General features: G+C 44.3%; 1 protein-coding gene across 2 annotated transcripts; it reads left to right on the forward strand.

Moving 5' to 3' along the window:
• The first annotated feature begins 22,392 nt into the window (after window positions 1-22,392).
• SNX33 (sorting nexin 33) lies at window positions 22,393-116,764 on the forward strand. 2 transcript variants are annotated; one of them, XM_030186845.1, is made up of 4 exons: window positions 22,393-23,063; window positions 23,185-23,342; window positions 29,569-31,005; window positions 114,798-116,764. In XM_030186845.1, the coding sequence occupies exons 3-4, from the start codon at window positions 29,580-29,582 to the stop codon at window positions 115,049-115,051; spliced, it is 1,680 nt and encodes a 559-aa protein (XP_030042705.1). In that variant the 5' UTR covers window positions 22,393-23,063; window positions 23,185-23,342; window positions 29,569-29,579; the 3' UTR covers window positions 115,052-116,764. The 2 variants fall into 2 exon arrangements, with proteins under 2 accessions (XP_030042705.1, XP_030042713.1); XM_030186853.1 differs by having other exon boundaries at window positions 29,572-31,005.
• Window positions 116,765-144,179: the final 27,415 nt, after the last annotated feature.

Below are 144,179 nucleotides of genomic sequence, written 5' to 3' on the forward strand. Positions count from 1 at the left end.
ACGAAAGACTCCTGAAGAAATTGCAGAGTCATGGAATCGGAGGTAGGGTATTATTATGGATTAAGAACTGGTTGAAAGATAGGAAGCAGAGAGTAGGATTGCGTGGCCAGTATTCTCAGTGGAGGAGGGTAGTTAGTGGGGTCCCGCAGGGGTCTGTGCTGGGTCCGTTGCTTTTTAATGTATTTATAAATGACCTAGAGATGGGAATAACTAGTGAGGTAATTAAATTCGCCGATGACACAAAATTATTCAGGGTCGTCAAGTCGCAGGAGGAATGTGAACGATTACAGGAGGACCTTGCGAGACTGGGAGAATGGGCGTGCAAGTGGCAGATGAAGTTCAATGTTGACAAGTGCAAAGTGATGCATGTGGGTAAGAGGAACCCGAATTATAGCTACGTCTTGCAAGGTTCCGCGTTAGGAGTTACGGATCAAGAAAGGGATCTGGGTGTCGTCGTCGATGATACGCTGAAACCTTCTGCTCAGTGTGCTGCTGCGGCTAGGAAAGCGAATAGAATGTTGGGTGTTATTAGGAAGGGTATGGAGTCCAGGTGTGCGGATGTTATAATGCCGTTGTATCGCTCCATGGTGCGACCGCACCTGGAGTATTGTGTTCAGTACTGGTCTCCGTATCTCAAAAAAGATATAGTAGAATTGGAAAAGGTACAGCGAAGGGCGACGAAAATGATAGTGGGGATGGGACGACTTTCCTATGAAGAGAGGCTGAGAAGGCTAGGGCTTTTCAGCTTGGAGAAGAGACGGCTGAGGGGAGATATGATAGAAGTGTATAAAATAATGAGTGGAATGGATCGGGTGGATGTGAAGCGACTGTTCACGCTATCCAAAAATACTAGGACTAGAGGGCATGAGTTGAAGCTACAGTGTGGTAAATTTAAAACGAATCGGAGAAAATTTTTCTTCACCCAACGTGTAATTAGACTCTGGAATTCATTGCCGGAGAACGTGGTACAGGCGGTTAGCTTGACGGAGTTTAAAAAGGGGTTAGATAGATTCCTAAAGGACAAGTCCATAGACCGCTATTAAATGGACTGGAAAAATTCCTCATTTTTAGGTACAACTTGTCTGGAATGTTTTTACGTTTGGGGAGCGTGCCAGGTGCCCTTGACCTGGATTGGCCACTGTCGGTGACAGGATGCTGGGCTAGATGGACCTTTGGTCTTTCCCAGTATGGCACTACTTATGTACTTATGTACTTATGACAAAGATAGGATTGAGTTTTATGCAATCCGATTTGTCCAGTTAACTTATCCAGTTAAGTGCTGAATAGAGGCCGACCAAATTTAAGTTTCGGTTATGGTGCCGAAACTGGCCCAGAATCCTTTTTCTGCCTGGTTTTGGCTGAAAAGCTATGGCTATGGTTTCAGTTTCGGCTGAAACTGACCATATGTTTTCGGTGGAAGCTGAAAATTTGTGCTTTGTCTCCCTCCCTCCCACTGCTCTCCGAAAAGGAGTTGCCTCTCTCTCCTCCCACCCACCTGTGGATATCCCCCTTGGACATAGTTTACAATCCCTGGCGGTCTACGGGTGTAGTCAAGGCAGGAGTGATCCCCAGTCGCTCTGGCCCATGCTGGCTCTGCTCTCAAAATGGCTGCCATGCCCTCTAGTACAATCTCATGAGACTGCCGCAAGAGGTTATGGCAGCCATTTTGAGAATGGAGCTGACGTGGGAAAGAGAGACTGGGGATCACTCCTGCCTTGACTACACTATTAGACCACTAGGGATTGTAAGGTAGTTTTTTTTGGGGGGGGAGGGGGAGCTCAGTGGTGTATCCATTAAAGATGGTATGTCGCTTACACACCCCCTGTCAGTCCCTCCCTTCTCCCTGCTGCTGTATCTCTCCCTTCTCTTCCCAGCCCTGCAAAGCTCTCGCAATTCCTTCCTTTCCCCCCCGCTCCCCCCCCCTTGCCTTAATATCACCTCCAGTCTGCCTGGACAGCAGCACTCTGACACAACTTCCTGTTTTTTTTTGAAGGGCAGGACAGTTCAGAGAGAAAGCCCCAGTGCAGGCCACAGGCAGCCTATGAGTGCTGCTGGTGCTATCCGGTGAAGACTAGAGGTGATTTTAAGGTATGGGGGAGGGGAAGCAGCAGTGTGAGATGCATGTGTATGTATGTGTGTGTGTGTTTGTTTGTGTGTGTGTGTGTGAGAGAGAGAGATGTGACTGCAGGTAATGCAGTTATGATCTTGCATAGTAAACAGAGTACTCCAAATAAATACTTCTGGTTCACATTCACACAACTAAATGTTACTTTTTGGTTTCGGTTTCAGCTGCGGTTTTGGTTGAAAGTGTTTAGAGAGTTTCGGTAGTAGTTTCAGCCGAAACTGAAAAAAAAGCAGTTTCGGTTGATCTCTAGTGCTGAATATCAGCACTTAACTGCATAAGTTCTGACTCTGCCACTGGAACACCCACCAAATAGCTGGCTATGGCTTTAGCAGTTAGTGTTGATATTCAGTGTCATTAACTTAAGTGCCATTGAATATCAGCAGATAGCCCCACACAACTGATTTACCAGCCAGGAGCCTCTCCTAGTTGGTTAAACCACTTTGAATATCAACCCCTCCAGGGGCAGTCTGACCATTAGGCCACAAGAGGCGGGGGCCTCAGGCAGCACTCTTTCGGGAGTGGCATCTCCCCCCTTCCTTCCTTCTCCCCGTTCCCTGATTTTACCTTCTTTTTGCATTTTTTAAAAGTCATCGGTGGCAGTGATTCCTATATGCTGCCCTGCCGCCGGCACCCGGCTCCTCCCTTTACTGCAGCCGCCTCTCTGATGCAACTCTCTGTTTCCTCAGAGGCAGCCACAGTAGAGAAGAGGCTGGTGCCAGCGGCAGGGCAGTTTATGGGAATCGCTGCCGCCACCAGCTTTTAAAAAAACGTAAAAAGAAGGTAAAATCGGGGAACAGGGTGGAGGAAGGAAGGGGGGAGATGCCAGAACTTGGCCCGAGGGAGCGACATCTCAGCCCTGCCTCAGGCGGCATCTTGCCTTGGACCACCCCTGAACCCCTCTATTAATAATTTTTTAAAAATCTGGTTTGACACAATTCAAAATGGCAGCTGATACATACCCTCTGGAACAGTGCTCGATAACATAGTCCTCAGGACATACCCAGTCTGGTTTCCAGGATACTTAAAGTGAATACCCTGGGAGAGATTTGCATGCAGTCTTTCCATTGCTTGCAAATCTATCTCATGCATATTCATCGTGGATGTTCTGAGAACCTAACTGGTTGTGCTCCGAGCATTGGGTTTAGAATTACTATTCAGTGGGCTCAGGCTGTAGAGTCCCATCAGTCTGCTTTTGAGCACATAACAAATCTCTGCTCCCAGCAAGGAGATGAGGCAATGGCCAAGACAGTTTAAATTGGATCTCAGCATCTGGCCATGGTGGTTTCCTGCCTGTGGCGCCTGATGCCGGAGCTTCACTGCCTGCTGTGGTCATGGATACTTGTTGGTTAGTGAAAGAAATTGCCATTTACTGTTACTTTTTCAATGACCTAGGAAAGAAAACCAATGGACTATTACATCAGCAGATTCCTTCACAATTGCACAAGCAGTCTTTAAAATACCACATACAAACACTGTCTTTGACTTTGTTGCCATTTTCAGGCAGAACAGATTAAAGGTAAGGGTATTGCTGTGGGAATATAATGTCCTGTGGAAAAATAGCTACATTCAGTAACTAGAACAACTTAAGTTAGCATTCTGCAAGAAATGTAAAAAAAAAAAATGTAGATGAAGGGAGACGCTGACATTCAAGACACACTTGGGTCTATTTGTACTGGACTAAAATGTCTCTCCTTTTTTATTTATAGGGAACATACTTATGGAATCAGGGCCCTGGTGTCTAGATAATGGTATTTGAATCCCCTTTGTTGCTCTTGCCATAAGAAATGTCACCACTCTTGCAACTCTCTGCCTACAGTCTCCTGGGCCCTCTTATAACATTTCTTAAGATTTATTGCTCCCTACCTCCCCCCCCCCCCCTCTGCTTCTCCCATGGAGGTTTTCTGCTTCAGTCCAAAAAGTATAGTTCACAAACATTTCACCACTGCTAACTTCCAAAACTGGTCTATCCTTTTCCCAGTTATATCCTCTGCTCCTAAATAATGAAACCAGCCTTTCCCTCTTTTCCGGCTGCATTGTATCAATAGAGGTGATACTCAGACCACTGTGGTCAGCAGTATTTAAGCTGCTGACAGCTGTAGGCTGAACCATATCCAGATGTTCAATGCCATGTCATGTCCGGGCTGGGGCATTGAATACCTAGTTACAGAAGCCAGCCAGAAGTTAACTGCATAGAAGCCAATATTCAAACTGGTGTGTGGTTAGCTTGGTGGATAAAGTTAGAACAGTCTTTTTCTTGTCTTAAATTTATCTGCTTACCAAACTGGTTAGTGGTTTCAATATCATAAGTACATAAGTACTGCCATACTGGGACAGACCGAAAGTCCATCAAGCCCAGCATCCTGTTTCCAATAGTGGCCAATCCAGGTCACAAGTACCTGGCAACATCCCAAAACAGTACAATACATTTTATGCTGCTTATTCTAGAAATAAGCAGTGGAATTTCCCCCAAGTCCATTTTAATAATGGTCTATGGACTTTTCCTTTAGGAAGCCATCCAAACCTTTTTAAAACCCCGCTAAGCTAACTGCTTTTACTACAGTCTCTGGCAACGAATTCCAGAGTTTAATTACACATTGAGTGAAGACACAGTTTCACTGATTCATTTTAAATTTACTACTTTGTAGCTTCATCGAATGCCCCCTAGTCCTAGTATTTTTGGAAAGTGTGAACAAGCGATTCACGTCTACCCATTCCACTCCACGTATTATTTATAGACCTCTATCATATCTCCCCTTAGTCGTCTTTTCTCCAGGCTGAAGAGCCCTAGCCGCTTTAGCCTTTTCTCACTATTTAGCCTATCTCCACTAACTATTTAAGGACTGGCTTTGGTTAGTGCAGTGGCCTAAGAACAAGGGGAACTAGGTTCAAGACTCATTGTAGATCCCTGTGACTCTGGACCCACCATTTCCCCAGGTACAAAATAAGTACCTGTATATAATATGTAAACCACTTTGATTATAACCACAGAAAGGCAGTATTATCAAATCTTCTCCCTTTACTGTCCCAGCACTAACCACACATTGCAACACTGTCCAAGAGCTACTGAATATCAATGGGTAGGAGGCTAATGCTAAAGACACCCATAGGAATATAATATGTGTCTCTATCATTAGTGTGTGCTAATTGTTAGCATGTGCTAAAATGTTAGTGTGCCTACAGCGTGGCCTAGTAAACAGGGCCCTTAAACTGAATTCTCTCAGCAACTGGTAATCAATGAAGTTTGGAGTAATAAGATTGAAGTGATTCAAATCATGATAGTCCAAAAATCAGTCTAACAGCAGAGTTCTTTACTAGTTGTAAACGACGAATGAGTGATTTAGAACAAATAGCTAGCATGAGACTACAATAATCCTATCTAGAAATAATTAGAAACTGGACCAAGAGTCTAAAAACCTCTAACTTGAAATATTTTCTAAAAATCCTCTACTTTCTCAGCATTTTAAAAGAATGTTTAATGACAGACTGGGTATGACACTGCATAGACAATAAATGATCCCTCTCCACCCCCCACCCCACACCCAGTTTTTGAATGAAGATCCAAAGAAAACTGATTACCATCTAAAGATATAGATATAGGGCTCTGTTTACTAAGATGCGTTAGTGTTTTTAGTGCGCCTACACTTAGTGCATGCACTAACCATGTAAGTGCCTATAGGCTCGTACATGATTAACGCGCGTTAAAAACGTTAATGTGCCTATAACGCTGCTTAGTAAACAGGGCCCATAGTGTGATCCATGTTGAGGAGAGAAATGAGGTACCAATATATATTTTTTTGCATCACATTATATCTCCTTTTGCGTATATGAGTGTGAGAAGTCCTTCTCTCTCTATGTAACATGCTGCCCAGCTCCACCATCTCAGCATACAGCTCCAGCCAGATGAGCTTCCTCCACCTGATAGAGTTCAACTGGGATGCCATCAGTTTCCAGGTTCTGCTAAGCTTGGAGGATGTAACAGCCTCTAGCCTCAAGGGTTTGTCCATGGCTGCCTTTCCTGTGGGATCTCAGTGACTCCCTCTAGGAATTTGTCAGCCTGGACTCCCATGGGCTTCTTGTGGGAGTAGAGTTCTTCACTGAATTCAGTAGTAAGTGTCAAGATGTCCTCTTTCTTGCCCCAGAGGGTTCTGTCCTGCTCTTGCAGCACTGTCGTGTGTGTGTGTGGTAAATCTCTTACAGAATGAATTGCTTGGCTCGTCCTCTTCCGAATGCTCCATTTCAGATTAGAGGATGATTTTCTTGATTCCTTTTGCAGGTCCTTCTTGGTTTCCTCCAGGACCTCATTCCTGCTTTATATTATAATGTATAGATAGCACCTTAGGAGATATGGTACACAAATGACACAACATTTTGGCTTGACAGAGGTAAAAAGCACTCATTATACACATCTCATGGAATAGTCACCCAGTGGAGTAAGCATCTACCAATCAGCAAATAAAGCAGAGAAGAAAAGGCAGAGGGTGACATGACATCCCTTCTTGAGAGTGCTGTTGGAGATGCAGAGAAACTGAGCATATTCCATGCTATGTTCTTGTTAAATTCTTCTCCCACTCCACAAGACTTAGCTAACCACTTTGAAACCAAAATATCCCTGCTATGTAATACCTTTTCCACAACTGTTACATCTACTTAGACCCCGGATTCTCCCACCTTCCAACTATTGCCAGACTACTCCAGTCTGTCAGCTCCCTGCGACTAACAACAGCCCCCCCATGACCCAATTCCCTCTGCTTTGCTTAAACAGTGTTTAGCAACACTGAGTCCCTTTCTGTTATCTATGATAACTTCCAGTCTCACCAAGGGATATGTTCCTAAGTAAGCTTATATTGAATGCAGACATATAGTAGTCGGTCCATCTTCTTACTCAGTTACTGTATATATTCTTCAAACCTTATTATTATTATTATGTTATTGTAGTTTGTAATTACAGCACTCTGTAATGCTTTTTCTTTTTTTCTTTTCGGTATGTAAGCCGCATTGAACCTGCTGTATGTGGGGAAAGCGCGGGGTACAAGTGTAATAAATAAATAAATAAATAAGGCCTGAAAACATGCCTCTATACAACCAAAAATAAAAGAACCTGCTGTAGACATCACTGACTGTACCAACTATTGACCAATTGCAAATCTATCTTTTGTAGGTAAACTAACTGAATCCATAGTCCATTCCCAACTTCAAGACTATGTAGATAAAAACAATATCTTACACCCAAACCAGACTGGCTTCAGGTGCAATCATAATACCAAGACAATATTATTTGGTATAGTTACGTATATTTATTATCACCTTGATCAGGCCAAATCAGTTATTCTTCTCTCTATTGATCTTAACAGCTGCCTTTGATATAATTGATAACACTATCTTACTCCATAGACTTTATCAGATAAGCCTCAGAGATTCCATCCTTGCATGGTTTACCTCCTTTCTTGATGACCGTTCTTGTACTGTTGTGGGTGCAGCCTTTAATTCTAGGCCACATTTTCCTTCCTTGGATGTCACATAGGGTTCCATTCTTCCCCCATTCTTTTCAGAATATTCCTAGCTCTGTTGTTGACATTGTTACAATCTCTAGATTTCACATCCTTCATTTACGCAGATGATATTCAGGTGCTTTGTACCTTACAGATCATGCACAAATTCAGATTATAAACAATAAATTAACGCAACTCACACATTGGTTAAACACCAACAAACTTATTTTTCATCCAAATAAATCTAAAGCCCTACTCTTTACAAAAAACCCAAGTCAAATCCCTGATCTCCCCATTGTTGCTCTGTGCCACTCCAGTGCCTTTGACAACCTCTGTTCATGTCTTAGGGTTCTGTTAGATCCTACTCTTAGCTTTATGCCACAAATTTCTGCTGTTATAAAATGTTCTTTTTACAAACTACATATTATTCGTTCAATTCGCTCACTATTACATCCCTCAGACTTGAATGCACTTATCCATTCACTCATCATGTCAGTTAGAGTATTGTAATGTCCTATACCAAGGGATTAAGGTTAAGGATCGAAGATGCCTACAGATGATAGAAAACACCATTATTAAGCTTATTACTGGCTACCATAAATACGATCACATCACCCCACTTCTCAAGGCAGCTCACTAGCTCCCAATTGCTTATCGGGTCACCTATAAAATACTACTACTACTACTAGTTTTTTAAATCTTTCACTCTGGAGAGTCGTCCTACCTTGAAAGATTTCTAACCCTATATTGTCCATCCAGAACACTCACATCCTCATACCAAAACAGACTCAACACCCGTTCTCTCAGCAAGATATTGCTAGTGTTGGGGTCTGCCCCCACCTTAGCTAAACCCCAACTGATTACTGTCAGGATACCACCCGTAGTGTAATATTCTTGGTTCAAGGCCCTACACTCTGGAATATGCTTCCTACATACCTTAGATTGCAGACATCCCTTTCAAAGCACAAAGCTGATCTCAAAACATTCTTATTGTCAGATGCATTTGCCTGGTTTCCTCGTAGTCCGTAGTGCGACCTAATGCTTGGCATTATACTCCTATTGTGTTTCCCTTCCCCTTACTGTCCTTTCTTACATTGTCGCTTTACCCCAGCTCCCTCACTGTTTCGTTTTTAGCTCTACACTTTATACTCTCCTATTTTAGACTGTAAGCTGCTCAGACATCTTTTGGATGGGCGGGATAGAACATTCTTTGATAAACCAGGAAACTTGGATAATGTTTTCTTGGATTTGTATAAACATAATCCAAAATGTTGCACTTGGGCTCAGGGCTGGTGTTAGACATTCAGGGGCCTAGGGCAGAAACTGTGGAGGGGACCCCAATAGAGAATGACAAAGTTTGTCCCTGTCCCCGCCCTGTTACCGTGAGTTCTGTCTCCATCCCCACTCCATCCTTGCAGGTTCTATCTCCATCCCCACCCCGTCCCCGCAGGCCCTGTCTCCGTCCCCACCCCATCCCCACAGATTCTGTCCCCGCCCCCGCCCCATATGCTCTGTCCTCATCTGCAGAAGCCTCGAACAATTATAAATTTATATTTAAATATTTTTATTAAAGTATAAAAAGGAACAATATGTTGTGCAACTGTTGTGTATAAATTACAAACAGAAAACAATAAGAACAGCAAGCAGCTATAATAACCCTCCTGACCACCACCCTCTACCCTTCCAACCCCAGCAATGTCTGATTTCTACTACCCCAAGGAATCCTAATCCACCCTGTTAAAATGTCCAGGAGTACAAAATACAACCCATTCTGTATGCCCTAGAGGGGAGAAATATGCCCTATGAAGAACTATTATGATTTTTTAAATCTGTGGATGAATAAGAAGTTATCAACAATCTCTGGATTCAGTCTTCTCTCCTGTCTTCCACAGTCCTTCCTGCAGTAGAAGATGTCTTCTTAGAAGATGTGCTAGTATCAGAATGTACAGGATCCCCCATGCAAATTTTGCTAGCTGTGGCCAGCATGTTTGCTTGCTTTTCCAAAAAATCAAAATATCGTCTGTATCAGTCAAACATAAATAACAGTCCAGTTCAATAACAGGCTTCAAAGTAGAAAATGACATGGGGACAAAGTTTTTCCCCATCCCTGTGGGCTCTGTCCCCATCCTCGCGGGAGCTGTCCCCACTCCGTCCTCGCAAGCTCTGTCCCCGTCTCCATCCCCGCAGTTACTGCGGGTCCCCGTCCCCAAGTTATTCTCTAGAACCCATGGCTAGTCTTCAGCCTATGCCTCTTTCAGCATGAACCGAAAATGAAATCAACAGTATCTTTGTCTCTGGTAACATAAAACTAGAACAACCAGGACTGGAGCCACCAAAAATATATACAAATATATCTTAGTGTCACAGTTTACCTAAATTGACATGCTCAGCTGACTGATTGGCTTCCTTCCTACCGAGCTAGTCACTGTTTTTGCAAGCAGCTCATTTGATTGCAATTTGCTTTGTGACTCTCTGGGTATTTCCAACTCGGTAATTTTTATCGAGGTGAAAATACTGGGCAATTCTTTCTGGGGACCTTTGTGCATCTCCCCCCAAGACGTTATGTGGTGCTAGCCAATATTCATACCTAACTGGGCAGAGCTAGGACCAAATATTGCTGGAGCCTGCATATCTTCTGGGTCTGTCCAGATTCCAACCATGGACCCCCCCCCCCCCCCCCCACACTTACCAGACAGTGTTATAGCAGTCAGGTGAGATATTCAGCATACTGCCTGGTTAAGTGTCACTAAATATTCCCTCCTGGCCCTCTGATTGAGGTTTTTTGTGTTTAAATGTGTTTATTAAAAGACAAAATAGTACAGTTTGTATGGCTATAGTCAAAATACATTTTAAGAATATTAACTACAAAACATACAATTAAATAGCCTCCAACAGTTTCGCCCGTTTTCTCGTTACTTTGAATCTCCCTTTTCCCCCCCATCCTCCCCCCTCCCCTCCCTCCCATCCCTCCCGTCTCTAAAGAGCAATTATGGATACGGAGGCAAAGAGTCACTATCCAGCTTAGCCCCTTATGGAGCTATCACACACAAAACTTATGTCTGAGTTACACAACCTGCCATTGCTTCCAAATCAGGCCATGTCGGTTAGTTTCCAGAGGTCATTTCCTTTTAAAATTCTTAATCTTTAGGGCTTCGAGGATTTTAGACAAGCACTTCATTAATTTTTACTTTTTCTCTTACATCGTTTCCCTCTGTTACCACGCCATGGAAAACACCTCCATTCAACCTTTAAGAATTCAAAATCCTACTTCTAGCCACCTCTGTTAATGAGTCCCAAAAAGGGGCCCATGTGTGGCAGAAAGACTCTCCTCTGGGTGAGGCCAGATCGCCCACCGCTCTTCGTTCCAAAGAGCACAAAAAAATCATTCTCGCTCGCCATTGGGACAGGGTTGGTGAGTCTGGCGTTATCCATAGTTGCAAGATAACCTTCTTACCCAATAAAACCGTTTTTTTAAGAAACGGGCGCAACCCTATAGGTGGTCTTTGTACCAAGTGAAATTTGTGGAATAGTAGTTGAGGCTTTTTCCGCCATGTAACCCTCCACATCTCCGACACATGACAACACACTTGCGTCCAAAATCTGGCTATTCGGGGACAAGCCCAGAACATGTGGCCCAGCCCCGCTGGAGAGTGACCACACTTCTTACATCTATCTTCCTGACCTACATGCGCCCTCCATGCTCTATGTGGAGAAAAAAACATTCGAGACAGGAATTTATAGGCCGTTTCTTGCAGCGCCACGCTTTCAGAAATTTTGGTTAAGTCCAGAAAGCATGCCTTCAAATGATCGGGTTTAACGTTCACTGGTAGGTCTTTATTCCATTGCATTGCCAATTGTTCATAATCAATCTCACCTAATTGCTCACGTAGTTCCGAATGGTAATATTTTAAAGGGACAGACCCTTGAGCATCCAAAGCTAAAAGAGACATCAGTCGGCTCCATATTTGGGGACTCAAGTGTGCGGGTGGAAGAGATCGTAAATAATGTCTTAGTTGGAAGGAGGCAAAAAAATCTTTTCTAAGTATACCAAATTCTCTGTCTAATTCTTCAGTAGTTTTTAAAATACCCTCTTCTGAGTATAAGTGATGTATATAGCGAATCCCCCGTGTTTCCCATTCTAGGAAAAGTTTAGCCGAGCTCCCCGGGGGGAAGTGGTTGTTGCCTCTTATCGGCAATAGTGGAGTGCACGTGGTAGAAAAACCAAACCTACGGCCCAGCCAACGCCAGGTTTGTCTTAATGGAGACACCACTGATGTGAAATACCGGGGTGTATTTACTGCCCCTGGCGTAGCATGCAGCCATGCACTAAAATGTCGGGGGGAGAACACCATGGTCTCTATACTAGTACACGAAAAGAAACAAGTGCCACGAAACCAATCAGAAAGGTGGCGCATATTACTAGCCACAGAGAATAACTTTAGATTTAAGAGTCCCAATCCCCCCTTAGTTCTAGAAAGATATAATTTAGAAACTGGTAACCTTGGTCTCTTCCCCTGCCACAAATATTTGGTCATTACCCTCGTCAACGTCCGATCGTCCTTATGTTTAAGAAACAAAGGAAGCACTTGCAATACATAAACCCATTTTGGGACCAAAATCATGTTATAGAGGGCTACCCGCCCCATCAAGGATAGGGGTAAAGTCGTCCATGTTTGCAAAGTCTGTCTAGTTTTCAGTTTAAGGGGTTCTATGTTTTGGCTATAAAGGGTGTTCAGATCGGCTGTCAGCCATATGCCAAGATATTTCAATCTATCCTCTGCCCATGTTAATGGAAATGCCCCCTCCCAGGTCGATCGTATCCGTGTTTGGACTGGCAGAGCCATAGACTTACTCCTATTCAGGGCAAGGCCCGAGTAGAAGCCAAACTCCTCCAGAATTCCAAATAAGTACAGGAGAGAGGATTGGGGCTTTGTTATAGTTACTAATATATCATCTGCAAAAGCTAAAGTTTTGAGCTCTCGCAAGTGTAATTTAATCCCCTGTATATCTGGGTCCCTTTGAATAGTGCATAACAATGGTTCAAGGTATAACAAAAATAAGAGTGGTGAGAGGGGACAACCCTGTCTCGTGCCACATGCTATTGTAAAGGGGTTTGATTTCATACCATTAATCAATAATGACGCTTTTGGATTAGTGTATAGCGTCCCAATAGCATTAAATATCCACCCTCGGATGCCAATATAATCAAGGACAGAAAAAAGGTAATCCCATCTCACCTTGTCAAAAGCCTTTTCGGCATCTAAGCTAACTAGCAGCAAAGGTTCGTTCTTGGTAAGACTCTGTGCAATGGCTAAACAGGCCTTCCTGACATTGTGACAGGGGTGTCTACCCCGCACAAACCCCACTTGACCCTCTCCCACTAATTTTGGTATTAGAGGGGATAATCGTTCTGAGATGATCTTCGCTAAGATCTTTAAATCAACATTTATAAGAGATATAGGTCTATATGAACCTGGATTTTCTGGTGGTTTGCCCTCTTTTGGAATTAGGGTTATCAAGGCTTCATTAGACTCTCGCCTAAATCCCCCACTTTCAATGGACTCCTCAAAAAAATCAAGAAGCGGGCCACCCACTTGTGGAAAAAGCAATTGATAATACTCAGCACCAAATCCATCCGGACCCGGAGCTGACCCACGTTTTAATGATTTCACTACTCTTTGCAGCTCCTTGGCCCTGATAGGCATATTTAATTGTTCTAGCACTTCAGGGTTCAGACGTGGCATTCCAGAGTCTACCAAGTAATCTGTTATGGACGGGCCGAGTGGCGCCTCCGGGGCTTTGTATAGGTTTGCATAATATTGTTCCAATAATCTGACTACTTCCTCTGGGTTGTTTATTTGTCTACCCTCTGCATCTCGAAGTGTTGGTATAAACCTATTTCCCCCCCAGGTCTTATTAAGGCGGGCCAACAATTTCCCAGATTTATTACCATGTTTGTGGAAAGAGAAAGATCTATAAAAAAATTGTTTCTTTGTTCTCTCATGGATCATTGTATTAAGGGCTGCCAGAGAAGCCAGCATAACCTCCCTGGACTCTTTCGAGGGGCGTGCTATGTGTGCCCGTTTCGCTGCTTGATACGCTACTTCCAATTGTTTCACTCCCTTTGCCAATCTCTTTGAACGAGCACACATATACGCGATTATATCCCCACGAAGCACTGCTTTGGAGGTCTCCCAGAACAACCTAGCCTCCCCCGCATGGCCCCCGTTCGTGTCAAGGAAATAAGACCATCTTTGTTTCAAATAATCCTGGAAGTCTGCGTCCTCTGCCAAATATCCGGGAAACCTCCAAACTTGATGACGTAAACTAGTTGCTCCCACTTCCAATTCAATCCAAATCATTGCATGATCTGAGATTTCCATTACTCCTATCTCTGCACTTGGTACTTGAGGAAACAAAACTGAGGATATTAATATATAGTCTATTCTCGACCATGAGCTATGTGCTCTGGATAGATGCGTATAGTCTTTAGATGTAGGGTGGGTTAACCTCCATGGGTCTATAAGATCTAAAGCGGTACTCAAATACCCCAATCCTTTACCCCTCCCAAACATTGAGCTTGTTTGCGGGCCAGATCGGTCTTGGAGCCCATCCATGACTTGATTAAAGTCTCCTGCCACTATCCATGGGGTATGACCATATTGGATTCCTAGCCGAACCAGGTGTTGGAAAAAGGAATGGTCATATACATTTGGGCCATAAACATTAAGTAGGAAAACTTCTTGTCCCATTATATTTAGCTGTAAAAGTATATATCTGCCCTCTCTATCTTTACAAATTAACTTTGATGTGCATTGCAGATTTTTATGAATTAGAATTGCTACCCCTCCTTTTTTGCTGCCCGAAGATGCAAAATAACATTCTCCCACCCAACGTTGTCTAAGCTTTTGGTGCTCAACGTCCGTTAATTTAGTTTCCTGAAGGCATGCTATTCCAGCTTTGTGGCGCTGCAACGCTGTCAAAATCTTTGTGCGTTTTATTGGGGAGGAGATACCCGATACATTCCATGAAATCAATCGGGGGATTGGCGTCCTAGCCATCCTTTAAGTAAGCTTGGTAACATAAATTAGACAATTTCCATAGTCTTAGAGCTCCCGGGTGCCCAGCCCCCACCCAGCAGCCTAGTTTGTGTAACAGAGGTGGCCTACAGTCATTTCCTAGTAACTTTCCATTCCTATCCGCCTCAGCATTGCAGCAGGTTTCACTCAAGCTTTGTACTTTTCCAGGTCCTTGCTGTAAAGATAACATTTGCTCCAATCGACAGGACTCCATAATCCAACATAAACAGTATCTAGTTTTGTACTTCTCCCTTCCCCCCTCCCCCCCCCCACCATGCAAATCTTATCTCAATTCTGCTCTGCTCTCCCATGTCATCCCTACCCTCCCCCCTTAGACCTACCCTCTTCCCTACTCTATTCCCCATTAGTCGCACCTGGGCCTACGTCACCAGACGCAACCTAAATTAGTCGCGTCCGGTGAGGGGTCAATAGGTGCCAACAAAGCCCCGTTCTCCGTCATTTTTATTAATATCAACAAATTTCTGAACTTCCCTCCACCCTCTCCAAACCCCCACACAACCGGGTTATACATCTCTCATAAAGCTTAGAACACTTGCGAGCCAAATGACTCTAGTTCACTTATCATCGTTCCAGTCTTAGGATTGGCTCTCCAGCATCTGGGTGCCGCCAGTTTTACGTCTTGCGTCCATTTTCCTTAACAACTGGGCCACACGAACCCGCAAACCATGTGATCAACAAAATTCCAAACAGCCAACTTGTCAATCTCGTTAATTGTAATCCAACAGGTGTTTTAATCACCTCCAGCCTTTCATGATGATCTCTCCGTAAAGCTGTTTTAATCAGTCTGCTGGCCCTGCTACTTGCTTATTCAGCCACTCCACGGCTACTTCTGGTTTATTAAAGGCTTTCCAGACACCGTTATCCATGATTTTTAAAGTCGCTGGGTATTGTAACATAAATCTGTGCTTCTTCTCCACCAGACTCGTGCAAACTGCCGAAAACGCCCGCCGCTGCATTGACAAGGCCGCGGAGTAATCCTGGAAAACACGGATGACTGTGCCATCATACTTAGTGGAGTCTCTGCATCCTTTATATGCCCGCAAAATGGCCGCTTTTTGTGAATAGTCGTGAAACTTTGCTATGATCACCCTAGGGCGCTGTTCTCTTGCTGGTCTGGGTCCCACTCGGTGGGCCCGCTCAAGACGTATTTGCCTCCCCTCTCCTGCTTCGGGAAAGCTCGCTTGCAACCAAGTTTCAAGAGTAGTTTTCAAATTGGCTTCTGATAGGGATTCCGCAAAGCCCACAAAGCGGAGGTTGTCTCGTCTAGATCTATTCTCCAAGTCTTCGATTCTCTCTGTATAATCGTGTATCAGGCGGGACAATCGTTCTAGTTCACCCGAACTTTCCTGGTGCCCCTCCTCCACCTCTGCCACCCGGGCTTCCAGCTCACCCGTGCGCCGCGAGAGTTCCGAGGTCACCGCCGTTATGCCTGCTATTTGTGTCGATAACTGATCAAATTGTGGGGCTAATGCCCGCACAACTGCCTCCGTAAGCTCCGGTATGAGCGTCTCACCATTCTGGCTGGAAGGAGAATGTGCCGGCGAAACCGGCGCCATGTTGGATTCGACAGCTCTTGTTTTGTCTTCCTTTTTCTTTCCACTTTTCGCCGTTTGAGCCATTAGAGATCTCGTGATATACTTGTCCATATATTAAGAAAGATGTTTTGCGCAGCTGGGGAGATTTTCAAGGGCGGGGATCGCCAGTTAAGTTGCTTTTTGAGCGAGGCTTTGAGCAGCTAGAGTAGAGCACGTCTTCTGCCGCTCACTGCATCACGTGACCCCCCTCTGATTGAGGTTTAAGCAAGCAGGAGTCTCTCCTGCCTGCTTAAACCTCTTTGAATATCTAGTCCTAAGTTTATATCTGAGGTAATGTGACTTGCCCAAGATAATAAGCAGCAGCAGTGGGAAAAGTGGCATTTGAACTCTGGTTTACATAGCTCTTAACCTGCTGCAGTAACACAGCACTCCCTGACTGCCAAGTATTTTCTCTGTAAACCAGTGGTTCTCAATCTTTCTTCTGTTGTGACACATCTGACAGACAATGTTCATTTATGTGGCACACTTAACACTAAAATTCACAGCTGAACAAGAACGCTCCTAAATATTTAATTTTGAAAGTAAGTTTAGAGCTAATTTGCCTACCATTCAGTCCCATATTTAAAAAAACGGTATGCAACACATCAGTCTTACACTTCTGACTTGTCATACAAAACAAATAAATACTCAAAATTCTGATGTCACCTCAGTAACAGCTACACAAAATACCTCCATTGCCAAACAGTGTGAACTATGTTATCACTCAATCCTACAGAGCTATTCCATTACCAACAGTAATTAACACCAAAGTATTTTTTTAAATATAAGTGAGCTCATATAGTTTGAGGACAAACATCGACCTAAAAAGGTCTTTTTCTTCTTGTTTCTGCCATCCGTTGCACGCTATTTTTTAAATAAATTTTTTTGCATTTTTTTCATTATGATTTCTTATTTTATATAATGTCCATATATTTATAAATCTTCAAAATGTTAAATGACTTATCTTTAGAAGTTGTTCTTGAGTCCCGACATGGACCTTGTTTCGCATGCCGCTGTTTCAATGCACCCAGTAAACAAACATCTCCGTCTGTGTTGGTCACATACATCTGTCACATGTTGTAATGAAAGACAGTGTGTGACCAACACAGACGGAGATGTTTGTTTATTGGGTGCCTTGAAACAGCAGCATGCGAAACATGGTCCATGTCGGGACTCAAGAACAACTTCTAAAGATAAGTCATTTGACATTTTGAAGATTTATAAATATATGGACATGTAAGAAATCATAATGAACAAAGTACATAAAATTGATTTTAAAAATAGTGTGTAATGATTAGATACCTAAGGATGGCAGAAACAAGACCTTTTTAGGTCGGTATTTGTCCTCAAGCTATATTAGCACACATATGAAAAATATTTCATTTTGGTGTTAATTATTGTAGGTAATGGAATAGCTGTGTGGGAGTGAGTGATAACATTGATCTGGATTTTCCCTTCAGAAGTAGAATTATTATTAACCTCTCTTGAAGATTTTGGTATGGATCAGAAACTATGTAGCAAACCCTATGGACAGCAAACCTGCAACATTTTCAGTTAGATCTGGTGGCAGCAGTTATCATTGGGTGTAGTAGGGAAGCAGAAATAGGGACAAATTATGGGGAGTACAAGAACCTGTCAGGATCTCAAGTCTCCTCAGCTTGCAGGCACAGATGGTTGTTAAGGAAAGCACAGGCATCAATATAAATTTCATTCTTATAAACCGTTAATTTCCCATAATCAGGGGTCAAGACGGTGAACATAGTAAACAAAATATAATTTACAGAAACATGTTTTGCAATCATAATATTTTTACTGCTCTAATTGCCTCCTGCTCATGCTTGATCTATTCTTACTGTACACCGCCTTGAATGAATTCCTTCAAAAAGGAGGTAAACATATCCTAATAATAATTGTCCCTACACACTGGTTGAGAACCAGTGCTGTAAACTAATGTAGGGCTTAACGTGCTAATTTTTCATCACATAATTAAGTTGTGTTATTTGTTGCTGGATGATGAAGTCAAGTCATCTAGGTCCTGGAGGAAAAGTCCATAAACAGTTATTAGTTAGATATACTTAGGGAAAGCCACCCTGGGATAAGCAACAAAAAATGGATGCCAGGTACCTTCTAGAAACCTGGATTGGCATTCTTGGAGGCAGGATGCCAGGCTCAATGGACCCTTGGTCTGACCCAGCATGACATGAGGGACAAGATGCGTGCAGAGTTTCCCAAACCTGTCCTACTGACTTCATGGGCCATGGGGGTTTCAATTCAATTCTTGTATACTGCTAATATTCCTTTTCCAGGGTTCAGTGCGGTTTACATTCTAGGTGAGACAAAAGCAGATAGTGTTAGTGTGAGGTATGAGAAACATTAGAGACCATTGTGTAATGCATGAGACTAAAAACATTAAAGGAAAGGATAATGGATGATACTAGGAAGTAGAAGTCATGATGGATTGTTGTGAAGCAGAGAAAGGTTTTTAGCCTCTTCCTGAAGTTGAGGTAGCTGTTTTCTGTTCTGAGGGGAATAGGTAGAGAGTTCCATATTTTGACTCCAAGTACCAAGAATAGAGAGCTGAAAATCTGATTTCTGATTTTCAATTGTCTTTTGAAATGGTGAGGCTAGCATTAGTTGTTGTTTCAGTCTGTTAGACTGAACCAGATATAGCGAAGTGGTCTTAGCAATTCAGAGGTGAAACCCTGTAAGATTTGAAAAACTAAACAAGCAGCTTTGAACCTGAGACTTTCTGCTATGGGAAGCCAGTGCAATTGAAACACTAGCATAATTTATTCAGTCTGTGTCTTGTAGCTGTATTCTGTATGATTTCCAGTTTTTTTTCTGATATTGACACTTAAGCCCATGAAATAGAAAATGGTCTGACTAGATGTAGTTTCAGCATCTCAATGAATATACATGAGTTAATGTGCATAGATGGTAGACCTAGCATATGCAGTTATCCTATGCATATTGATTGAAGAAATTCTACTACTACTTATCATTTCTATAGCGCTACTAGATGTACAGTACGCAGCGCTGTACACTTGAGCATGAAAAGACAGTCCCTGCTTGACAGAGCTTACAACCTAATTAGGACAGACAAACAGGACAAATAAGAGATAAGGGAATATTAAAAGTGAGGATGATAAAATAAAGGTTCTGAACTAGTGAATAAGGGTTAGGAGTTAAAAGCAGCATCAAAAAGGTGGGCTTTTAGCTTAGATTTGAAAATGGCCAGAGATGGAGCTTGATGTACTGGCTCAGGAAGTCTATTCCAGGCATATGGTGCAGGAAGAAAAAAGGAACGGAGTCTGGAGTTAGCGGTGGAGGAGAAGGGTGCAGATAAGAGAGATTTACCCAGTGAACGGAGTTCCCGGGGAGGAGTGTAGGGAGAGATGAGAGTGGAGAGGAACTGAGGAGGTGCAGAGTGAATGTACTTATAAGTCAATAAGAGGAGTTTGAACTGTTTGCGGAAACGGATAGGGAGCCAGTGAAGTGACTTGAGGAGAGGGCTAATATGAGCATAGCGACACTGGCGAAATACTAGTCATGCAGCAGAATTTTGAACAGATTGAAGAGGAGAGAGATGGCTAAGTGGGAGACCTGTGAGAAGCAAGTTGCAATAGTCTAAGCGAGAGGTGATAAGAGTGTGGATGAGGGTTCTGATAGTGTGCTCAGAAAGGAAAGGACACATTTTGGTGATATTATAGAGAAAGAAACAACAGGTTTTAGCAGTCTGCTGAATATGTTCAGAGAAGGAGAGGGAGGAGTCAAAGATGACCCCAAGGTTACGAGCTGATGAGACAGGAAGAATGAGAGTGTTATCCACAGAAATAGAGAATGGGGGAAGAGGAGAAGTTGGTTTAGGGGGAAAGATAAGAAGCTCAGTCTTGGTCATGTTTAGTTTCAGATGGCAGTGAGACATCCAGGCACCAATGTCAGACAGGCAGGCTGATACTTTGGCCTGGATTCTGCTGAGATTTCTGGTATGGAGAGGTAGATCTTGGAATCATCAGCGTAAAGATGATACTGAAAACCATGGGTTGAGATCCGAGTACCAAGGGAAGAAGTATAGATGGAGAAAAGAAGAGGTCCCAGGACAGATCCCTGAGGTACACCAACTGACAGTGGGATAGAAGTAGAGGAGGATCCACTAGAGTATACGCTAAAGGTATGCTGGGAGAGATAAGAAGAAAACCAGGAAAGAACAGAGCCCTGAAATCCAAATGAGGACAGCGTATCAAGAAGTAGGCTGTGATCACCAGTGTCAAAAGCAGCAGATAGATCGAAAAGGATGAGGATAGAATAGAGACCTTTGGATCTGGCCAGGAACAGGTCATTGGAGACTTTAGCAAGCGCGGTTTCAGTTGAATGAAGGGGGTGAAAGCCAGATTGAAGTGGATCAAGAATAGCTTGAGATGAAAGAAAGTCAAGGCAATGGCGATGAACAGCACGTTCAAGTATCTTGGATAGGAAAGGGAGGAGGGAGATGGGGCGATAGTTGGAAGGACAGGTAGGGTCCAATGAAGATTTTTTAAGGAGTGGTGTGACTATGGCATGTTTGAAGGCATCAGGAACAGTCGCAGTGGAAAGTGAAAGACTGAAGATATGACAGATAAAAGGGATGACAGTAGGAGAGATAGTGTTAAGTAGATGGGTGGGAATAGGATCAGAGGAACAGGTAGTTAGTTTCGAGGAGGAAAGAAAATGTGTAGTTTCCTCTTCAGTGATTTCAGAAAAGGAAGAAAAGGAGGTAGGGGTTGGAGGGTTGAGAGAATGGACTAAGGGAAGGAGAGGTGGAGGTGACCTGGTTGAGAGTTCAAGTTTAATTTTGTGAACCTTATCATGAAAGTACTCAGCCAGAGTCTGGGGAGAAAGTGAAGGGTGAGTTGGAGGTGAAAGCACTTTGAGTTCAGTGTGGCAAAGAGACGTCGAGAGCTTGAGCCAAGAGAATTTGTCAACTGGATGTAATAGTCCTGTTTGGCAAGTAAAAGAGCAGACTGAAAGGAGGTCAGCAAGAATTTGAAATATATGAAGTCAGCATGGGCACAGGATTTCAGCCAAAGGCATTCTGCAGAGCGGGCACAGGAACTTAGGTAGTGGATTCTAGAGGTCAGCCAAGGCTGGGATTTGGTACATTTTACAGGATGGGGAATGGGAGGAGCAAGAGTATCCAGAGCAGTGGAGAGAATAGTATTTTAGGAAGAGACAGCCTCATTGATAGACTTGGATAACATAATGGTAGAGAAGAGATTTGAAACACTGGAGGACAGAGTAGAAGGGTCAATAGCCTGAAGATTGGACGGGACTTGGGAAGAGGGTGTTTAAGTGTGAAAGTTATCAGATGATGGTCAGAGAGGGGAAGAGTTGAGGCACAGAAACTGGAGAGTGAGCAGTTTGAGAAGAGGATAAGATCAAGACAGTGGCCATTCTGGTGAGTGGGGGCAGTGGAGCACAGTTGAAGATTGAAAGGGGATGTTAAAGTAAAGAACTGAGAAGCATAAGAATCAGAGGGATCATTAGCATGACTGTTAAAATCCCCAAGAATGAGCGAAGGAGATGAAGGTTCAAGAAAGAAGGAAAGCCAGGCATCAAAGAGAAAGGAAGAAAGGGACTTATCGGGGGTTGATAAATGACTGCTACTTGGAGAGGCAGAGGAGCAAATAGACGGATGGAATGGACTTCGAAGGAAGAAAAGCAGTAAGACTGAGGTGGAAGATTGAAATCTACAAGAGGGTGAAAGTAGTAGCCCAACACCACCTCCGCGGCCAACCGGGCGAGGAGTATGGGAGAAAAGATAATCTCCATGGCATGGGGCTCCTGGGTCCCCTAGACAGGTTTGGGAAGTCCTGTGTTTGCTCCTGATAGTTAATATCCAACTTAAAGGTATTATTGCCTGCAAGAGTAATACAGTCCTCGGGGTGTGGGAAGGTGGGGGGCACTGCCAACAGGTGTTCTCATACATACAAATATACTGAACAAAAACAGCTTAGCAGGTGGATGGGACTGCTGTCTCTAGAGGGCAGTCTGGCGCTTCTTCCATCATTATCTTTTAGTTTTCGTGTCTGCAACTGTGCCTTGAAGGGTTTTTCAAACTTTCAGGCTGCCCCTTGCGTCATGGAAAGGTTTTATTTCATTGTGGTAGGGACAGAAGAGCCGTGCAGCAGGCCGGGAGAGGGCTCAGAGCAGCCAGGAGCGACCTGACAAAGACGTGGAAAGGAAGTGGAAAGAAAGACGCACAACTTGCAAAGAAGGCAGAACAGCAGCGTTTTAAGTAGAGGTTGCAACACTGCATTATCTGCCGGCAGTGAAGTTGAAAGGAGGCCCTGTGATTCTCCCTCTTGCCCCAGGATGTTGGGAGACCTTGGGGAGCTCGGGTGCCAACTGAAGCCCTCGCCAGGGCCGTTGTGCTGAGCCCTGGCATGGAGGGAAGTGACTGCGGGAGCTGGGCACGATCCGAAGAGCAGACCTGCCGTCCCCAGCCCCCAGGTTCCCTCCTCTGTCCTTCTTTCCCAAACGGAAGTTAAAGCCCCTTTTTTCTCTGATTTAGTGAATTGGGAGATCGCTCCTCTCCCCTGGACACAGGAAAAGAAAGAGCATTATTTTTCGCACTCATCACCGGGAACTTTAGTATTGCAATTGTTTTTTTGCCAAGGAATTAATTTTTTGCCTGAATTCGGAAATCACAACGCCAGCCTTTAGGATTTTGCAATAAGGCAGAGGGATCTCATTAAGGACCGTGCAAATTATATTTCTAGGTCTAGCCGTTTTACAGGTATTCATCACAGGATAAATTTTGCTTCCGAAGTAAAGATATATGTATATTTTTAACCTCCTGTCAGTTGTGGGGGTTCTGCACGTGTGTTTTCTTCACCTTTTTCTCTGTGTTATGTCAGGTTTAAACGCATGGAAACTAACCTGGAACACAACAGATCCCGAAAAGGGGATGTGAAGTTAGATCGTTGGACTCGACCTCAGCCTTAAAACTCAGAAATAAGATCCTAATCGCACGAACTCCTAAACAATCGATCTGTTTTTGGAAAAACTAACTTTGGTGAGTTGGAATTGCCTTTCCTTATCTGCGCTGCCATTGCTGTGAAAAGTCAGTTTACAGAAGCCACTCTTCCGCAAGCAAACTTGGAGGCATATTTTCAAAGCACTTTGGGAGGCTAAGTTCCATATGTTTCTATGGAACTTTGGGAGGCTAAGTGCTTTGAAAATAAGCCTCTTGGTCTTTTGATTGTCGTTTAATTTATGACCTTGTATGATTTTTTTTCCATGTGTGTGTGTTTTTTTAACCTTTATTTTGAGGCTTTAGGCTGTTCCCTTTTCCCTCTTGTTTCCCTACCTCTCACGTGCTAGATTTTGTAAGGAATTTTGCAAGGAATTCAAAGGCCTTAAGATAAGCACATAAGTTACATTTTGAACAGAGCTGGCGGCCCTTTTAACTGGAGCACTAACAATTTCTGAAAGCAGGTGTGATATGTGAGGCGACTTTGTTTTTTTTAATTTTCAAAATAATATTTAATTAGGACATTTATTTGATTACAAAATTATTTGTTGAATTTGATCAGATGCATTCTCAGATAGAAACACAAAGACAGGCCAGGGAGGGATATCCTGTCAGGAAGTAGTCTGACTGATGAAAGTTTTCAGCATCGGGATGACACTGTTTTGATCATTTCCCTGCTACTGGGAATGAGCCAGTCAGAGAGAATTATGCCATCAAGGAAAGAAAACTCGAATCCAACAGAAAACCATTTATGCTTCTGAGTTTGTCATTGGTGTGTTAAGAGATCTGTCACTTAAGACGTTAATGTTTTTTTCATCTGGAAAGTTAAAAATTGTTTTTCTCTGTCATTTTCATTTAAGAGCTGGTTGTCTGGCAAAGATTTCTGTTCCCCATCCTTTAGCACAATTGGATGGTTGGTGAGTTTTAACACCAGGCCTTTAAAAAAATGTTTTTTGTTTAACTCACTAGAAATAATCTATGTAGTTGGCCCACTTGAATTACAACTGTTTATTTCTAGTACTCTTTAAGGGCTTATTTTCAAGATATCTCTAATATACTAATCGTACACTAACTCAAGAACTATCTCTAGGCATGGCATGGGCCATCCAAGCCCAGGCCCTGAGCCTTAGTGAGATTTTCTTTTCCTGGCTCATCTTGCTGATCTTATATGCTACCAGTCCTAGAACAGAGCAGCTGATTGGGTGTCAGAAAGAAACAGGGGATCAGAGTATAAACTGCATGGTGCTCAAACCATGTTTCCACATCCTGCAACCCCTCCACTTTTGAAAGGAACTAGTTGGCTATTGGATTCTTAGGTCTTTGATGGGGTGGTGATAGGAGGGGTGATACCTCTTTGTTCTTTGCATTTGGAGGAGTGTGAGGAGGGGGGGGTCTAGATGGGCATTGAACCCTATGCCTTTGCTGGGGGAAGAGAGGGAGTTCATCAAATCCTTAGTAATTTTTTTGAAAGGGGAGTGGCGGGCGTGAGATCTACTGAACCATCAGTCCACTGATGGTCCAGTAGATCTCAGATGTTTTATCTTTGTTGAGAGGGAGGGGACAAAGTGATCCCTTCTGTATCCTCACCCTATGTCTTCTCCCCTTATCTTCTTCTCGTCCCATTCCATCATCATTTATCATTTATTCATTTTATATACCGTTTCTTATTGCTGCTGCAAAACAGAACGGTTTACATTTTTAAAAATACAACTCATACAAACAAACAAGAACTCCAATCATTGATAGAAAAGCACAGCAACCCAAAATGACAAAGAAAGACATACCTAATAAAATTTACAAATTAGATACAGTTAAGCCATGCCCTCCTCCCTCTCACTGATGTCAGTCTGAATCCAGAGAAGAAGAATACATTTTGCACATAGTCCAATCCCACTCAGGCTGATCAACACCAACTAGAGTTGGAAGGTAGAGAGCCAAATTTTGAAGATAAAGCAACTACCCACCATTGTCCAGCTGATTGACATCAATCTGAGTTGGGGGGTAGGGAGAAAATTTTGCATTTGCATCACCTACCCCACTAATCTCGATCCTTCACTCCCACTCTTTGATCTCATTGGTTTTGGGGTGACCATCCATGATTTCATTGGCACTGGATGGAGCCCTGAGAAATCATTTGCTCCCTTGGCCTTAAAACAGGTTAAGATGGCACGGACTACTGCTAGCATTAAGTTAGTTTGCAGCTGAAGTTTTCATCCAAGTGATGAGTATCCTTAAATCTCAAGTGGATTGAAAATAAAAGAAAAATAAGTTTAACTTCCACTGAAGCATTTTCCCACCATACAGAACCATGACAGATGGCGATCCCACCTCCATCCCTCATTATGACTGAGAAAATTATAACACCACCCCAGTCCACTTCTGTTCATATTTAATGTTTATATTATAAGCAAATAGGACATAGTAAATCACAAAATCAATAGCATGCAACAATCCCAAATCTGAAAAGCACAGATATAAACAAACCACATCAAAATGTTGATTGCATGATGTAAGAATATATTGTTTGTTTTTACCTTGTTCTTTCTCGCCCAGATTTCTCCTGTTTTGTGCAGTTTTCCCTCTGGTTCCATCTTGTCTCCCTGGTTGTTGCTTCTTAGAAGTTCACATAATCTCAGAACAACACTGACCCCTTTTTTTATATACTTAAAGGGACAGAACTGTTGCCTTTTGCAATCAGCCAAGTGACTTTCCTTGTTGATCACCCCATACACTGATAGCTCTCTATAAATAATAGATATTACTGCAATTAAATTATCCATCTACATAGCTGACTGGAAAGTTAATCTCTGGACCTCATTGCCGGAGGGTATGGTAACAGCAGTTAGCGTATCTGGGTTTTAAAAAGTTTTGGACAAGTCCCTAGAGGAAAAGTCCATAGTTTGTTATTGAAATACATGGAGGACGCCACTGCTTGCCCTGGGATTGGTAGCATGGAAAGTTTGCCACTATTTGGGTTTCTGCCAGGTACTTGTGACCTGGATTGGCCACTGTTGGAAAAAGGATACTGGGCTAAATGGACCATTGGCCTGACTCAGTATGGCTATTCTTATGTTCCAAAGTGCTTTCTTAGGCATATTTAGAGCTAAAATAAAGCGTTAATTCCTCCTAATGAGAAAATCCCACACTGTCATCTCCTACTTCAGGGATTTTTTGGGAAGCTGCTTTTGGAGTACAGCCTGTCCAGTAGGCCTAGGAAGGGACCAAGGAGGGAACAGAACTCCATGCCGTCTTGTCTCAGATACATTAACAGTGCTTTATGTTTTTTTTTTCCTGGGAAGGGTTTATGCTGTGCTTTACATTTTGCTTTACAAATGTTAATAATAATAATAATACTGTCAGGCTTATTTTCGAAAGAGAAGGGCGCCCATCTTTTGACACAAATCGGTAGATGGGCATCCTTCTCCCAGGGTTGCCCAAATCAGCATAATCGAAAGCCGATTTTGGGCGTCCCCAACTGCTTTCCGTCGCGGGGATGACCAAAGTTCCTTGGGGCGTGTCAGAGGCGTAGCGAGGGCGGGACTTGGGCGTGCCTAACACATGGTTGTCCTCGACCCATAATGGAAAAAAGAAGGGCGTCCCTGACGAGCACTTGGCTGACTTGGTCCCTTTTTTCTTACGACCAAGCCTCAAAAAGGTGCTCGAACTGACCAGATGGCCACCGGAGGGAATCGGGGATGACCTCCCCTTACTCCCCCAATGGTCACTAATCCCCTCCCACCCTCAAAAAACTTTAAAAATATTTTGTGCCAGCCTCTATGCCAGCCTCAAATGTCATACTCAGGTCCCTCACAGCAGTATGCAGGTCCCTGGAGCAGTTTTGGTGGGTGCAGTGCACTTCAGGCAGGCGGACCCAGGCCCACCCCCCTACCTGTTACACTTGTGGTGGTAAATGTGAGCCCTTCAAAACCCACTGTACCCACATCTAGGTGCCCCCCCTTCACCCATAAGAGGACACCTAGATGGTAAGGCTATGGTAGTGGTGTACAGTTTTGTGGAGTGGGTTTTGGGGGTGGGGGGCTCAGCACACAAGGTAAGGGAGCTATGCACTTGGGAGCAATTTGTGAGGTCCTTCAGTGCCCCATGGAGTGCCCGTTTGATGTCCTGGCATGTGAGGGGGACCAGTGCACTACGAATGCTGGCTCCTCCCACATCCAAATGGCTTGGATTTGGTCATTTCTGATATGGGCGTCCTTGGTTTCCATTATCGCTGAAAATCAGAAACGACCAAGTCTAAGGACAACCATCTCTAAGGACGACCTAAATGTCAAGATTTCGGCGTCCCCGACTGTATTAACGAAAGATGGACGCCCATCTTGTTTCGATAATACGGGTTTCCCCACCCCTTCATGGGGCCATCCTGCGAGGATGTCCACAGGAAAACTTGGGCGTCCCTTTCGATTAAGCCCCTCCACGTCATTCTAGAGAAGCATTTCAAAACTGCCCGTGCTTGTCTGTTAAGGAAACCACAGACAGCAGAGTGCCTGCAGACTGGTATCACTGTGCCAAGCTCAGATCCTTTTACCTCAGAAGGAGATGTTGGTGGAATTTAAACACACTTCAACGTGAATATAATGTGTCTTTATTACTGGAATCTTGTGGAAGGTGGCATGTATCTGTGTAACTGAGTCTTGTTCTTATGTCCTGTAGTGTTAATGATTGACAATGGGATCTGGCTTATAAATGCTTTATTCATCTACTTTAGCAGAGAAATAAAATATGGATACTTTTTCTTAAATGTCTTTTCACAATTGCTAGAATCCTTATTGACAGGTCTTGGAAGGTTTCCCTGTATGTCTTCTCTGGGCAGTGTGCTAAATTTACCCTTCTGTGTGTGATACTAAAATGGCTTCTTAATACTTCTTTTTTTTTAGGGGGGGGGGGGCGGAGATCAGTGCTTGGGAGCTGCACAGTTGTTTACAACCTATACTTTGTGGCCTTAGCCCCCCCACCTCTATTTTTTTTGTTTTCATTTTCCATGCATCTTCCATCCTTGGGGGGGCCCTTTTATCAAAGAGTGGTACAAAGTGGCCTTAGCGTAGCCTTACACGGGTCTTTCCTGCGCACTAAGGCCTTTATTACCGCTGGGGTAAAATGGCGGAATTTCCTATTCTTTGTATTAATAGCCACACGCTAATTGTGCCATTAAAAACAGATTAGCATGTGAGCCCTTACTGCCACCCATTTTGTAGATGGTAAAGGGCTCAGGCGCTGATCCTGCGCTAATCAGTTAGCACATGGCAATGTAGCTTTGCTAATCGATTAGTACAAAACATGCTCACTCTCCACCCCCAGACATGCCCCCACCGCAAAACCATTTACATTTTTTTTTAGTTTGGAAAAGTGTGTGCATATCCTGAAATTACCACAGGATGCCTCAGTGTGCCCTGGGTACGCCATTTTTTGCTGTTCTAGGCACACTTTAGTGCTTAACTCAGCTTTCTAAAAAGGCCCCTTGGTTTGTTGTATCATGAAATTTCCTGCATTTCCTTCTCTGCAGTTCAGCATCACTAACAGTCAAACCCCATCTGTCTATATAGACCTATATACACTGTAGGGTCCCATATAAATCCTATATTGTTATCCTGCTCCTTTTGGGCTTTGGCTCAGTCAGGACCAGGCCTGGGATCCTGACATCATCCCTCTTCATTCACACCTATCTGGAGATTTTTCCCAGAGCCTGTGAATACTGCCCTCTGCATCCCCTTGAGTAAACCCAGGGGATGGAAGACCTGAACTGGGGGAAGCTTTCTGCACGGTAATGCACAGCACTACTACTAGCCCAGAACCCCTACCTTAATCATGTCCAACTTGCTCCAGAGATATATTTCAAGTTTCAAACTCGGAACAAAGCCAATCTGTACTTACAGCACTCAGTCTAGAAATTTCTATTTTTACTGACAGAAGCTTCTCCCCCCAGGCATGGGCATTTTAAGAGTTGCTACCCAGGGGTTTTTGTGCATGCACTTGTGGCTTCCCAACAGGAATTTTAATGAGGTATTCACTAAATAGAGTTTTATGAAAGAGCTAGTAGAATGGAGAGTTTCTTTGTAAGGAGTAAGTGAAGAATGAAGGCCTGAAGATTAATGCAGGGAAAGATCGTAAGAATGTCCTGCAGGGACCTTAAAAGGATACGGCCACAAGAAACACTTTTGTTTTGCTAGCATGGACTTGATGGTAACAGATTTAATCTCAAGGGTAGCAAACAGAAACATTTCCTTACTTAATTTCTTTTTTTTTTTTTTTGTAGCAGGGATAACCATGGTGTTAAAAGCCAGAGCACTTTACAGCTTCCAGAGTGAAAACAAAGAGGAGATCAACATCCAGGAGAATGAGGAGCTGCTCATCTTCAGTGAGAACTCCTTGGATGGCTGGCTGCAAGGCCAGAACAGCCGCGGGGAAACTGGTCTCTTCCCTGCCTCTTATGTGGAAATCCTGCGCTCAAGGACAAGCTCCAGCTACACAGACTATTCCAACAGCACCTCCAGCTCACCAGGGGTGGACTCTTCCTTCTGCCCGCCCTCCTCTAGTGCCAGCTTCTGCCACCAGGGGAGCTTTGAGGAGGATGATGATGACGACTGGGATGATTGGGATGATGCATCCACAGTGGTGGATGAGCCCAGGAGCGGCCCTGGTACCAATGGGCACCCCACCTCCCATCAGGCCTATCGAAATCCCAATGTGAGTTATCGTCCAAAGCCATGTTTAGAAAGGCAGGACAGCATAGCAAGCTCTAAGAGGGGCAGTGTTGTGGGGAGAAACCTCAACCGGTTCTCCAGCTTTGTTCGCTCAGGGGTGGAAGCCTTTATCTTGGGTGATGTACCCATGATTTCCAAGAACTCTGAGACTTACTGTATTGAGATGGGCTCTAAGGGCCCCCAGTGGAGGCCTAATCCTCACCCTTTTGGATGCTCCGTGGAAGATCCTACCAAGCAAACCAAATTCAAGGGCATCAAAAGTTATATATCCTACAGACTGACCCCTGGTCACACTAACACACCAGTCTACCGACGGTATAAGCATTTTGACTGGCTGTACAACCGCCTGCTGCATAAGTTCACAGTCATCTCGGTGCCACACCTCCCAGAGAAGCAGGCTACAGGGCGCTTTGAGGAAGATTTCATCGAGAAACGAAAGCGAAGGCTTATTCTATGGATGGACCACATGACCAGCCACCCAGTACTCTCCCAGTATGAAGGCTTCCAACACTTCTTAACTTGTTCTGAAGACAAGCAATGGAAGCTGGGCAAGCGCCGGGCAGAAAAGGATGAGATGGTGGGTGCTAGCTTCTTACTGACATTTCAGATTCCTACAGAGCATCAGGACCTACAAGATGTAGAGGACAGAGTGGATACTTTCAAAATGTTTAGCAAGAAAATGGATGACAGCGTTCTACAGCTGACCAACGTGGCGTCAGAGTTGGTACGCAAGCACTTGGGTGGCTTCCGGAAAGAGTTCCAGAAACTAGGCAATGCTTTCCAAGCCATTAGCCACTCATTTCAGCTTGATCCACCTTACAGCTCTGACCCGCTCATTGGTGCCATCTCACACACAGGAAAGACATATGAGGTAGTTGGGGAAATGTTTGCAGAGCAGCCCAAGAATGATCTCTTTCAGTTGCTGGATACTCTCTCCTTGTACCAGGGACTCCTTTCTAACTTTCCAGATATCATTCACCTCCAGAAAGGTAAGCTATACACAACTCTCAATGCAATGTGCTGGGCCTCCTTTATTAGTAAGCAAACATTCAGGTGCTTTACACATATATTAATCAATTCAATAGATGTATTTAAATGATAAAATGGTATCCACAGGATGGGGAGAATTGTGGGCAACAGTGGCTCTGACGGCATTTTGCCACCAGTCAGAGAGCATCGCTGCATCTTTTCAAGACTCACCAAAGGTCTTTTTCAAGTGTTAAGGCTCCTGGGGCAGGCCTTCTCACTGTTCCTGATTTGTGTATCCAGTGGGATTTCAGTGTTCTTCCACTATGGTGGACTGTTTGCAATAATTACTGGGTAAACCATCTTGAATGGTATGAACCAGGAAGGTGGTTCCTACCTCCAAACTTGTACAATATAACCCATAACCAAGTTGTAACAAATGTATTTTCATTATTCTTATCTTATTGTAAGCCACACTGAGCCCGCAAAGAGGTGGGAAAATGTGGGATACAAATGCAAACAATAAATAAATACATAAATAAATAAATAAAGGGAGAGAATTCCATAAATATGGACAGGGGTGGAGCAAGATGGCTGATTTTGAGTGGGCCTGAGCCCGAGGTGGGTGGGCACGGAATTCATCCCCCTCCCTCCAGCTCCACTATCTGCCCCTTTCTGCTTACCCGCCAACCAAAAATATTAAATACCTGAACTGGCAGGGATCTCCAAATCCCGCCAGCTGAAGATTGCCTCCTCAGGCAGCCAGCACTCTTCCAAACAGCAGCCGGAGCACTTGCCTCAAGTTGACATAACAAGGTGCACATACTCAGTGGTTCGGCATGTGTGAAAATTGAGCATGTGCCGAGGGGCCAAGTTCAATATCTTTCCAAACACATATTTATTTATTTAATTTCCTTTAAATTCATCAAACATTTCATTTAGCAGTGTAGCTACCAGCCATTGTTTCTTAGTAATCGGGGATCTTCAGATTTTCAGACATTTTCCACCATGCAGGGATTATACCCCAAACTGTAATGGTGTCCCTTACATCCTCATGGATCAACCCGTAGAGAAACTTTTTTTTTTCAATTTTCCTATTTTTTATATATCTCATTCATTATTTTAATCTTATAAATGTTATAAGGGTTACTTAGCTTCAAGTGATTAACAGCTGAGCAGCGATTTTTCTTCCAACTCAAACCTCTGCCGACATGGCCAGGTTTCATTATACTTTGTCAGGGAAGAGGTTTGCTGCAAGAAAATCCAATATTTTAATTAAAACATCCTTCAATATTCCACGTCCTCTGTGGAAAACGCCGCAGCCATTTTTTTCTGATACACGGAAGTGAATACAGAGATGGTAAATATTTCAGTGAGCTACGTGTCGGCAGAGGTTTGAGTTGGAAGAAAAATCGCTGCTCAGCTGTTAATCACTTGAAGCTAAGTAATGCTTATAACGTAAACATTTATAAGATTAAAATAATGAATGAGATATATAAAAAATAGGAAAATTGAAAAAAAAAGTTTCTCTACGGGTTGATCCATGAGGATGTAAGGGGGACACTATTACAGTTTGGGGTATAATCCCCGCATGGTGGAAACTGTCTGAAAATCTGAAGATCCCCGATTACTAAGATAAAATGGTTGGTAGCTGCACTGCTAAATGAAATGTTTGATGAATTTAAAGGAAATTAAGTAAATAAATATGTGTTTGGGAAGATATTGAACTGATGATTGAAGTACTCCCCACACTATAAGTTAAGGTCTACTTAATTGAATTAAGGGGCCAAGTTCAGCATTAGCTCAAGGCAAGTGCTGCCGTCTTCCGTTTGGAAGAGCACTGACTGCCCTAGGAGGAGGAAATCTTCAGCTGACGGGGTTTGAGGATCCCCACCAGCCACAATTTTGGGTGGGCCTGAGTACAAATTGGGTGGGCCCCCTGGCCCACTCATGGCTATGCCACTGATCAACCTGGATCGCTAAATAATGAATGTCTATTTGTCTTCATTTGTACCTCTGAAGGAGGAAACAAATAAAGCTCTTGGTCTGTTATAAGATGCAGAAACCCTGGTGCTCCTGTGAGAGCACTGGAGGTGAACTGCTAAACCCATTCCCGTTGACACTGTAAAACCTGTAAAAGAGGAAAAGAGTAGACTTTGATAGAGCAATGATGGAGTATATTTTACTCTGTGTGCAACCAAAAGAGGTTGAGATGAAGAGGCTCTGAGAAATCACAGCTGTATTTACTTGTGGTTGGTAGTGCCTGAAAACTACTCATTGGACTCTGTCCAGTGAGTTGGTGATGTGATTTTAATCTGCAGTGGATAAATGTACACGGCACAGAAATGTACCACTACAGCTGGCATTCTAGCTGGTATCTTAGCAAGAAAGCCAAACTACTTTTCATCTTTTCAGGCGTTCCATCTAGAATAATGATGTAAATTCCACCCAGAAAACCCCTATACTGTGTGTGTTGTGGTGGTTGGGGGGGGGGGGGGGGGTGGAGACCAAGGAAGAAGGGGTCCCATTTGCAGCTGCTCCCAGATCATCTAAGTGAACTGTGGGGCTCCTTTCCAACATTGTTGCTTGGGAGCTCTTAATTTGACCTTTAGCTGCTGAACCAGAACAATGTTTTCTTTTAGTGGGGATGTTTTTACCTGGCACTTTCCTCCTCCTATTTCTAGGAATCAGAGCTGAGGCCTGGCATTATCCTTCATTTGGAACTACCCTAGATATTTTGCCTATATCATATCCCCCCCCCCCCCCCCAAACTTACTTTAGTCCAGTAATTGTAGCAACATTTTTTGGCAGTATGCCACACACTAGAATTTCATTTGGAACGCTACAATCGTGTGGCCTAAATCTGGCCAACATGCAATTATTAGAACACCCTGTTCCCAGGGGCTGTGAATATTGACTATACAGCATCCCTAGCTCCAACTGGCCTGGGAAATGGAAGACCTGGCAATCATGGACCCTACAGCTGGTCGTTATTTAAAATGGCCATGATATCTAAGGAGAGGAGGGTGGCCAATGTAACACCAATTGTTAAAAAAAGGGCTCCAGGGGTGATCTGGGAAGCCATAGCTCAGTGATTCTGATATTGCACTGGGCAAAAAAGTAGAAGTTATTCTAAAAAAACAACATTACTGGCCATATGTAGATAGGCACAGCTTAATGGGAATAAGTCAACATGGGTTCAGCAAAGGCAAGTCTTCAAAAAGAAGTCTTCTTTTTGAAGGTGTGACTAAACAAGTGGATAATAGTGAGCTGGTTGATACTGTATATTTGGATTTTCAGAAGGTGCTTGAGAGAGAGAGACCCTCCTGAGAGACTCCTTAGGAGATTAGTTATGGCATATAAAGCCATGCTCTTGTGGATTGCAAACTGGCTAAAAGACAGGAAGCAAAGAGTAGGACTAAGTGGTCAGCAGTCCACGTAGAAAAGGGTTAGTAGTGGAGTGCCCTAAGGGTCTCTGCTGGGAACAGTGCTGCTTAACATGGAGAAAGGAGTGATAGTTGAGCAACTGCAATGGTGAAAATTCCTGCTGCTGCTAAATACTGTAAGTTAAGCTCCTAGATCATGGAAATCCCCCTCTAATCAAAATTGTGTGGAAAGGGCTTATTTTTGATTTCATAAATTATTGAAGATCTGGTTATTTGGAAAATGCTTTCCATCACAAATTGCTTTTTGGGATAAGTGAGCACAAGGTTTTAGAATTAGAATTGTAATGAATTAACTTTGGGACTTATTTGCCTTTTTTTTTTTTTTGCCAAACAAAATTAATTAACATCTTAACACATTGTTTAAACTGCTTAGATGAAACCCTAATTGGCAGGTGAATGAACAAGAAAACCAACTTAGGTAGCATCATCTTCAAGACTGCAATTCTGTCTAGCCAGCTTAGTGTTAACTTTGCCCAGTCTTCCAGTTCTTATCTTATTCTTAATACCAAATCTCTCTAATTTCCAGTGGCATTCCTAGCCTGTTCGCCTCCCAGGACAGGTCACCGCTGCACCCCCCTGGCGTATCTCTCCCCCCCCCCCCAATCGTGTCAGCTGCCCAAGGCGTGCCACCCTCTGAAGCACATCACCCCACCACCTTTCCTCTAACCTCCTTGCCTCCTACCAAGTGGGTGCGCGGAGCAGGCGCACGGGTGTTGGCTCTGCCGGTCATGCCTCAGAACAGGAAATAATGTCAGAGGGGGCAGGGGACCGGCAGAACCGACAGCCACGTGCTTGCTCTATTCACCCCCTTGCTGCCTCTACCTGGGGCAGACCGCCCTCACAGCTCCGCCCTTGGTTCGCTACTGCTAATTTCCCCTCAATTCCCTTTCAGGTCTAAGAATACTAAATCCGAGTTTCTCCACTTACCTGTCACCTGCTGATGCAGTGAGGAGGTTGCTCAGTTTGTTCAGAAACACATCATCGGTAGCGCACTTTGCATTATTGATGTCGCCATTTAAAGATGAATATATCTTCAAGATTTTTGCGTTGCCTTGAGCAATTTGCTTAGGTTGAACTGCTTCCTCTGTGATTTGCGGTACCCTCTTTGGTGTCTTGTACTGTTTTCTCTGTTCTTTTGCAGTTTCCTCCTTTTGCTTTTTTTGGGATCTGATACTGTTTTGATGGCTGCATCCGTTTTGTAGGTCACTTCTCTGGGGACAGTGAGATAGTGGAGTTTGGGTATGAGTTACAGCTTGATGTTGATAAATCGGAGACTCTTTTCCTTTCTTATCGTTGAATCTATACAGTCATTGTGTAGGATGATAAGAGTATAAAGTCTATTTATTCCATTCTTATTGAACCATCACATTTGTATCAGACGACCCCCAGACTTGAGGTTATGTCTCCTTGCAGGCACTTTGCCTCCCGTCTCCAGTCTGTGACTGTAAAAGTTCCAGATTCGGACATTCAGTGCTGACGTATTTTATTTATTTTATTTTTGTTACATTTGTACCCCACGCTTTCCCACTCATGGCAGGCTCAATGCGGCTTACATGGGGCAATGGAGGGTTAAGTGACTTGCCCAGAGTCATAAGGAGCTGCCTGTACCTGAAGTGGGAATTGAACTCAGTTTCTCAGTTCCCCAGGACCAAAGTCCACCACCCTAACCACTAGGCCACAGAATCTATGTTATCTGATGCCATTATTTCATGTGTCTTTTACATGATCATGTTATGTACAGATCCCCATCATATGTAACATGATGTGCAATAATGATGATTATCTATTATAATAAAACACACTCTCAACGTTCTGAGGACACTGACGTCACTGCAGGCACTCACACACCGGTTCGTAAGTTCATGGTGGTGAAGCCACAACACTCACCATGTCTGCATGCCCCGCCCTCGCGTCACACGTGATGACGTCGAGGGCGGAACACGAAAACAAGGCAAATCAATGCACAGGGAGCAGTAGGGAAACACGCGCAGCGTGTTTCCTTACTCCTCCCCTTCCAACAAATCCCAGCCGCAAACGACGACGTGCCCATCACCCCGGCCCCTTTCATCACATCGCCCCGCCCCTTTCAAGGTACCGGCCCGCCCCTGGTACTACACTCTTCCCCTCATCACCTTCCCTCCCCCCTGTCACCTCCCATCCCCTTACGCCACTATCCCTGGTGGTCTAGCGGTACCTGTTCGCTCGGGCAGGAACGAAGGAACCCCCGCTTTCCTGCCCGGAGCGCTGCTGCTAGCTGCCCGGCTGCATCGTGTCTGAGTCCGGCTCTCGGCAAATCAAAATGGCCGCCGAGAGTTGAAGCTGCCTCGCGAGACTTCAACTCTCGGCGGACATTTTGAAATGCTGAGAGCCGCACTCCCACATGATGCAGCAAGGAAGCTAGCAGCACCGCTACGGGCAGGAAAGAGGGGGCTCTTTCTTTCCTGCCCCGACCAAACAGGTACCTCTAGACCACCAGGGAGACAAGCGTAAGGGGAGGGGAAGGGAATCCGGTGCCGGCTAGGGCCCATTTCATCATCAGCAGAAACGGGCCTTTTTTACTAGTGTGTTAATATTACACTCGCCCCCTTCCTCGAAAAAGATTGTGCAATGTTTTGCCACATAAAATTGGATTCTGCATATAAGTTCAAGACCTTTTGCCAGTATGTCTTGTAGCGCTATAGAAATGATAAGTAGTAGTAGTAGTAGTCAGTAGTAATAGTAGCATTAAATTTGCTCTCGGAGGAGTGGCCTAATGGTTAGTGCAGTGGGCATTGATCCTTGCAACCTGGGTTTGATTCCCATTGCAGCTCATTGCAACCTTGGGCAAGTTACTTAATCCTCCATTGCCCCAGGTACAAAAAACTTAGATTGTGAGCCCTCTAGGGACAGAGAAAGTACCTGCATATAATATGTATAGCGCTGTGAACGTCTAGTAGCACTATAGAAATGATTAGTAGTAGTATGTCCACAAGATCAATTTCAAGGGCCAGTTATAATGCTTGACTTTTGATGTTAGAATTTTGTGCCTGGGTAATTTAAAGCAACATGTCAAAATAAAAGCCACTTACTATGGGCAAGGCCAGGAGCCTGAGTGCCTAGTACCCAGCACTGCTAAGTGGGGAAACTTGAGTTTGCTTGTGGGATGAATTCACGCTTGTAGGCATGAAGGAGGAAACTGCATTAATTGTTGTACTGTTCAAAACAGCATTTCAAGTAGCTGCAAAGGGAGCTGCATTCTGCTTGACTGCAGGTTTTTATAAAGCTTGACTCACATATGGGAGACCGTGCTGGCTGTGTGTAGCAAATTTCTGAGGAGAACCAGATGGGAAAGAAGAAAAGTGGATGGATTAGGAAAGGACAACCTTGCCTGCCATGCACAGAGGTCAGAGCTGTAGTCATAGATCATTTCCAATTGGTGCAAAAAAGATAACCTGCATAGAACACAGTATTATTTAAACCCTTTCTGCATTTCCATTGTGTTCTGATGAATAAACTACACCCAAAGGTTAACATTGTAAGGATGTAATTCTATCTGTGGTTTCTGGTGACACAAGGAACTCACTCCGCCTTCAGTTTGCTGCTTTTTCAAACCAGCTGAACACCTTGATAGAGTTACTTCCCTGTATGATGCAGCTGGGTGGCCTGGATCTCATTCCTTTTATAATCCTGTCTTTGAAAACTTTCTCACCTGGTTTCTGCATTTCGGTGGGGAGACGTGGGCAGCAGTTTCATCTTGCTCCTGTGGGCCTCTAGCTCAGGACTAGATGCACTATAACTTAACGAGCCACCAACGTGGTTTTTAAACTGGTTCTAGCCAGTTTAGCGCGCAAGTAGTAAACCGGGACATGCACAAATGGGTTCCCCGAGCCATTTTCCTGTCACGGTAGCAGCTAACGAAAATGGAATGCAAATGATCTACAGGTTATTATAATGAGCTGATTAGCAGATGCACAGCTGTTTTCCGACTCCTTGCACCGTGGAAAACCTAACGGGAAGTCTGCACCTCTCGTTGGGGCTACTGAGCAGGACTATGCAGAGGAGGACGCCCATCACAAAAGCTGAAGAAAAAACATCCATGCTCGTCAGGGACGTCCTTTTTTTTGTTTTGAGTGAAGCTTTTGTGATGGGCGTCCTCATTCGTGCCTGAAATGACCACAGCCATGGAGGTTCTCTCAACATTCTCTGTCCCCTCCAAGGTTGTTTTCAGCTTGGGCCCCCCCCCCCCCCCCCCCCCCCCCCCAGGATCGGGACATGCGAGGATGTCCAAATCAAAAATATTTGGACATCCCTCCCTCCAGGTCTCTCTCAGCCAATCACGGCTCGTTTAGCTGATACCAGTGGGAACCCATTTGAGCTGTATGCGGAAATGGATAGGAAGCCAGTGAAGTGACTTGAGGAGAGGGCTAATATGAGCATAACGACACTGGCGGAATATTAGTCGTGCAGTAGAATTTTGAACAGATTCAAGAGGAGAGAGATGGCTAAGTGGGAGACAAAACTAATCCACCCTATGATAAGAGTGTTTTCATGTGTAAAGAAAAACTCCCTGTAAGCGTGTAGTGTAGGGGCCCTCGGTTCATGAACCGTGGCACCCAGCCATTGGTAGGAGCACAATAAATGAGTGTTGCCTCGTAATTAGGCAAATCATTAACGCTCACTGTACATCATAAGGCTCCCAGACATGTTTGCGTTCCTGTGAATATCGTAAATGAAATAACAGAGTACATTAATTTCTCAGTTCACACAGTTGCACGTTCTATATAGTGACAGTCTTGGTCCTGATGTAAACATAGGGCGGGGATTCTATTGTTTGGTGCTGAAGAATGGACGCCAAAAAAAATCGGCGCTATTCTATAAAGGGCATGAGTGACACCAATTCCCATGCTGAACTTTAGGCGCCAGACTTTTGCCTGCCGAAACCTGGTGCAAATGCTGGCGTCTTATCTGGTATTCTGTAACCATGTGTAACTTTTCAGAATGCCCCCGACATGTCCATGCACCTCCTATGGCCATGCCCTCATTTGGGATATGCATTATGGGAGTTAGGCGCCCTGCTTTATAGAACAGTGCGCAGCCAGATGCGCATGCAAATTTTAATGAATGCCAATTAATATCTATTATTGGTTGTTGGCACCCAGTTATTGATGGTTAAGAGCTCGTTAAATCCAAAAGCAGCAAGTAAGTATAATTCAACTGAGTAATACTTTAAGACAGGAGGAAAAAGACTTCAGATGCTCAGTTAAGTGCAGTAAATGCACAGTTTATCACTGAAGAGTTTCCTCACTAGTCCAAAAAACCTGTTAACTTTACTTAATAGCAGTTAAGTAATAAAATCCAGAGTATGGCGCAGGCACCGAAAAGGAATCCCTGCAGCTGCTTCTGAGTTTGGCTTCGACATACTCTGGATTTTATTACTATGAATCTGACAGCTGTTAGCTCTGTCTGTCTGGCGACCCCTGAAGAAGGTGTTATACTGAAACACGGCCTGTGTAGGGTCTTGCTTGTTTATACTTCTGGCGGACCCAGATTTTATATTGCTGGTGAACTGTTGGCGTTTTAAGATTTTGTTGGAGTACTGTTGGAGAATATAGTATTTTTAGAAGCTAGGACTTCACTCATGTCTGATTCTCCTGGAACATTCTTTTTCCACCTTCTTTGTACTCCAGCCATTGTCCATAACTCCTCCCTTTTGGCCAGCGGTGGATGCGAAAGGTGACATTAGAAAGCCTAAGTGAAAAACCTTAAGAATTCACTTGGAAGCTGGTGAAGGGAAGTGAACACAGACTTTTGCTAGCCTGCACATTCCTGAAGAGGGAAAGGAAACATTTAGTGAGCTGAGGCAGTGGCTTTCTTCCCTGTTTTGGAGACACACCTAACTGGTCTGGTTTTTAGCTTATCCAGGATGAATAAGCATGAAATGCTTTTGCATACTTTGGAAGCAGCGTATGCAAATAGATATTCGCTGTGATATACTGAAGCTAGACTAGTTGTAATGCCTTGCTAAAATCTTCTCGCTTTTATATGTTTTTCACATTCTACTGTCTAAAATCTACTATTCAAAATGCATTAAAATAGAAATTTGTTTAATTGATTTATATAGAGCACTATGCATTCAGCATGCAAGAGACATTATAAAAATACTTAAAAAGTAAAATTAAGACTAAGACACCAAAAAGTCTTGACTGATTCATTCACTTAATATTTGGTGGAAGCCTCTTTTGCAGTCATACTAGCCATGAGTCATTTAGGCTAAGTGTCTACCAACTTTGCACATTGGGAGGGCGCAATTTTTGCCTAATCCTGTGGCAGAATAGCTCACGTTATTTCAAGTTGGTTGGGGATCATCTGTCGACAGCAGTCTTTTAAGTCTTGTCACAGTTTTCTATTGGATTCGGTCTGATCTTTGGGTTACTTAGGGACATTGAGGGGTTGATATTCAAAGCAATTTAAATGGCTAGAAGAGAATCCTGGCCATTTAAATCACTTGTCTGGGGCTATCCAGGAATATTCAGCAGCGCTTAACCAGATAGTGCCACCAAATATGCCTGGTTATTTTGTAGGTGGTCCAGGGGCAGAGTTGGCACACTTGTGCATAACCAGATAAAGTAACCGCATGAATAGGACCGCATAAAACACAATCCTGTCTTTATGTGGTTAAATGCTGAATATTGCACTTAACCACATATATGTTGCCATCCACGTATGCCCACATATTAATGCCAGTGCCCAGACATGGCCCAGTATTGAGTATCTGGGTATAAAGCTGGTGGTGGCCAAAATAATGCTGACCACCAACAGTTGACCTAAGTCACGTTATTGTTTGTTATTTTTGCCCCGCTGGAAGGTGAATCTTCTCCCCAGTTCCAGGTTTATCGCAGACTAGAATTGGTTTTTCTTCAGGATCTGTCTGTACTTAGCACCAACCATCTTTCCCTCAGTCTTCACAAGGCTTCCTGTCTCCCTGCTGCTAAGTATCCCCACATCATAATGCTGCCACGAGCATGCTTTCCTGTAGGGATGGTGGTAGCAGGGTGATGTGCTGTAGTTGTTGGAGGCCACACATATTACTTTGGTCTCATCAGACCACACAACTTTCCCACATGCATACAGGGTCCCCCTTTTTTTTCTTTGCAAAAGCTATACAACACATCATATGACTTTTCTTCAGCAGTGTCTTCCCTCTTTCCACCTTTCCATACAGGCAGCGTTTGTGAAGAAATGTTGACTTTGATTCGTTTCAAAGATTTTTTCCCCAGTCTCAGCTAGAGATCTTTGTAGTCCTTTTAAAGTAATTTTGGGCCCTTACAGTGACCTTCCTCAGTAGCTTCCTTAACCCATGGCCATTGACTTTGGAGATATGGAGGGGCATAATCGAACGGCGCCCAAGTTTTCCAGAGGCCCTTTCCATGGGCCATATTCGCATAAATTTCAGAATGCCCACAGAACGCCCATTTCCCACCCATAACCACGCCTGTTTTTGCCTGTGCGCATTAGATGTTAGGTGCACTGCAGGGAAACCCGTATTATCGAAACAAGATGGGCATCCATCTTTCGATAATATGGTTGGGGACGCCCAAATCTCAACATTTAGGTCGTTCTTAGAGATGGTCTTCCCCGATTTTCGGTGATAATGGAAACCGAGGACGCCCATCTCAAACGACCAAATCCAAGCCATTTGGTCATGGGAGGAGCCAGCATTCATAGTGCACTGGTCCCCCTCACATGCCAGGACACCAACCGGGCACCCTAGGGGGCACTGCAGTGGACTTCAGAAAAAGCTCCCAGGTACATAGCTCCCTTACTTTGTGTGCTGAAGCCCCCAAAGCCCACTCCCCACAACTGTACACCACTACCATAGCCCTTAGGGATGAAGGGGGCCACCTACATGTGGGTACAGGGGTTTGTGGTGGGTTTTGGAGGGCTCACATTTACCACCACAAGTGTAACGGGGGGGGGGGGGAGGGGGGGGATGGGCCTGAGTCTACCTGCCTGAAGTGCACTGCAGTACCCACTAAAACTGCTCCAGGGACCTGCATACTGCTATCATGGAGCTGGGTATAATATTTGAGGCTGGCATAGAGGCTGGAAAAAAATATAACAAATTTTTTTTTAGGGTGGGAGGGGGTTAGTGACCATTGGGGGAGTAAGGGGAGGTCATCCCCGATTCCCTCCGGTGGTCATCTGGTCATTTAGGGCACATTTTTGTGGCTTGATCGTAAAAAAAAAAGGACCAAGTAAAGTCGTCCAAGTGTTTGTCAGGGACGCCCTTCTTTTTTCCATTATTGGCCGAGGATGCCCATGTGTTAAGCACACCCCAGTCCCGCCTTTGCTATGCTTCCGACACGCCCCTGTGAACTTTGGCCGTCTCCACGATGGAAAGCAGTTGAGGACACCCAAAATCGGCTTTCGATTATGCCGATTTGGGCGACCCTGTGAGAAGGACGCCCATCTTCCGATTTGTGTCGAAAGATGGGCACTGTTCTCTTTTGACAATAAGCCTGAATGCCTGGACTAGGAGTGTTTTGGTGGTACCAATCTGTTTGCAGTTTATAATGATGGACCTGATGTTGCCCCATGAGATATTCAAACACAGAATTTTTCTGTAGCTTTCACCCAATCTGTACCGTTGAAACTTTATCCTGGCATTCTTTCAGCTGCTTTGTATTCAGCATATTTAGTCATTAGCTTCAATTTCATTTAATACAACAGAAATAGTTTTATTCTTAATCTAGGATTATTTAGATCAGTTCAGCTACTGTGACTAGACACAGGTGGACTCCATTTAACTCGTTATGAGCTTCCCTAAGGCAGTTTTTGGAACTGGAGCTAATTTATATTTGCTATGACAAAAGATATGAAGACCTATGCAGTTAAGACAAGAAAAGTGGGAGTTGGACCACAGGTGCCAAAGACTGGAAAGATGTATACTTGATTTCAAAAGGTCTACTACTGCTTCGCTGTCAAGCGTGTTTTTCGTAAACAAAGGTCTTTTTAAAGACTCCTGATGCAGGCCTAGCGGCCGAAACACAACGTTTGTGTCGAGTCTTTCTACTCAGTAAACCTTTTGAAATCAAGTATACATCTTTCCAGTCTTTGGCACCCGTGGTCCAACTCCCACTTTTCTTGTCTTATCTGTGTGTTCTCTCATGGGATGTTTGAGTTCTCCGCCTCTGGTGGATTCTCCTCAACATGACCTATGCAGTAAGACTTTGCTGTCTTAACATTAATTTCTCTTTGAATAACTTGGTAATTGTTGGCTAAATAGCCCTGTGAAAGAGGCTAGTGAAGTCAAAAAGACCTCCTTTAAAAATGGGAGGAAAATAGGAAGGCACATTAACACTAGCCACTTAGATGTAAAATATTAATAAAGCAGGCCAAGAGAAAATTTGAGGAGAGACTTGCTAAAGTAGCTGAAGCTAATAAGAAAACCCCTTTTCCACTACTTTAAGAACTAGAAACTTTGGAGGCAGTCAGCTGGACCATTAGACATCAAGGGGTCCTTTTACTAAGCTGCAGTAAGTACTAACACATGTTTATTGCAGCAAAAAAGGGGTTACCGTAGGGCATGCTGTGTCCCACAATAATATTTGTATGTGTGCACGCTACCCACGTGCTAAAAAATAAAATGTATTTTTAGCACTGGGACTGGAGAGTGGGCATGTTCTGCAATAATTGGGTAGCCCATCCACATTGATGCAGGCTAACCGATTAGTGCGTGGTTAGCGCATGAGCCCTTACCACCTACATCTACTTCTTCTGCTTATCATTTCTAAAGCGCTACTAGACGTACGCAGCGCTGTACACTTGAACATGAAGAGACAGTCCCTGCTCGACAGAGCTTACAGTCTAATTAAGGGGCTCATGTGTTAATGGCCACATGCTAATGGCAAAATTAGTGAATGGCCATTAATTTAAAAATTAGAACAACTGGCTATTTTACCCTGGTGATAAAAATGGCCTTAGCTTGCAGGAATGACCAATGTAAGGATGCACTAAGGTCACTTTAACCGTAGTTTGGTAAAAGGGCCCCCTAGGGAGTTAAAACAAACTTGAAGAAGGATAAAGCCATAACTATTTATTTAGATTTTGCTTACACCTTTTTCAGTAGTAGCTCAAGGTGAGTTACATTCAGGTACACTGGGTATTGCTCTGTCACTGGAGGGCTCACAATTTACTTTTGTACCTGAGGTAATGGCGGGTTAAGTGACTTGCCCAAGATCACAAGGAGCAGCAGTGGGATTTGAGCCAGCCACCTCCGGATGTCAAGCTTGGTGCTCTAAACCCTTGGCCACTCTTCCACTCTCTAAAGAATTAAGGGGTCCTTTTACCAAGCTGTAGTAAAAAGGGCCCTGGGATAGCGGTGGGGGCCGTTTTTGCCGCATGCTGTGGCCTTTTTTACCGCAGCGGGTAAAAAGGCTGAAAATAGCTATGGCCATGTGGTAAGATGGCTCTTACTGCATTGGTTTGTGAGGGGGATCACTTACCGCCATCCATTGAGATGGCAGTATGGGCTCCCATGCTAACCTGGCAGTAACTGGGTAGTGAGCAGTGCTGCCTGATTACCATTGGATTACTGCCACGCTAAAAAATACGAGCCGATTTTCCCTAGCACAGGAAATGGCACGTGCTGGGGCTGGAAGTTCCAGGTTAGGCGTGCGGTAAGCCTGCATTGGGCTTGCAGCCGCTTTGTAAAAGGCCCCTAAATGTGTTCTTTGCCTTGATTGTTACGATTGAGGATGTTGAGGAGACACCATTTCAGAGCTACCCTTTGCAGGTGATGAATCGGAGGAACCGAAACAATTCAGAAAGAGGTTCTAAACAAATCGACAAAGCAAATACAGTAATACCTTGATTTTCGTTGACTTTGGTTATTGTCGGTTTCGGTGTTCGTTGATTTTTTCCATGAAAAATTTGTCTTGGATTTTGTCGGCGTGCCCACAAGACCTGCTAATTTTGAGAAAAAATGCATTCTCCTGCTCAGTGTGGCGTTGTTTCTCGTGTGAGCATCACCCCACGCGTCTAGCCAAACAATTCCATTGCTTTCCAGTGTTTTTGTGCTTTTTTTATTCAAATGGAAATAATTGCCTCGGTTTCGGATTTCGCCGATTGTTTTCGGACGGATTATCTACAAAAACCGAGGTATCACTGTAGTAGCAATCACTGAGACCTGAGTTCTAAAAAAAACACAAAAAAGAAATTGCAGACCTGCTGCTGGTCATCCTCTAACTTATAATTTGCATCACCTCTGTACCTGAGGATTGGAGCATAGGTATGGTCAGCCAGAAAATGTTCATGTCTTTTGGGGGGTTTTGCTGTTTGTTTCGATACAGATGTTAATAGTGTGTACTATGGATTTGATATACAGTCTTTCTGTGAGTACAACCAAAGTGGTCTGCATATATTATCTGCATGTAGGGGGAAATTCTGTATATGGCGCCTAAGAAATCAGCGCAGAAAACAATGCCAACTAATCGTATTTTATAAGCAGCGCCTAGATTTAGGTGCAGTATATAGGATATGTTTAGTTGATATCTCAGTGCCTAAAACTGTGCACCTTCATTTACATCAGCGAAAATGTGGTGTAAATCCTGGCGTGTAGATTTAGGCGCACTGGGCATAATTAGAATTCACACACACAACTTGCTTAGCTTATTTTGTAATGAACTGCGTCTAAATTCTAATGCGCACAGTTCAAAAGAGGCTGGCTATGGGCGGGGAAATGGGCTTTCCATGGGCCATATTCGCATAAATTTCAGAATGCCCACAGAACGCCTATTTCCCACCCATAACCACGCCTGTTTTTGCCTGTGCGCATTAGATGTTAGGTGCACTGTGTTATAGAATATGCTTAGCGAGTTGTGCATGTAAATTCTAATTATTGCCAATTAGTGCTTATTATTGCTTGTTTAGAGCTGTCAGTGCTGATTAGCTTGTTAAGCCAATTATGTGCGATGTTATATAATACACTTGGATTTCAGTGCGAATCTCTAGACACGCTATAAAGAATCCAGGGGATAAGGAGTAATTTTCAAAAGGTCACCTAAAGTTGCTGTGCACTGAGCATGGATTCTGTAATGGCAATTGTGTGCACTATTGCTGTTACATTATACTTTTGTGAATCCGTTTTTACGTACCTAACTTTAGGTGCAAGCACTTATGCTAGCCCAATGGCTGGTATAAGTACTCACACCTAACTGTAGGCAGACTCATAACTGCAGAGAATATATAACCCACACGCACATCTGCCAGACATGCCCCTAACCCACCCATGATTGTCCCAGGTTTACCCCCCCCCCCCCCCCCTTGCAGGTACATGCTCTGGAATTTGCATGTGCAATTTATAGAATACTGACTGAGGCAGTTACGCATGTAACTTCTAATTACTGCCAATTAGCACCAAGTAACACTAATTATAGCCAATAATTGGTCATTAATGGCAATTGGTGCTTGTTAGCTAATTAAGTTACGCTTGCAACTGCCCTTATTCTATAACTTGCTCATGCAACGTGTGCACTAGTTATAAAGTTAGAATTAGGGGGATGCTATGCACTTTTTCTTAAAGAGTGCATATTATTTGTATATACCCCCAGATTCCATGTTGTGCGCTTAGAGATCCGAAATCCAGGCATATTCTATAATAATGAGCATAACTTAATTTGCTTAATAAGCCAATCAGCATTTTTAACAGCTCTTAAGCACTAATGAGCACTAATTGGCAATAATTAGAATTCACACACACAACTCGCTAAGCTTTTTTTGTAATGAACTGCGTCTAAATTCTAATGCGCACAGTTCAAAAGAGGCGGGGAAATGGGCTTTCCATTGGCATTCCCAAATTTACACGCATTGTTATAGAATATGGCCCAGTGTGCGTTTAGCTACGCACAGTGATTTACGGCACGTTTTTGTTGGTGTAAATGGAGGCACATAGTTTTAGGCACTGGGACATCAACTAAGCATATTCTATATACTGCGCCTATATCTAGGTGCCACTTATAGAATACGCTTAGGCAGAAATGTTTAAGGCATAGTGCATATATCTGGAAACCATGACTAAATCATGTGCACTCTTAAAAGTACACACTATTGGCCAGATTCTATAAATCGTGCTGGAAAAGATCTGCAAGCGCAGTTCTGTAATGGGTGCTAATTAACCTCAGTAATTGGTTGTTAGCACCCAAATATTGATGATTCTGAGCTCATTAGCCATTAATTTGCTCATAGAATCTGGGGGTATGAGTACATAATGCACACTGTTTCCCAGTAGTGACAGTATTATTGGTGAACAGTCCATTCCTACTTGGGGGGGGGGGGGGGGGGGGGGGGGGTAGGCAATAGCATGCTGATTTTTCAAAAAGGGCTCTTGGGGTGATGCAAGTAGCTACACACTGGTGAGTCTGACATTGGTGCCAGGAAAATAGTAGAAATTATTTGTTAAGAACAAAATGACTGGTCATATAGATATACGTGGTTTAATGAGAAAGAGGTAGCATGGATTTAGAAAAGGGAGCTGATGCCTTATTTGTATATCAGAATTCTTTGACAGTGTGAATAAGCATATGCATAAAGGAGAAGAGGTTGATACAGTATATTTGGATTCTCAGAAAGTGTTTTGATAAGATTGCCAGGAGATGCTCCTTAGTAATTTTTAACTTAATGGGACAGAAGGCAGTGTGTTACTGTGAGTCGCCAGCTGGTTAACAGATAGGAAGCAAACAACAGAAGTAAATGGAAAGGGATAAGTAGTAAAGTGCCTTAGGAATTTGTGCTTGGGAAAGTATAGTTTAACATATTCATTAGCAAGGTATCAATGAGTGAATAGGTCAAATTTGCTGATCTCTGATTATTACATTGGAGTTCTTTTGTTATAATACTCCCTGTTGGCTCCCAGTTTTGTAGTGTTAAATTTAATTTCTATATTTTCTGACATTATTTTGAGAAATCACTGTATTTTCTTTCATTCATCAATGTTTTGGATGTAAATTGATAAATAAGGTTAAATTTTAAAAAAATTGCAGAAGGACATTGCCAGACTGTGAAAATGTCAGATGAAATTGTAATGTGGACAAGTGCAAAGTGATGTACATGGGGAACAACAATTTTAACTGTACTTATACAATCTTAGGCTCTGTATTAGGAATCAGCACCCAAGAAAAGTATCTTGGAATGAGAAACAGAGAAAAATGAAACGTGAAGGCATGCTGCCCTCCATACTATCCCTTCCTCTCCCTTAGAGATCCAATGTACGTATCCCAAGCTTTCTTGAATTCAGATACTGTTTTTGTTCCACAGATTTCACACCCTTTCCATGAAGAGGTATTTCCTCAAGTTATTCCTGAGTCTGTCCCCTTTCATCTTCATTCTATGCCCCTCGTTCCAGAGCTTCCTTTCAGTTGAAAGAGATTCGTCTCCTTTGCGTTTATACCACAAAGGTATTTAAACAGCTCTTATCATATCTCTCATCTTCCGCCTTTCTTCAATAATATATCAATAGAAATCAAACAAAATAAAACATGGAAAAGAAAATAAGATGATACCTTTTTTATTGGACATAACTTAATACATTTCTTGATTAGCTTTCGAAGGTTGCCCTTCTTCGTCAGATCGGAAATAAGCAAATGTGCTAGCTGACAGTGTATATGAACTTATATAGCAATGGAAAAGAACAGTGAAACATTGGAAGGAAACAAGGGAAACTAAAGGGCAATATATAATAACAAGAAAACATATGGTATATTTTCCTCTGTGGGTAAAGGTATGAGTGTGGTGAGATAATTTCTATTGATAACCTTAAGAGTGGACTAAAACGGCTACCACACTCCTCTTCAATAATATACATATTGAGCTCTTTGTCTGTCCTCGTATACTTTATGACGGAAACCACTGTGGTTAATACCTTGAAATCCTCAGCTCATCCTCAGCTTATGTTGGTGGTCAGAGTGTTGGTAATTATTCAGAAAGGAATGGATAATGGAGAATATTATAATGCCTCTGTATAGATCAAGGATGTGACTATCTTGAATATTCCCCCAGATTGTATATAGCATGCCTAGAGATCCGCGCCATAATCTAGGCGTGTTCTATAACAACGCAAGAAACTTAATTAGTTTAACAAGCTAATCAACGTTGATAACAGCACTTAAGCAATAATGAGCACTAATTGGCAATAATTAGAATTTATGTGCACAACTCACTAAGTGTATTCTATAATGAACTGCGCCTAAATTCTAATGCGTGCAGTTCAAAAGAAGCGTGGCTAGGGGCGGGGAAATGGGTGTTTTGTGGGCATTACAAAATTTATACGTGCAGTTATAGAATGTGGCCCAGTGCGTGTAAATCTGTGTGCAGGGATTTAGGCCACGTTTCGTTGGCCTGAATGGACACACGTTGTTTTAGGCACTAGGATTTCTGCTTAAGCGTATTCTACATATTGTGCTTAAATTTAGGCGCCGCTTATAGAATATGCTTGGGCGGAAATGTTTACCGCGCATATTTTTTAGTCGCCATATACAGAATCTAGCCTATTGTGTGTAGGTCTGCTAAACCCCATCTAAAAAAAAATACAGCGGAGCTGGGGAACAGTGCAATGAAAATGAGAAAGGGGAATGGCACGATGCCTTTTATGAAGAGAGGCTGAACAGATTAGGACTCTTCAGCTTGGAGAAAAGATGACTTAGAGGGGAGATGATATATTTTTAAATCATGAGTGACTTAGAACAGAATAGTTGTTTGTGTTCAGATTGTACCAGGAAAGCAGATTCTCTAATAGGTTTATAACAAACTGGAAGATGACATTTTTCATTTAGTGATTAATCAAGCTGTGACATATTCCCCCTGATTTTATAAATGGCATGGTATAGAATAGGTACAGAAAACAAGAGGATTCTCTATAGAACCTCCTGAGTTCCGTCAAGTTGTGAACCATGTTTAAATTCTTGACCATTTGACCCTGATGCAGTTAGACGAATTGCTGGCCACCGTTGGTCTGCCAGTTGGAGAAAGGAAAGTCTTCACAGTTAAGTACTGCTAGCTGGCAGTGGCGTTCCTGGCCTGGATGGCACCCGGGGCGGAGCGCCGATGCGCCCCCCCTCCGGGTGCAGCGCGCCCCCCCCACTAGATGACACCTCCCCCCTCTGGCAAAATGACACCCCCCCGGGTGCACGCCGCTGGGGGGGGGGGTGCCGCGGCGCGCGCCTGCTCCTCCGAGTTCGCTGAACTTAATTCATTCGCTGCAGCTCCCTCTGCCCCGGAACAGGAAGTAACCTGTTCCGGGGAAGAGGGAGCTGCAGCGAATGAATGAAGTTTAGCGAACTCGGAGGAGCAGGCGCGTGCCACAGTGCACCCGGGGCAGACCGCCCCCACCGCCCCCCCTTGGTATGCCACTGCTAGCTGGTTATATTGTTTTGAATAATTAAGATATTTTGAAGTGGTTTTTACTCTCTCAGCACTGCAGTCATTGCTAAGGAGGTTTTTTGCTGATGATGAAGCAGTCCTGCTCCCGCGGCTTTTAGGCTGGGGGCTTCTTGAGGCTTTTCCCTCCTTTTTTAAAATGTTCACCTTCTGCTTATGTTTTGGTTCTATAGAGAAGCCTCTTGTTTTGTTTGATTTATTTTTTGAGGTTATTTTCCTCATTTGTTTTGTAGCGGTATACAATAGGGCCACTTGCGTTTGTAAAATAATTGGCTTAATTGACAATAAGTATCAATATTTGACCTTAAGCGCTGATTGGCACGAATCTGCTCTACACCCCTATTCTACGAACAATGTGCCTAATTTCTATCTCCTAAGAGGTTGTGGCCATGGGATGGGCTTAGACGGGTCAGGGGCCTGCCCAGCATTTATAGAATATTTGAACTTACACGCCAAAATGCCAAAACATAGGTGCAAGCAATATGGACTTAAGCTAGTCTTCTATAATGGTATTTCTGCACAGAACTACTATTATGGAATTCACGCTCACCCCCGGATTCTATACACCATGCCTAGAGATCTTTTGACGAAGTCCAGGCATATTCTATAACAACGTGTGTAACTTAACTGGCTTAACAAGCTAATCAGCATTGATAACAGCACTGAACAAGTAATGAGCACTAATTGGCAATTAGAATTTGCGCGCACGACTTGCTAAGCATATTCGGTAACGCGGTGCGTCTAATACATAGACAAAAAGGTGTATGGTTATGGGCGGGGAAATGGGTGTTTCGTGGGCATTCTGAAATTTACATGCGTAGTTACAGAATATGGCCCTCTGCGCCTAAATCTACGTGCAGGGATTTATACCATGTTTTCATTGGTGTAAATGGAGGTGCGTAGTTTTAGGTGCTGGGATATCAACTAAACTTATTCTATATACCGTGCCTAAATCTAGGTGCCGTTTATAGAATACGCTTGGTTGGAAATGTTTTCCGCACTGATTTTTTAGGCGCCATATATAGAATCTCCTCCTGAATTTACCCCATATTGTCAGACAACACGGTCAAGACTGAGCTTTGTTAACAGAGGCTACAGGAAGTGTTTGTGAAGGTCTGACACCAGTTTATGATGCTGCTTACTCCACGATGTTGTAATGAAATACTTCATGCACTTCAACTTTAGCTCCAGTAGTTAATGATTGGTTATTACTTGGAGGGGTTTCGAGTTATTATGATTCTAGATTTTTTGATTTGTTGAATGATATGTTGATATTCCAATATATATTCTTGGTGATCAGGCAAAGAATTGAGCCTAGAGGACAAATTCCTAGAGGAGAAGTCCAGAAATAATGATTAACCGAATAAAGCTACCTTTCATCCCTGGGAGAGAGCTGCAGGAAATGGATCTTTCTTTTGAATCTGCCGGGTGCTTCTTAGTCACTTGGATTGGCTGTCGTCAGAGAGAGAATGCTAGCCTTGACGGACCTTTGGTCTGCTCCAGCATGGCATAGTTTATTGTTCATTGAAAGCAGATCAGTGTAACAAACTCCTACTTTAATTCATTTTTAAATTGTACGTTTTATTTTATTAATATTTAGCAAACACCTTTCCAGTAACTCATGGTAAGTTACATTCAGGTTCACTATTTCCCTATTCCCAGAAGGTTCTCAGTCTGCTTGTATTTGAAGCAATGAAGGGTTAAGTGACTTTCCCAAGGTCATAAGGAGCAGCTGCAGGATTTGAACCCCGGATCTCATCCCACTGCTCTGACCACTAGGCTGCTCTTCCATGGTTAGATAGCAGAATGTAAAAAAATGTGCAGAACTTTTACAGGGCACTTTAGATATGTCTCCATGATGGGGCAGAGAACCACTGATACATACTTAGTCCACTTCTCTTCACCATATACACAGTCTAAGATAGTACTTATATTTTTATTTATTTAATTTAGATATTTGCTCACACCTTTTTCAGTAGTAGCTCAAGGTGAGTTGCATTCAGGTACACTGGATATTTCTCTGTCCCAGGAGGGCTCACAATCTAAGTTTGTACCTGAGGCAGTGGAGGGTTAAGTGACTTGCCCAAGATCACAAGGAGCAGCAGCGGGATTTGAACCGGCCACCTCTGGATTGCAAGACCCAGTGCTCTAACCACTAGGCCACTTCTCCACTACAGTATTATTCCCATGGGCACACAGTTTCCATACTTCTCATGTTAACGTTATAGTTTGTTTTCATTGTGGTTTAAGCAGGCAGCTGTGACTTTCTCCTGATCAAATGTTTTATGACTGGAAGCCTAGGACGGATGGGACTAGGTTTAATGTCAGCTGTGGCTCTCTCTCTGTCTATTATCCTGGAGACTGGCAGATGGAGTATGTAAAACAGGCAGGGCTCAGGTCAGCTGATAGCCTGTGGAGATATGAGTCACACCTGGCAGGAGAGAGGGCGGAAGGAGGTGTGTTGTGCACACATACTGCACTAGGAAAAATGTGGAAGACAGGCGGGGCTTTTGATAGTTCATTCAGTGCCTTAGAAGTCAGAATCCACACAATAAAAAAAACCAGATCCATACCAGAGTTTATATTTTTGCTTATGTTCCGTTTCAGGATTTTATTATAATGCAAAATTATGCCCAGAGAGTTTATGGCATAGGTTTCCGGTTCTCTTCACTTTCCGTGGCTAGTGTCCTTTTTGATTTGGGCATCCTGCTTGAGATTTGTAAGAATAATGTTCTCAGATTTCTCTCTGAAGAAAACTGGCAGGGTGATCAGGTTAAATTCAGAATGCTAACACAATATAGGAACAGGATGTTGTGGTTATTGGTAGTACCTGCTGTCTTAGCTAAATTCCTTATGAGTGATTTCCTGGAACTCGAGTTTGGCTTGAATTTCAAGTGGCATCTGGGTTCTGGTAAATGTAAGGTTTTACAATAGCCACCGTTACATCCAGGGCTTAATTTCTAGACAAAAAGGAAATGGAACATTGGACCTGGAGAATTGGGGGAAAGGGGCAGGAGCAACAGGGGAAGAAGAGTTGGATTATGGGAAAGAGTGACTATTTTCTGCTATGCTTCAGTTTCACCCTCCCTTCTCCTTTTCCCTGCAGGCTATCTAGATGGGAGCGGCTGCTCTAGTGTCTGAAAAGAATTGGTGTGTTCAGGCTGTTCCGCCAGAAATGAAGCCCTAATTACATCTCAAATGCTTGAACATTTTCGAATCACAGGATGGTAGTCTGTAAAGTAAAAATGGCTCTTTTGGGTGTCCAAATGCATTCTAGGTTCTTCACCTTAGATTAGTCAAAGTGGCAGGAATTTCATATCTAGAACCTTATCTTCCTGTGTTTTCTATTGAGTGTCATTGATAGGGAAGTGTTGGAGCATTTATGAGGAAAAGGGTACCAGTGATATTCACTAGCAACAATGAACTATAAAGGACCTGCAGCAGAGGGAAGGATCCTCTCCAGAATAGTTAGTTAAATTATTTTCTTTTCCCAATAGTACTCAAACCTCTTGTACAGTTGGGTCTCATTTAATTTACTATCCCTCTTTTCAAGTTGTTCATTGTGAAAGGTTTTTACTGCACTCTATTCGTTCTTGATCGGTAGAGTTTTGAAACTTCTACTGAGAGATTTGAAAACTGGGTCTTCTTATTTTCTCTTCTGGAAAAAACTGGAAGACCTATCTGTTTAAAAAGTTTATTTCTTACATTTTATTGATGTTTTTTTTACAACACATCCTGTTACATTTTTGTTTGCAGAACATTTGTTAGTAATTGTTACCCACTTTGAACCTAATCAGGAGTTGGCAGAATACAAATATCACATTACATTAAAATTTGTCACAAGACCATATTTTAGTTGTATAAAATTAGTCCACAATTAATGTACATGACCTTTCAAAGTCTCATAGATCCATTTTTTCAAATCACTGTTTACAGACATCACAGGAAGGATTCTGCCTAATGTCTTGAAAGCATGATCTTCTGAAGACAATCCTTATCTCAGTCCATTAAAACATTTCATAGAGAGGAACAAAAATAGTTTTCATATGCATAGGCAAACTGTATATGGCTATGATTTTGCTTTTCACAACATCTTATGGATAATTTCTCCAAATGGGTTAGTTCTGCACCTACCATAACAATAAAATGAACCACACTCTTAAGCCAAGGTTTGTTGGGTATGTCTACAATTTACTGTTAATTCTCGCCTTAGTATTTGCATTGTGCCAAAGAGAGCATCCTTCTGGAATTCATAGGATGTAACATGTATAGGCAACTTATCAAAATGTACCTGGAAATTACTTTCAGGCAAGTCTGTGGCACCCAGCATGATGGAAAATATTTATGTATCTTTCTGCCACATTTTCCTGGTCTCTGAGTATCTTGTGTGTTGTAAAGTGGATCCTCTTTCCTCAGCGGTTGCAGCTCTCCACCACCTGAAGAACACCTTCCAGTACTGCTCCTTTTTCCCTCAGAACAATGAAGCTTTTTATTGCTTAGGAGGGGCTTCCCTCCTTCCCTCAGTTGTGGCACCAAAACAGAAAAACACAGCGCAGTTATAGTTCACCTTTCTCAAGCCGGTTAGTTTCCCAGTCCCGGCTTCCACAGCTGCTGCCTCTCCCTCCCTCCTGGGGGAGAGTAGCAGCACATAATAAAAAAAAGAAAGAAAACAAATACCCTGTTCAGTGTAGCGGGTTTTTCCAAAACCCAGTTCACTTTTAGTCAAGCTTTACAAAAACACAGCTCAGTCCAGCTAGGCTTTCAAAACACAGTTCAGTTCTAGCCAAGCTTGCAAAAACACAGCTCAGTGTAGTCAGGCTTTCAAAAATACAGTTCAGTTCTAACCAAGCTTTCCAAAATACAGCTCAGTTTAGCCAGGCTTTCAAAAACACAGTTCAGGTCTAGCCAAGCTTTCAAAACACAGCTCAATTTAGCCAGGCTTTCCAAAAAACACAGTTCAGTTCTAGCCAAGCTTGCAAAAACACAGCTCAGTCCAGCTAGGCTTTCGAAACACAGTTCAGTTCTAGCCAAGCTTGCAAAAACACAGCTCAGTTTAGTCAGGCTTTCAAAATACAGTTCAGTGCTAGCCAAGCTTTCCAAACTACCGCTCAGTTTAGCCAGGCTTTCCAAAAACACAGTTCAGGCCTAGCCAAGCTTTCAAAACACACCTCAATTTAGCCAGGCTTTCCAAAAACACAGTAATGGCTTTGCGCGGGCTCAAAGCCTAGGGTCCCACCCTCTTGGTCAGTCATACTCCTACCTGACCTCCTCCCGCTTGACCCGGCTTGGCCCCGCTACTTCCTTGGCTTTCGCTGAGCCAGAGCTGAAAAGTCCATCGGCTCTTCCAGGGTGTTCTCCGGTTCAGTCAACTCCATAGGGCAAGGCTCACTCCCTGCCTCTCTCTCCTCAGGAGCCCAATCCATATTCTCCTCGCCCCGCCCTTCCCCCAGCTGCTCACCCTTTCTTTCATTAAAGCTCTTTGGGGGCTCTTCTTTCTCCACCCACCTGTTCCACCACCTCTTCCACCAGGTTGGAGAATCAGCCTTATTCCTTCCCCTGCGGCCCTCCTCTGGAGACTCCTGGGAATGCACATAGTTTCTCTTATCCCCGGTCTCCCTTGGGGCATGCTGGGAGTTGTAGTTCTTTATTTCTAGTTTTTTCCTGGGGAATGCCTGCCTATAACGGGGGTATTCTGGCCTATCCCAGGGTTCCTTTGGGGCCTGTCCTACATACTCTTTACAGTGTCTCCATGTGATGTACAGAACAATCAGTTGGCACAGATACTTTTATTATCAATGTCATTCTTGTGTTTTTCTCCTCCTTATCACTATGTCTGGCTTTCTTTGGAAATAAGAACATAAGAATAGCCATACTGGGTCAGACCAATGGTCCATCTAGCCCAGTATCCTACTTCCAACAGTGGCCAATCCAAGTCACAAGTACCTGGCAGAAACCCAATTAGTAGCAAGATTCCATGCTACCAGTCCCAGGGCAAACAGTGGCTTCCCCCATGTCCATCTCAAAAATAGACTATGGAATTTTCTTCCAGGAACTTGTCCAAACCTTTTTTAAACCCAGATATGCTAACCGCTGTTACCACATCCTCTGGCAACAAGTTCCAGAGCTTAACTATTCTTTGAGTGAAAAAATATTTCCTCCTATTTGTGTTAAAAGTATTTCCCATGTAATTTCATTGAGTTTCTCCTTGTCTTTGTAGTGAAAAATTGATTCACTTTTATGTGTTCTCACCACTCAGGATTTTGTAGACCTCAATCATATCCCCCCTCAGCCATCTCCTTTTCCAAGCTGAAGATCTCTAATCTTTTTAGACTTTCCTCATATTGGAGAAGTTTCATCCCCTTTATCATTTTGGTTGCACTTCTTTGAACCTTTTCTATTTCTGCTGTACCTTTTTTTTGAGATATGGTGACCAGAATTAAACACAGTATTCAAGGTGAGGTCACACCATGGAGCGATACTGAGGCATTATAATCTTGATCTGATCTTATTTTGCATCCCTTTCCTAATAATTTGCAGCATCCTGTTTGCTTTTTTGGCTGCCACCTCACACTGGCCAGGAGATTTCAGCGTATTGTCTGCAACGACACCTAGGTCTTTTTCTTGGGTGCAGTCTCCCAAATCTTCTTGCAATTTTTCAGTCTGTATATTTGAAAAGTGTTGTGTCATCTGCAAATTTAATCAACTCACTTGTCATTCCTATTTCCAGAACATGTATAAATATGTTAAATAGCACCAGTCCCAGTTCAGATCCCTGCGGCGCTCTACTATCACTCTCCTCCATTGAGAAAAATGGCCATTTGTTTTCTGTCCAATAGCTAATTCCTAATCCACAAAAGGACATTGCCTCCTATCCCATGACTTTTTAATTTTCTCAGGAGTCTCTTATGAGGAACTAGGTCAAAAGCTTTCTGAAAATCTAGATACACTACATTAACCGGCTCACCTTTATCCACCTGTTTATTCACGCCTTCAAATAAATGAAGCAGTTAGTGAGGCAAGACTTCCCTTGTCTGAACCCATGCTTACTCTGTCCCATTAAACCATGTTTGTCTATGTGTGCTGTAACTTTATTCTTTATGATAGTTTCCACTATTTTGCTCAGCACTGACGTAAGGCTTACCGGCACACCCCTGGTGGTCACAACTTCTTCATTTTCCACAGTTCTCTTAGGGTCATCATCTCAGTGCATTTCTGGTCTAGTGATGTAGTGTTCATAGAGTTTCTGATGGATGATACATGCCACTTTATTGTGCTTTTCTGTATAGAGATTTTCTCCTATCAGAAGTTTGCAGCCAGCAACAAGATGAGTAACCATTTCCACCTCTTTCGTGCAGAATCTGCATTTGTATGTTTTTTTAAACCAGTTTTTTTCCATGTTTGCTGTGTAATCTGCTGTCTTGATTGCAATTATCATCTATTCTTAACCATTCATTTGACCAGTTTTGGTCAACTTAAGGTCCCTGAAGGGAACACTCTGCGTTTCCCTCTGTATTTGTGCATTCACACTTGTTCTTTCTTGTTTACTGTTCTGATTCTTTAAAGAGACGTTTGTCTTCTACAAATTCTCATCTTGGCAGTCTGGATTCCTGTGTGTCACGTGAGCAGTTTAAGGAGGTCAGAGAATTCTTGCTTACCTTTGATGAATCAGTCCCATTTATCTTGCCTCCTTGCAGCCCTCTTCTTGACAGCTGGTTCATAGCAGAGGCTCTGCGCCTGTGGTACAGAACAGTGTATTGGGTGTTTGTCTGGTCTGTGCTGCTGTGTTGAAGTTCTTCTGTCAGAGATAACAACCAGCTCTCTGGGCTGGATATAAGATGTTGGCACCCACAGGAGGTACTGGAGAGGTTTCTCTCCCAGAGGTTATGCTGATGTGGCCCAAAAGCAAGTAGAATCAGACTCCTATTTAGCCCCTAAGCATAGTAACATAGTAAGTGACGGCAGATAAAGACATGAACAATCCATCCAGTCTGCCCAACAAGATAAACTCATTCCTGAATAGGGTTCCCCTTCCTCAGAATGTTGACAGTTCCTTACAAATCTAAAACACTCCTCCCAGCACCATTGCCTCATCCACGCATTGAGACTCCGGAGCTCTTGGGCCCTGAGCGTGGAACGAGGAGCACTTTGGAATATGCTACCCTAGAGGTTCTGGATTTGACTCCCCGATGTCCCTCATTTTATTTAACATCTATCTGAGTGAATTTCACCAGCTGTTGAGATCATTTAAGAACACTTATGCCAATGACATCACATTGTTATTCCCAGTCTCACAGGATTTTCAATCAACTGCTAGATGAATGTCCTCTTTGCTTGAAAAGATCTCTCAGTGGATGCTAACACATGACCTTAAGATTAATCCAAGACAAATCTCCTGTGTGTGTGTGTGGGGGGGGGGGAAAGAATGAGGTATTTCCTTGTACAATCGTTAAGTCATCAGGTGTTATCTCTCTTGAGTCCAGTATTAAAATTCTCAGTTGCCTGGTCCTACCCTTTTGTGCCTTTGTGACTTGCTAACAGGAGCAGAGTACCCTAATGGCCTGGGCTGGCTAACTAGGTGTTGCCTAGAGCACTGAGATTAGGGGGCAGCAAATGGCAGCAGCCAGCCTGGGCATTTCCTCTCTGAATCAGCAGCAGGCAGGCTGGCAGCTAAACAAAGAAGCACAGCACTTCATATACATTCTAAAGGCCTGCCCTATTCTTGTCTACTCTGATGTAGACTTCCTGTTATGGAGTGAGTGGTGACACAATATCCTTCAGCATGAGTATATGCTGAGCCTCTGCACTTCTTGTTTTGGCTGCTGGCCCTGCCTGCTGAGCTCTAGTTGTTCTGCATGGCTGTGGCGGCGTAGGATGGAGGAAAGGAGACATGGGTGATGCTGGACCACTTGGTAAGGGGGACATAAGATGCAGACTTCTGGGGAGGGAGAGGAGAAGAGGGGTCCCATTGTGTGGGAGCAGGAAATGGGAAGATGCTGGCCTTTCAAAAGAAGAGAGGGAGCAGTGAGATGCTGCACTTCTGGGGGGAAGGGTCCTGGTGGTTGGGGGGCTAGTTTGAAGGTTTGCCTAGCCTTCCACCAGCTCTGGTGATGATAGGCAAGCCAGTTACAGACAATATCCAAGCCATTACATAAATACAAATGTATGGCATACCTTTATAAGAAGGACATTTATGTCTCAAAGAAGCATTAGTTTTCCAAACATATAGAAAAGGCATTTAATGCCAGGAAATTATATGGGTACTTCAGAATTTAACTGACATACCTAATTCTCATTGCTCCCAAAATGCTTTGACAGCTACCGAGTTAGCGACTTACTTACGGGAGACGTATGTGTTAGGCGGTGAGAGTCTGATAGGTATGGACGGGGAGAGGGATCTTGAGGTGATAGTATCTGAGGATCTGAAGGCGACGAAACAGTGTGACAAGGCAGTGGCCATAACTAGAAGGTTGCTAGGCTGTATAGAGAGAGGTGTGACCAGCAGAAGAAAAGAAGTTTTAATGCCCCTGTATAAGTCGTTGGTGAGGCCCCACCTGGAGTATTGTGTTCAGTTTTGGAGGCCGCATCTTGCTAAGGATGTAAAAAGAATTGAAGCAGTGCAAAGAAATGCTACGAGAATGGTATGGGATTTGCGTTACATAGTAACATAGTAACATAGTAGATGATGGCAGAAAAAGACCTGCACGGTCCATCCAGTCTGCCCAACAAGATAACTCATATGTGCTACATTTTGTGTATACCCTACTTTGATTTGTACCTGTGCTCTTCAGGGCACAGACCGTATAAGTCTGCCCAACACTATCCCCGCCTCCCAACCACCAGCCCCGCCTCCCAACCACCGGCTCTGGCAGACCATATAAGTCTGCCCAGCACTATCCCCGCCTCCCAACCACCAGTCCCGCTTCCCACCACCGGCTCTGCTTCCTCGAAAATAATAAAGCCTTTGTTTTACACAGATTAAGTTACTTCCTGTTATATTTTAACCATAGATGGTTACTAATTTAGAATTGAGTATAGCAAGATTCTCTGAATGATCACCAGAATTTGTATATCGCCTGCATAAAACAGGGATGGGTAACCATGGTTCTTCAGGACCCCAACCCAGTCAGGTTTTCAAGATTTCCGTAATGAATATGCATGAGATTGATTTGCATGTACATCTTCCATTGTATGCAAATAAATCCCATGTATATTCATTGTGGAAATCTTGAAAACCTGACTGGGTTGTGATCCTCAAGAACCATGTTTGCCCATCCCTGTTTTATGCAGGCGATATACAAATTCTGGTGATCTTTCAGAGAATCTTGCTATACTCAGTTCTAAATTAGTAACCATCTCTGGTTAAAATATAACAGGAAGCAACTTAATCTGTATAAAACAAAGGCTTTATTATTTTCGAGGAAGCAGATAGATAAAGCTTTAGAATATATTGATATTGCAAACAGAAAAATTTCAGTTACACAACACTACTAAAATCCTGGGTGTGACTAGAGATTCAGATTTGACCTTCCACCCACACATTTCTTTCATTATTGGGAAAATGTTTTTTCAAATTAGCTAAATTTGTTCAGTTAGATGTATGTGATACTAAGATTTAGCACATTCTTGTACATGCTTTGGCTAGCTTCCATTTCCTTGTCATCAAGCAGATGAAGCCATTACGTATGGGTTATGTCCATCAACCAGCAGGGGAGATAGAGAGCACTCAAACTTTCACAGTGCCCTCTTGGCCAGCTAGCTCCACTGCCTCTTCAGTATTCTCTAGCTCCCTTAGCAGGGTGGCTGCAGCTTGTTCGAGCTCCAGAAAAATCTGCCGGGAGGTGGTTCCTGGCTTGCCAGTTGTTAACCGGGGTGTTGGAGGCTATAGCAGCTTCACTTTAAAGGCACATAGGTTAGCCCTTTCCCTGCCTTACCCATACCTCTGTGGATGTGGACATATTGCCTTGCTTTCCCTGTCCTTACCCACCAACAGTGGATGCAGGCATATAGGTTCGCCCTTTCCCTGCCTTTCCCACTCATCTGAGCCTCCGGAGTCTTCAATACCTCTGCTTTCCTCACAGCTAAAAAAAAAAAAAAAAAAATTCGCGTCGCGTTTTTAAACGCAGAGACACTGGAACAGAGGTTTTTGACCTGATTTTCAGCAGGATCGTAGTTGTACACTAGATCCTTTGAGGTAAGAGTGTTTTCCAACTCCTCCGGGGAGGGCCCGTGATCGGGGCGATTTTGGCACGAAACCACCATTTTGGATTTTACCGCCGTTTTTTGGCGATGGCTGCGGACAATGTAAAGCGCTGTTCCACTTGTGGCAAGCGCAAATCAGCAGCAGGGCTCTGTAAATCGTGCTGTATTGGCGTGGGAGCCGGCCCGAGCATGGCGAGCGATGTTTCTTCCCGCTCTGAGCTGGCAGCGGGCGCCATTTTGCTTACACCGCATGGCGCGGCCTCCGTGGACACGGAGAGACCTGAGCTGGGTGGGGCACCTCGAGATGAGGTTATTTCAGGAGTGGCTAGCACCGGACAGGTGCGGATTTACCACAGGATCTGGATGATCCCTTCGCGGTGAGGATTTTCCACCGTGATGAGCTGCCAGCGCTTATTTCAGATACCCTGCAGGCCCTCTCGATTGAAGATCCTGACAGTGGCATGGCCTCCTCGGGTAATCCCAGGATGGCTAATACCAAGAAAGCTGCTCGGGCCTTCCCTTTGCATGACTCCATCCTAGAGCTTGTTTCGGCTCAGGGGGCTGACCCCGAGGGACCTTTGAGAGTTTCCAGGGCTATGGGGCAGTTATACCCTCTGCGTGAGGGACATATGGCTCGTTTTCAAATGCCTACAGTGGATGCTCTAGTCACTGCGGTGACAAAGAGAACTACCCTCCCTGTTGAAGGAGGTGTTGCCCTGAAGGATGTTCAAGACCGTAGGCTAGAAACAGCGTTGAAACGGTCCTTTGAAATTGCAGGTCTCACTGTTCGGGTGTCTGCATGCAGCTGTTATGCTGTTAGAGCCTGCCTAGCTTGGCTGCAACAGGCAGTGGCTCAGCCCGGAGATGGAGCGGAGCCCTTCTTGGATGTGGCTCCGCAGATGGAGGTGGCCTTGTCCTTTCTGGCTGATGCCCTTTATGACCTTGTCAGAGCTTCGGCTAAACAAATGGCAGTAGCAGTGGCGGCTCGCCGTCGTCTGTGGTACGACTCTGGGCAGCGGACATGGTCTCTAAGCAAAGGTTGGTGAAGTTGCCTTTTCAAGGACTTCTCCTTTTTGGTGAGGAGTTAGAGAAAATTGTGAAAGGCCTGGGTGATTCAAAACCCCAGCGCTTGCCCGAAGATAGGCAGAGGCCTTCCTCTAAGGGCCAGGCGGTCCACTCCTCGTGCAGACCTCGCTTCCGTGAAGCTAGAAGGTACTGCCCGGGGCGTTCTGCTGGGTTCACTTCACGTGCCCGTGGTCAGCAGAGGAACTCCTTTCGCTCGGACAAGCGTTCCGCAGCCGGTGGCTCAAGACCAAGAGTTCAGGGGCGACCCTCTCAATGATGCTTGTTATCGGAGGACGGCTTTCCCTCTTTGTCGAGGAGTGGGCCAAGATTTCCTCAGATCAGTGGGTTCTGGACCTGATCAGAGATGGATACAGAATAGAATTCAACGCCCCAGTAAGAGACGTGTTTGTGGAGTCCCGATGCGGTTCTGCCGTCAAACGGGCGGCGGTGGAGGAGACTTTACAAGGTCTGATTCAGTTAGGGGCAGTGACCCCGGTGCCTCCCGCCGAGCAAGGCTGCGGCCGATACTCCATCTACTTTGTGGTGCCGCGAAAAGGTGGGTCCTTTCGCCCTATTCTGGACTTAAAAGAAGTGAACAAGTCCCTGAGAGTGCGGCATTTCCACATGGAATCCCTGCGCTCCGTCATTGCGGCGATACAGCCAGGAGAGTTTCTCACGTCTCTAGACCTGAAAGAAGCTTACTTGCACATACCGATTTGGCCCCCGCACCAGAAGTTTCTGAGGTTTGCGGTGTTGGGAAAACATTTCCAGTTCAGGGCCTTGCCTTTTGGCCTTGCCACAGCTCCCCGAACCTTTTCGAAGGTAATGGTGGTAGTAGCTGCTTTTCTCAGGCGAGAAGGTATCAGGGTTCACCCGTACCTAGACGACTGGCTCATCAGAGCAGACTCTGCAACAGAGAGCTTACAAGCTACAGCCAGAGTGGTCTCAGTACTGCAATCTCTAGGCTGGGTCGTCAATATGGCCAAAAGTCACCTGTCCCCTTCACAATCTCTAGAGTTTTTGGGGGCCAGGTTCGACACAGTCTCGGGCTATGTGTTCCTACCCGAGCTAAGGCGGTGCAAGCTTCAGAATCAGGTCCGTCTGCTCCTGAGGATGCCCCGCCCGCGAGCTTGGGACATTGTCCAGCTGCTGGGATCGATGACAGCCGCGATGGAAGTGGTACCCTGGGCGATTGCGCACCTGAGACCTCTACAGTATTCCCTACTCCGGAGATGGTCTCCTATTTCTCAGGATTATCAATGCAGACTTACTTGGCTCCCTGCGGCCCGTCTCAGCATGGAGTGGTGGCTCTCAGACAGCATGCTGCGGCGAGGAATGCCGCTGACGCTCCCCGTTTGGTGCCTAGTGGTAACAGATGCCAGCCTGAAGGGCTGGGGCGCACACTGCAAGGGGAAGCATGCCCAGGGTCTATGGACACCCGAGGAGTCGGAGTGGTCCATCAACCGCCTAGAGTTGAAAGCGGTGTTTCAGGCGCTTCTGGCCTTTCAAGTGACCCTGGAAGGATTGGCTGTCAGAGTGATGTCGGACAACACGACAACGGTGGCCTATATAAATCGACAAGGCGGAACAAGGTGCAGAGCACTAGCCGAGCAGGCCGAACTGATTTGCCACTGGGCCGAGCTGCATCTCCAGTGTCTGTCGGCAGCTCATATTGCAGGTCAGAGCAATGTGCAGGCCGATTATCTGAGCAGGCATCAGATCGATCCAGCAGAATGGAATCTGGCAGACGAAGTATTCCTGCAGATCTGTGCCAAATAGGGCAAGCCCGTGATGGATCTAATGGCGACAAGTGCCAATACCAAAGTCCCGTGCTTCTTCAGCAGACGGAGAGATCCTCGCTCGGCGGGGTTGGATGCCTTGGCTCAACCCTGGCCTCCGGGTCTACTTTGTGTTTCCCCCATGGCCCTTGATAGGGCGCCTGCTCTTGCGGATTCGGCTGCACCCAGGAGAAGTGGTCCTCATCGCCCCGGATTGGCCAAGGAGACCTTGGTATGCAGACCTCTGACAGATGCTCCTGGAGGCTCCTCTGCCGTTACCGCTGGTACCGAACCTGTTGACTCAGGGACCGGTAGCCCTGGAGGACGCCGGCCGCTTTGGTCTTACGGCATGGCTATTGAGAGGGCGCAATTGAGGGATAAAGGTTATTCCAATAAAGTTATTTCCACTCCCCTGCAAGCCCGCAAGCGGTCCACTTCCGTGGCTTTTGCCAGGATTTGGTGCCTGTTTGAGTCTTGGTGTGCTTCCAGAGCCATTGTTCCAATGCGGGCTCCTGTCTCGCCGATTCTGGACTTTTTGCAGGAAGGTGTACAAAAAGGCTTGGCCTATAATTCCCTGCGGGTGCAGGTGGCAGCGTTGGCCTCCCTTCGTGGTAAGGTGGAAGGCGTGTCTCTGGCTGCTCACCCAGATGTGGCACGGTTTCTTAGAGGGGTGCTTCGGCTCCGACCTCCAGTGCGAGCACCCTGTCCAGCTTGGAACCTGGGGCTAGTTTTGAAAACCCTGCAGGCATCTCCTTTTGAGCCGCTTTGGCGAGCATCGGAGAAAGACTTGACACTGAAGGCCGTTTTTCTGGTGGCCATTACCTCGGCGAGACGGGTGCCAGAGCTCCAGGCGCTGTCCTGTAGAGACCCATTTCTGCAATTTTCAGAGTCCGGAGTCACGGTTTGGACCGTGCCCTCCTTTATGCCTAAGGTGGTTTCAGCCTTTCACTTAAACCAGCCTATTTTCTTGCCCTCTTTTTCAGAGGAAGAGTTTCCAGAATCTTTTGGGCAGCTGCACCTTTTGGATGTGCGCAGGACTCTGCTGCAGTATCTGCGAGTTACTAACTCTTTCAGGACTTCTGATCATCTGTTTGGTTTGCTATCCGGTTCTCGCAGAGGGTCTCCAGCGTCTAAAGCCACTATTGCCCGCTGGCTCAAAGAAACTATCTTTTCAGCTTATCTGCTGGCCGGCAGGGTTCCGCCTGTAGCCTTTAAGGCACATTCTACTGGAGCGATTTCTTCCTCTTGGGCTGAAACTGGAGCACTCTCTCTTCAAGAGATATGCAGTGCAGCAACATGGGCTTCTAAGCTCTTCTTTGCCCGACATTACAGGCTGGATGTGGCTGCCAGGAGGGATGCGCGTTTTGGTGCACAAGTGCTAGCGCGTGGTGTGGCTTGTTCCCACCCTATCTAGGGATTGCTTTGTTACATCCCATACGTAATGGCTTCATCTGCTTGATGACAAGGAAGGGAAAATTAGGTTCTTACCTTGGTAATTTTCTTTCCTTTAGTCATAGCAGATGAAGCCATGAGCCCTCCCTGTATGATTGTCTGTATGCTGTGAATCTGTTTTTCAGGTTCTGTTCTAATTTCCTGAAGTTCCTTCCTTGGGAGAAAGTTGGAAAACAATCTTCAGGATTCATGTTCAGTTTAAATTTAGGAGGATGTGTTCATTCCCTCCAGGAGGCGCGTGTGTTCCCCTCCAGTTCTATAAATAGGAGGATGAGTTCATTCCCTCCAGTGTGTTGGGAGGATGTGTGATTCCCTCCAGGAGGCGTGTGTGTTCCCCTCCACTTATACAATAAGGAGGATGAGTTTATTCCCTCCAGGAGGATGTGCATTCCCTCCTTTATGAGTTCATGCCCTTGTGATGGGCCATCGTTCGCTGTGAGGAAAGCTCTTGTGATTCCCATTGCGGTTTGCCATACTGCTTTGGAAGCTTCAAATACTGAAGAGGCAGTGGAGCTAGCTGGCCAAGAGGGCACTGTGAAAGTTTGAGTGCTCTCTATCTCCCCTGCTGGTTGATGGACATAACCCATACGTAATGGCTTCATCTGCTATGACTAAAGGAAAGAAAATTACCAAGGTAAGAACCTAATTTTCCCATAGATTATTGCATTGCCTTATTTAAGGTTCTTTGTAGGAGGGAAATTAGACATCTACAACTTCTCCAAAATATAGCCATCACATTCATCACTAGCAGTAGGAAATTTGATCATGTAACCCCACTCCTGAAAGCTACCCATTAAACTACATACAATATATAAAAACCTGACATTGACATTGAGCTGGTATACTTTCTCAGGTCCTTTGCTATAAATGTACTTTTATTTATTAGGATTTTATTAGGATTTATGTACCACCTTTTTGAAGGAATTCACTCAAGGTGGTGTACTGCAAGAATAAGTCACACATAAGCGACAGACAATTACAGCAGTAAAAATATTCAAAAAACAATTCAAAGTATGGCAAAGTATGCTACATTACAATGCCAACACAATACACAGTAAAACATTTTACAGATGCTACCTTGGGACATATGTTCTGGCATTATACATGGGTGTCCACTCTCTGGCAACAGATTTTAGAAACTTCCTGGAAGCTTTAGAACTGTACAATATGCTACGACCCTTTACTACTACTTGGACAATATGCATATAGAGAGTCTGCACCCCCAGTTTTGGGGGATTCTTTCAGCAAGTAGTCTTGTTTGGCCTGAAGATGATTCTGTTATCTTGGTTGTGCCTGGAAGGACCAAATTACAGTGCTGGTGTGCATTGCTTATAATCCAGATGTCTTAAGCAGCAGGGAATCCACAACTTTACTGATCTGAGGGCTCATGAGTTTCAAAATAATTGGGAAAGCTTTTGGTTGACTCTTCCCCCGTGGCTTGCAGTTGGCTCCTGAATGTATAGCAGCAGTTCCAGCCTGATTGTGGATTGTCTTTATCGAAGTGCCTATGATGTATGTTCTGATTGTGAAAGGTGGGGGTAGAGTGGATGAGTTTGGGTTGGATTAGGTAGGCTTATTATTTTCAGTTCAGTTGTATGTATTGAGATGACACTGGTGTTATAACCATGTGTTTTGTTGATACTGAATAAGCAGATTTAAACATAAAATCCTGACATTGGTACATAAAATCCTTCATAAGGGCAGCCGCTCTGTCTATCTCATTACCTAATTCCGTATTCCAGTTCACATTCTCTTTGTAACTCACAATGGAACCTTCTAGTAATTTTATCATTCCAACACATTTTCCTTGATACTTTTAAAGATTCACTCCCTGCTATTCAAAAGCATTTAACTGGCCAGGATTGACTCCTGGATGATTAAATGCCCCTTAACCGACTATATGTGAATTTTCAGTGGGACATGGCCGGCCATGACCTGCTGAAAATTCAGTTATTTCTTTCTGCATTTGTACCCCACTTTTTCCAGTCAGGTTGTCGGTTCAAATGTGGCTTACAGTTTAATACAGTTAGACATGTAGCATTATCGATGTGGTTTACAGTTTGATATAGTTAGACATGTAGCATTATCATTAGTAGATGGCATGTATCATTTGTTTTTCTGTTGGTGGTCGGGTTCCATGGTGTGCTACATTGTTGATTATTTAGTCTGTGTAGGATGTTCAAAGAAAGATTGTCTGAAGAAGTGGGCTTTCAGGTATTTTCAGAAAATTATGTAATCGGTCGTGCATGTTAGGATTTTTGGTATTGTGTTCCAGATTTTGGGACATATGTATGTGAAACTGGTTGAGTATGCAGATTTGTATTTCAGACCTTGACAGCTGGGGAAGTGTAGTGTGAGTTAGGTTCTTGTGCCTTTGATTGCGTTTCATATGGGTAGTTCTATTAGGTTTGTCTTGCATTCAGGTGCAAGGCTGAAAATTATCCTATGAGCCACAGAGCAAATCTTGAAGGATATACATCTTTGATGGGTAGCCAGTGAAATTTGAGGAGCAATGGTCTTGTGCTTTCAAATCTATTTGTTCAAAATAGATTAGTCTATTAATATATTAGTCTAGCAACTGTATTTTGTGCTGTTTGCAGTTTCTTTAGTAGTTGTTCCTTGCATCTGGCATAAATTCCATTGTAATAGTCTGCATGGGTAAGGACCATGGATTGGACTAGTGTGCGGAATACATCTTTTAGGAAGTAGTTTTTTTTTTGCGTTTTCAGTTTCCACATGGTGTGGAACATTTTCTTCGTTGTGTTTTAGATTTGCTTGTCGAAGGATAAATTACAGTTGATGGAAACTCCTAAGATTTTTAGCATGTCAGATATTGGGAGGGATGTGCCCATGTCGTCAATATTTGGGTAGTGTTTGTTGTGTGGTGTTGTGATAATCAGGTAGTGTATTTTTTCTTTGTTCAGTTTGAACTTGAATGATGAAACCTAGGATTCAATTATATTTAAGCCTTTCTCAATCCTAGATGTAATTTCGTGCAGATTCTTGTGGAAGGGGATGTGGATAGACACATTGTCAACATATATCAGGTGGTTAAAGCCTTGTTTGGATAGTGTTTGGGCTAGGGGGGGACCATCATTAGGTTGAATAGCATTGGTGAGAGCAGCGATCCCTGGGGGGACCCCACATTCCGCTTTCTATGAGGGGGAGAGAGAGGAGGTTGTGTTGACCTGATAAGATCTTATAGTTAGGAAACCTAGGAGCCAATTGAGCACCTTCCCTCAAATGCCAATTTTATTGAGGATTCTTTTGAGGATTTGATGGTCGACCATGTCAGATACACTCAATATGTCAAATTGTAGTAGGAGTACGTTGTTTCCTTGTGAGATTTCCTTTTTGAAGTTGGCCAGTAGTGTGATCAACACTGTTTCGGTGCTGTGATGAGGTCTGAAGCCTGATTGGGAGTAATTTAGTATGGAGAATTTGTTAATGTAGTCGGTTAATTGGTTGGCCACTACTCCTTTCGTTATTTTAGTCGTCAAAGGTATGGAAGCCACTGGCCTGTAGTTCGAGGTGTCATTGATGCTTTTCTTGGTGTCTTTTGGGATTGGTGTGAGCAGTATATTGCCTTTTTCCCTTCGGAAATGGCCTTCCTGAAACATGAAGTTCAGGTGGGAGGTGATCTATGAATTGGTCCGGGGCAGCTTTTAGTACGTAGTTGGGAAATGTATCGAGCATAGAGTAAGCAGCAGATAATTTCCTTAGCACTTGCACTTTGTGGGTTGTGTAAAGATGGTAAATGTTGTGTTTACTGGGGCTTCTTCTGATGGGTGATCAAGTTCATCTATTAGGGCTTCAAGGTTTGTGTTGTCTTGTTTAAGGTTCCTTCTTAGGTTGAGGATCTTCTCTGGCGAGGTCGTTAGCTGATAGGGCATCTTCATTGGCTGTCATCAGGGGTTTGGTGTTTATTAGGTTGTTAATGATTTTGTATAATTTCTTAACGTCTTTATAGTCTGGGCCTACTTGTTCTTTATAAAATTTTGTTTTAGTCTGTATGATTTTGATCTTCTACCTGTTCCGTGCTTCTCTCCATGTGGTTTTGTTTGTTTCATTTTTGTTTTCCCCCATGCTCGTTCTAGTCTTCTGCAGAGGGTTTGGACTGCTTTTAGTTCCTCATCGAACCATGGAACTGGTTTGTGTCTCTGTCCAGTTTTTGCTGTCAGAGGAGCTATTATGCCCAGTATGTCAGTGCACCTTTTGGCCCATTCTGATAGGAATTCTTTTGTGTTAGTTGTTGGTGACCATTCGTCTTCATATATGGCCGTCCAAAATTTAGTTGAATCAATTTTTCCTCGTGATTTGTATGGCATTCGTGTTTTTGTTGGGTGGGGTTCTGTGCTGTTTCCAGTAAAGGGTCATATTTAGTTTAAAGTGATCTGACCAGGGGGATGCTGTCCAACTAGGGTTTTGTATTTTGCAGTTGCTGTCATTTGTGAATCTGTAAGCTAGTAGGTCTATGGTGTGGCCTTTTGCATGGGTTGTGGTCACGTGGTCTTTGGAAGTCCCATAGTTGGAGGAAATTGTTACATTCTTTGTGCTTTCTAACTTCTGGTCATCTAGATGTAGATTAATATCTCCTTTTAGCAAGGTATTGGGGTTGGCAACACATGTGGTGGAGATAAAATCCATGAAGTTTGTTCGGGATGCTTTCTAGGTTCTTGGGGGTCTGTAGAATAGGAGGTTACACAATTGCTTATGTAGAGTCTGGTCCTTGATTATAAGCGAGGTGATTTCCAGTTGTGGTGTTATAGATTCTGCTATGGCTTCAACTGTTAGGAAAGCTTCCTAGATCATTGCAACTCCTCTGCCTCTTTTCCCTTTTGTGGTCCTGTGGAGGATTTTATAGCCTGGTGGGCATAGATCCAGGACAATAAGGTCTTCTTTATTATGGATAAAGACCCTTGGTCTGTCCCAGCATGGCGATACTTATGTACTTACGGATCCCTGTCTCGTTAAGAAAGATCAGACCAAGGTCTTTGTCAGTTATCCAGTTCTTTATTGTTTCTGTTTTATTTACCACTGATCTGGTGTTGATATATCCTACTAGTATTGGTAAATATTTGTCCTCTGTTATTGCAACTATGTTAATTTTTATTAGTTGACATTTGTTTTGGGCTTCTATGTTTCTTGTTCTCCTTTCTTTTCTTCTGTTTTGGTTGGAGTGAGTGATTATCATTTTTTGGAATGCCTTGCCTAGCTGTTCAGGCTTTTTTGTGCTGGATGGCACTGGTTGCAGAGTATCGGTATATTGTTATTTTCGCTTTGAGTTAGGGCTTCCATGGATGATGATGTTAGGGCTGATAACCCTATTATTAATCTTATGAAGAACATTTTTTCCTCTTTGGGGTATGGGGGAGGTTAAAGTGGTACTAGAACCCTGTTTTGTTTTTCCTTTGGGTATACAGTGCAATCCGCTTAAGTGCAAGGGTCTGGGACCAAAGAAATACATGCAGTTAACCGGAGCGTGCACTTAACCGTTGTGACCCAAAGAAGCTTGATATCTGATAAACATATGTACAGTACTGTTTGTTATACGTACAGTATACAGTTTCCATTAACTGACGTTATACAGTCTCCATTAACTGGTCTTTCTGCTTCAAGATACGTGAAATTTGACTGGGATTGACACCATATTCTTTAGCAATAGATGCTTGACTTTGTTTTCTAATTTTTTAAGAACTTCTATTCGTTCAGCCAGTGTTAAAGTCTTACAGTTGCGCGATGACGACTCCAGTGTACACTCTAACAACATTCTTTCGCTTATTCTGCCTGTGGCAGTTAAAGGGGCGGTAAATTTGAAATCTCGCTGGTTGTCACGCGCCAGTCGACTTCCATATTCTGTGCGCGCGCTTATGCGTAGTCTTTCCTGCAGATGAGCAGTCTTAAACCATGCATATAAGCGAATCTTGCACTTATGAGTGGTGCGCTAAACCGAAGTTTGTCCCCATAGAAATTGATGGCGCCAAAACGGGACCAAAGTACGGCATGCAGTTAAACAGAGCATGCGCTTATCTGACGTGCATTTAAATGGAGTGCACTGTATATGTGTGTAGGTATAAGTGTGTGTAAGTATTTAGGTTGGTTTTCGCTTGTTAGTGTGTATATGTGTGGATTTTGAAAAGGCGTTCTTAGGTGTATGTGTGAGTATGTGTGTGTCTCTGAATGAGGTAGGTAGGCCTGTGGTTTGTTTTGTGCCTGGTGTGAGCATTCATCTTGCAAGGTGGATAAGGAGAGAGGGCAGGCTATGCCAGAGTCCGAGTTAAATATAAAGAGGACAGTTTAAATACAGTGTATACTAAATTAGAAGGGAACAGTTTAAATATTCTACTATTTGTCTTATTCACTGTTAACTAAGGAGTTTATATAAGCAGCTTATATAAGGCATAAAAATTGAGACTTCAAGTCGTCATTCTGTCAGCATATCTGTCGGTAATTTGTCAGGCTATCATTACAGTTCATATGAAACATAGATATTGGGACTTTGAGTCCTCATTCTGTGAGTACTTTAGTCTTATGCATGTGCTGCCTTAAATAGCTGCTTTACAGAAAGAGAGACTCTTTCAGGGGAGCGGGTAAGTGAACGAGAACCATGCGCCACAGGAACCTGGTGGGTCCTCCAATTTACCTCCTGTTGGTCTGACCAAATTCCGATTCCGGGGACAGTGGAGTGGGTCGCCATCTTGGGTCTCTCTGCTCTGGCGGGCCTCCACTTCCGCTCCAAGGTCCTGTGCTCCTTTGTAGAAGCACTCCGATGTAGTAGCGCCGCGAAAACTGTAGGCCGAGTTATCGGCTAGCTGGTTATATCACGCGATATAATCTGTCTGCTGATTTTTGGCGCAAATTTGGCGTGAATACCAGGCCTATCTTTGGCAGGTTTAGACTTAACCGTCTAGCGCTGAATATTGGCTTGGCCAGTTAAATTTGAACCGGCCAAAAATAAACCGGATATACAGTGCCGGTGACTGGAAATGGCCCGGCATTGAATATCTGGGCTCAGTGCCGATCGAGGGAATTAGCCAGGTTAACTCCTGCAGTCTGAAGATCCAGCTCTCAATGTTTAATGTCACTGGCCCTACGCTTTTCCATTGTCTCTGTTTAAAATGTTTCTTAAGACCTATCTTTTTCAGAAAACATTTGGCTCATAAACCTCTTTTCCCCCTCTTTGAATTGTTTGGTCGGGGGGATAAGGGCCAGTATGTCAGGGCCTATGGATACATCAGTGGAGTCTTCTTGTTCATGCTCTCTCACTTTCATTTCTACTATGCTGTAATTATTTTTATTGTGAACCACTTTAATGCTTTGAACTCGAAACATGAAACTTGGTGTATCTCTTGCTTACTATTCTTAGACATTTCAATATGTTTCCACAACTTTATGCCACTGCTATGATGAGTGTGCAAGAGAAAAAGAACGTGTGTGAAAGAGTTCAGTGGAGTACCATACAGATAAACCATTAATATGAAACATCTGCTTTCCCCCCGGGGATGTCTGTCATCCATCCCCAGGCAGTACTTCTCATAAACAGAGCAATTTCAAAGCCTTAGCCTAATAAAGAGCAGTGGAAATTTCACCATCCCCATGTGGGAGTTTGTGCACTGTGTAGTTTGCATAACTGTGGTTGACTGAGATAGACAGATGATAGAGCTTGTGAGTGAAATAATAGGACTGCTTGTTCTATTTCGTGCAGACTTTTGGTGCTGGGAGGATTCTAGACTGTAGGATTGGACACACTATGGGGCAGTTGCAGTAAGCTGCACCACCCATTATTCCAGTGGGTACACCAGATTTTCCTGCACTTGGAGAAGAGACATCTGAGGGGAGATATGATAGAGGTGTATAAAATACTGAGTGGAGTGGAACGGGTAGATGTGAATCGCAGGTTTGCTATTTCCAAAAATACTAGGACTAGGGGGACACGCAATGAAGTAGTACATTTAAAACAAACTGTAGGGGAAGGGGGGATTGGGGTAAAGAGTTGATCTGTGTTGCCTCTCTGTCCATTGTTCTGGAGGGGTTATAAGAGTCCAGGCCCCCTGGGCATAGATGGGGGAGGGGAATGCAGTAAGGAGGGGGGGGGGGATTTTCAGTGTGTGGGTAGATTAGAGTATTTGTAAGATTATTAATGTTAAAATACATCTTTTGTACTGTTTGCCAGGTTAATCTGGCTTAGTTTGATACTATTGTGCATATGTATTCGGATGTGTATATACTCCGGTGGGGGGGGGGGGGGGGGCAGAAGGTGGTTGGGTGGTGAAGGGAGAAAAGAGTTAACATTTTTGATGATAGAATTTACTATCTTGTTTTTATGAAGTATGTTTTGCTATTTCATTCACTGAATATTGGGCATGCTGGTTCATCAATAAAAATTGTTGCAACTAAAACAAACCGGAGAAAATATTTCTTCACTCAGTGTGTAATTAAATTCTGGAATTTGTTGCTAAATTTGTTGCCACATCGAGCCTGCAAATAGGTGGGAAAATGTGGGATACAAATGCAACAAATAAATAAATAAATAAAGAATGTAGTAAAATCAGTTAGGGCTTAAAAAGGTTTGGATACTTTCCTAAAAGAAAGGTCCATAAGCTGGACTTAGGAAAATCCACTGTTTATTTCTAGGATAAGCAGATAAAATCTGTTTTACTGTTCTGGGATCATGCCAGGTACTTGTGGCCTGGATTGGCCACTGTTGGAAATAGGATACTGGGCTTGATGAACCTTCAGTCTGACTCAGCTTATGAACTTATGTTATTAGTGCAGGAAAATCAGCGTAAAACCAGTGTGCAAAAGGGAAGCACAGTGGGCGTGTCAAACACATGCATATAGCTGCTTATTAAATTGCTTTCTATAAAATAACTGCAGGGTCAAGGTGCTGTCATTTTTCAAGATGGCAGTGTGGAGGCAGGAGGATGTGGTTGTTGATCCTGCCTCCTAACTTACAGGTGCACAGATAGGGGGCTGAAGGGGGTCCAGATGGTGGGTCTACTTGGGTCACTAGGGATGTTTTAGGGGGGGTCAGGGGATAAAGGGTCCAGGGGCATAGGCGGTCGGTGGCCCAACTGTTTGGGGAGGCTAAAGGGGGCGGGGTTAGGGGTGGGGCCAGGGGTGGAGCTTAAATCCATAATTGTCTGATAACACACAGAAAAAATAAATAAAAATAAGTCACAATACCTTTTATTAAATTTAGATATTAGATATGTATCATATGTCAAAGAATAAAGTGGTTGCTCAAAGCATATAATAACCACAATCGCTCAACTGCAAAACACTATGCACAACTTTAGTGCAAAAACACACTCAGAACCTTACTGTACCATAAATATTACACTGGGCAGAACCTAATACACCAATATACCACCCATACGGAAAATGCAGACTGTCAACAATATGAAACAAGGGATCATATCATCACAATTCTCATGTAGAGCCACAAAACACCCTAATTCATGTTTAATGTGGGATAAAATGCCATAAATAAGTAAATAAATATAAACTTTTAATGTTGAGCACCTGATTCTCAAAGTGGACATATTCCAAACACTATAATGAAAATAAAATTATCTTTTCTACCTTTGTTGTCTGGTGACTTTTTCTGATCATGCTGGCCCAGTATCCGATTCTGCTGCTATCTGTTCTCAGTGCAGGTCAGGAAGTCATCCTTGTTAAATATCTCCCTGGCAACCCAGGACACCTCCAGCCAACCGCCCCCCCCCCCTCTCCCAGCAGTAAGGTAAACAAACCATATGCCAATTTCTACAACTGGTTACACAAGGCTAGAGGGCTTTCACTGCAGCTCCTGCTGTGAGGATGGAGGTAAATCAACAATTTAAACCCCTCAGAGCACAGCAGGGGAGGCTTAGCCTCTCCAAGCCTCTTATACCGGGCGCCTATGTCCAGGGGGTCCACTTGGATCCCCAGTGTATTTGTGTGAGAGGGAGGGAGGAATGCAAGGGGGCACAAGGCCACCAGGAAATATCTTTGTGTTAGGGTGTGAGCAATCAGGGTCCAGGGGCTGCAGGCCACCAGGGACATTTGTGGTGATTGTGGGGGTCGGAGGGGTGTCTTGCGTTATCGGTACTGGATTGTCCAGGAAGTTCGAAGGGTTGGAGCAAGGTCTATGTAGGAGTATCAGGTCTGTACTAATGTCAGCTGGAGGTTTTTGCACAAGACTTCCAGTTAACACGAGCACAGACCTGTGTGTGCATGTGCATGGTGTGCTGTCCCATGTTAGTGCACATATGCGTACTGTTTGGTTACTTCATTGGGAAGCTAAACTTTTCCAAAAGGCCTACCTGCGTTAGGAAACCGAGCGCTATGCAAGCTTACTGCATCATCCCTGTGCATTGTGGGGGAAGAGTTGGCGTTCTGTGCAGTTTTCAGAGCCTGCCTGTTCTGTTCAGCCCTGTGTGAGCTAACACTGTCCACATCACTTCAGAAACTTTCAACGTGGCAGCTGTGAGTTTGAGTTTCTCTGTCAGGCAAAATCTTGTGTAACTTGCAAAGTGGATCAGCAAGTGGCGTGGTTCTCGGTGTTTTCACCTGTCTCTTTCTCAGTTATTATTCATCCAAGGCAAGCTGATCTGGGTCACGTGGAGGGGCATAATCGAACGGGGCGCCCAAGTTTTCCTGAGAGCGTCCTTGCAGGACGTCCCCGCGAAGGGGCGGGGAAACCAGTATTATCGAAACAAGATGGGCGTCCATTTTTCATTTCGATAATACAGTTGGGGACGCCCAAATCTCAACATTTAGGTCGACCTTAGAGATGGTCGATATAAATGTTGAGATGGTCGACCTTAGAGATGGTCGTCTCCGGTTTTCGGCGATAATGAAAACCGAGGATGCCCATCTCAAAAATGACCAAATCCAACTCATTTGGTCGTGGGAGGAGCCAGCATTTGTAGTGCACTAACTGAACGGAAAAAGCCCTTCCCTTACCGATCCCTTAGTGATTCGGAAAGGAACGGGCATGCATGAAGGAAATCATATGCAAATGAGCTGCTCGCTGTTAATTCATTTGCACACGATTTCCTTCCTAAGGAGGGGAAACCAGTGCAGAACAGCCAAGCATTATGCGTGGCTGCTCTGCACATGCCAAAGATGGCTTCATACACGCAGGCAAGCTGCGTGTATAATAGCGGTCTACAACCTTAAATAAATTGCCTTCTACAACCTTTAAAAAACACAAGTCCAGGTGAAAACGTCCAAGTGCTCATCAGGGATGTCTTTTTTTTTTTTGAGTATGGTTGAAGGACGTCCAAATGTTAGGCACCTTCACTATTTCTCCATCCCTGCGACGGGCAGCTGAGGACTTCCAAAATGTGGATGTTTCTGTGAGAAGGACATCCATGCCTTTGCTATGCCTCCGACACCCCCTTTATTTATTTGGATTTTGGATCACAAGTAGCAGCAGTGGGATTTGAACCGGCCACCTCTGCATTGCAAGACCAGTGCTCTAACCACTAGGCCACTCCGCCAGTCCCTTGAAATTTGGCCGTCCTTGTGGGGGGGGGGGCAGCTCAGGACCTCCAAAATGTTTGAAAGAAGGACGTCCACGCCTTCGCTATGCCTCCGCTGACAAACACACACCTCCCCCCCCCTCCCCCCATGGACCTGCATACTGCTGCGATGGACCTGAGTATGATATTTGAGGCTGGCAAAAAAAGTTTTTAAAGTTGTTTTTTTCAGGGTGGGTGGGGTTTAGTCACCATTGGGGGAGTCAGGGGAGGTTATCCCCGATTCCCTCTGGTGGTCATCTGGTCAGTTTGGACACTTTTTTGAGGCTTGGTCGTAAGAAAAAATGGACCAAGTAAAGTCGGCCAAGTGCTTGTTAGGGATGCCCTTCTTTTTTCCATTATTGTTTGAGGACGCCCATCTGTTAGGTACGCCCCAGTTCTGCCTTTGCTACGCCTCTGACATGCCCCTGGGAACTTTGGTTGTCCCCGCGACGGGCAGCAATTGGGGACGCCCAAAATTGGCTTTCGATTATGCCGATTTGGACGACACTGAGAGGACACCCATCTCCCGATTTGTGTTGAAAGATGGGCGCCCTTCTCTTTCGAAAATAAGCCTGCTAGAAGCATAAGGATGGTAAGAAGTACCATGCTAGGTCAAGGCCCATGTAGACTGAATGCTGAGGCTTATGTGGAACAGCACTCAGATTCACATGTAGACGGCTAAGTTGGAAGGGACTTTACCAAACTTCAAACAACTTGTTCTCAGAACTGAAAGTGAAAAACAGAATGGGAAGGAGAGATCCTATGAAATTTATTAGCTCTAATCGATAACTAAATTAACTTTAAAATACCCCTTTCCTTGTCATCAAGCAGATCAAGCCATTACGTATGGGTTATGTCCATCAACCAGCAGGGGAGATAGAGAGCACTCAAACTTTCACAGTGCCCTCTTGGCCAGCTAGCTCCACTGCCTCTTCAGTATTCTCTATCTCCCCTAGCAGGGTGGCTGCAGCTTGTTCGAGCTCCAGAAAAATCTGCCGGGAGGTGGTTCCTGGCTTGCCAGTTGTTAACTGGGGTGTTAGAGGCTATAGCAGCTTCACTTTAAAGGCACATAGGTTAGCCCTTTCCCTGCCTTACCCATACCTCTGTGGATGTGGACATATTGCCTTGCTTTCCCTGTCCTTACCCACCAACAGTGGATGCAGGCATATAGGTTCGCCCTTTCCCTGCCTTTCCCACTCATCTGAGCCTCCGGAGTCTTCAATACCTCTGCTTTCCTCACAGCTTAAAAAAAAAAAAAAAGTCGCGTCGCGTTTTTAAACGCAGAGACGCTGGAACAGAGGTTTTTTACTTGATTTTCAGCAGGATCGTAGTTGTACACTAGATCCTTTGAGGTAAGAGTGTTTTCCAACTCCTCCGGGGTGTGCCCGCGATCGGGGCGATTTTGGCGCGAAACCGCCATGTTGGATTTTACCGCTGTTTTTCGGCGATGGCTGCGGACAATGTAAAGCGCTGTTCCACTTGTGGCAAGCGCAAATCAGCAGCAGGGCTCTGTAAATCGTGCTGTACTGGCGTAGGAGCCGGCCCGAGCATGGCAAGCGATGTTTCTTCCCGCTCTGAGCTGGCAGCGGGTGCCATTTTGCTTTCACCGCATGGCGCGGCCTCCGTGGACAAGGAGAGACCTGAGCCGCGTGGGGCACCTCGAGATGAGGTTATTTCAGGAGTGGCTAGCACCGGACAGGATTTGGGTGCCCAGGGTGAGATTTTCTCCTCGGATTTTGTGCTTTTGCTGCATAAAGCATACATGATGAAAAGAGCCCTTCCTCAAGGGTTGCCTGAGGCTCCTCTGATTGCCCCCCCGATGGATTCTGGCCTGGGACTGCCCAGTGAGGCTTTTTTCCCGGATGCTTGGCCTAAAGATAAGCGCAGAAGGGTTAATTCCCCTTCAGATTGTGGTGCACCTTTTTCCCCCCCGTGGTCGGGGTGTGAGGATTCTGAGAACTCTGACAGACGTTCTTGGTCTGAGGAACCAGAGTCAGGTGCGGATTTACCACAGGATCTGGATGATCCCTCCGCGATGAGGATTTTCCACCGTGATGAGCTGCCAGCGCTTATTTCAGATACCCTGCAGGCCCTCTCGATTGAAGATCCTGACAGTGGCATGGCTTCCTCGGGTAATCCCAGGATGGCTAGTACCAAGAAAGCTGCTTGGGCCTTCCCTTCGCATGACTCCATCCTAGAGCTTGTTTCGGCTCAGTGGGCTGACCCCGAGGGACCTTTGAGAGTTTCCAGGGCTATGGGGCAGTTATACCTTCTGCGTGAGGGACATATGGCTCGTTTTCAAATGCCTACAGTGGATGCCCTAGTCACTGCGGTGACAAAGAGAACTACCCTCCCTGTTGAAGGAGGTGTTGCCCTGAAGGATGTTCAAGACCGTAGGCTGGAAACAGCATTGAAACGGTCCTTTGAAATTGCAAGTCTCACTGTTCGGGCGTCTGCATGCAGCTGTTATGCTGTGAGAGCCTGCCTAGCTTGGCTGCAACAGGCAGTGGCTCAGCCCGGAGATGGAGCGGAGCCCTTCTTGGATGTGGCTCCGCGGATGGAGGTGGCCTTGTCCTTTCTGGCTGATGCCCTTTATGACCTTGTCAGAGCTTCGGCTAAACAAATGGCAGTAGCAGTGGCGGCTACGACACTGGGCAGCGGACATGGCCTCTAAGCAAAGGTTGGTGAAGTTGCCTTTTCAAGGACTTCTCCTATTTGGTGAGGAGTTGGAGAAAATTGTGAAAGGCCTGGGTGATCCAAAACCCCAGCGCTTGCCCAAAGATAGGCAGAGGCCTTCCTCTAAGGGCCAGGCGGTCCACTCCTCGTACAGACCTCGCTTCTGTGAAGCTAGAAGGTACCGCCCGGGGCGTTCTGCTGGGTTCACTTCACGTGCCCGTGGTCAGCAGAGGAACTCCTTTCGCTTGGACAAGCGTTCCGCAGCCGGTGGCTCAAGACCAGGAGTTCAGGGGCGACCCTCTCAATGATGGTGCGCCGGCCCTCTCCTCGATGCCTGTCATCGGAGGACGGCTTTCCCTCTTTGTCGAGGAGTGGGCCAAGATTTCCTCAGATCAGTGGGTTCTGGACCTGATCAGAGATGGATACAGAATAGAATTCAACGCCCCAGTAAGAGACGTGTTTGTGGAGTCCCGATGCGGTTCTGCCGTCAAACGGGCGGCGGTGGAGGAGACTTTACAAGGTCTGATTCAGTTAGGGGCAGTGACCCCGGTGCCTCCCGCCGAGCAAGGCTGCGGCCGATACTCCATCTACTTTGTGGTGCCGCGAAAAGGTGGGTCCTTTCGCCCTATTCTGGACTTAAAAGAAGTGAACAAGTCCCTGAGAGTGCGGCATTTCCACATGGAATCCCTGCGCTCCGTCATTGCGGCGATACAGCCAGGAGAGTTTCTCACGTCTCTAGACCTGAAAGAAGCTTACTTGCACATATTGATTTGGCCCCCGCACCAGAAGTTTCTGAGGTTTGCGGTGTTGGGAAAACATTTCCAGTTCAGGGCCTTGCCTTTTGGCCTCGCCACAGCTCCCCGAACCTTTTCGAAGGTAATGGTGGTAGTAGCTGCTTTTCTCAGGCGAGAAGGTATCAGGGTTCACCCGTACCTAGACGACTGGCTCATCAGAGCAGACTCTGCAACAGAGAGCTTACAAGCTACAGCCAGAGTGGTCTCAGTACTGCAATCTCTAGGCTGGGTCGTCAATATGGCCAAAAGTCACCTGTCCCCTTCACAATCTCTAGAGTTTTTGGGGGCCAGGTTCGACACAGTCTCGGGCTATGTGTTCCTACCCGAGCTAAGGCGGTGCAAGCTTCAGAATCAGGTCTGTCTGCTCCTGAGGATGCCCCGCCCGGGAGCTTGGGACATTGTCCAGCTGCTGGGATCGATGACAGCCACGATGGAAGTGGTACCCTGGGCGAGAGCGCACCTGAGACCTCTACAGTATTCCCTCCTCCGGAGATGGTCTCCTATTTCTCAGGATTACCAATGCAGACTTACTTGGCTCCCTGCGGCCCGACTCAGCACGGAGTGGTGGCTCTCAGACAGCATGCTGCGGCGAGGAATGCCGCTGACGCTCCCTGTTTGATGCCTAGTGGTAACAGATGCCAGCCTGAAGGGCTGGGGCGCACACTGCAAGGGGAAGCATGCCCAGGGTCTATGGACACCCGAGGAGTCAGAGTGGTCCATCAACCGCCTAGAGTTGAAAGCGGTGTTTCAGGCGCTTCTGGCCTTTCAAGTGACCCTGGAAGGATTGGCTGTCAGAGTGATGTCGGACAACACGACAACGGTGGCCTATATAAATCGACAAGGCGGAACAAGGTGCAGAGCACTAGCCGCGCAGGCCGAACTGATTTGCCACTGGGCCGAGCTGCATCTTCAGTGTCTGTCGGCAGCTCATATTGCAGGTCAGAGCAATGTGCAGGCCGTTTATCTGAGCAGGCATCAGATCGATCCAGCAGAATGGAATCTGGCAGACGAAGTATTCCTGCAGATCTGTGCCAAATGGGGCAAGCCCGTGATGGATCTAATGGCGACAAGTGCCAATACCAAAGTCCCGTGCTTCTTCAGCAGACGGAGAGATCCTCGCTCGGCGGGGTTGGATGCCTTGGCTCAACCCTGGCCTCCGGGTCTACTTTATGTGTTTCCCCCATGGCCCTTGATAGGGCGCCTGCTCTTGCGGATTCGGCTGCACCCAGGAGAAGTGGTCCTCATCGCCCCGGATTGGCCAAGGAGACCTTGGTATGCAGTCCTCCGACAGATGCTCCTGGAGGCTCCTCTGCCGTTACCTCTGGTACCGAACCTGTTGACTCAGGGACCGGTAGCCATGGAGGACGCCGGCCGCTTTGGTCTTACGGCATGGCTATTGAGAGGGCGCAATTGAGGGATAAAGGTTATTCCAATAAAGTTATTTCCACTCCTGCAAGCCCGCAAGCGATCCACTTCCGTGGCTTATGCCAGGATTTGGTGCCTGTTTGAGTCTTGGTGTGCTTCCAGAGCCATTGCTCCAATGCGGGCTCCTGTCTCGCCGATTCTGGACTTTTTGCAGGAAGATGTACAAAAAGGCTTGGCCTATAATTCCCTGCGGGTGCAGGTGGCAGCGTTGGCCTCCCTTCGTGGTAAGGTGGAAGGCGTGTCTTTGGCTGCTCACCCAGATGTGGCACGGTTTCTTAGAGGGGTGCTTCGGCTCCGACCTCCAGTGCGAGCACCCTGTCCAGCTTGGAACCTGGGGCTAGTTTTGAAAACCCTGCAGGCATCTCCTTTTGAGCCGCTTTGGCGAGCATCGGAGAAAGATTTGACACTGAAGGCCGTTTTTCTGGTGGCCATTACCTCGGCGAGACGGGTGTCAGAGCTCCAGGCGCTGTCCAGTAGAGACCCATTTCTGCAATTTTCAGAGTCCGGAGTCACGGTTCGGACCGTGCCTTCCTTTATGCCTAAGGTGGTTTTAGCCTTTCACCTAAACCAGCCTATTTTCTTGCCCTCTTTTTCAGAGGAAGAGTTTCCAGAATCTTTTGGGCAGCTGCACCTTTTGGATGTGCGCAGGACTCTGCTGCAGTATCTGCGAGTTACTAACTCTTTCAGAACTTCTGATCATCTGTTTGTTTTGCTATCCGGTTCTCGCAGAGGGTCTCTAGCGTCTAAAGCCACTATTGCCCGCTGGCTCAAAGAAACTATCTTTTCAGCAGGGTTCCGCCTGTAGCCTTTAAGGCACATTCTACTAGAGCGATTTCTTCCTCTTGGGCTGAAACTGGAGCACTCTCTCTTCAAGAGATATGCAGTGCAGCAACATGGGCTTCTAAGCTCTCCTTTGCCCGACATTACAGGCTGGATGTGGCTGCCAGGAGGGATGTGCGTTTTGGTGCACAAGTGCTAGCGCGTGGTGTGGCTTGTTCCCACCCTATCTAGGGATTGCTTTGTTACATCCCATACGTAATGGCTTCATCTGCTTGATGACAAGGAAGGGAAAATTAGGTTCTTACCTTGGTAATTTTCTTTCCTTTAGTCATAGCAGATGAAGCCATGAGCCCTCCCTGTATGATTGTCTGTGTGCTGTGAATCTGTATTTCAGGTTCTGTTCTAATTTCCTGAAGTTCCTTCCTTGGGAGAAAGTTGGAAAACAATCTTCAGGATTCATGTTCAGTTTAAATTTAGGAGGATGTGTTCATTCCCTCCAGCATGTTTTTTTGGAGGATGTGTTGATTCTCTCCAGGAGGCGCGTGTGTTCCCCTCCAGTTCTATAAATAGGAGGATGAGTTCATTCCCTCCAGTGTGTTGGGAGGATGTGTGATTCCCTCCAGGAGGTGCCTGTGTTCCCCTCCACTTATACAATAAGGAGGATGAGTTTATTCCCTCCAGGAGGATGTGCATTCCCTCCTTTATGAGTTCATGCCCTTGTGATGGGCCATCGTTCGCTGTGAGGAAAGCTCTTGTGATTCCCGTTGCGGTTTGCCATACTGCTTTGGAAGCTTCAAATACTGAAGAGGCAGTGGAGCTAGCTGGCCAAGAGGGCACTGTGAAAGTTTGAGTGCTCTCTATCTCCCCTGCTGGTTGATGGACATAACCCATACGTAATGGCTTCATCTGCTATGACTAAAGGAAAGAAAATTACCAAGGTAAGAACCTAATTTTCCCATACTTCTCAGCCGCTGCATATTCATATCTGGCAAGTATACATACTGAATTCCACCAAGTTAAGTAGGTTACATAGTAACATAGTAGATGACGGCAGAAAAAGACCTGCATGGTCCATCCAGCCTGCCCAACAAGATAAACGCATATGTGTATACCTTACCTTGATTTGTACCTGCCTTTTTCAGGGCACAGACCGTACAAGTCTGCCCAGCAGTATTTCCCACCTCCCAACCACCAGTCCCGCCTCCCATCACCGGCTCTGGCACGGACGGTATAAGTCTGCCCTCCACTATCCTCGCCTCCCAACCACCAACCTCTCTTCCCCCACCGGCTCCGCCACCCAATTTCGGCTAAGCTTCTGAGGATCCATTCCTACTGCACAGGATTCCTTTATGCATATCCCACGCATGTTTGAATTCTGTTACCGTTTTCATCTCCACCACCTCCCGCGGGAGGGCATTCCAAGCATCCACTACCCTCTCTGTGAAAAAATACTTCCTGACATCTTTTTTGAGTCTGCCCCCCTTCAATCTCATTTCATGTCCTCTTGTTCTACCGCCTTCCCATCTCCGGAAAAGATTTTTTTGCGGATTAATACCTTTCAAGTATTTGAACGTCTGTATCATATCACCCTTGTTCCTCCTTTCCTCCAGGGTATACATGTTCAGGTCCGCAAGTCTTTGTTCATACGTCTTGGAGCGCAAATTCCATACCATTCTCGTAGCTTTTCTTTGCACCGCTTCCATTTTTTTAACATCCTTCGCAAGGTACAGCCTCCAAAACTGAACACAATACTCCAGGTGGGGCCTCACCAATGACTTGTACAGGGGCATCAACACTTCCTTTCTTCTGCTGATCACACCTCTCTCTATACAGCCTAGCAACCTTCTCGCTACGGCCACCGCCTTGTCACACTGTTTCGTCGCCTTCAGATCCTCGGATACTATCACCCCAAGATCCCTCTCCCCCTCAGTACCTATCAGACTCTCACCGCCTAACACATAAGTCTCTCGTGGGTTTTTACTCCCTAAATGCATCACTTTGCATTTCTTCGCTTTGAATTTTAATTGCCAAACCTTAGACCATTCTTCTAGCTTCCTCAGATCCCTTTTCATGCTTTCCACTCCCTCCCGGGTGTCCACTCTGTTGCAAATCTTAGTATCATCCGCAAATAGGCAAACTTTACCTTCTAACCCTTCGGCAATGTCACTCACAAATATATTGAACAGAATCGGCCCCAGCACAGATCCCTGAGGCACTCCGCTACTCACCTTTCCCTCCTCCGAGCGAACTCCATTTACCACCACCCTCTGTCGTCTGTCCGTCAACCAGTTCCTAATCCAGTTCACCACTTCGGGCCCTATCTTCAGCCCATCTAGTTTATTTAAGAGCCTCCTGTGAGGAACCGTGTCAAAAGCTTTGCTAAAATCTAAGTAGATTACGTCTATAGCACGTTGATGATTCAATTCTCCAGTTACCCAATCAAAGAATTCAATGAGATTCGTTTGGCACGATTTCCCTCTGGTAAAACCATGTTGTCTCGGATCTTGCAGCTTGTTGGCTTCTAGGAAATTCACTATCCTTTCCTTCAGCATGGCTTCCATTACTTTTCCAATAACCGAAGTGAGGCTTACCGGCCTGTAGTTTCCAGCTTCTTCCCTATCACCACTTTTGTGAAGAGGTACCACCTCCGCCGTTCTCCAGTCCCTCGGAACCTCTCCCGTCTCCAAGGATTTATTAAACAAATCTTTAAGAGGATCCGCCAGGACCTCTCTGAGCTCCCTCAATATTCTGGTCCCATGGCTTTGTCCACCTTTAGCTTTCCAAGTTGTTGATACACACTCTCTTCCGTGAACGGTGCTATATCTGTTCCATTCTCAGGTGTACTTTTGCTAGTCCCTCGCGGTCCTTCTCCAGGATTTTCTTCAGTGAAAACAGAACAAAAGTATCTATTTAGCAAATTGGCTTTTTCTTCATCATTATGTACATAGCGGTTTGCTGTATCTTTTAGACTCACAATTCCCTTTTTAGTCATTCTTCTTTCACTAATATACCTGAAGAAATTTTTGTCGCCCCTCCTTACATTTCTAGCCATTTGTTCTTCCGCTTGCGCCTTCTCCAGACGTACCTCTCTCTTGGCTTCTTTCAGTTTCATCCGGTATTCCTCCCCGTGTTCCTCTTCTTGAGATTTTCTATATTTCTGGAACGCCAACTCTTTAGCCTTTATTTTCTCAGCCACTTGCTTGGAGAACCATATCGGTTTCCTTTTTCTCTTGCTTTTATTTACTCTCCTTACATAAAGGTCTGTGGCCCTATTTATTACTTCTTTCAGCCTGGACCACTGCCCTTCCACTTCATGTTCGTCCTCCCCAGTCCATCATCTCCTTCCTCAGGTATTCCCCCATTTTACTAAAGTCAGCACGCTTGAAATCCAGGACTTTGAGTTTAGAGTGGCCGCCCTCCACTTCAGCTGTTATATCAAACCAAACCTTGGATAAGTCTTTCCAGCAGAAGATATTTTTATGATGTGCTGTGATGGAAAATTGGGTGCATCTGTTGATATAACACAGGCCACAAATTCATTTTTCTGAGCACCTATCATTTTCATGTATACTTTTTGTACTTGCCAGTTTATAATATATGAAAATTGGTGTTAGATATAAAGTTTATGAATATTGACTAAACTTGACTATTTTGAATATTTGTTAAAAATTTAGGATTATCTATATTTTATAGAAACATGACAGCAGATAAAGGCCAAATGGCCCATCCTCAGCATCCACTGTCTCCTCCTCTCCCTAAGAGATCCCATGTTCCTGTCCCATGCTTTCTTGAATTCCAACACAGTCTTTGTCTTTACCACCTCCACCGTGAGTCTATTCCATATCTCGATAGTGTCGTTCTGTGACCTAAAATGAGGTGCCAATTTATAGCATTTCTTCCTAAGTAGATAATAGTACTAGAAGACACATGTGGCAGATTTCAAGAGATTATGACAGGAGACATTCTTGGATTTGAATTATCACCATTGTAGAGCACTGCATAAGTCCAGTATCAGTCCAGTAGCAGTAAAAAATAAGTAGTAAGTATAATTGTGGTTGGGGCATTGAAAGAAAACTTAGGGGCAGAACTGGGCTGTGATGGAGTGCCTACCCGAGGGGAACAACCATGCAGTCAGCATGAGAGTGCACGGGAGCAAGTCTTGCTTTACACTACCCATGGCTACAGGCAGCCATCTCATAGGGAGGGGGATGGGAGCAGAAGGCCACAGGCATTGTTCTCATATCAGTTTTCAAATACACACACATTAGATGGGCCTGAGAGCAGTTGTTTGCTTAAGGAACAGTTCTGTGGCTCTTTATTATGAACCTTTTTGCACAATACCCAGGTTAGTCCAGGGTTTGCTCGTGTATGTTTGTTTATGGCCTGTATGTTCATTCTGTTTTTGTTTCTTTGTAAAAATCCAGGCAGTCCTATGCAGCAATACCTTTGGGTGTGGGAGCCGGATCGACTCGTTCTTAATCTGGGTCTGCTCTGTGCAGGATTTTGAGGCAAATGTTGTAAAACAGGAGTTTAATAATAATCTCACTATGCAATAAGTAAATAGGGCTAGATTTGGTAAACGATGTTCAAAAGTCGGTGTCAAAACTAATCAGCGCTGAACGGAATTCTGTAATGGGCATTCCAGGATCCAGCACCATTTATGGAATAGTGCCGGGATCCGCGCGAGGAGTTACACTGACTGAAACCAGCTGTAAATTCCAGCACACAAGCAGAGGGTATGGATCCGCACTATTGCATAACACTGCACGCATTTTAAGGGAACGCCACTGACCTGCCCTTGCCCCTCTCATGGCCAATCGGAAACACTTAAGTGCTTTTTTATAAATGTGCATGTATGTGTGTTTTCGCATGGATCTGCTGTGTCTGCCCCATTTTGGCACCTTGCATCCATTAGAATTCTTTTCTACATTGAAAATTTGGCGCAGAAGTAGCACCTAACGTGTAGCACAATGTATAGAATTCCCTTTATAGAGTGCAAATGCATCATGAGTTAAAAAAAAAAAAGCACTAATGAAAAATGTGAGTGAAACATTGGGTTAAGATTTTTTTGTAATGTATAAATCATTTTTATTAATTTTCAAACAACAATATCAACACATGACACTGGTCACTCTACACAACAACAACAAAAACCTCTCTATCTCTCTCTATCTCTTTCTATATATAATCATTCCATACCATAAGGGAAAAACTATAATACATTTCCCTTCTTACCCCCTCCTTTATGTTTGCTTAGTTTCCCAGTATCGTCATCGAAAAACCAACAAATACAAGACGCTGAAAGGCACATGGAAAACTTTAGTAACCAGGAAGTCCCATATTAAAACCCCTAAGGCAGTGATTTTCAACCTTTTTCATCTCGCAGCTGGCACACTGACAGGGCACACCATCATTTTTTAAAGGATATATTTTATCATTTAACAAGTATTATTTTATTTATTTATTGTATTTGGATTTTGCTCACACCTTTTTCAGTAGTATCCCAAGGTGAGTTACATTCAGATACACTGGGTATTTTCTCTATCCCTGGAGGGCTCACAATCTGAGGGCCCTGTTTACTAAGGTGTGCTAGTGTTTTTAGTGCACGCTAAAAATTAGCACGCGCTAACGCTAGAGACACCAATAAGAATATACGGGTGTGTCTAGCATTAGTGTGTGCTAAAAATGCTAGTGTGGCTTAGTAAACAGGGCCCTAAGTTTGTACTTGAGGCAATGGAGGGTTAAATGACTTGCCCAAGATCACAAGGAGCAGCAGAGGGATTTGAACCGGACACCACTTTATATCAAGACCAGTGCTTTAACCACTAAGCCACTCCTCCACTTCGTCCATGGTGGCCTACAGAGCTAGAGACATCAACAGAAGACTGCAAAAACACCATCTTGAGGCTTTTACATAAGTCATTTTTACAGTTTTAGGAGACTAATCAAAATGGTCAAAACTGCAGAGCAGAACAAGAGTCCAGGCTCCTATCTAACATCCAGGCAACTCAGAAATACCATTCTACTACAAGGAGTAGAAGCTAGAGCACCAAGAACATTTCAAGCCCCTGAATATAATAATGTAAGCACCAGAATAGAATTTACTGAAATACTCCAGCTCTCAGACAGCATTTTACATAATGAAGATAGGCATTCAGAGTGCTGTAGGACGGTCAGTAATGCTATTATTTCAGTATAGCACAGGGGTTCTCAACATAGTTCTTGGGACACAGTCAGTCCGTCAAGTTTTCAGGATATCAACAATGAATGCATGAGATAGAGATTTACACACAATGGAGATTGTCTGTGCAAATTTATTGTAGATATTCTGTAATGACCTTTAAATCTACCATTGAACAAGGAGCTATTCTACTTCCATAATTAATTCTGAGTTGGAAAAATTACTTTTGAGCATTAATGCATAGCTTTAATGAAGTAGAAATTGATTAGGGTGTTTGAGCCAGTGTTCTTTTGTTCTACAGTAGTGCTATATGTTACTACGGTAAGTCTGCATAATTATTGCTATAAAGCAAAATATGTGCCCACTGTGGTGCTGACATGTGCCTCACCTTTTTTCTGTAGGTCTGTGGCAGTGGGCAGCGATTCAGACAGCCTGCTCGTGCCTACCTAAACCCTCTCTCTGACACTTCCTGCCAAGGAGGTTTTATGACAGGAGACAGTATGAGCCTATCTGGTCCATTCTATAGGCTGAAGCCAGTGGGCAGAACTTGCCCCCATATTGTGTGACTCCAAACATTCACAGATGTTATTGAAAACAATATCAAACTAGTGAGGTTTATGACTGCCTATGTGTGGGTTTTTTTTTTTATTTGAAATCTTCCCATATGTAACTCAAGGGGTTTTTTTCTTAACCTCTGGGGGGTCCTAGAGACTGAGCCACGGGTTCGGGTGCTCCAGAGCGGCAGACTTGTTTTTGAAGCCGCGGGAGGCTCATAAACCTCACAAGTTTACTATTGTTTTCAATAGCATCTGCGAATGTGTGGGGTCACACAATATGGCAGCTACACGGAGGAGACGGCTTCAACTTGTTGATGTCATGCCATCTCCTGTCATAAAACCTCCTTGCTTCCCGCCTGTGCGGAAGCAGGAAGTTACATCAGAGCGAAGACTCGGGGGTTAGTGCTAGCAGGCTGTCTGAATCACTACTGCCGACCGCTATGGACTTCCAGAGAGACTTCTAGGACTCACTACCGACTCACTAAAACCCCCCACCACTTCAGTAGCTCCATCCATCCACTAATCCACTCCCCAGCCACCTTTACTTTTTCCCATCCTCCCAGCTACTCCCATCCAGTCGCTATCCTATTACTTCCTCCCACTCATGAATCCAGTTAGTGAGGAGGTGTGGGATCAGTTGTTAATGTTTATTTGTAGCTCACAACTATACTCTTCACTTCTGGCTTACAATAAAATCTACATACAAGTACTTTCAGTAATGTTCGTAATATACAAAATGAGGTAGATATTTAGCTGGTAGGAGCATTATTCCCGGATGTTCAGTGCCAGGCTATGTTTGGGCACCAGCGCCGAATATCTGGGCATACATAACTGGCTACGCTTATGTGTGATATTCAGCAGTGAACCGTATAAAGGTAGGACTGTTTTATGCATTCCCGTTTATTCAGTTACATGCAATATTCAGCAGTGACCTGTATAACGATAGGACTGCGTTGTATGCATTCTCGTTTACATGGTTGTGTCCATGTTTACACCCCCTTGCACTTTTGCATTAAACCATTTTATAGAATAGCACCTACCACTTATGTGCATAATTGCCAATTAAGTGTGCCAATCACGTTCGTAAATGCGCTTATTCTATAACTTGGGTGCACAATTGGTGCCTATCTTTAAGCATCAATTTGTAGAATTGCCCTGCATGTCCTTTTTTTTTTTTTTAAATTTGCAGAAATCCTTTATTGCAAAACTTATCAACAAGAACAACAAACAAAACTGCCTTGCCAGTTAGCACAAGAGTACATCCCAATTGAAGCCATGAAGAAACAATGTCAACATTTCTGACATACAAATGGCTGATTTCCAGGAGGTTTTTTATTTGTTTGTTTTTAATTTAATGAAGACCTGCACGTACATTTTTATTAGTTTTTTTAACAGGATTTTCTGATCCTAGAATCTGTCTGTAATAGGAGACATTTAATACTGGTTATGTACCTTTTGCTTCTGTTTACTGTACCTAGGCGCTGTTCTTTGGGTGAAATATGATATTCCTTTTTTTTTTTTAATTTTAGTGAGGAGGACCTGTTCTGCTTTGGTACACTGACATGTCTCTTCTGGTAATTTTTCTCCTGTATAGTTTTGTAAAATTACTGAAGTGTGCATCTTTTTAGTATTCTGTGTACTTTGTCTTTACAAAATTGACTATATCCGGGGAGAGTTTTAGGGCAGTAAACAAACAGGACTTGAAGATAAGGAAAACAAACGGAGCGGAAGTGAGAAACGTGTAGGAATGGAGCTTTGTCTTGCTGAAATGCTATTTTTCAGATAGCGCTGGATTGAACTATGATTGATAAGATCTACCCAGTCAGCTGCTGTCCATTTTATTCTGGCTGTGTTTGAATGCTCCTACCATGTTCAGTGCTTTATGACATACTCTAAGCTTTCAGAACAGAAATTAACCCTTTAACAAAAGTGCTATTTTCCCTGAAAATTTGAGGCTTGGTGTTCTTCTTTCTCTACTATTGCTTGATCCCATTATTGACAGTTCACAGTTCAGCTTTGTTTAATATACCGCAAATAATAATATATCTAAGCAGTTTACAAATCAAAATAATGGTTGGAAGTAGTGGGTAGAAACAAAAGGCAAAATTAAGTTAAATGGGGGGTTATAATAAAATCCAAGAGAGGAATAGAATTAAAATTAAAATGAAACTAGGGAGGAACAAGAGGTGAAAAGAAATCAAATTGACATGAGCGTGTAAGGGATAAACTCATTGTGAGGGGTTGCGAAGGAAGAGCATTGCAGTTACCAAGGAGCAGAGGTAAAGGCATTGGTAAAAAAGGTGAGCTTTAAGAACAGCTTTAAATCTTAGAAGCAAAAATGCAGTTCGGAGGTGCAGAGGGATATCATTCAATAGGGTAGTTGAAGAAAACTGAGAACGAGGTGGTTGGGAGAAGCATAAAGTACGAGTCAGGGAATAAGGTATGAGATGTTTGAATAAGAAGAGTGGAGACCAGAATGAAGAATTTGGAAGGTGATAACAATAATCTTAAAAAGAACCCGGTATTGGGTAGGAAACCAGTGTTCTATTGAGTATCTTGGGGACCCTAAACAGCTGGGGCAGTACACAGGCCCAGCAACACAATATAGGGCAGGATAGGAGCACAGCATCTGGAAGACAACTACGAAGGGGCTCGTCTCTAAAAATGCACTAGAATCTGGGCTTAGCGCATTTTAATGCAGGACTTTCCTATCTGCTAACTCCTGGATTTGAGAAAGGTTTCCCAAATTTGAGTGTGGATCCCAGATTTGCATGCAAACTAGTTAATGAGCCGTTAATCAAATTTTTAAAAATGTTATTTATTATTTAAATTTGCATTTAACAATCACAAGAAATTCACCCTGCAATTTCCACATTCTGGAAAAAAATAGCAAGACAATATGCAAAAAGAAACATAAAGGTAATTCAGTCTTATCAATTAGTCCACTAAAAAAAAGGAAATAGGGGAACCAGAGACAAGGAAATTAAACAAGAAAATTTTCAATTAATTAAGATCAGTTCTCCCATTAAATCCCACCAGCCAGCCCTCAACAGCTGTTATCAAACTTTAGCCCTCAATTCTTCTTTTGCCAAAATAAAGTTCAAAAATGCTTTGGAATCTGTAAAGAAGTCATGTTTAAAGAGACAGATTTTATTACTTACAACTTAAACATTATATTGGAACTCTGCCATGGGAATGGCTAGCAGAAGACGTACAAGAGGAGTTGAGGACTGCGTTTTCCCTAGGGGCACAGCAGGAGGTGCCCCTAACTTATCACCATAGGCACATCAGAGACACCGCGGCAGAGGTGGACTACCGGCGGCTGGCAGAAAAGTGGAAAGAGGACTTATTGATTGACATCAAGGAGACGCAGGTAAAAGCACATATTTTATCCATCAGACGTCTGACAAAGGCTGTGAGTCACTGGGAATTACAATACAAATTTGTGATGAGACTGTATGTTGCCCCCCGCAGAGCCTTTCATTTGGGAGTGTCTCCGTGGGGCTCGTGCCCCAAGTGTGGCGGGGAGGGGGCAACGTTGGGACATATGTTCTGGAGATGTAGGACAGTGGGGAAATTTTGGAGAGATTTGTTGGCATATGTCTCTGGGATATGGGGCTCACAGTGGTCATATGATGCCGCCTTGCTGTTTGGACATCCGAAGCTAAGAGCGCCTACTCCTAAAGGATTTGCGACATTTGTGTCGAAGGCCACCATTGTTGCTAAGCAAGTGATTTTGGCGGAGTGGATCACAAAGAATCCACCCGCCCGGCAAGCATGGAGAGTCAGGATGTTGTATCTAATGCGCCTGGAGCGTCAAGATCATTACAATCTGGAATCGGTGGCGGGGCAGAAATTCCAACAATGCTGGGCGCCCCTGTGGCAGACACTCACGCCAGCGGCTCGGAGTCACCTATTGAACCTCTAGTGAATATGGACAATAGTAAGAGGAGAGTCTGATGCTTAGTTGTTGTTTGAAAAGGGGGGGGGGGGGAAGAGAAAAGGGGGGGGAGGTGGAGTTGGAGGGGAGGGAAGGGGAAAGGGGGGGGGGGGGAAGGGGGGAGGATGGGGGGAAGGGTAGAGTAAGAATAAAGTAACTGGAGACAAGAGAATTCAATTGAATGTAATTCACGGTTGGCAAGCTGTACAGTGTTGAGATTGTAGGTTAGACATGGAGTGTTATTGTTGGGTTAGTTATATAAGGTTGAATCACAAGCTATTAAAGACTCAACCTGATAAGAGAGGGTGGGAGGGGGATAAAATGTTAAAGTTTGATGACAGATAGTGAAAATTGGACTTTGCGGAGCTTTGTTAAATTTTAGATAATTGTATCTTAAATGAGAAAGTGATTGTTGTTCCATTAATCTTACATGTCATCAATAAAAACGTTGAATTATAAAGAAGTCATGTTTATCCTCAAATAATAAAACACATTGACAGGGAAATTTTAACACAAAGTTTGCACCCAGAGCCAAAGCTCTGGGACATATAGAGCCAGAAATTCCTGGCAGATCTTTTGCGTTTCTCTGGAAATATCAGTAAAAGCATGCACTTTAGATCCCCAAAACATCTGATTCATAAAATGAAAAGACAAACGAAAAATATTATTCCTATTGGATTCTAAAGCAAAAGTCACCAACAAGGTTGTCCTTTGGGTAACAACTTCAAGAGATGACTCGAGAAACTCCATTAAACTCAATTGATCTTTCTGCTGATTCCCAGATCTTTGAAAGACACCCAACATTAAATATTGGGCCTGAACAAGCGGTGGCATAATCTCTGGAAGTATCTTCAAAATCTCAATAAAATACTTACATATCATATCAAGAGATGAAATCAGAGGAGATTTGGGAAAATTAACAAATCTAAGATTTTTCTTTCTGATTTGGTTCTCCAGGTATTCCATCATCTTAAAAAGACTACAGCTTATCTTTTAACAGAGCCACATTAACAGAGCTGAAGGTCAGCTAATTAAGTTCCAATCTGGTTGGTATGTTGCTCCAGAATCTTATCATGAACAACCATAGCTCCAGAAACCTGGCACATCTGAGTAGAAAAAGATTCAGTTACTTTATGAAAAGAGTTGTTGAGAGTCTGTTAGGCTTCCCATATGGAATCCATTTTAACAACCTTTGGTCTTACCAACTCCATTGGCTTCAGGGGAGTGAGCTGGAACGATTCCCTTAATGAGAGCTGTAACTTCACAGTTTGTTGTATCCGTTTAGTTTTTCCTCCCTTGATGTTACCTCTTGCGATGCAAAAACCGCTGCAGGGGATCCTTCTAACGAGTCAGGGAAAGGTCCATTTCCAGTCGATCCCCGACTCTGTCCACGCGTAGCATGTGCAATCGCAGGCTGCGGAGGTGTTGTCTGTGCTGCAGGACTCAACGAGGCACTGTCTCCACTGCTGCCATCGAAAACATCCAGAAGTGGAGCTGAAGGTGGAATTGGGGTGGAAGCCACTGTAGCGCCATAGTTCTCGATGGTTGGCTGCCATAACCTGGAAAGGAGAGTAGGAGCTGGGAACCCGATGCTCACACCCCTTCCTCTTTCTCCCCATCTCGACAATGCATCTCCAGGGAAAGACTCATACAGCCCAAATTAACAATCAATTATTGATATTAATTGGCATTATTTAGGACATGTGTGGATCTGATCGTGCGCTATTCTGTAACACTGCATGCCTAAATTGTCTCAAGTGTAACTGAAAAGGGGGGCATGGCCATGGGAGGGGTGTCGCGAACTGGAATCTCGTGAGCCCTTGGGTCCAGCTGGAGTGCTGAGGTGAAGGTAGACACCAGCCCCCAGCGGACAGCCGAACAACCCCTAGTCTTCAACTGCGGCGACCGCCGTTCCCGGGGAGTTGAGCCCCCAGGTGCTGGCGGCCAACAGGACTTCCGGAACCATGGGGTTGGCGGACTGCGGACCGTAGGTGGCGTGGAGGCGGAGCTTGATGTGGACACCCAGCCGAGAGTAGTCAGGAAGAAGTCAGGGCAGGCAGAGAGTAGTCAGGATACCAGCAGAAGTCAGGGCAGGCAGCGAGCAGAGAGTAGTCAGGATACCAGCAGAAGTCTGGGCAGGCAGCGAGCAGAGAGTAGTTAGGATACCAGCAGAAGTCAGGGCAGGCAGCGAGCAGAGAGTAGTCAGGATACCAGCAGAAGTCAGGACCAGGTAGCAATCAGAAGAAACATCAGAAGCACTGCCACTACTCAGGAAACCGAATAGAAGCCGAAGCAAGGAAGGACTGGTGGCAGGGCTTTAAATAGTGCAGGAATTAGGCTCAAGTATGTGCAGCTGTCACAAGATGGCTGCCCCCATCAGAGGAGACGCCCTACGTCCAAATATGGCCTTCCTTCCTGAAGCTGCCCAACTCTAAGATGGCTGCCACAACCTAAAACACCCAGCTCCAAGATGGCTGCCCTATCCTGGAGATGCCCACATCCAAGGTGGCCGCCATGTCCTCAGATGCCCATATCCTGAATAGTCAGGGGACATGACAAAGAGTATTGTAACGAAGGGTTAAGAAAAGGGAAAAAAATAAAAAAAAGTACTTACCTGGGGGGCTCTGGAGGGTCTGGGAGGCTGCTGCCCAGGGTGAGTGGCCAGTGGCAGGCTTGGGGGCCATAGCGGGGCCGTCATTTGGGATGGGGAAAAGTTGCAAGGAGCGGCAAGTTTTTTTAAAATCCAGGGACAGTTCGCGTTTGGGGCCGAGGGGGACGCTGCTTGAGGCAGCATTGCCATTTTTCTGACTCCCGGGGACGATTGGGCAAGTTCCCGGGAGTAAAGACGCATTCGGGGGCCGGTGCGGTGTCTGTAGACACTGCTGAAGGCAGCGTGGAAGTTTTTTTACTCCCGGGGCGAAGGAACGAGTCCCCAGGAGTCGAAGGGCTGCAGTGGGGCCGGTTCTGGCGAGGAAGAGGGGCCGGTGTGCAGCCTGTGTGTGCCGCGACGGAAGAGGATGGCCGGCAAGAAGAGGACGTCGGCGCGAGAGTGCATGAGGCGGCGCGAAGCTCCGTGTAGGCTGAAGCCGGGGCCTAAATTTTGGGCCGGTTTCGGAGCTTTTTTGTTTTTGCTTCCGATTTTGAAGGGAGACTTCGTGGACCGGAACAGGCAGGGGTCTTCGAGTGAGAGGAAATTCGGCAAACAGGTAAGGGAGTTTTTGTTTTAAAATTTTAATTAGTTTAATTTTAAATTATGTAAATGCGTTTTTTGATTTTTAGAAAATAAATGGTTAAAGATTTTTGAATTCTGTTTTCAGTTTTGGGGTCGGGGAATTTTTTGGGATTTTTGTGGTATGTTAATTTTTGAATTTTGATATTTGAGTGGGAGTTTTTGGTAGGGTGTTGTTTTAAGGGGTTCTGAAAGGGTTAATTTAATTTATTCGACGGGGTATGTTAAGGAAGTGTTAATTTAATTTTTGATCGGGTTTTTATGGAATTTGGGATTTTTAAAAGGGGATTTAGGTGAAATAAGGGTAGGCGGATAGTAAAAAGGGGTATTTTTAAATTTTAAAAACATGATTTGATAGGGGACGGAAAGTTTTATTAGTGTGGAAATTTTGGTGTAATTTAATTAAGGTTAAGAAGGAATTTAGGTTAATTGAAGAATTTTCCATGAATTCCTATGGGATTTAATTAAATAAAATGGAGATTTAGCACTGCTGGCCAACATTCCGTTGGTCAGCAGTGAAACTTGGAATCTTGGAAGTAGCGGTGGATTGGCTAAGGGTCTTCGGAACTGCCAGCGGAAATTCCGTAACCTAGGATACGGAGTCGCTGGCAGTTATCAGAAGGAGTTGGGATTGCGGTGAGTGTGGATGTGTGTAGGAGAGGCTGGTGCTATTGGAGAGAAAGGAGGAGAGATAAGTGGGAAAATAGGGTAACAAGGGGATGAATTCTTGGAAAGGAGTATAAAGAAAGGGAATGAAAGAGGGGGAGTGATTGTGTTGCTATTTTAGTAATAAAGTTTTTTTTAGGTAGTTCATAGAAATAGGGGTTAGGATTGCATTAGTGATTAATTGGGTTCAGAAGGGGGTGAGTAGTGTTAGTGGGTTCCGGGTAAGGAAGGGATTATATGATATTATTAGAAGATAAGAAGTAGTAATAAGGATAGAAGTAAGAGTGTAAGTGTTTTGTGTGGTTGGGTTCCTGTACCGCTGAAGGCACTCCTTCATTAGCACAGGGAACACAAAAGAAAAGCTTAGGTCTCAAAGAAAGGGTGTTTTGATTATTTTAATTTTGAGTTAGTGCTGGGCCACAGTGTGATAATTAAAATCACTTTTGTCACCAAGAAGGAAAATTTAACTCAGACAGGCAGATAGGATTTTGCTCCCTTTTATGTTTATTAAGAGAGGTGAAGGGAGAAGTCAATCCTGGGAAGAATTCTGCCAGCCGTGCGTCCAGAAGAAGTTTAAGGGCCCCGACGCAAGAAAGACTATGAGGAAACGAATTGGAAGTGAAGCTCCAGCTAAGTGACAGTTAACACAAATTAAAGAACGGAAAGAACTCATACTTACCTGAATGGAGATAGGAACTTTTTGAAATCCTATGGGAAACAAAAAGGGAAACACAAAGAATCAATTCATTTTTATTCGGATAATTCTATGAATTGAATCTGGGGTATAATATAAAAAATAGATGAAAACCTAATACTTATCTGATATCTTTAGTGAAGGTAGTTGCTGATAAAGGGGTTCTGTAAACAAAGGGAAAGGTAATTACAATATTATAAGGACTGTGTTTGTCTAGAATGAAATTAAATTAAAATGTTAACAATTAGAAAGGTTGGTTAATACAAATGGTACAATTATAAAACAAAAGAATTTACAAGTTTTTTTATTTGTTCACATTTTTGAATTAAATAAATGTTGTTGGGTTCGCTTTAAAAGTCTGGTGTCATTTGAATTCAAGAGTTATCCTAATTTAGTTTTTTATTCCTCTCCTGTTCTTTGAGAACAGGAGACCAGGTTAGTGTATTTGTACCTCCCGCCCTGTGTGGCTGAAGAGTCCTGGGGGTGAGTCACGACTACAGATAACTAACCCTCAGAGACTCTATAGCTGCCATCGCACGCCTTACCAGGGAGGGCGGGTGACAGTATGGGTAGGTCAGGAGCGTTCCCAAAATTTTGGTGTTGTGTTATAGAATAGGGCAGTGGTTCCCAAACCTGATCCTGGAGGCAGCCAAGCAAGTCAGGTTTTCAGTATATCCATAATAAATATCATGAGATAGATTTGCATGCTGTGGAGGCAGTGTATGCAAATCCCTCTCATTAATATTCATTGTGGATATCCTGAAAACCTGACTGGCTGGGGTGCCTCCAGGACAAGGTTTGGGAACCACTGGAATAGGGTCAGTTATGTGCACGCCAGCATTTGCACCAGGTTTCATCAGGTGTAAGTCCTCACGGGAATCCATGCTAAGTGCTATTCTATAAAGGTTGTTTAGCGTTAAGTGACCTTTATAGAATTGGCACTTGGTGCAGATCTCCTGGCGCTTAACTTTGAGCACCATTTATAGAATTTTCCCCTAAGCCCGGATGTAATGCGGCAGTTTACAAGGGCTTGTTTTAAGATCCCGTGCTAAATTTTTCATTAGCATGCGGGACCTGCTTCCACTTTGCATTATCCAGTTAGTATGCGCTAATTATAACATGCTAGCTGGATAACGCTTCCACGCCCATTCCCCACCAATGCCATTCCCTCTCCCAAAGATATTTTCCAAAAACTAAATAACACACAATTAGCACACAGAAACAGGCAAAATATCACAAGACGCTTTAATGCATTTCACGGTAACCTGTTTTTCCTGTGCTAAGCATACATTATGGCTTAACGCCTTTGAGTTGAAGAGCACCTAAGTTACTAAGAAAATGACTTATTTTATGACAATATTATTGGTGTTCGACAAGCCAAAAGAATCACTTGTTCTGTCTATCCAAGGAGAGGTAAGATAACTTGGACGTCGGTGAACTGATCAGGCTGCAGTATGAAGAAAAAATGGACCATAGTCCTGGGCTGTGCCCAATCTGAAAATGATGCCAGTCTGATGAGGTTGAGCTCAGTAGGGTCAGAGGTGAAAAGCTCTCTAAATTTATGCGCACATGCATGGAGTGTCTTCAATGTTTTTTTTTTTTTGTTTAGCTGAGGGTTTGGTTTAGCGCTATAGAAATGATAAGTAGTAGTAGTAGTAGCTCTATATTTAACTCTGATGCCTGCTTTGTTTGAGTTCCAACCCTGATAATGTGATGACATTTCACACCATATGTGTGTGTCTGACACAGAGTCAAACATCTGCATGACACTTCATGTGGGATGTGACACTTGAAGTCCAAATTCAGGAATGCCTTTCAGGAGCTCTCCAGCTCACACTGATAGTGGATGATTTTTCCTAGCTAGAGTTCAGGCTATATAAAACCTTATCATGATGTTGTGGTCGCACAGAATTCATCTGAATTGGCACCATTGTTTGAGTCATATGCAAGGAAGCCACTGTGGGATGACTAGGTTGAGCAGCTTTGTTAGTAATATAAGATAGGTGTGATAAAGCATCAGTATAGTCATTGCTTTTTAGGTAGTCGATATTCGAAGTCTTGAACCAGCCAGGGGCATAGCCAGACACCCAATTTTGAGTGGGCCTGGGCCCAAGATGGGTGGGCAGAAGAACCCCACCCAGTCCTATAGGTGATTTGGTCTCTCCTTCTCTCGCCTGCATGCCATATGGTCTCAAACATCCCCCTCTCCCGCATACCTTTTAAATAGCAGATTTTCACTGGCAGTGAGAAGCAACTAAGACACACTGGTCATGTTGGCCCTACAGCCTTCCCACTGCTGCAACTTCCTGTTTTCACATAGGCAGGAAATACGTCAGAGGGGATGCTATGGGTCCGGTGTGAGCAGTATGTATCAGTCACTGCTTGCTGCAGGTGAAGATCTGCTATTTACAAGGTATAGGGACAGATGTTGGGAGTTTTCAGCTAGTGGGGCTTCGGAATCCCTGCCAACTACATCATAGATGTGCTGCTACTGGGTGGGCCTGAGTCCAAAGTGGGTGGGCCTAGGCCCACCCAGGCCCACCCTTGGCTACGCCACTGGAACCAGCTAGAAATTACTTCTAGCCAGTTAAATTGCTTGAAGTACAATAAAAAAGCACCAAGAGCCTTCAGAAACGGGTCACAATTCTTTTATTCAAAAAAATCGATATTCCAATATAGACTCGACACAGGCCGTGTTTCGGCGCACAGCATCTGCGTCAGGGGTCAAGTGTGCCTTAATGTGGAATGAATGATGAATGCGGCAGCCAAAATTTCCTCATGAGATAGGAAGGTGTGCTGTCTGTACTATAAGGTGGTACCTCAGTGCAAAGGATTAATAAAGTAGCTCAGTCCCTCTGTTCATTTAACAATCCTTTATTAATTGTATGCATTGAGGTACCACTTTATAGTACAGACGGCATACCTTCCTATCTCATGAGGAAATTTTGGCTGCCGCATTCAGCATTCATTCCATATTAAGGCACACTTGACCCCTGACACAGACGTTGTGCGCAGAAACCCGGCCTGTGTCGCGGGTCTATATTGGAATATCGATTTTTTTGAATTAAAGAATTGTGTCCTGTTTTTGAAGGCTCTTGGTGCTTTTTATTGTACTTTGGACTTTGTTCTGTATTTTGAACCCTCTCTGTACTGTTATACAGTTAAATTGCTTGTTCATGGCTAACTGGTCATATTCAGTGGCATTTAACCAGTTACTGCTGCTGAAAATTTCCAGTTAGCACTCAACACAAAAATGACTGGGGGGTGGAGTCAGCACTTGGCTGGTTAAGTGCAGATATTAAGTGTTATGTCATAAATTCACAGCAGCTTGTGTTAAGAAGTTATTATTATTTACATGCTAATTTCAGGGATACATTGGAACATAGATAGAGATATATTTGAGCTCCATTGAAAATCATTTTATTATTTAAGATGAATTGAGGGGAAGAATGGCCAGCTATTAGTAACAGAAGGGAGACAGGTGTCCCTTCTAGTATAGGATTCCTATTCAGAATTATTTTACCTTCTTTCTGCAGCTCGGAACACTTACTTGAAGCTCTCATTTGAACATCAAGTCTCCCTTGCTTTTTCTGGTTGCTCAGTTTACAGACAATCCATAAACTTCTAGACTTCTCTTCAACGCACACCTTAATTCATACCTTTATTATTTCCTGTTTAGACTATTGTAATTCTGTATATGTTGGAATCATTCAACTACGCCGTCTTCAGACCCTTCAAAATTCCACAGCCCATTTGCTTCTTAACGCCAAGAGATATGATTATATCACCCCTTGTTTCTTCAGCTTCACTGGCTTCCTATTTCCTTTCATTCCTGGTTTAAGATTTGGTCCTTACTCATAAAGCTTTACATTCCGGTAGTCCCCCTTATCTTTCCTCAGTTGTCATTCAATATACCCCAGTTCTTGCTCTTTGCTGTTTGGATGGACATCATCTTGTTCTTCCCTCACCTTGTTTTGCACAGTATGAATCCACTAGGTCTGCTGCCTTCTTTTTCTTAGCTCCTAAGTTGTGGAATGATCTCCCTCCTTCGTTCCACACTCTCCTTTCCCAGATTTAAAGTATCTTTTAAACCCATTTTTTTCAACCTAACATTTGGCACTGCTCTGGACCAGCCCAGCCACCAGTAGGTCTGTGTGAGGAAAGCAAGCTTTAATGTTAATTTTACTGTTTTATTTATGTGTTTTTTAATTTTATTTTATTTGCTGTGTAATTGCTTTTGATCTTTGACTTGTATGATTCTTTCCTATCATTTATAGGAGTTCTTTTCTTTCTATTATTATTTGTAAACTGCTTTGATCTCATCCGTGTAAAGGCAGTATATCACGAAACAAAATAAACGTAGACTTGCCCATCTTCTGGCCATCTCCCTTCTGTCACTAGTATCTAGTAATTAGATGGATAAAGGTACCTGGGGAGAGGAGTGATTGTGAGCCTGTAGTCATACTGGTTTACTTTGATCAATAATATACAATATCATAACCAGCATTCCCATATATGTGGGCAGTAATTGAAGGGCTTTTTTCCAAAACCTGCTAAGTCCACTTTTGGAAAAAATAAGCTATAGTTTTGTATGGACAAAGGATATTGTTCTCCGAGGACAAGCAGGCTGCTTGTTCTCACGACTGGGTGACGTCCGCGGCAGCCCCCACCAACCGGAAATAAGCTTCGCGGGACGGTCAGCACGCAGGGCACGCCCACCGCGCATGCGCGGCCGTCTTCCCGCCCGTGCGCGACCGCTCCCGCCAGTTACTTTTTTTCCGCGACTGAGAGAGTTGTGTTTTCCCCTCTCTCTCGTTTCAGCCGCCGGATTTTTTCGACCGCGTTTACGCGGATCGTCGCTTTTGGCCTGTTCGGCCTCTTCTTCTTCTTCTTTTTCTTTATAAAAAAAAAAAAAAAAAAAAAAGAATTTTGCGCGTGTGGAGCACGCGCTCCTTCTTTTCCCTCGCTTTCTAGCGGGGACGCCTCGTTGCGGCCTAGTGGCCGCTCGGTCGGTTACAATTTTCGTGGTGTGATTTTAGCCACCATTGCCGACTTTGACTTCGCCGACGCGATTTTTCCGTCGATGTCCTCGAAGGTCCCGAGTGGATTTAAAAAGTGTGATCGCTGCGGCCGGCCGATCTCGCAGACCGACACCCACGCTTGGTGCCTCCAGTGCCTCGGGCCGGAGCACAATCTCAAGTCGTGCGTTTTGTGTCTCGGTCTCCGGAAACGGACTCAGGTTGCGAGGCAAGTTCTGCGGGACCGTCTTTTTGGAACTTGCGCCGGCCCCTCGACGTCGACCTCGACGGCATCGGTATCGAAAACCGGTTCTTCGGTACCGGTATCGATGCCCGAGACATCGGCACCGATGGCAGCGACCCCAGGAGAACAGGTCCCGTCGGCCCGCCGGTCCGCCGGCGAGAGTGGGGTAGAGAGACCGCGTGGGCAGTCGGCCCCGGTCACTCCCTCAACTCGTGAGCCACGGGACCGAACCCTGTCGGACCCGGTACCCCGAGACCGAGGGGGATCGACCTCCTCCTCCTCCATGCCCTCCGGCACCGGTGACGTGCACCGGAAAAAAGACAAGAAGCGCCGTCACCGGGAGCCCTCGGTGCACCCTGGAGAGGAGTCGACGCCGAAGCGTCATCGCAGAGAGGAGAGATCTCCGTCGGTGGTGGAGGTACCGACGCGTCGGGGTTCCGGCACCTCGGTGCCGTCTCCTGGCCCCCAGCAGCTTCCGGCACCGACACCCTTACCGGCCCCACCGCCTTTCCCGGCAGCGGGCCTGGACGAGTGCCTCAGAGCCATCCTTCCGGGGATCCTGGAAGGGCTGATGCGCCAGGCTGTGCCGGCGCCGGGGGTGCTTGCGCCCTCGGCGCCGATGACTGTGGCGCCGGCGAGCTCTAGCCCGGCGCCGGGGCAGTCGACACCGCCGCCGCTTGCGGTGCCGGTCTCGACAGCCACGCAGGTGGAGTCCCCGTCGATGGAGGGAGCTCCGTCCCCGCCGGCGCGGGAGTCCACCGCTCGACGACACCGAGACCTCGGTGCCTCGACGTCGAGCCGGGCCCGGTACCGGACTCAGCTACATGAGCTAATGTCCGATACCGAGGACGAGGACTCGTGGGGGGAAGAGGAGGACCCGAGATATTTCTCCTCCGAGGAGTCTACAGGCCTTCCCTCGGACCCCACGCCGTCACCGGAGAGGAAGCTCTCACCTCCTGAGAGTCTCTCCTTTGCCTCCTTTGTGCGGGATATGTCTATAAGCATTCCCTTTCCCGTGGTCTCTGTGGAAGAGCCGAGGGCCGAGATGCTCGAGGTCCTCGACTATCCATCACCACCTAGAGAGTCCTCCACGGTACCGCTGCACAATGTCCTGAAGGAGACGCTGCTCCGGAACTGGGTGCGACCACTAACTAATCCCACCATTCCCAAGAAAGCAGAGTCCCAGTACAGGATCCACTCTGACCCAGAGCTCATGCGGCCCCAGTTGCCCCATGACTCAGCGGTCGTGGATTCTGCTCTCAAGAGGGCACGGAGTTCGAGGGATACCGCCTCGGCGCCCCCGGGGCGGGAGTCTCGCACTCTGGACTCATTTGGGAGGAAGGCCTACCAATCCTCCATGCTCGTGACCCGCATCCAATCTTACCTGCTCTATATGAGCATCCACATGCGGACCAATGTGCAACAGCTGGCGGACCTGGTCGATAAGCTCCCGCCGGAGCAGTCCAGGCCTTATCAGGAGGTGGTCAGGCAGCTGAAGGCGTGCAGAAAGTTCCTGTCCAGGGGGATTTTTGACACCTGTGACGTGGCATCTCGTGCTGCGGCCCAAGGTATAGTGATGCGCAGGCTCTCATGGCTGCGTGCCTCTGACCTGGACAACCGCACCCAGCAGAGACTGGCTGACGTCCCTTGCCGGGGGGATAACATTTTCGGTGAGAAGGTCGAGCAGATGGTGGACCAACTGCATCAGCGGGAAACCGCTCTCGACAAGCTCTCCCACCGGGCGCCTTCAGCACCCGCCCCCACGGGTGGGCGTTTTTCCCGGGCACGGCAGGCTGCACCCTATTCTTTTGCAAAGCGTAGGTACAACCAGCCGGCCCGAAGGCCTCGTCAGGCACAGGGACAGCCCCAGCGCGCTCGTTCTCGTCAACAGCGTGCGCCTAAGCAGCCCCCTGCGCCTCCACAGCAAAAGCCGGGGACGGGCTTTTGACTGGATCCACGGGAACATAGCCGCCCTACAAGTGTCCGTACCGGACGATCTGCCGGTCGGAGGGAGGTTAAAATTTTTTCACCAAAGGTGGCCTCTCATAACCTCCGACCAGTGGGTTCTCCAAATAGTGCGGTGCGGATACGCCCTGAATTTGGCATCCCTGCCTCCAAATTGTCCTCCGGGAGCTCAGTCTTTCAGCTCCCATCACAAGCAGGTACTTGCAGAGGAACTCTCCGCCCTTCTCAGCGCCAATGCGGTCGAGCCCGTACCACCCGGGCAGGAAGGGCAGGGATTCTATTCCAGGTACTTCCTTGTGGAAAAGAAAACAGGGGGGATGCGTCCCATCCTAGACCTGAGAGGCCTGAACAAATTCCTGGTCAAAGAAAAGTTCAGGATGCTTTCCTTGGGCACCCTTCTGCCAATGATTCAGAAAAACGATTGGCTATGTTCCCTGGATTTAAAGGACGCATACACTCACATCCCGATACTGCCAGCTCACAGGCAGTATCTCAGATTCCGACTGGGCGCACGGCACTTTCAGTATTGTGTGCTGCCCTTTGGGCTCGCCTCTGCCCCACGAGTGTTTACCAAGTGCCTCGTGGTGGTAGCGGCCTATCTACGCAAGCTGGGAGTGCACGTGTTCCCATATCTCGACGATTGGCTGGTCAAGAACACCTCGGAGGCAGGAGCCCTCCGGTCCATGCAGTGCACTATCCAACTTCTGGAGCTACTGGGGTTTGTGATAAATTACCCAAAGTCCCATCTCCAGCCAACTCAGTCTCTGGAATTCATAGGAGCGCTGCTGAATTCCCAGACAGCTCAGGCCTACCTTCCCGAAGCGAGGGCCACCAATCTTTTGACCCTGGCTTCGCAGACCAGAGCGTCTCAGCAGATCACAGCTCGGCAGATGTTGAGACTTCTGGGTCATATGGCCTCCACAGTTCATGTGACTCCCATGGCTCGTCTTCACATGAGAGCTGCTCAATGGACCCTAGCTTCCCAGTGGTTCCAGGCCACCGGGAATCTAGAAGATGTCATCCGCCTCTCCACCAGTTGCCGCACTTCACTGCTCTGGTGGACCATCCGGACCAATTTGATCCTGGGACGCCCATTCCAAATTCCGCAGCCCACGAAAGTGCTGACGACGGATGCATCTCGCCTGGGGTGGGGAGCCCATGTCGATGGGCTCCACACTCAGGGTCTGTGGTCCCTCCAGGAAAAGGATCTGCAGATCAACCTCCTGGAGCTCCGAGCGATCTGGAACGCACTGAAGGCTTTCAGAGATCGGCTGTCCTGTCAAATTATCCAAATTCGGACAGACAATCAGGTTGCAATGTATTACGTCAACAAGCAGGGGGGCACCGGATCTCGCCCCCTGTGCCAGGAGGCCGTCGGGATGTGGCGTTGGGCGTGTCGGTTCGGCATGCTCCTCCAAGCCACGTACCTGGCAGGCGTAAACAACAGTCTGGCCGACAGACTGAGCAGAGTCATGCAACCGCACGAGTGGTCGCTCCATGCCAGAGTGGTACGCAAGATCTTCCGAGCGTGGGGCACCCCCTCGGTGGACCTTTTCGCCTCTCAGACCAACCACAAGCTGCCTCTGTTCTGTTCCAGACTTCAGGCACACGGCAGGCTAGCGTCGGATGCCTTTCTCCTCCATTGGGGGACCGGCCTCCTGTATGCTTATCCTCCCATACCTTTGGTGGGGAAGACCTTACTGAAGCTCAAGCAAGACCGCGGCACCATGATTCTGATCGCGCCCTTTTGGCCCCGTCAGATCTGGTTCCCTCTTCTTCTGGAGTTGTCCTCCGAAGAACCGTGGAGATTGGAGTGTTTTCCGACTCTCATTTCGCAGAACGACGGAGCGTTGCTGCACCCCAACCTTCAGTCTCTGGCTCTCACGGCCTGGATGTTGAGGGCGTAGACTTCACTGCGTTGGGTCTGTCTGAGGGTGTCTCCCGGGTCTTGCTTGCCTCTAGGAAGGATTCCACTAAAAAGAGTTACTTTTTCAAGTGGAGGAGGTTTGTCGTGTGGTGTGAGAGCATGGCCCTAGAACCTCGTTCTTGCCCTGCACAGAACCTGCTTGAATACCTTCTGCACTTATCAGAGTCTGGCCTCAAGACCAACTCAGTAAGGAATCACCTTAGTGCGATTAGTGCTTACCATTATCGTGTGGAAGGAAAAGCCATCTCTGGAGAGCCTTTAGTCGTTCGATTCATGAGAGGCTTGCTTTTGTCAAAGCCCCCTATCAAGCCTCCTGTTGTGTCATGGGATCTCAACGTCGTCCTCACCCAGCTGATGAAACCTCCTTTTGAGCCACTGAATACCTGCCATCTGAAGTACTTGACCTGGAAGGTCATTTTCTTGGTGGCAGTTACTTCAGCTCGTAGGGTCAGTGAGCTTCAAGCCCTAGTAGCTCATGCTCCATATACCAAATTTCATCACAACAGAGTAGTGCTCCGCACCCACCCAAAGTTCCTGCCGAAGGTGGTGTCGGAGTTCCATCTTAACCAGTCAATTGTCTTGCCAACATTCTTCCCCAGGCCGCATACCCGCCCTGCTGAACGTCAGTTGCACACATTGGACTGCAAGAGAGCATTGGCCTTCTACTTGGAGCGGACACAGCCCAACAGACAGTCCGCCCAATTGTTTGTTTCTTTCGACCCTAACAGGCTAGGGGTCGCTGTCGGGAAACGCACCATCTCTAATTGGCTAGCAGATTGCATTTCCTTCACTTACGCCCAGGCTGGGCTGACTCTTGAGGGTCATGTCACGGCTCATAGTGTCAGAGCCATGGCAGCGTCAGTGGCCCACTTGAAGTCAGCCACTATTGAAGAGATCTGCAAGGCTGCGACGTGGTCATCTGTCCACACATTCACATCTCATTACTGCCTCCAGCAGGATACCCGACGCGACAGTCGGTTCGGGCAGTCGGTGCTGCAGAATCTGTTTGGGGTGTAAATCCAACTCCACCCTCCAGGACCCGAATTTATTCTGGTCAGGCTGCACTCTCAGTTAGTTGTTCTTCGTAGGTCAATTTCTGTTATACCCTCGCCGTTGCGAGGTTCAATTGACCTGGGTTCTTGTTTTGAGTGAGCCTGAGAGCTAGGGATACCCCAGTCATGAGAACAAGCAGCCTGCTTGTCCTCGGAGAAAGGGTATGATACATACCTGTAGCAGTTGTTCTCCGAGGACAGCAGGCTGATTGTTCTCACCTTCCCTCCCTCCTCCCCTTTGGAGTTGTGTGTTTCATATTTTTTGCTAGTCATTCAACTGGCGGGAGCGGTCGCGCACGGGCGGGAAGACGGCCGCGCATGCGCGGTGGGCGTGCCCTGCGTGCTGACCGTCCCGCGAAGCTTATTTCCGGTTGGTGGGGGCTGCCGCGGACGTCACCCAGTCGTGAGAACAATCAGCCTGCTGTCCTCGGAGAACAACTGCTACAGGTATGTATCATACCCTTTATCTACCAGTGTAATTAATTGTTGAGATGAAAAATGTGTTTGTCATTCACCTGCAGCCAAATTAAAATAAGATTTGTTTCCAAATATCAGCTAAGTCCAGGCGGATGTTAATGCTAAAACTTGTTAATTCTTATACGTTCTATGGCCGTAAAATACCAGGTAACGTGGCATGCAGCAGCCAGTAAAGTGGTATGCCAGTTTTGTCACATGTGGTGACATATTTGGATAAATAGGCAACAGAAAAATGTTTTGCAGTTTTAATTTTAGTTCAATATTTTTAATATGTTGCACCTAACACATTATGAGGAGTATTTTTGGTATGATATTTCTAAATCTGATTTTGGACGTTTTGCTGAAAATGTCCAAAAATCAAGTGGCAAACATAGCGATTTTCAAACCAGAAAATGTCTTTTTGTTTCGAAAATGGCCGTTTGCTAGATGTTTTGTGTCCAGTGTATCTATCTTTTTGGATCATTTTTGGACAAAAAAAAAGTTCAAGGGAAAAACGCACAAAAACAAGCCATTGGGATGTATGGGCAGCCAGCATTCTTAGTAGACTGGCCACACAGACATTCCAGCAGAGCAGTGGGGCACCCTAAGGGGCACTGCAGTGGTCTTTACATAAACGGTCCCAGTAACACATCTCACTGTTACACCCTTATGTTGTATAGTGAGCCCACCAAAACCCACCAAAAACCTACTGTACTCCACTACAATAGCCCTTATGTCTGCAGGAGTCACCTATATGTGGGTACAGTAGGTTTTTGGTGGGTTTTGGATGGCTCACACTTTCCACCACAAGTGTAACAGTTAGAGTGGGATATGGGCTGAGTCCACTTCTCTACAGTTCACTGCACCAACCATTAAGGCTACCCCAGGGACCTGCTTGCTGCTCTAATAAGACTGGCCGTAGCATCAGAGCTGTCATAGAGGCTTGTATGTACTGTTTCTTTCACATCTTTTTTTTTTTGGGGGGGGGGAAGGGGGTCAGTGACTACTGGGAAAGTAAGGGGGAGTCATGCCTTACACTCACAAGTGGTCATTTAGGTCACCTTTTTGTGACTTCGTCATGATTGAAACAGGTTTAGACCAAAATGTCTAACTTTTAGCCTTGGACGTTTTTGCTTTGTTTCATTATGGCAAAAAAATCCAAGTTTTTGAAATGCCCAAATCCTGCCCCCAACACGCCCCCTTATGATTTGGGTGCACTGCATACAAACCACATAGAAAAACTGAGTTTCGAAAATAGCGATTTGGATGTTTTGGGGAAAAAAATGTCAATCTACCACTTTGTGTTTGGTTTTTAGTCATTTTTCTGTTTCGAAAATGAGGCCCCATATAATTCAGTTTCAAGATTTATATGATAAGACTGCCATAGAATGAAATAGTGGAGGAGTGGCCTAGTGGTTAGGGTGGTGGATTCTGGTCCTGGGGAACTGGGTTCGATTCCCACTTCAGGCACGGGCAGCTCCTTGTGACTCTGGGCAAGTCACTTAACCCTCCATTGCCCCAAGTACAAATAAGTACCTGTATATGTAAGCCGCATTGAGCCTGCCATGAGTGGGAAAGCGCGGGGTACAAATGTAACAAAAAAAAAATAGTTTATTTGGGAACTTGATGTACTGCTGAAGCAACAGAGTTAGTCAAAGTGGTTAACAAAATACAAATCGTAATAAAAAAGAGAAGAACGCCAATATCGGTAAGGAGGCCAGAGTGCTAGGTCTTGCTATCACAGGTCCATGCCTTTCAGGCGAGGGGGGCTGGGTGCCCAAAGGCCATGTGGAAGAAATGCATAGGTTTCTCTAAAATTCAACATTTTTTAATATATATAACACATAACTCATGTAGGATTCATCATTATACTTCCTTCTCTGCTTGTATCGGTGTAACAGCACTGACACTAAAACTGAAAAATCCTGGATGCTAGGTCATCTAGATGCCTGAAGTTTAATACCTAGCACTTGGTGCTGTTCAAGGCACACAAAGAAAAAGGAGAAAACCTCCGCAAAGACAACCAAAGGTCCATGAAACAGCAGTGGTGGTTTAGAAAAGGAGAAAACCAAAATTTCACTTATTGAAGAGTGACCCTACTTGGCTGAGTTTTGGCAACCGCCTTCATCAGGGGTCAACACAGTCTTCAATGTGAACTCAATGGAATATAAATCCATACACACACTCCTTTAGAATCGGAGCACTCTTCTGAGGTACTGCTTAATGCAACTGTTATTCAATAAAAATTCAAGCATTTAGGAAAAGAAGCAGGCAGGCAAATAGCGTGGAAGAGGAAGGGATGAGAGATGGGAGGGAGGAAAATTTCAAGAAAAGCTGACTTTTTGAAATCTTTCCCACCATAATAAGAGAAACAGTAAAAATGATGAAACAAATCTTATAAACTTGGCAATGAAAAAAGTAAACAAGCATAAAAGAATTTTTCCCTGGCTCAAAAATGCTGGCTGGTGCCTAAGTTTTTGAAATAGTTTTCCAGCCCTGAATGCCTGAGTTTTCCTAAGCACGTCCAGTCTGCATGAGAAACTGATCTCATGTCTTGTACTTTTAGAAAGATCAGCTGTAGCCCAGTAGTGTAACCAGAACCAAATGCTTTTTTGGGGGGGGAGGGGAGGGGCAACAGTTGATATAGGTGAGTACTGGGCACTGTTGGGACATTTTGAAGATCTGTTGGACAAGTTGGTGATTTCTGTTATACAGATAAGTGATTTGTAAGTGATTTTCAAGTTTTTGAGCATTAAAACTATTGTAATAACTGAGGGGTCGATATTCAAAGCAACTTAACATTTAAGTCACTTGGGCAGGGCTTTCCACTGATATTCAGCACTAACCGCTAAACTGAAAACCAGCTATTTTGTTAGCGGTCCAGGGGCAGAGTCAGCACTTAGGTTATGTGCCAATACTCGTCACTTAACCACCTAAGTTAACTGGAGAAATCGGACCACGTAAAACAGAGTCCTTATCCAGTTTCGCTGAGGTGGTTAAATGCTGAGTATCGCACTTAGCCTGATAAGAGAGAGCCAGCGCATAAACCTGCATTGTATTTCCGGGCATAATGCCGGCGATGGCCAATCAAGTGCTGACCTCTGCCAGCTGAATATTTACCCCTGAATTATTTCCTCTTTGGCTTGGATATTCAAGAATATTTAAGAACACTTTGGAACCCTTTAATTAAAGCTTATTGTGCGCTAAATGCTAAGAAGCCCATACTTATCAAATGGGCTTCTTATCCTGTAGCGCGTACTAATTCTGTTAGCACACACTAAGCTTTAGTAAACAGGCCTCTTTCTTTGATGTTTTGGGTTTTGCAATGTTCACCACAGCCCCAATGATCAAAGGTAAATGCAGGAGCTAGAGGCCACTAGCACCGTACTAGTGCTCGCATTTACCAACACAGGGTGATGTGGTCCTACCATAGAGATGTAAATGAGCTCTGCGGTATTCAAATATTATGATCGGAGCACTGCATTCTGATCATATGAATGGAATAACGCCTTAACCCTACGCCAACTCGGAGCTGACATTAGGGTTAAGGCTCTTTTCCTTCTCCCCCATCCATGCCAGGCAGCCCGGACTGTCGCTGTCAGCCCAGGCTGCCAACATCAGTCCAGGTAGTCCAGTGGACCCACGACCTCCCCCCTCAATGGCTAAGGCCTGCTCTGGTGGCCTAGTGCCCCCTAGGCCCCTGCACACTGACATGGGGGGGTCCTCCAGCCCCCCAACCCCCCCCCCCACCTGGACAGAGGCCCTAGTGATCTAGCACCCCTTTCTGATCCCCCACCCCTGACAGAAGAGAGAGCTGGAGGTCTGGTGAACCTACAGCCCCCACCTGGTGGTGTAGTGGCTCCCAACTCTCCTACCTTGAGATGGTGCACCACCTCAAAAATGGTGGAGCCCTGCCCAGTGCACATATGGTAGGGAAGCCCCACCCAGCACATCCTGGGATGCACTGGGCAGGGCACTGCCATTTTAGAGGCGACACTGGAAGAAGGAGGGAGTGATTCTCCCTCCTCCATCATCTCGGCTGGAGGTCCAGCTCTGTCTTCTGTCAAGGGTGGGAGATCAGGTGGGATCTTCTGTCGGGGAGTGGGGTCTTCTATCGGGAGAGGAGTGGGGTGGGTCAGATCGGGGTTTGGGGGGGGGGGGGCGCTAGACCACCAGGGCCTCTATCGGAGTTGGGGGGTCTGGAGGTACACCAGACCTCCAGCCTGCATCTGTATGTTTGACAGGTCCAGGCTTTTTTTGACAGCTTGGACCTGTCAAACAGCTTCTGTGGGAGAGGCCTTGGGCACATGCCCAGGCACAATCCTCCCATAGAAGTTGCCCAGTGATCAAAACTAATAGCGCGCATAAATTTGCATGCTATTAGGTTTGATTCTTGGGGCGTTGTTTCCCTATGCTGTTGCGGCACTAATTTTACAGCTCTGTTCGGAACAGTGCGGAGAAACTGGTCATTGGGACCCATGAGCTTTTGAAGTTTTGATAAGTTTTATAAAGTGACATGGTAGTGGTGTTTTTTTTTTTAACCAATGATGGAAATATAGCCAGATTGTATTGTGGTTTGGAATAGCTGGCTTTTTTTGCTGAGGGTTTTCTCCACTATTTTTTGTATTGTTTTAGTTTATGGTGTCAGTGCGTCTATTTTATCATTATATTTGGAGCAAATTTTCCTCATTTTTCAGCTTTTTTCTTTGATCTCTGTTTTTTTTTTTTAATTATTATTGGTTGAACACGTCACCCCTTTTCCTCTGTCTCCCCTTTTCTCTTCCTTCACCTTGCTCCCTCCCCTCCTCTCAAAAAATAATTAAAATTAAAAACACCATGGCTGGCAGAGATCCCCAAGCCCCACTAGTTGAAGAAATCCTGAACTGCCCAAGTCTGCTAAATCTCTGCAGTCAGCAGCAACACATTGACTTGCTGATACTGGCATCGCAAGCATGCTCAGTTCTGCTTCTCTGTGGTAGTGTGACCTACCATTTGCTGCATACTATTTACCACGCATATAAAGCTATTTAGATTTTTGCTTATTATAGAGATATGTTTGAGGAAAGTGTGTTAATTTCACCCTGAGGTCAGGCTGCAGGTAGTTACTTTAAAATGCTAACTCTCTCAGACACACACCCAATAAAACTACCCCCCTGAATTCATCCAGTATTTCTTTCTCTCTGTAGATTTGTGCTCATGCCACTCTTTTTTTGCCATTGATTTTATTCCCGTTTTCTGTCTTCTCTTCTTTAACTATGAAAATATGGAAAAGATAGGCAAAGGAGAGATGGAGAGAGATTTTGGTTATATGGTAATTAACACTTCTTCTTGGTGTTTTGCTCTCTTGTCAGGAGCTTTTGCAAAAGTGAAGGAGAGCCAGAGGATGAGCGATGAAGGGAAGATGGATCAGAGTGAGGCAGATGGCATTCGGAAGCGTTGCCGGGTGGTGGGCTTTGCTCTCCAAGCGGAGATGAACCATTTCCATGAGCGACGCATTGAGGATTTCAAGCACATGATGCAAGATTATCTGAAACAACAGATTATCTTCTATCAGCGAGTGAGCCAGCAGTTAGAGAAGACCCTGCGCATGTATGATACCCTTTAACCCCTCTCGTCAGCTCTCTGCTGTCCCACCACTTCATCTTCAACCCATGGTTTTGCCAGAAAGGACTGTGAACAAACCTGAACTCATTACACTAGTGACCAGTTTTCACTTTCCCTGTTTTCTAATCACTTAATTTGCTGAAACCAAATAGGAATCCCCAGGATCTAAAGACTTCTGCATATTGGTGTCTTTCCTTTTCATGATATAGGATCTCACCTTTCCAAGAAGCACATCTCTTTTGAGATAATGCCACTGAGAAAGTTTGGTGCAAATACACAGCCTTTAGGTTGAATCATATGAAAAAAATGTATGTAAAATGTATGTTCTTGTTTGTTGATGGAGTACAACAGCATACAGATAACGATGGATTAAGGGCTTATTGTGGCTACCAGGGCTAACATTTGGCCTCTTATCCAAGATGAGTGTATTGGATATCCTAAATGATCTAGCTTGGGAGATGATTTAGTTGCTGAAAGAAGTGATTGGCGCTTACCAGCTCGTGCTGAGTGCCAGATGCCCTTGTTCTTCCCGGGTGTAACAGCATGAGTACTGGGGGAATAAGGGATGTTCGGGCAGGCAGGGTTTTTAGAGGTGGGGATGATATCTAGCCCTGACATGCAGTTTACCATAATTCTCTTTTCCATAGGTAATACTTGATGTCTCTCTTTGCCAAGGATTTTCTGTAGGTTCTGCTCTGTTCTCTAAGCCTAATAATCCCAACTCAAGTTACATTCCAACCTTTATTCTCCAAAACTGCCAACTTACCGAATTCCTCTAGGGTCACTCCTGATTTTCAGCTTTCATCCCCAAGGTAGTCCCTGATTCTGTCCACTGAAATCAGTGCTGTTTGTCCCATAATGCATCAGGATAGGGTTGTGTAAAATGTCCCCACTGTAACAGGATAGGTTGGCAGCTATACTTCTTTATACAATAAAGTAGCATAAGCTACTTCATTTTGAGATAGTACTGTAAAACTCCTTCCTTGCTGTCAGGTTTCTCTCGCAACCTGCAGTACATTCCAGTAGAATCCTCCCTTTCATGTACCCTACCATTGACCTGTTTGTTAGGTTGAGTTGCTCATTCTCTTCTAGGGTATTTTTAAAAGTGATGCTCCCAGCCTGCATGTTTGACTAAAATATCTTGCTTTCAGAAGCAATACAATTATCGAGCCCCAGGTGTGAGACTGTGGCCTTTTACAATGTGAAATACTTAAGAATCAAGCACAACAGTAAATGAGAAGGCCTGGCATGATGGAGCACCTGGAGTCCAGGGTGGTGGACTCACCTGCAATTGAGCGCTTGCTTGGACTTTGAAGTATCCATGATCCTTAGAATAAGCTCAAGGACAGCAGTTGGAGCCCCACAAGTACAGAGGGATGGGATTGGCCTATATCATATAAGACTGTGTTAGGGTTCAGTTTTATATTTGGAAACCATTCCATTTGGTCATTTGGTGTACTGGCTCCTTTCTTCAGTGGAGGCAGTGAAAGAGCCGAGAGAGCCTCACTCACTGAGAGACACCTTATCTCTGGGGATTTCGGTGAACTTTGTATTTTTGTATTCTTGTATGAACAGCTGTATGGGGGGGTTGATTTTCTTTCGTCTTAGAAAATATTTTGATGAGGTGCTGCTAAAACAAAGAAAAATGAAATGGATTTGTGTTTTACATGTGGTTTAGAAGATGTTTAAAGAAATAAATCCATTTCCAACTCAATGGCAGTCCACAAGTGTTTGTCAAGAGAGTGAATATTTTTCCTTTGTCAAAACAAAGAGGCTGATAAGAAACATGCATCTTACTGGAACTAAGAAGACCACAAACTCAGAAGAGACAGCATAGGATTGAGATAATTAGTTTCTCATGCAGTTAGATAAGGTAAGTGTGAAACAGCTAATCAAGTTGGGAATGTGCACGCTGATCACTCCTGCCCTCCTTTGGAGAGCAGCCATTTTCTTCTTTTCGCCTTGTTCACTCTAAGTCAATACTACAGTGGTTCATTAAAAACTTTATGCAGCACTTTTCAGACGTGTCCTGGGAATCCCATAGCCAGTCAGGTTTGCAAGATATCCACAATGAATATGCATCAGATAAATTTATAGTTACAGCTCATTTTATATACTAGCTAGCACAATAAAATCAGTTTACAAATACAAATTACATTAAAATAATAAATCACACTATTAATGAAAAGGGCTGTTAGCATATGGGAACTGGGGGCCTAGACTACAATTTCTAGAATAATAATAATAGAAAAATATAAAATTATCAATGAACATTATCAATTAAGATGCAAAAGGAGGGAAATGTAAAATCTCAACACAACAGAGACAACTATCTATCTACTTACTGTGCCCAACCCATACATGCTTTGGAAACCCAGCATATGTAGAAGCATAGCATGCATGTTCATTGTGGATATCCCGAAAATCCAACTGATTATGGGGTCTCTAGGGTATGTTTGGAAAGCTTTACCTTTAGCCTTATTCGATAAATAATTTGCATATGTACAAAATGGGAAACAGCCCTTTTAGAAAACGGAACTAAGGGGTCTGTTGAGGAAGGTGTATTGTCTAAATAACTTGTGTTAATACATATTGGAGCCCTTTTACTAAACGATAATTTGTGTGTCAGTGCACACTTTCTTGGGAGGGGGTGGAGATTGAGTGCGGAAGCATTATCCAGCTAGTGTGTTTGCATTAGTCCACGCTAACTGGATAATGCAGATTTAACGTGGGAGCACTTAATGCCTCCTAAATAGGAGGTGGTAAATACTCGTGCATTACTGAATATACTTGACTATAAGTTAAGAAATTTTCACTAAAACAACTCCCCTTACAAAACAGGGGTGTCTTATCTATGAGACTAACAAAATTTAGGACCCCCCCCCCCCTACAACCCTGTTGGCAGCTTGATCCTGGACCAGTACCTCTCTCTCCCTCCCACCTCCAGGGTCCAAATTTGCTCCCTCTCTTCCTCCCATTCCTCTGCCAGCCCACAGGTTCAGCGTGTCAATCCCCACCGCCCTTGCTATGTACCATATAGCTTCTATAGAGCTGTGGTAGTTCAACGACTCTCCTAGGCTGCTTATGGCCTGCGCTGGAGCACTCTCTGTGATCCGTCCCGCCCTCTCTGACTCAACTTCCTGTTTCGTGGGTTGAATCAGAGAGAGTGCTCCGGGGCAGGCCGTAAGCAGCCTAGGAGGATCACTGCACTGCTCTGGTTCTATAGAAGCCACTGGTGAAGGTATACAGCAAGGGCGGTAGAGATTGACACACTGAACCCGTGGGCTTGTGGAGGGAGGGGAGGGCAGAAAGAGGGAGTAGTTTTGGATCTTGGAGGTTGGAAGGGAGGAACAGAAAGGTTGTGGCCCAGGTGAGGGCATGAGGGGAGCCTTGACTTATGCACGGGTGACAGGATTTTTCACCATTTTTAGGTCTAAAATTGCCTTCAACCTATTAATGGGATCGACTTATAATTGAGTATATGCAGTAATAGTTTTGCAGCTCTTGCATGCTAATGGAAAACTTAGTGTGAGACCTTCAAAAAGAAAAAAAAAATCCCTATTTTTTGGACTGTGTTAGAAATGGGCTTAGTGCATGGAAAAGTCCCAAGTTAAAATATGCTAAGTCTGTTTCTTAATGCTTTTTAGTAAAATGTTCCATTATTTACTGCAGCTATCACTATCCATTATGCTGCACCTCAGTAAGTAACATGTGTTATCTTTCTACATAAGTACATAAGTATTGCCATACTGGGAAAGACTAAAGGTCCATCAAGCCCAGCATCCTGTTTCTAACAGTGGCCAATCCAGGTCATAAATACCTGGCAAGATCCAAAAAAAGTACAAAACATTTTATACTGCTTATCCCAGAAATAGTGGATTTTCCCCAAGTTCATTTAATAACGGTCTATGGACTTTTCCTTTAGGAAGCCGTCCAAACCTTTTTTTAAACTCCACTAAGCTAACCACCTTACCACGTTCTCTGGCAACGAATTCCAGAGTTTAATTACACATTGAGTGAAGAAAGATTTTCTCCGAATCATTTTAAATTTACTACATTGTAGCTTCATCGCATGCCCCCTAGTCCTAGTATTTTTGGAATCGTAAACAGATGCTTCACATCTACCTGTTCAACTCCACTCATTATTTTATAGACCTCTATCATATCTCCCCTCAGCCGCCTTTTCTCCAAGCTGAAGAGCCCTAGCCGCTTTAGTCTTTCCTCATAGGGAAGTCGTTCCATCCCCTTTATCATTTTTGTCGCCCTTCTCTGCACCTTTTCTACTATATCTTTTTTGAGATGCGGCGACCAGAATTGAACACAATATTCGAGGTGCGGTCGCACCATGGAGCGATACAAAGGCATTATAACATCCTCATTTTTGTTTTCCATTCCTTTCCTAATAATACCTAATATTCTATTTGCTTTCTTAGCCGCAGCAGAACACTGAGCAGAAGGTTTCGACATATCATCAACGACGACACCTAGATCCCTTTCTTGGTCCGTGACTCCTAACGTGGACCTTTGCATGATGTAGCTATAATTCAGGTTCTTCTTTCCCACATGCATCACTTTACACTTGCTCACATTAAACGTAATCTGCCATTAAGATGCCCAGTCTCCCAGTCTTGTAAGGTCCTCTTGTAATTTTTCACAAGCCTCCCTGCAATTTAACGACTTTGAATAACTTTGTGTCATCAGCAAATTTAATTACCTCACTAGTTACTCCCATCTCTAAGTCATTTATAAATATGTTAAAAAGCAGTGGTCTGAGCACAGACCCCTGGGGATACCCACTATCTGCCCTTCTCCATTGAGAATACTGACCATTTAACCCTACTTTCTGTTTTCTATCTTTTAACCAGTTTTTAATCCACAATAGAATACTACCTCCAATCCCATGACTCTCCAATTTCCTCTGGAGTCTTTCATGAGGTACTTTGTCAAACGCCTTCTGAAAATCCAGATACACAATATCAAAGCTGAACTAACTGACTATTTGAGTAAGTTTTGCATCCTGCATAGTATACAATCGGGTTTTTGACTACAGTACAGCACCGAAACAGTGTTAGTTACCCTCCTGTCGAACTTCAAGCAATTAATATCTACAGGGAATCAGGTGTTGTTTACTCCAATTTGATATGTCAAGTGCATTTGACATGGTGGATCACACTCTTCTACTTCAACTATTAGATGCATTTGGTATAGGTGGCAATGTGCTTCACTGGTTTTTCTGTCACTAAGAATGTACCAAGTTAAATCCAAATCTGCCATTTCTGCTCCATGGGCCGCTTCTTGCGGCGTGCCCCAAGGCTCACCCCTTTCCCCTATACTTTTTAATATCATGTTAATTCCTCTTGCAACAGCCTTATCCAATCTTGGCCTCAACCCATTCATCTGTGCAGACGATGTGAACATCTACATCCCTTTCAAAGTGACTCTTGCTGAAATCACCGACAAAATAACTTTGCCATAATGGAATCTTGGGCAGCAGCGTCTCGATTTAAACTCAACAAGGGTAAAACCCAGTGTCTAGTCCTATTGTCCCAGCACAGGAAGGTTAACCCGACTTCACTTGTCAATGGGGATTCTACTCTTCCAGTCTCGTCAACCCTGAAAATCCTTGGAGTCTTGTTAGACACTCGCTTGCAATTGGATAACCAGCTTAATCTCATCACTAAACGAATGTTCTACTCCATGTGGAGATTGTGGCGTATCCGGAAATTCCTCTCGAGGGACCTCTTCAGTACTTTCACTCATTGGTTAGTCCTCTCCCATATAGACTACTGCAGTGGTATTTATGCTGGTAGTCAAAACTTTCTCCTGACAAAATTGCAGACTGCCCAAAACACAGCTGCTAGACTTATCTTTGGCAAACCACGCTTTGAACATGCATAGCCTCTTCGTTTCAACCGGCATTGGCTCCCCATTTTAGCTCGTCTCACCTTCAAAATCTGCACATTAACTCACAAGATTATCTATGGGGAGGCCCCTGCCTACATGGAAGATTTGATTTATCTGCCATCCAGAAATGCTTCCTTGACTGCTCGATATTACCTCAACTTACGCTTTCCAAGCTATAAATCTGTTCGATATAAATTGCTCCTTTCCTCATCCTTCACCTATGTCAGCCCTAAGTTTTGGAACAGTCTACCAAGGTCCTTAAAGGAGAGAGACGATCATCATATTTTCAAATCCTTAAAAACTTTCTTGTTTGAGAAGGCATATCCCAACTACATCACTCAGCCCACGCCTTCTTCCTCTTGACTGATCCTGTTTCCAACAGTTATTACCCTTTTTGATATGTAACTTTTCTAATTTTGTAAGCCGCATTGTGCCCGCTTTTGTGGGAAAATGCGGGATATAAATGTACTAAAATAAATAAACTGGCTCACCTTTATCCACATGTTTGTTCACCCCTTCAAAGAAATATAGTAGATTGGTGAGGCAAGATTTCCCTTCACTAAATCCATGTTGACTTTGTCTCATTAATCCATGCTTTTGAATGTGCTTTGTAATTTTGTTCTTAATAATAGTCTCTACCATTTTGCCCAGCACCACCGTCAGACTCACCGGATCTCCTCTGGAACCTTTTTTAAAAATCGGTGTTACATTGGCCACCCTCCAATCTTCTGGTACCACGCTCAATTTTAAGGATAAATTACATATTTCTAACAATAGCTCCGCAAGCTCATTTTTGAGTTATATCAGTACTCTGGGATGAATACCATCCGGTCCAGGAGATTTGCTACTCTTCAGTTTGTAGAACTGTCCCATTACATCCTCCAGGTTTACAGAGAATTCATTAAGTTTCTCCGACTCGTCAGCTTTGAATACCAATATCCCACCCAAATCTTCCTCGGTGAAGACCGAAGCAAAGAATTCATTTAATCTCTCTGCTACGGCTTTGTCTTCCCTGATCGCCCCTTTTACTCCTCGGTCATCTAGCGGTCCAACTGATTCTTTTGCCGGCTTCCTGCTTTTAATATACCTAAAAAAGTTTTTACTGTGTGTTTTTGCCTCCACTGCAATCTTTTTTTTTAAGTCCCTCTTAGCCTTCCTTATCAGTGCTTTGCATTTGACTTGACATTCCTTATGCTGTTTCTTATTATTTTCAGTCGGTTCCTTCTTCCATTTTCTGAAGGATTTTCTTTTAGCTCTAATAGCTTCCTTCACCTCACTTTTTAATCACGCCGGCGGTCGTTTGGTCTTCCGTCCTCCTTTTTTAATACGTGGAATATATTTGGCCTGGGCTTCCAGGATGGTGTTTTTGAACAGCATCCACGCCTGATGTAAACTTTTGACCCTCGCAGTTGCTCCTCTAAGTTTTTTTTTCACCGTTCTTCTCATTTATCATAGTCTCCTTTTTTAAAGATATTTGATTTCCTGTGTATACTTACTTCAAAGCTAATATTAAATCCAATCATATTATGATCACTGTTATCAAGCAGCCCCAGCACCATTACTTCCCGCACCAGATCATGTGCTCCACTAAGGACTAGATCTAGAATTTTTCCTTCTTTCATTGGCTCCTGTACCAGCTGCTCCATAAAGCTGTCCTTGATTTAATCAAGGAATTTTACCTCCCTAGCGTGCCCCGATGTTACATTTACCCAGTCAATATCGGGGTAATTGAAATCACCCATTATTATTGTGTTGCCCAGTTTGTTTGTGTCCCTAATTTCCTTTATCATTTCTGCATCCATCTGTTCATCCTGGCCAGGCGGATGGTAGTACACTCCTATCACTATCCTTTTCCCCTTTACACATGGAATTGCAATCCACAGTGATTCCAAGAAGTGTTTTGTTTCCTGCAGAATTTTCAATATATTTGATTCAAGGCTCTCGTTAATATACAATGCTACCCCTCCACCAGTTCGATCCACCCTATCACTACTATAATTTGTACCCCGGTATGACAGTGTCCCACTGGTTATCCTCCTTCCACCAGGTCTAATTTTTCATTTACTGCAATATATTCTAACTCTCCCATCTTATTTCTTAGGCTCCTGGCATTCGCATATAGACATTTCAAACTGTTTGTTGTTCCTATTTACATCATGCTTAGTACATTACAGTATTAATTTGCAATCTTTTGTCTGATTTTTATTTTTATTTAAGGACACCTGATTTACTGTGGTCTTTTTTGCAACCTCACTATCAGGGTACCCTATCTGTTTTGGTGATATCTTTGGAAGATACCTTATCCTGAACCGTGCACTTTTGAGTGACTGTCGGCCTTCCCCCCGTTCTGAATGGAAAAAAGCCCCATAAAACCATCACATTTAGATAACCAGTAAGTTGACAGATCTTTTAGTTATCGGACTGTATGAAGGTGGAATACACTACCATTAGATATAAGACTTCATAGTATTTATCAGTCCTTTTGTCGATCTTTCAAGACATTTTTATTGAACAGATTCTTATTTTGAATGTTTATATTACAGGTTTTGTATTTGAGAATGTATCCTTTCATAATTTGTTGATTCTGGTTAGTGTACCAGCCTTCTTTTTCTATATTTATTTATTTTACAGAGCTTGATATACCGCTATATGCCAAAATATGGCTTCAGAGTGGATTACAATAGAAGAGATATGTTGCTAGGAGAGGCGAAGCGAAATTTAGTGGTGAGCAGGATATGCTAGATAAAAGACGTGAGTTTTCAGAGAGGACTTGAATTTGGTGTAAGAGGATTCTGAGCAAAGGTGGGAGGGCAAGGTGTTCCAAAATCTGGGATCAACCTAACTGATAGCTGAGGCACGTGTAGATTCAAGTCGATTGACAGAGGGAGGGAGAAGTTGAAGCAGACCAGCATTTGTGGAATGGCGTGAACGAGAGGATGTGTAGGGTATAACCACTATACCTCTATTCAGGAAATCTAGACTGCCCCAACTTGACATTTCGTCCTTTAGATTGTAAGCTCCTTTGAGCAGGGACTGTCCTTCTTTGTTAAACTGTACAGCGCTGCGTAACCCTAGTAGCGTTCTAGAAATGTTAAGTAGTAGTAGTAAGGAGACGGGAAGGGTAGTCCTGGAAAGTGGGATTTGAATACTTTGGACCCTTAACAGGAAGTTAGCTGAATTTATGCAAATGGATTAGAACAATGTTTCCTCAAGTCTGTCCTGGAGTACTCCCTTGCCAGTCAGGTTTTCAGAATATCCACAATGAATATGCATGAGATTGATTTGCATACTTTCTGCACTGTATACAAATCACTTTCATGCATATTCTTTGTGGATATCCTGAAAACCTGACTGGCAAGGGGGTACTCCAGGACTGACTTAGAAAAAGAGTAGACTAGATTAATCTGGAGACAGGAAGATCAAAGCATCACTTGTTGAGCAAAAGGGAATCCTCTCTAGAGGGGAGTCTGGTAAAGGTTTAATGTCTTATTCTGTAGTGTGGGATGTTGGGTATGATGAGCCTGATTGTGGGTATCACTCAGAGAAATATGGGAAAGGAGAATTCTTTCGAGGTGGTTAGCACCTCATACCGCAATCTTTGGAAATCTGGCTTTAAGAGCTATCTATAACTTCTCACTCATCCACTCAGCAGGCATAGGAGCAGCTCTGCATTGTTAGTCTCTGCCTCGTGCCATCACTTATCTTCAACAATAGCAGCATTCATAACTTGTCATCAGGGTGAAGCCTGAAGCTACAAGGATGCTCTACAAATGTGGTATAAGAAAGCCACATATGGGGGGGGGGGGGGGGGAGAGTGGTGGGGGGAGAGAGGCTGGAGAAGATATGAGCTGCACTGAGCTATTCCCCACAGCAACTCCTGCTCTTAAGAGTTGTGAATCTCCCCAGAACCATTCCTTGCAATGATTTCAAATTCCTATCTTTCCCCACTGAGTGAAACTGGGGGAGGGGGAGGGGTGTAAGATGCCATCTCATAGACACTTGCAGCTGCTCATGGACTGATGTGAAACCTCTTTTCTTACTCTATCTAGTACCCGGCTGCACAGTTCACTAATCAGCTGTGTGAACAGCACAGTACTATATCTACTGAATACTGTCCAATTCAAACAACTGATCATCAGTGAAATCTGGCAGCACTAGCAGGAAAGGCAGGAGGGAGGTGTCAGGCTGGTCTGTAGTAGAGACTTGCACGGGAATGGGGTTTGCGGGAATCCCGTGGAACCCGCGAGATTTCCGCAGCGACGGAAGCAGTTCTGCAGGGATCCCATGGGGACGGAAGCAGATCCTGCGGGGATCCCGCGGGGATGGAAGCAGTTCCTGTGGGGTTCTCGTGGAAGTGTATGCTGCACTTGCGCCAGCCTCTCACCTACCGAGTACCAAGTTCTTTGAGTTCTGTGTCCTACTTGCTTTAACAGCACTGATATGGAAAGTCTCCATTAAGGAGGTGGTAGAGATACAAATGGTGATGAAATTCAAAAAGGCATGGGATAAACATAGAGGATCTCTAATTAGAAAATGGTAGTTATAAAAAAAACCTAAACTTAAATGGCTGCATGTGTGTGGATGTGTCGAATGACACTTAGATGGTGACTCTTCCTGTGATGAACTAGGGCCGATACCGGGAGACCTGTATGGTCTGAGTCTCATATATGGCAATCTGGTTTAAGATGGGCTGGAAAGGGCTTAGACAGCAACTTCAGTGGCTGGAACATGAGGACAGTGCTGGACAGACTTTTACGGTCTGTGTCCAGCAAATGAGAAGATAAATAGGCTGGAGTGGGCTTTGAGGGCAACTCCAGCAGTTGGAACATAAGGATAGGGCCAGGCAGACTTCTATGGTCTATGTCCCAGAAACAACAAAAGAGAGGGAACGAAGTACAAACTAAAGTCCAAACAAAAAAACAGCACCACGGGCCTTTAAAAATGGAACACAGTTCTTTAATGAATGAGCCTTGACAAAAAGACCTGACACGGGCAGTGTTTCTATGACTAGCACCTGCATCAGGGGTCACAGTGATGACGTGGAAAACTTGGGGAATAACTCAAATATATTCCTCTACAATATATTATTCCTTACCCCACGTCTCATATATAAAAGCTACAAAGCAACAAGGCACTTTCACTTTCTGTATCCAGTGGAGGATCGCTGGACATGGATGAGATGGGATGGGAGGGCAGAGGAGGGGAGGGGAGAATCGCTGGACAGGGAGGGGAGGGGAGAATCGCTGGACAGGGAGGGGAGGGGAGAATCGCTCGACATGGAGGGGAGGGCAGGGGAAAGAGAAGAGAAAATACTTACACGAGTGCCTTCCTAGGGCCCATTTCATTTGTTCCGAAATGGGCTTTTTTGCTTGTTACAGAGGGAAGGGAAAGCTGGAGGCGAGCTGATGTAACCTTATTAGCATACGGTTACGAACCCAGCCATCCATCCAGGGACGCAAATTGGCTAATTATTATATAAGGAGATTGTGAGCCCTCCAGCAACAGAAAAATACATACTGCACCTGAATGTACACTACTTTAATAGCCTTCAGGCTTGTACATGTTTTATATATTTGGATACAGTAGGTATTTTTCTGTTGCTGGAGGGCTCACAAAAAAAAAAAAAAGTGGAATATGAACCAGGGTCCCTTGGTTTACTGTCCACTGCACTAACTATTAGACTACTCCTTAGACTTACTTCCTGCTTTCCTAAGAATGCCCATGATGTCTGAAGCTGTCATAGAGCCTGGTATCTCCTATCAGTTTCACTTTCAGGGGAGGGGGAGGGGACAGCTACCACTGGGAGATTAAGGAGGTGTCATGCCTTAATCCCTCCTCAATCAGAGCATCTTTTTGTGGGAGATGATGGATCTCGGTTTAATGTAGATACAACTTCTAAAGTTCTGGAAATGGTACTGGGACTCATCTATGACGATGGAACCACAAATTAATAGTTTGATTAGAAAAGCTTACTTTAAAACAATTACATCTCCTAAGATCTTATTTTTTGGAAGATCATAAGATTATTGTGCAGTTAACAATTCTATCGCTATTAGATTATGGTAATTTGTTATACTTGAATCTGGTAGAATTCAGATGATTCAGAATTCAGCTGCTAGGTTAATATTCCAGAAAACTCGGCAGGACCATATACCGTATTTTTCGGACTATTAGATGCACCTAGGTTTTAGAGGAGGGAAATAGGAAAAAAAATTTTCCTTTTTCCCTCCTCTAAAACCTAGGTGCTCCGGTGCTTCTTGTCCGAATCCCTCCCTCCAAGTTCGGGATCGCCCTCCCCCCGGCCCTGTCACCACTTCTCCCTACTCACGTCACGCGATCTTCCCTGGTGGTCTAGTGACGTCGGGGCAGGAAAGAGCCCCCTCTTTCCTGCCCAGCGCGCTGCTCTCCATCCTCCTGTATGCAGCCTGACGGTCTCGGCGAGATTCAAAATGGCCGCCGAGACTTCAATTCTCGGCGGCCATTTTGAATCTCGCCGAGACCGTCAGGCTGCATACAGGAGGATGGAGAGCAGCGCGCTGGGCAGGAAAGAGGGGGCTCTTTCCTGCCCCGATGTCACTAGACCACCAGGGAAGATCGCGTGACGTGAGTAGGGAGAAGTGGTGACAGGGCCGGGGGGAGGGCGATCCCGAACTCGGAGGGCGGGCGGCCAGCCAGCCAGCCAAATCTACCTTCGGACTATAAGACGCACCCCCCATTTTCCTCCCAAATTTTGGGGGAAAAAAGTGCGTCTTATAGTCCGAAAAATACGGTAAGTCCTGTTCTAGGAGTACTGCATTGGTTGCCTGTGAAGTCTTGGGTTATTTTTAAGGCACTTTACGTAGTGTTTAAGTTTTTGGACGGTTTGTGCCCTGAAAGTGGATCTCAGTGAATGTGCTGAAATCCAGGATGGCTTCTAGAAGATGTAATTACGTATTGCTAGCTTTTCCTTCAACTAAAAACATACGATTTAAGGCCTCTTTTGCTCACTCATTTTTCTCCCTGGCTACTCGTTATCAGAATAATCTCTCATGTGAATTACATTTACTGAGGAATTATTTTTTGTTTCGTAAAGCTTTGAAAACCTATTTACTAGACCCGGGGAGGGGGAGGGGGCTTAATTTTCTTACTGCATGTAATGATGTTTTTTCTTTGCATTTGTGTAATTCCTGATGTTCTGTTGTCAGCCTCTTATTTATACTGGTTGTAACTGGCCTTGAATGTAAATTAAGAGAATTGGTGAGAGATAAATCCCTGATAACAAAACATAACAAGTCTGCCTGACACTGGCTTAATTTTCAGCTACTGGATTTGCCACTTGAGCACAGCTAAGTTGTTTTGATTTCCTTCTCTTTCCATATAGGAATCTGTTGTGCTTATCCCACGCATTCTTGAATTCTGTTACAATGATATCTGATATCTCCCTGTTATATTGTAAGCATTAATTTGTTTATTTGAATTATTGATTTGGGGTTTTATGTTATTAGAAGTAATTTGAATTATTTTGTTCACTATACTTTTTTATTTTGTGAGGTAAAGAGAATATCTTGGTCCTTTTACCTTATTTGATTGAAACATCAGTAACTTGCATGAGAAACTGTCCTATAAAAAATACTAGGGCCCATACACAAGTGATAGAGGCATGTGCATCATTAGTGCTCTTACAGAAGACCTATATGACGGGGCTCTCTTCATGGTTCTCTACTGAAGCCCATAGAAGGAGGTGCTTTCTGTGCTATTACCAGTGTTTCCGTACTGTCAGAAAGCAAACAACGTGCATTGTAATTTTTGGTCTAACACAGAACTGTGATATGATCCTCTGACATTTGTTCACCCCATCAAAAAAAGACAAAAACCTGGTTGGGATTTTTCAGAGGGATAGTTTTGGGAAACTGAGATAAGCAAATGAGAAAAAACAAAACAAAATTCATCCTTTCTGAGTCATTCTTCTGTTTCATTCTGGTAAACTCCGTACTTAGGGCAGGGAAGGGTTGAAGCTGCCAGATGCATGTCTCTGCCCCTGATGGGTTGGGCCTGGAAGAAGGCAGGAATGTTAATACACAACAGATTTGTTTCATTTTCTTTGTGTCATGCAGGCTTTCTGACAGAACTTACATAATTTGGGGCATTTTCTGGGAAAATCTTTAGAGGACCTGAGTTCGAACTCAAATGGGATTAGCTGGAACCTGCCACCGCTGCCCTAACTGAGCTTTGCATAAACTGAGCGATCATTGAGACATCTTGGAGACAGTTCCAGAAAAAGAGTGGGGCCTGCTGCCAACATCACCTTCATGAATCACCTCCGTACTGAATATGCTGAGCCCGAGTACCCGTGGCATATTGAAGTGGCAGGGAGCATGAACAATACCATTCAAGCATTTTCCCTGACTGAACGCACCAGGCCTGGCTATGCTACAATTCTGCCTGAGATCTTTGGCTCCAGTTAACTTAGTAAGGGTACAGTTGATGAAGATGGCATTAGGCCCTAGAAATTGACTGTTCTAAAATATCTAGAAAAACCTATTGAGTGCAGGTTTGAAGGAGGCAGCACTAGCAAGCACCCTGCTAGGTGCCTATGTCCCAGAAACCCAGATGAGACAGTCTGTCCAAGGAGAAAGCATCTTTACCTGAGGTGCTTTTCCGTTTCTTTCCTCACTGAACACTTGCTGTTTTCAGCACAGTGTCTCAGTTTCTACTACTACTACTATTACTATTTAGCATTTCTATAGCGCTACAAGGCGTACGCAGCGCTGCACAAACATAGAAGAAAGACAGTCCCTGCTCAAAGAGCTTACAATCTAATAGACAAAAATAAATAAAGTAAGCAAATCAAATCAATTAATGTGAACGGGAAGGAAGAGAGGAGGGTAGGTGGAGGCGAGTGGTTACAAGTGGTTACGAGTCAAAAGCAATGTTAAAGAGTTGGGATTTCAGTCTAGATTTAAAGGTGGCCAAGGATGGGGCAAGACGTAGGGGCTCAGGAAGTTTATTCCAGGCGTAGGGTGCAGCGAGACAGAAGGCGCGAAGTCTGGAGTTGGCAGTAGTGGAGAAGGGAACAGATAAGAAGGATTTATCCATGGAGCAGAGTGCACGGGAAGGGGTGTAGGGAAGGACGAGTGTGGAGAGATACTGGGGAGCAGCAGAGTGAGTACATTTATAGGTTAGTAGAAGAAGTTTGAACAGGATGCGAAAATGGATAGGGAGCCAGTTAAGCGACTTGAGGAGAGGGGTAGTATGAGTAAAGCGACCCTGGTGGAAGACGAGACGGGCAGCAGAGTTTTGAACCGATTGGAGAGGGGAGAGGTGACTCCATTCATAAGGTGACAGACCATCTCTTCCAGGTTAAGGAGTATCCCATGGCTGAACCATCAAGGCAAAAATGGAATTCAGACACTTAACTCTAATTTGGAACAAAACTCAATTAAAAGCACAAGACCTTTGTTTATTGTTTGCCTTCGTGAAGAATTCTAGTAAAAACTCAAGGGCTGAATTTTGCAAACCTTTAGCATTTGCATGCAACACACAGCAAATTCTCTGCTGGGAAAGAGCATGGCCTAGATGGGCACCAGACACAATGCCACTTCTCCAAACCACAAGGTAAAGAGCGAAACCAGAAATAAAATTGTGTGTGTGTGGGGGGGGGGGGGGGGGGGGGGGGAAGAACCAACAAAAACCCACAGACCAGCTGTAAGACCTTGCTTTGGTTTACTCACAACAACAACTTTCTTATACTTCAATATTAAATAGCAGTAGTGAGTCACTCAACGTGTAATCAAAACACTACAATATATGAATATATATAGTTGAGTCCTCAGTGTAGAGATACAAATACTCAGACTGCAACTGTAGCTACTCTCAGGAAAGAAGCTGTATAAATCAGTGTTTCACAATGAACAACTTACGTTATCACACCATCATCGGACTCAATGGTATAATTTCAAAAATTAGTGTACTAAATCACAATACTATAGTGCAAATGTGCATCCATCAGTGAAAAAGTTCTCACTCTGAAGAAAAACAATTCAGTCACTGCGAAGTCTATTAATAGGTGAAAGCCTATGGGGTCCTTTTACTAAGCCACGGTAAAAAGTGACCTGTGGTAGTGTGGGCACATGTTTTTGGTGCGCGCTGGGCCATTTTTTACCGTGGCTGGGAAAAAAGGCTCTTTTTAATGGGGGCAGTAAATGTCCATGTGCTAAAATTAAAAGTAGTGCATGGCTATTTAGTGCCTGAGCCCTTACCACCACCCATTGACCTAGCGGTAAGGGCTCATGCGCTACACATGTGGTACTCATGCAGCGTGCACCAATGTGGCTGCATTGCAGGTTACCGTTGAGAACAGCCCCTGTGGCAGAAAATAGAAAATATTTTCTACCTCGGGAAACATCACACGCCAACTTCAAAATTATCACCAGGTGGGTGTGCTAATTGGTTGGAAGTATCGATTGGGCTCAAGCTTCATGCACGGAAGCCCTATCACAGCTTTGTAAAAGGGCCCCTATGGGCAGTAAAAATCACAGTCTTAATAGCACAAAGTAGCACTTATCTCAATCTAGAAGACAATGTCCCAATCCAAATGGGTTCAACAGAGCTCAGTATTTGTATCTGTACACCGAGGAGTCAACTACTACAATATACTGCAATATATGTATATTCATATATTGTAGTGTGTTTTCATTGCACATGTATTATGAAAGGAATGGAAAACAAAAGTGAGGATGTTATAATGCCTTTGTATCAGTCCATGGTGCGACTACACCTCGAATATTGTGTTCAGATCTAGTTGCCGCATCTCAAAAAAGGTATAGTAGAATTAGAAAAAGTACAGATAAAGGGGATGGGACGACTTCCCTATGAGGAAAGGCTGAAGCGTCTAGGGCTCTTCAGCTTGGAGAAGAGACGGCTGAGGGGAGATATGATAGAGGTCTATAAAATAATGAGTGGAGTGGAATGGGTAGACACGAATCGTTTGTTTACTCTTTCCAAAAATACTAGGACTAGGGGGCATGTGATGAAGCTACAAAGTAGTAAATTTAATATGAATTGGAGAAATTTTTTCTTCACTCAACGTGTAATTAAACTCTGGAATTTGTTGCCAGAGAATGTGGTAAAGGTGATTAGCTTAGCGGAGTTTAAAAAGGCTCTGGATGGCTTTCTAAAGGAAAAGTCCATAGACCATTATTAAATTGACTTGGGGAAAGTCCACTGCTTATTTTTGGGATAAGCAGCATAAAATGTATTGAGCTTTTTTGGGGATCTTGCCAGGTATTTGTGACCTGGATTGGCCACTGTTGGAAACAGGATGCTGGGCTTGATGGATCTTTGGTCTGTCCCAGTATGGCAATACTTATGTACCTATGTTGAGTGACTCACTACTGATATTTATATTGAACTATAAGAACATTTTTCTTGGGTGATCTTGTATCTTGCACCACTTTCTAATGAGGTTCTTTATTTTGATTTGGTTTCATTCACCGCAGGCTATACCACTTTGATGGGAATCACTGCAGGGAATGATTATGGGGGTCTGACAGAGTGTAGCACTAAGCAAATGTGGCAGACAGAGGTTTCTTGCTAACACTAATAAAGAGCTGTTCCTATGGCATCCTATCTGAGCAATAGGGGTCAGGGCTGGCTTAATTATTAGTTATGCTAGGTAGTCACCTAGGACAGCAGCTTCTGGGAGACAGCAAATAATGGATGTAGTAAAAGCAAATAAATAAAATAATAATTAAGGAGTCGATATTTAGCTGGCGGCATTATTCCTTATTCCCAGATATTCACTTCTGAGTTGTATCCAAGCACCGGCATTGAATATCCAGGTTTATGCTGTTGGCTATCTCTTATGCGGTTAAATGTGGTTTTCAGCACTTAATTGCCTGTCCCTATATGTTTTATGACAGAGACTGTTTACCAGTTTGGTAGCCTCCCTCTGGACTGACTTCATTCTGTTTATATCATTCCATAGGTGCAGTCTCCAGAATTGCAAGCAGTACTCCAAATGAGGCCTCACCAGAGACTTATACAAGGACACTATCGCCTTTTTTTTCCTTCTGGTCATCACTCTCCTTATGCACCCAAGCATCCTTCTGGCTTTGACCGTCACCTTTTCTACCTGCTTGGCCACCTTAAGGTCTTCGAACACAAACACCCCCAAGTCCCACTCTTCTTTCATGCACAGAAGCACTTCACCTCCTATACTGTACCGTTCCCTTGAATTATTGCAACTCAAGTGCATGACCCTACATTTCTTAGCATTAAATCTTAGTTTCCCATTTTCAGACCATTCTTCAAGCTTCGCTGGATCCTTCCTCATGCCATCCACACCCTTTGGGGTGTCCACCCTATTACAGAGTTTGGTATCATCTGCAAAGAGAGAAACCTTACCAGACAACCCTTCTGCAATATAGCTCACAAAGGTGTTAAAAAGGACTGGCCTGAGGACCGATCCCTGTGGTACACCACTGATAACATCCCTTTTCTCAAAGCAAGCTCCATTTACCACTACCCTCTGCCTCTTCCCATTTAACCAGTTTTTAACCCAGTCAGTCACTTTAGGTCCCATACCAAGGGCACTCTATTTATCAGTTGCCTCTGTACGGAACCATGTCAAAGGCTTTGCTAAATTTATGAACATCAACACTAGACCACTCTGTATTTCTCCTACCGGAATTGGTGATCGCCATCATGGTACTATGTAAGCCACATTGAGCCTGCAAATTGGTGGGAAAATGTGGGATACAAATGGAACAAATAAATAAACTTTGGTCACCTAGTCAAAGAAATCAATCAGATTCGTCGGACATGACCTGCCTCTAGTGAAACCATGCTGCCTCAGGTCCTGCAGCATTCAATTCGAGAGACCTCACAATCCTTTGCTTTAGAAGCATTTCCATTAGTTTACTCATCACTGAGGTCAGACTGACAGGTCTGTAATTCCCAACCCCCTTCCGCTTTTGTGCAGAGGGAGCACATCCGCCCTTCTGCAGTCCTCTGGGACCACTCCAGACTCTAAGGAGGCATTGAAGAGGTCAGACAGTGAAGCCGCCAGAGCATCTCCGCGTTCCATGCTCCTCCTCCAAGTGCTGACTCCATCCCTGGATCACCCACAAAATAGCCGGCTTTGAGTTTAGCAGCCTGTGGTGATTCTCAGAGGCACTTGCCAATTAAGTGCTGCTGACTATCACTGGATAATCCCACACAAGCAATTTAACTGGTCAGGAGCCATTTCTGACCAGCTAAATTGCTTTGAATATTGATCCCCAAAAGGTCTTGACAACCACACAAATTCCAAGAACTCTCAGTGCTTGCTTTAACCCACAGAGAGGGTGGGCAATTTTCAAATAGCCCATTTACCTGGATCAGTGGCTTCTGGAAATTGTTTTGCATATATACATGAGGGCAAAGTTTTAGATTTAAAAGTGTGTGATTTCCATTATACATTTTTGTAGGGCCTTTCTGGGAGAGGTGGGGTTGGGTGACCATGATTACTGAGTTTAATTATCAAACTTTAATGGGACTGTGGGGATGAGCCTAGAGGCCTGAAAATTAAATGAGAGGGGTGCGGGGTTGAAGGTTTGTCTAAGGCACCTAATCCCCTTTCACTGGCGCTGGTGAAGCTCTATATTGGGAGATGAGCCCAAGAGTAACCCAAACCTCTTCCTGATCCTCCTCCTGCTGCCAAGGGCCAATTGCGCTGTAAGAGCCATGTTCTCTTACTGTTCTTGGGAGAGAAATGTGTGTTAAGGAGGATGGAGAAGGAAGATAAACACAGCACCCAGCTCAGCCCGTGTCAAAAGTAGGAAGGAAGAAAGGGGTAAGAACTTTGGAAAAGAGCTTAGTAAGGACAGGCTGAGAAAGAAGGTGGAAGTAGTATCTTTGTGCCACTTTTGAGACGTTTTTCTCTTTTGAAATGAGCACCATAGATTCTTTGTGAATGATGGAAATTGCAGGTTAGAAGGGGAGACTCAGCTGGCTAGTAACTGATTTTTTTTCTAATATGAAAACAGTTTCATGTAACACTAGCTTTAATGTAAGAACTGTATAGAAATGAGAGGGAAAAAGAGAAAGTTACTACTACTACTACTTAACATTTCTAGAGCGCTGCTAGGGTTACGCAACGCTATACAATTTAACAAAGAGAGACAGTCTTTGCTCAAAGAGCTTACAATCTAATAGACAAGTGAACGGTCGGTCCGATAGGGGCAGACAAATTCTGTTTGCTTTAATATTTTATGGCCTGGAGCATGTGGAATACTTGAATGTTAGATTTAAGCCAGGGAGAGGGTAATTTATAATTCTGCTGGCACAGCTCAAAAGTCTTGTTTCTAAGCCACATGAAAGCAGATTTTCTGATACACCAGCAATACAAACAATCACTGTACACCTGTGCATAGCATAATCTTTGCGGTGGTATAAAATGGAGAGTCTCCAACAAAATTATGGAAAACTTTCCAGCACAGCTTGATTTGAAGGCCATTGTAACCAAGGCTAGTGACTTGTTTTAAGGTCTCCCACTGAGAATGGTAGAGATGGGATATGACGTTCGTAAAATCCATTATTATGCAGCATAAACATTCAGCAGCTAAAATTACTAGAGTTTTGTCAATTGTGTACTTATGGGGAAAACCCCCCACTTGATCAGATAAAGTGACCAGATCATAGGCAGTGGAACAGGGTGGGCCACAAAGGTTGTTTTGACCCTCACAGATGGGGGCAGGGACAGAAATTGATTTATTGAATCCCCTTAAGGGAAAAAGATGTTTCATTACCCTTGGACCAGGTATATGAACGTAGCAAGGCTCAGGCTCAGCCAATCATGTCTTTAGCCCACTGTGTCTTTGAACTTGTAGTTTGAATTCCTTGAAGAAAAGCAGGGCTAAATTCCAGAGATGCAATTGAGCAGAACTACACCATAGTATGACTATCTGGTCATTTCACAGGACTTGAGGATGTTCATTGTTTCAATACTGACTGCCCCTAACCTGGGTACGAAGAAGGATAAATACAGCAGGTACCTTGACCTGGGCAAAGAATAGGTGGACTTCAGGGTGTTTTTAGGTCAGGAAATCTTGACTGCCCCAACTTGACATTTCGTCCTTTAGATTGTAAGCTCCTTCGAGCAGAGACTGTCCTTCTTTGTTAAATTGTAAAGTGCTGCATAGCCCTAGTAGTGCTCTACAAATGTTAAGTAGTAGTAGTAGAGAAGAAAAACTATATGTGTAGATTAGATGTTCAAATCCATGCATGGGAAAGGGATTTGATATAACCGCCTTTCTGTGGTTACAATCAAAACTGTGTACATATTATATGCAGGTACTTATTTTGTATTTGGGGCAATGGGGGGTTAAGTGTCTTGCCCAGATTCACAAGGAGCTGCAGTGAGAACCAAACTAAGTTTCCCTGGTTCTCAGGCCTCCTCCAGGAAAAAAACAGCTATTGAAAAAGCAAATGCAAATCTCTTTGAGTACTTTTGAAAACCACCTCGAGCAGGGCTGGCTCTCAAGAGATTGTGGTACCCTGAGCTAACTTTCTTTGATGACCCCTCTGCATTGGCACAACTCCTCCTACCTGCATTGTCTCCCCCTTCCCTAGGCTTCCTTTTCCTTGCAGTTTGGTTATCTATTTCTCTCCCTTTTCGTTCCCCACTTCCTACAGGTCTAGCATAGATTCTCCTCCTCTCTTCCTCCCTCTCCATGGTCCTGTAAACTTTATATGAGTTGCTGCCAGCAGCACCATGAAGACAAGTTGCTTTCAGCCAGCCCCTTAGTCTTCTGTCTGCAATATCCTGCCCACAGGAATTTGCATCAGAGGAGGTGGGATGTGGCAGAGGGAAGACCCAGGATCATAGTCAAAGGTAGCCTGTCTTCATGCTGCGGCTACCAGCAACAGAGGGAGGGGGGAGTAGGGAGGGAGGAAAAGAGTACAGGGAGTGATGTTAGACCCATGGAGGGGGGGGGGGGGATAGAAACTGGCCAGGGGTGTGGAGAAACATAGAAATATGACGGCAGGTAAGGGCCAAATGACCCATCCGGTCTCCCCATCCTCAGTAACCACTAAACCCTCGTTTTCCTTAATGAGCCCATGTGCTTGTCTCATGCTTTCTTAAATTCAGATGCTGTCCTTTTCTCCATGACCTCCAGTGGGAGGCCATGACATGCATCCATGAAAGAGTATTTTCTTAGGTTACTCCTGAGCTTATTTCCTCTTAACTTCATCTTATGCCCTCTCATTCCAGAGTTTTCCTTCATTTGGAAAAAACTCACCCTATGTACATTAATGCCATGGAGGTATCTAAATGCCTCTATCATATCCCTTCTCTGCCAACTGTCTTCTAGAATATACAAATTGAGGTCTATAAGCCTGTCTGTATATGCTTTGTGACAGCAACCACTGACTAGTTTTGTAGCTGTCCTCTGGACTGACTCCATCCTGTTTATATCTTTTTGTAGGTGCAGTTTCCAGAATTGCACACAGTATTCTAAATAGGGTCTTACCAGAGACTTATACAAGGGCACTATCACCTCTTTTTTCCTGCTGGTCATCCCTCTCCCTATGCACCTGAGCATCATTCTGGCCTTGCCCATCACCTTTTCTACGTGTTTGGCCACCTTAAGATCATCAGAGAGATAAGGGGAGAGATGCTAGAGGGAGGGAGAGATGCCAGACCCAAGGGCAGGTCGGGGTGTGGAGAGGGAAAGCTTAACCATTGGACCAGGTGACATACTGGTGGTGACATCAGAGGCTGAGGATTTTGGCACATTTTACCATTGGCACCCTGAGCCAGTGCTCTCTTGGTCCAGTGGTTAAGTCGTTCTTGCCGCAAGTAAGTAAACTGTCAATAAGCCATCTGACAGAGCACTACGGACCTTTCAGTCCACACAAATCAAGCTGAACTTCAAACATGAACTACTCATATAATTTGTATTTAAAGATTGAGTGGTTAAGTGATTAAAACCTACACAGTTCAAGTCATCTTAAATAGGAACATTAAGTTTGTGCATTGATTACACAAGTACGTTTTTGAAAATAAAGCAATTACATAGTTTTCTCACCTTCAACTTCTTGGAAGAGCCCTTGTACTGTGTCTAAAATTACAGCAGGCAAGGAGTTCCAAGGCAGAGTAGGTAAGTGCCTAGAGGCGTCCACTCTCCACTGGAAGCCCACCTCTGGTGATCCTGCATGACCCTATCCTTATTTTAGGCCTGCTGACATGATTTTAAGAGGGGCCCCTCCATTCTATTGAGCAGATAAGCCTCCAAATGGAAGTGGTGGAGATGAGGACAGTATCTGAATTTAATTGCAGGGACTACTCAATACTTCAATAATATACTCCCAGCAATATGTTTCAGTAACTAAAATATCAATAATTATTATAGGATCTTTATCGGACCCTCAGAGGTTTGGCAACATTAATAGCGCATCAAACTTTATATTGTGCTATAATAGCTCATTTTCTTTGGTCCAAAATTCTTTTTTAATTATTGAATGCAAAAGCTGAACTCTCAAAAGCATTGATCTGGACCTGCCTATGGGGGAGATACAGAAAGGCTTGCGGTAGAGCCATGTGTGGATCTGAGTGCGTGGCTTCTACCGCAAGTGTAATATCACAGCACGCAGGAAGCAAATTGCATGCAAACTTTACGAGCGGCAAACCTACAGCAAATTTGGGGGAGTATGCCAGACACGTGCACAAGGTTTCGCGGTAAGCGTGGCTTCTTGTGTTCGTATCCAAACAAAAAAACAGAAGTGTCAGTACAATCAGCGCTTGTTTTTCTGTGCCTAAATATAAGCCTTGCAAATATTGTTTTACACTTGAAATTTTCTAGGCTCATATTTAGGCGCCGAAGAACAGACCCTGAAGTGTTGTTTTCACTTTCAGTTTCATTTGGATAAGCGCGCATATTTGTTACTTACCATCTGCCTTTAAAACAGCACTTTAATGTGAAAGATAGACAAGAAATCCTCTGTGCAAAACCTTGTATGCTACCCTGAACCCTCATTGAAAAATTCTCATGTTGTGCACATGGTAAAAGTGGGTAGCATACTTTCTGCATACCACGGAATACCTAAATTACCTCATCAGTATACATTTTCATAAATTTATGGTTGTGTCTTGCACAAGAGTTAACAGCCACATACAAGTCCTCTCTGCATTCCATGGAGCATATAACCAGTGGAAAAGTAGAAAAGGAGTGGGGAAGATAGGCTCTTTTCAACCAGAGAGACAAATGTATGATTAAAAATAGTTTATTGATAGCATCAAACAAATATGACTCAACACAGCTGTTTTTCGGCACCATAGCGCCTTCTTCAGGAGTCTACAAAATTAAATATATAAAAAATCAAATATAAAAAAATCAAATATAAAAACATAAAAGTAAACATAAACCACAAGATAGAAAAATAGTACAAAAAAACAGTGTTCAACCCTTGGTAACCCTGCAGCTGCTTTCAGCATCAGCCTCTGTAAGCTAACATGTTAAGTCCGGCTCTGCTGGCATGTTATCTGTTTCCCTGTTTCTTTATATTTCAACTGTTTTTATTGATGATTCAACATTATAAACATTTTAACATTGCCAATACTTCTATTATTGAGCATTATAAGTAATACAGCATATTAACTTGTATACAGCAATAAATTCCATCATCAATAGTTTTATGCATCTTCCCCTGGTCTCTTTGCCTACCCTCCCAAACATGCTCATTAACAGCCAAACGTACATTTAAGGAGGGGGTGTTTTGTTAAATATACATCACAGTCATCTTTTATATTCCCCCCTCCTTCTCCCCTTCCTTCTTCTCTCCCCACCCTCTCCCCCCTGCTATTCATTAATAATTAAATTGTGCTTATGAGTTCAGGTAAGTGTACCATTATTCTATAATATTATCAAAGCTTATTGAGTACAAGACTCCGACCTCTCTGCGTTAAGGTATCCAACATAGGCCCCCAAACTTTAAGGAAGCATTTTTTCCCACGACAGGAGCCTTTTGCATTCCTTGCTTCCCATGTCATTAAAAGATGCACCTGATTTCGCCATTGCCAGTAATCTGGGGGTTTATCCGAAGTCCAACATTGCAAAATACATTTTTTGGCTACCAAACATAATTTGCGACTTAACAATATTTCATCTGCCGTAAGGCCACTGAATGCTCTTGGGCAATCCAATATTAATTGCACCGGAGTGCCCACTATAGTACTTGAAATGATTGAATTCATAAATGCCAGTATCTTTTCCCAAAAAAGCTGTATTTTTGTGCATTCCCAAAATGCATGATAGAACGAATTTTCCTCCAGTGTGCATTTCATACAGATTGGTGTGTCAATCCCTCCTACTTTATAGAACTGGCGTTGTGTGAAGTATGCTCTATGTATTATTCTAAATGCACATTCTCTATAGTTTGCTCCATTAATCAGTTTAGGGATGTTCCGTATGTGTGCTGCTATGTCCCAATTAGATAAATCTACTTTTGTATCTGCTTCCCACCTACGGCGAAGTTGTGACCAATCTCTATCTGACCTCAAAGTCCACAATTGTTTGTGGAGCTGCGAAATTGTGGGGGTTTCTTCTGATATTTCATCATAAAACTGTTTAATTTTCTCCCCCAATTGAAACTTAAGCTCTTCTGCATTAAGTGTTTGTATATAGTGTTTTATCTGACCATACCCAAACACGTCCTCCCAGTGTGCAGCGTCAGTGGGTATTAGTTGACTTAGAGGTTTAATTTTCCCTTCTAAATCTATTATTGTTTTTAGACATGTGTGCCCTCTCCTTGCCCACCTCCGAAACACCTGATTTTCCAATCCTGGCGTAAACAACGGGTTCCCCCTTATGGTCAACCATTCTGTCATATTCGGCTGTCCCCCCAGTTTTGTCCCCAAGTATTTCCATGCCTCTTGTAGAGGAGCCAGTATTATACTACCCTTAAATTTCTTTGGCACCGATTTATTATTGAGATGCAGCAAGGTCACCATATTGTAAGGGCTAAAGTATATCTTTTCTAATTCTAGCGGGGTGTGTGTATTTGCAGAAAAAATCCAATCTCTCACTAATCGCAACAGGCTTGCCAGATTATAGTATTGTAGATTAGGCAATCCCAATCCACTCTGCTGCCAGTTCCCCAGCATCAACTGCAACTTCAGTTTAGCCTTTCTCTTTGCCCAACAGAACTGTCCTATCATTCGATAGAATCGTTTGATATCTTTCTGTAACAATCTCAATGGCAGGACTTGTAATACATATAGCCATCTGGGTAATATTACCATTCGTATGAGACAAATTCGACCTATTAGTGGCACCGGTAACATCTTCCAGGTTGCCAGCTGTTGTTCTGTTTGACTGAACAATCTATTGACATTTAGGCTGTATATGTCTCCTGTCTGAGAAGCAAGCAAAATTCCCAGGTACCTAAAAGAACCCTCTACCCATCTCAGCGGGAATTCTGCTCCCCAAAGAGATTTGGTATTAACTGGTATCGCCAGGGCTTCTGACTTATCCAGATTTAATTTGAATCCTGAATGATCTCCAAATTCCTTAATTATTTCTAGAAGATCTGCAAGTGATGCCTTTGGTTCAGTAAGTGCTACCAGCAAATCATCCGCAAATGCTGCAATTTTAAATGTCATCGATCCAATCTCCACTCCCCTAATGGATCTTATTGAAATTATGTCTCGTATCAACGGGTCTAAGTATAATGCAAATAGTAACGGGGAGAGTGGACATCCTTGGCGTGTCCCTCTCATGATCTCAAAATTTGCCGATACCATTCCATTTACCATGATCCGTGCTCTAGGGGCGGTATATAGTGCTTTAATGGCTTGTACAAACCATCCCGAAAACCCATATCTACTTAAAACTGAAAATAAAAAAGGCCATTCCACACGGTCAAATGCCTTTTCAGCATCAAAACTGACCAATAAAGCACTTTCTGCAGACCCTTTAAGATGTTCCAAAGATAATAGAATACTTCGCAAATTCTTAGTTACAGATCGACCCTGCACAAACCCCACCTGTGCTTCATGTGTCAAATTTGGTAGTACCGTCCCTAGTCTCTTGGCTAATATTTTTGCAAATAATTTGACTTCACAATTCAGAAGTGAAATAGGTCTGTAGGAGGATACATATTGCGCATCGCGCTTAGGCTTTGGCAGCACTATAATTTGAGCCAAGTTAAGATTTTCCGGTAATTTTCCCTTCATCACCCATTCATTAAATACCTCATTTAATATGGGGGCTATATTTTCACCTAACAATTTATAAAATTCAGATTTTAAGCCATCAGGTCCGGGTGCCTTTCCCAATTTGCTTTGGCCAATTGCCCATATAATTTCATCACAACTTATGGGTTCGTTCAATTGTTGGAGTTCTGTCTGTCTCAGCAAAGGGGTGTCAATATTTTGCAAGTAAAGATCATTCTGTAAACCCTGATTCTCCCCTGCGCTATAGAGCTGTTGGTAGTAAACCTGAAAAACTTTATTGATTTCTTCATCCTTGTTTATTAGTTTTCCGTCTTTGCCTTTAATAGCACCTATGTATCTTGCTGTTGATTGTGGTGCAATCAGTTTAGCCATGAATTTACCACTTTGTTCCCATGTTTATAAAGTTGGAAACGATAATAACTTTGGGACTTTATTGCCCTCTCATGCAGCAGTGCATTTATCTCTGTTTGGACTGAAATTATTTCTTTATGTATCTTTGAAGCCGGGTTTTGCCCATATCGAGTAGTCAAGCGTAAAAGTTCTTTTTCTAATCTCAATAATTCTCTATCACGTTGTTTTTTGTAATTGCTAACATAGCTGATAATTTCCCCTCGGATGACTGCCTTTGCTGCCTCCCAATACGTGGGCGCCTCTAGTACTGATCCTTCATTGAAGTGTTTGTACTCCTCCCATTTAGCTATTAAATATTCTCTAAATTTCCCACTTTTATAAAGGTAACTAGGAAATGACCAATTTCCCCCTCTTTGGGAATTATCATCTCCTAATTTCCAAGTCATCCAAACTGTGGCATGATCTGAAATCAAACAAGGCCCAATTTCTACTTCTTGTATATCGGTAAAAATCTTGCGTGACACTAACAGGTAATCAATTCTAGAATGGGTTTGATGAGCCCTTGATTGATGTGTATATTCTCTCTCTGTTGGGTGTAACGTGCGCCATACATCTAAAAGGTCTAGTGTATTGCACATGTCAGGTAAACCTCTAGTGTTCCTTTCCCCTCGCGCCATTGATGGATGAGACTTATCAATTTGTGGATTCCATGGCATATTAAAGTCTCCACCCAATATCACCGGTAAGGCCTCCATGTTGGCAATGGTTGTAGTTACTTTTTTATAAAATTTAAGGTCCAGTGTATTTGGGGCGTACACACCACCTAAAATTATTTGTTTCCTGGCAATAGTAACCTTACAAAACACAAAGCGACCCATTGTATCTTTATGCTGATTATGAATTTGGGTCACCACTCCTTTCCTGATAAGGATGGCCACACCCCCCTTATTGCCCACCGCTGGTGAAGCAATGCAGTCTCCCACCCACCATTTAACCAACTTTGCGTGCTCTTCATCAGATAAATGGGTTTCCTGCAGTATCGCTATGTCTACCCTTAGTCTTTGCAAGTGCTGCAAATTTTAGATCTTTTAATAGGGGAGTGTATACCACCTATATTCCAAGTGACAATTTTAATCATCTTGTGTAATATAAGTTCACATTATCCTTAATTGACAAACTCGTATTTAAATTCATGAGAAGCCATCCCAGCCTATGGCTCCCCATCTCGTCACATATTAGCTGCTCTCTTAGTCTGATGTTAATGCATTTTATGGTACAACTTGTCTTTCCTTCCATTTCTTTGACATATTTAACCCTCCGCATCAATTCTCTCTGCTTCCAATTCCCCGCTAACCCATCCCTCCCTCCCATATCCCTCCCTCTCCCTCCCCATCTCCCTTTACCATGTGCTTCCTTATATGAAGCTGTCACTTTTTAACGCTAACCCACCTTCTCCCCTTATTTCTGTTAGTTCTTAGTTCTTCTAGAACCTTATTCTTTCGTGTTTTACATTTTAACATTTCCCAACCTTTAAACTTCTAAATATACTCCCCTTCTTAAACTCCCCCCTTTATATTGAGCAGAACCATCATAACAGTATTAACATAAAAATTAAATACCAACAAAACCGATTAGCAGTTCTATCACCATCTGTGCCAGAGTCTCTCAATGGTATCTG

This window comes from Microcaecilia unicolor, chromosome 1, assembly GCF_901765095.1.
Source record: "Microcaecilia unicolor chromosome 1, aMicUni1.1, whole genome shotgun sequence".
In the NCBI taxonomy this organism is placed as follows: domain Eukaryota; kingdom Metazoa; phylum Chordata; class Amphibia; order Gymnophiona; family Siphonopidae; genus Microcaecilia; species Microcaecilia unicolor.

Excerpts from the sequence above, each read along its gene's own strand:
- SNX33 (XM_030186845.1), top strand. The coding sequence starts at position 29,580 with ATGGTGTTAAAAGCCAGAGCACTTTACAGCTTCCAGAGTGAAAACAAA. Across the intron at positions 31,006-114,797 it reads TATCATTCACCTCCAGAAAG|GAGCTTTTGCAAAAGTGAAG; the intron begins GTAAGCTATACA and ends CTCTCTTGTCAG.